At 48.6% G+C, this 102,265-nt stretch overlaps 2 protein-coding genes across 12 annotated transcripts; one reads left to right on the forward strand and one right to left on the reverse strand.

Moving 5' to 3' along the window:
• Positions 1 to 11,547: 11,547 nt before the first annotated feature.
• ZNF333 (zinc finger protein 333) lies at positions 11,548 to 31,373 on the reverse strand. Of its 8 annotated transcripts, none has more exons than XM_070273016.1 (10): positions 30,803 to 31,338; positions 26,560 to 26,642; positions 23,958 to 26,283; positions 23,320 to 23,436; positions 22,083 to 22,170; positions 16,629 to 16,717; positions 15,889 to 16,015; positions 15,382 to 15,477; positions 14,772 to 14,848; positions 11,548 to 14,320 (listed from the first exon to the last, which is right to left on the reverse strand). In XM_070273016.1, the coding sequence occupies exons 3-10, from the start codon at positions 24,216 to 24,218 to the stop codon at positions 13,286 to 13,288; spliced, it is 1,890 nt and encodes a 629-aa protein (XP_070129117.1). In that variant the 5' UTR covers positions 24,219 to 26,283; positions 26,560 to 26,642; positions 30,803 to 31,338; the 3' UTR covers positions 11,548 to 13,285. The 8 variants fall into 8 exon arrangements, with proteins under 8 accessions (XP_070129117.1, XP_014596925.3, XP_005611889.3 ...); XM_014741439.3 differs by having other exon boundaries at positions 25,866 to 26,283; positions 31,099 to 31,333; XM_005611832.4 differs by having other exon boundaries at positions 25,866 to 26,283; positions 30,803 to 31,303.
• On the forward strand, positions 30,516 to 94,358 carry ADGRE3 (adhesion G protein-coupled receptor E3). Of its 4 annotated transcripts, none has more exons than XM_070273013.1 (16): positions 30,526 to 30,642; positions 48,203 to 48,250; positions 49,379 to 49,501; positions 56,276 to 56,431; positions 58,995 to 59,197; positions 64,015 to 64,192; positions 68,742 to 68,861; positions 78,716 to 78,900; positions 82,090 to 82,251; positions 85,757 to 85,954; positions 86,236 to 86,471; positions 86,966 to 87,032; positions 87,257 to 87,348; positions 89,008 to 89,176; positions 92,658 to 92,753; positions 94,153 to 94,358. In XM_070273013.1, exons 3-16 carry the CDS (start codon positions 49,420 to 49,422, stop codon positions 94,159 to 94,161), a joined length of 1,953 nt encoding a protein of 650 aa, XP_070129114.1. In that variant the 5' UTR covers positions 30,526 to 30,642; positions 48,203 to 48,250; positions 49,379 to 49,419; the 3' UTR covers positions 94,162 to 94,358. The 4 variants fall into 4 exon arrangements, with proteins under 4 accessions (XP_070129116.1, XP_070129114.1, XP_070129113.1 ...); XM_070273012.1 differs by lacking the exon at positions 30,526 to 30,642 and adding an exon at positions 44,788 to 44,972; XM_070273015.1 differs by lacking the exon at positions 56,276 to 56,431 and having other exon boundaries at positions 30,516 to 30,642.
• The last annotated feature ends 7,907 nt before the right edge of the window (positions 94,359 to 102,265 follow it).

Genomic DNA, 102,265 nt, shown 5'->3' on the forward strand with positions numbered 1-102,265 from the left:
AAAAATGAGTAAATATGGAAGGAAATAACCTTAATCCCACATCTAAGATCCCTGAAACTCACAAACCTACTCAAGATTGATCATTCCTTAAAAATATTCCTAAGAGCCAGCAGGATGAGGATGTGGTGTCCAGGGTCAGAAGCAGAAGATGAATCCATTTTTTAATCTCATAACTTGGTGCTTGGTGGTGATCCGGGCACAGAGCTCATTGCCCTACATCTGTGGTGCGCACACACACTACTAAACATCTTGAGAGCATGGATCGACAGCAAATATTCATTTATAGGTTATATATTTGTAGTGTCAATCCATATATGGGAAATTAGTAATATCTCATTTATTAATTTTTAGATCAAAATAAATTTAAATAGAAGTTATAACAATTTCTTCCTGTACCCTCATGAGTTGACTTGCATGACCCCTGAGGTGGGAGCACCACACTTTGAAAGCCACTGCCCCAAACAGCTCCAAAACCTCTAAGCTGCCCCATTCTCAGTGATGCTTGCCTCCTGGTCATTGTGCTCTGCATCATCCCCTCTCACTGGAGTGGGCAGGACCCAGTGACTCACTTCCGACCAACAGAATATGGCAAAAAATGATGGGACGTCATCCCTGAGACCAGGTTACAAGAAGGTAGCCTCCATCCTCTTTGCTCCCTCGCCCACTCTGAGGGAAGTCAGCTTTCCCACAGAGAGGCCCGTGTGGCAAGAACTGGTGGGGAGTGACATCAGCGTCATGCTGGAGTGAGCTCACCCAGGACTCTCTCCCCTCCAACATACAACAAGAAGGAGCAACCATATTCCAACAGAAAATATCCTAATAGCACAGGACTCCTCGGAGACCCACAGCAGCCAAAGCACGGAGGGCAGAGAGGCTGGAGCCCCCCTCGGAGGAGCTGGAACGGGGTAAGAGAGAACTTTGCTCCCTCCCCTAGAGACTGGGATCACTGCCACAGGAAGCTCAGAGAGGGACGGAGTGGTAGAGGGGCCTCGCATCCTGGGATCACCCAGGACTCCCTTGTGGCCTTGAAGCCTAGAGGGAAGCCCTCTAATGGGGTGAAAGCTTTCACATGGGGTGACCTCACCAAGCCAAGATCCCAGGAGACCAGATAGTGAGAGCTGATTGGGAAACTGGGTCTGCATGCAGGAGAAAGCGCCCTTCCCCTGACCCGAACCCACTGGCCCATCTCTGCTGAAGGCGGAGGGCTCAGTTATGTGGCTCCTGACCCCCATCCAGTGGCGATAGGCTGTAACTGCAACTGAATAACATCACAATGGGGAAAACACGTAGTTTCAGCATCAAGAAGTTCATCAAATCTCCAGACCGGAGGGAAAACAATAAATACCCAGAATTCTGTCCTGAGGACTCAGAAATAAGTAAACTAAATGGCAATGAATTCAGAATAGCTATCATCAAAAAACTCAATGAGGTAACAGAGAATATAGAGAAACAATTCAACCAGTTCAGGAGCTACTTCACAAAAGAGATTGAAACTATAAAGAAGAATCAATCAAAATACTAGAGATGAAAGAGATAAAACAAAATACAGATTCCATGAATACTCGTGTGGACCCCATAGAGGAGCAAATCAGCATAATCGAAGATAGACATGTTGAATTGCTCCAGACAGAGGAGGAGAGAGAACTAAGACTAAAAATAAGTGAAGAAAGCTTTGGAGAAATATCCGACTCAGTCAGGAAATGCAGCATAAGAATATAGGTATCCAAGAAGGAGAATGGAGCAGAAAACATGCTCAAAGAAATAATAGCAGAGAACTTCCCAAATCTAGGGAATGAGAGGGAAATGTGTGTGAAGGAAGCTTCCAGATCTCCTAGATTTGTCAATGTAAAAAGACCTACTGCAAGGCATATAGTAGTAAAACTGGCAAAAATGAATGGCAAAGAAAGAATACTCAGGGCAGCAAGGCAGAAGAAAATAACCTAGAAAGGAACCCCCTATCAGACTTCCAGCAGATTTCTCTGCAGAAACCTTAGAAGCTAGGAGAGAATCGAATGACATATTCAAATCTTTAAAAGATAAAAATCTCCAGCCAAGAATACTCTATCCAGCAAAAATAGCCTTCAGATATGAGGGAGAAATTAATCTTCCCCAGACAAACAAAAGCTAAGGGACTTCATAGCCATGAGACCCCCCTCTACAAGAAATCCTCAAGAAGGCCCTCATACCTGAAAAAAGGGAGAAACGGGTCACAAAACACAGAGTAAAGAGACACATAGATAGAATCAGAATAGGATAGCAAATATTCAACTATAGCATTAGGATAAAGGGAAGGAAAACAACAAAAACAAAGATGATCTTGTCACTTTAACCACAAACTCACTACACAAGTTGGAATGAGATATGAGAATAATAACTTAGGAGGGGAGGAGGAAAGGGACAGAATCAGTTTAGACTAAGGAAATAAGAGGCCATCAGAAAATGGACAATGTTATGCACAAGATTCTGAATACAAACTTCAGGGTAGCCACTAAACAAAAAAGCAGAACAGAGACACAAAAAATAAATAAGGAAAAATCTAAGAAACCCAGCATAAGGAACTTCAGAAATCAATGGGTAGACCAAAACACATAGGATGAGAAACAAAGGAAATGCAGGAAAACCAGAAAACGAGCGACAGAATGACAGCATTAAACTCTCATACATCAATAATCACCCTCAATGTAAACGGATTGAACTCTCCAATAAAAAGACACAGAGTGGCAAGATGGATTAAAGAACAAGATGCAACAATTTTTGCTTCCAGGAAACACATCTCAGCTCCAATGACAAATACAGGCATGAGCCTGTGAGGGGTGGAAGACGATACTCCAAGCTAATGGCAAACAAAAGAAAGCAGGTGTCACAATACTCATATCAGACAAAGTAGACTTCAAGGTAAGGCAGGTAAAGAGAGACAAAGAGGGGCAGTACATAATGATCAAAGGGACACTCCATCAAGAAGAAATAACGCTTATAAACATCTATGGATCCAACACAGGAGCACCAAAGTTCATAAAGCAAGTATTAACAAACCTAAAAGAAGATATCAAAAATGACACAATAATAGTAGGGGACCTCAACACCCCACTCACATCATTGGATAGATCATCCAGACAGAAAATCAACAAGGAAACAGTGGAATTAACAAAAAGCTAAACCAGTTGGACTTAATAGCCACATATGGAACACTCCATCCAAAAACATCAGAATACATGTTCTTCTCAAATGTGCATGGAACATTCTCAAAGATAGACCATATGTTGGGAAACAAGGCAAGCCTCTATAAATTTTAAAAAATTGAAATAACAACAAGCATCTTCTCTGATCATAATGCTATAAAGCTAGAAATTAATTACAAGAAAAAAGCTGGGAAAGGGACAAAGATGTGGAGACTAAACAATACGCTATTGAACAAGCAATGGATCAGTGAAGAAATTAAAGAAGAAATCAAAATATATCTGGAGACAAATGAAAATGATAACATGCCATACCAACTTATGAGGGATACAGCAAAAGCTGTATTAAGAGGGAAATTCATCACAATACAAGCACATCTTAACAAACAAGAAAAATCCCAAATCAGCAATCTTAAACTACACCTAACTGAATTAGAGAAAGAAGAATAAACAAAGCCCAAAGTCAGCAAAAGGAGACAAATAATAAAAATCAGAGCAGAAATAAATGCTATTGAAACAAAAAAGGCAGTAGAAAGGATCAATGAAACAAAGAGCTGGTTCTTTGAGAAGATAAATAGAATTGACAAACCCCTAGCCAGACTTACAAAGAAAAAAAGGGAGAAAGCTCAAATAAACAAAATCAGAAATGAAAGAGGAGAAATAACAACAGACACTACAGAAATACAACAGATTATAAGAGAATACTATGAAAAACTATATGCTGACAAAATGGATAACCTAGAGGAAATGGATAAATTCTTATACTCTTACAACCTCCCTCCCAAAGCTTAGTCAAGAAGAACCAGGCAATCTGAACAGACCAATCACAAGGAAAGAGATTGAAACAGCAACCAAAAGCATCCCAAAGAATAAAACCCCAGGACCAGATGGCTTTCCTGGGAAATTCTACCAAACTTTCAGAGAGGATTTAACACCTATCCTTTTCAAGCTATTCCAAAAAATTTTAAAAAAAGAACTGACAGACACCTCCAGCCAACAGCCAGCAGGGAACTGAAGTCCACGCTGGTGTAAGAGCCTGACATTAAGCTTTTGACCCAAGGTATCCATTTTAAAAGACATGCATCTTGAATAAGCATATTGGCAGCCGTGTGGCACAGCCGCCAGCCAAACCACCAGACGAGGAATTAGGCTGCCCCCACCCATGAAGGCCCCTCTTTCAGAAAGCCCTGGGTGACCCAGATAACTGACCATTTGAGGGACCCCACTTCTCCCTTCCCACACTCTAATTCCCACTCTTATGCTTTAAATTAGCCAAAAAAGAGTGAACCCTGAAAACCCCAGACACCCCGGTCCTGGGCCCTAATCAAGGCAGCGCCCCAGTTCCGTGTGCACTCTCCGTCTACCCCAGAACTCACCGGGCAGCCTCGGGCGTGCCGTGCATCCTCCAGGACCTGTGAGTAATGAATCTTGTTCCTCAAAGTTCCCTGAGGGTTTCCTGCTGAAGTGTGTCCTGCAGTCACAATAAGAGACGCGAGGGGTGAACCAGTCACAACACTGGCACCATCCAGGGAGAGTGTGGGGCTGCCACAAGCAGTGTGGCCCAGGTGAGGGCCTCAGGGCTTCCCAGACAACAGAGTCACTTGCTGTCAACAGGCTGGACCGAGACAACGCCTGCCAGCGATCACGAGGGCGGGCCTGGAAGTGGATCCTCGCCAGTCAAGCCTTTAGATGAGACGGCAGCCCCGGCAGGTGGCTTGACTGAAGCCTGGTGAGGGACTCAGAGCAGGGGACACAGCTAAGCCACTCCCACACTCGTGGCACAGAGAAAGCCATATGATAAATAAGTGCCGTTTTAAGCTGCTGAGTTTGGGGGAAATTGGTAAGGCAGCCATTAATAACCAGTACACCCCGTACCAGAATTCTCCTTGGTGAGGCTCTAAATTACCCCCTCAGCCTCATCTTCCCCTCCCTACCAGACTGTGCTCCACTCACACCTGAGTGTGGGAAGGCCAGGACTTATTTCACACTGTTCCTGCCTCCAGGAGGCCCCAACCCCAGCTAAGAAACCATCCTTTCTAAGCCAGGCCTAAATGTCAGCTCTTCCACAAAGAAAACTCTTTGACAGATCTGAAAGCCCACTCTTCTCAGCCCTCCCCAGTCCCAGCCAGCAGGTGGTGCTGGAGCCGCCTGTGCAAGGGCCCTAAGGTCACCCAGTTGGGGTGGGTTCCCTGTGGGATAGAGAGAAAAGAAAAGATGAGTGAAGAGCGACAGTATGGCTAACTCAGTCTGTGCTTGCCCCGACTGCAGATCACCTGTGTAGTGGGTTGAGCAGTGTACGAATCTGCTGGGGCGGCCATAACAAAACACCACAGACTGTGTGGCTTTAACAACAGGAATCTCTTTTCTCACAGTTCTGGAGCGTGGAAGTCCAAGATCAACGTGCTGGCAGGGCTGGTTTCTGGCGAGAGCTTCTCCTTGGCTTGCAGGAGAAGCATAAAAAAATAGGATCCTCAAAAAATTCATGTCTGCCAAGAGCCTCAGAATGTGACCTTATTTGAAAACGTGTCTTTGCAAGTGTAATTAGTTAAGGATCTCAGGATGAGGCCAGCCCAGGTTGAGCAGGCGGCCCTAATCCAGGGACTGCCGTCCCTATGAGAGGAGAGGACAGCGTGAGACTCATGGAGGGGAAGATGGCCAAGGGAAGAGAGAGGCAGAACCTGGGGTGATGCGGCCACAGGCCAAGGGACATCTGGGGCCACTAAGGGTGGGAGCGGCGATGAGGGATTCTCCCCCAGAGCTCTCGGAGCCTTTGCACTCTGGCCTCCAGAGCTGCGAGAGAAGATGCCCCCATCGCTTCTGCTGTTCTAAGCCGCCAAGTTCGCCACGATTTGCTACATCAGCAACAGGAAACATATCCAACCTGTAACTTGGATTGGAATCCAGGACACAGGCTCTGGAGCCAGGCTCCCTGGTTGGGAATCCTGTTCCATCACTTACTATATGTGTGTCTTTAGAAACTTCCTGAGCCTTTCTGTGCCTCAGCTTCCTCATCCATAAAATTAGGACAATAACAGCAGCTCCCACCTGGGCCGTTGGGTGGGCTGGGGGGGGCACGCTCATACAGCAGAACCCTCATGTGGGCCGAGGGGGGCCGCTCATACACCAGGGCTGTCGTGTGGGCCAAGGGGTGCACGCTCATACAGCAGGGCCGTCGTGAGGGCCGAGGGGGGCACGCTCACACAGGGGGGCCGTCATGTGGGCCGAGGGGGGCACGCTCACACAGCGAGGCCATCGTGTGGGCTGAGGGGGGCACGCTCATACAGCAGGGCCATCGTGTGCTGAGTGGGGCACGGTCTTAATCTGCTCCATTGAGTGACTCTCGTGTGGTCTATCTCAGTAAGTGTTAACGACTCTTAGGAGGAGTATTCACACGCTAAGATTAGTATTATGGTTTGAAATCCGCTTCTTTTCAACTATGAATGAAATCTGTTATGACTGAATGTGTTTCCAATGATCTATTCCAAATTTTCTTTTGAGACTGAAATTCTAAACTCCTCAAGCAATTTCATTTCCCTTTTCTCATTAAGCTCTTTCCTAAAATGTGACCCCGAGCATAGGAAATAAATGAGTTCTGGCATAATATATGCTATGTGATTTTACGTATTGCTTGCATCATGGACTCCTGAGTGTACCCTCTGTAAACATCTCACTTTTTAGTTCTGCAAAGGCACTCGATTTGCCTCCATCCTGTTCCCATCTCCACAGTGTACGGGTCAATGCTTCACACACAGCAGCTGCACAGCAAACATGGCCACTACTCAGACTGCCTTCCCCATAGCAGGCCAATAATAACTGAGGCCACCTAAGGGACAAATGTTTCCTCACAATCAGGAAACAAATTAGAAAGCATTAATTGAACACCAGCTGTGTGCTAGCTACTCCGCCAGGCACCAGCGGAAAAGGAAGAATATAGAAACCCAGGTTGACATCTCAAGGAAGAGCTCCTCAATTTTACACTATTGTCTGTCGAATTACCCACAGCCCACAAAGAGCTGACAGACTCACCCCATCAGACCTTTCTTAACACATTTGGGAAGGGAGAGGCCATAGATTTATGGGGTTTGATCCTATGAGCAACAATTACATGGGTGAAAAAATGAAAAATTTCCATATAAGTTCCAAGTCTTTCCCTGGACCCAAGCAGCAGCCTCTTCTCTCTGAGATGCTGATAAAAATAAAGTCGTCTTTATTTTCCCCTTTATTTTAAGATAATGCAAAAACAAGTCAGGAAAAAAGCAAAAATAATAGAAAAGATTCTCAAACTGGATAAATACTTCCCACACCGTCGGGGGGCGGGGGGTCACCACCTTCAGTGAGGCGTGTGACGCGCACAGATCATGAATTCCCAGCCCAGTGAAGTCTTTTCACGTGTGTAAACCCACATAACCAAGAAATCAAGACATAAAACACTTCCAGGCCCTCAGAAAGTCCCCTCCATCTACCTAGTCGACAACCCCCCACGGTGGCCACTACCCCGACTTCTCCCACCATCGGTTAGTTTTTCCTGTTCTTCAACATTCCCAAATGTCTTGAAATGGGCCATACACAAAGTTATGATTCCACCTACCTGGGAGAAATGGTCAATAACTTCTCACAGTGCAGAGGCGATCAAGCTCAGCTGTGGAGAATTTCTGTCTTTGATGTTAAGTAAAAAATATTTCCTGTTCAAACAAAGCACATGAGAATTCTCACGTGCGGGCTCCCTCGGTAACTGACACAGGAAACAGCCAGCACAGATGCTTTCTCCCTCTCCTGTGATTAACACACCCCCAGTTCTGCTTTCACTCTTGGCCTCACCGGGGACGTACAGCCAGCCTACTGGGTGGTGGCTCAGGCTTCCTATTGACAAGGAAGCATGGGATGGGACTGTGCCCCCGAAAGGAAGCTTCATGACTAGCTCACCAAAGGGTTCCTACAACTCTCTAAATTGAACATCAATGAAGAAACTTGTCTCCTATCACAAAACTATTAACTGACAGGGCCAAGAATTAGCTTCTGGGCTCTCTACTGGAAAAGCCTGTGCTCCTTCTACTAAATCACTCTCTTGTTTAATTAGTATAACCAGAGCAGATGCAAAGAAAAGCAGAAAATGAAACACAAAACAACTTGGGTAGAGAGCCTAGCTGGGTGCCCAGTGTTGCTGGGCAGAGAAGATGGTCATCCAGGATCTGGTGTTTGGGAAATCGGGACAAGAGGAGTCAAAAGGTGGAGAGGAAAAAATATAAATGTGAAGTGGTCATGTGACCAAAGGACACTGAGAGAGCAGGAAGCAAAGCCTGGAGCAGACTGAGCCTGCAACCCACGTTCTTCCAGGGAAGGGCATGGTCTTCCTCAGGCCTCCCTTGTGGGAAACGCAGGACTCCCAATCGGAGCATGAAAGTCCATGAGGAGCACGTCTGCCGCCTGCAGTCCTGCCTCCACCGCCCTCTGCCGCCCGCTTCAGGGGATCCGCGCCAGGGCCCGGCGCTTCACCAAAGGAAGATGCTCTCAGCCGGCAACATCTCATCTAACAACGTGGCCCACCAGCGGCTTTTTCTGACAGAAGAGTCACTGCAAAAAGAAAAAGGAATCCACACAATAGAGCAAAGGGGGCCTCCAGCGTTCCCTGAAGCCCTGCTCCCCTCGCCTGCCCCTCCAGAGTGCCCACCGTCTCCAGCCCAGGTTCCAGAATCCCCCTTCTCGGGAAGGGTGTCCTGTGAAGGTGTGGCGGGTGGGTCAGCCCTCTCCGGGAATCGTTGATCCTCACACACTCCTTCTGTCCTGTCGAGTCTGAGCACAGCCTCAGACGCATGTGGACGCCCAGGAACCGCCCCTGACGACGTTCCCGTGAGGGCCACGCACTGCGCGCTCCTCCCTCTGTGGACCGCAAGGCGGCACGCATTTCAAGGCCGTGGCTTCGACTCGTGCTGGGAGGGCCCGCCCGCAGGACCTGCAGCCTCGCGGCTCAGAGGCCGCACGCTCCTCCTGGGGACACGTGCCCGGTAGGAATGCGGGGCCGCGCGCTCCTCCTGGGGCATGTGCCAGGCAGGAAGGCGGGGCCGCGCCCTCCTCCCGGAGACACTTGCTCCATAGGAAGGCGTCTAAACTGGACACGCGCGCTGAAAGCGTATTTTCTGCCCAGCTCTAAGTTAGGCTTAAAGGAAGGGGCTCTGCGTGGTCTCTCATCTCAGGAGCTTACAGAAAAGAGAAGATAAAACCCAATAAGCGATTCCCAAAAGCAGTGTGATTTAGGGAGTAAAGAACCCCGTCTCTGGCTTCTGCCTTGGACGTAGAGACCTGGTAGGGCTCACATCCAGGAAAGGCTGAATAACTGACAAAAACGTCATTTTCTTGAAGCCATCAGAAAGCCGAGGTCACAGGCACCCGAGAGCCTGAAACCTGGGAAGAGACGCACAGGAGCACAGGCTGCCCTGCGGGGCGCGAGGTTTCTGCTGAAATGCTCACCCGGGTGCCGAAGGCCGCGTTGGGCTGGTGGAGGGGAGGCGACCCGGGAGCCGCGGCAGAGGACTCTTCACGGACCACCAGAGGCGCCCATGGGGAAGGCGGGGGCAGAGGCGGCGAAGGGAGCCCCCTCCTCCAGATGAGTGAGCACAGAGGACACGTTCCATGCTCCGAGTCGCCGCAGACACTTGTGCCCATGGCGCCCCGACCACATGACCACACAGCCTGTCTCCAACCTGCGGTAGCACCTCCTCCCACCTTGAGGTCTCCTCACCCCTTTCAGCCGCTGTCTTGCCGCCGAGTTCCAACATCAAGGCCACATTTCGGGTTCTTGTCCCAGCAGCATCCTGTCTCCGACCCTGACCTGTCAGTTACCCACTGCTGGCGTGACCACCTCATGATGCTGAGCCGGGATCTGAGCCGCTCCCAGCCGCGCGGTTCTGCCGGTGGTCTCACCTGGGGCCGCTCACGTGGTCCAGCCACCTGGTGGCTAGCCTGGGGCAGATGGCCTATGGCCGCCTCACCCCCAGTCTGGCGTGGGTAGCGAGGTCTGGCGTCCTGGAGGAGGCTCACCCGGGCTTCTCCAGGCTCGGCTCTCAGGAATCTAACCACAGCTACAAGAGGGCCAACGCCGGTGCCCAAGGAGGTTTTTCAAGCCTCTGTTTCCATCATGTTTGACAACGTTCCACCAGCCAGAGCAAGTCCCCTGGTCAAGCTCATCTTCAAGGTGTAGAGAAATAAGCTCCACCTCTTGATAGGAGGAGCAGCAAAGGCACATGGAAAAGAGATGTACATGGAGGGCTGGCAGAAGTCACTGTGGCAACCATCTACCATGCCATTACTCACCAAGACACGCACACAAACCCAAGAAACCCCTCACTCACCACTAACATAGCGAAAATGAAACTGACGGACAGAAGCATGTATGGTTGAGGATGTGAAGCCAATGAAACTTGCGTTCCTTGATGAGGGTAACACAAATTGTTTCAACCACTCTGGAAGTGTTTGCCAATATCTCCTGAAGCTACAGACATGCCTGCCCGCGACCCAGCAGCTCCACTCCAGGAGAAACGAGAACACATGTCCACAGTCGGACCTGCACAAGAACATGCACAGCAGCTTTGCTCATAACAGCAAAACCTGGAAAGAACCCAAGTGTCCACCAACAGGACGGAATTCTTTAACTGCGGTGTATGCAGACGACGGAGGATTACACAGCAATCTTTAAAAAGAATAAACTACGGATAATGCAACAAAGAGAAATTTCATGAACACTACATTAAGTGAAAAAAAGACACCAGAGGGCATCCTGTGCTTCCCTGTCCATGGACAGGACAAACACATCTACAGTGACAGAAGTTATGATCCTGGCTGCCTCCAGGGATGTGGCTGACTGACTGGGGAAGGGCCCAAAAGACCCTTCTGGGGAGATCACTTACTTTATGTCTTGATCTGGGTGGTAAAGATATATATAAAATTCTCCAAGCTGTGCACTAAGATTTATGAACTTTTACAAGTTCCATCTCAGTTGGAAGAATTTTAACACAAAACAGAAGCTTGTGAGCACAGGTGGAAATGGAGAGCAGCCCCTGGGGGAAGCCCTGTGGAGAGAGCACGGACCGTGGAGCCAGATTCCTCCACTCACCACCAGCACGACCTTGGTCAACGCACCTCGACCTTCTGGGCCCCAGTTTCATCATCATGAACTGGGGATGACAACAGGGCCCACCCACAGGTATCACCTAGAGGACTAAGTCCCTCATGAGACGCAGAGCTTAGACAGAACCTAGTACCTATGCATAGTGAGCTCTAAATCATTACTTGATATGAGGATGATGAACAGTTGAATATTCATCACTAGGGAGAAAGATGGCCACCACAAAGATAAAAGGAACAATTTGCTGTAAACTTATAAAAGTCAAAATCTTTTCATTTAATTCCATTACTTTATAATATATAAATTTAAAAATTGACAGAATTACAAGATTTATTCAACAATGCACAATCATGGTGGGAGTGTCCTGTCAGTAAATAACAGATCAGAGATGCTGTGGACTGAATGTGTCCCAAAATTTCCTATGCTGAGGCCCAACCTGAGTGCTGGCGAGACTTGGTAGGTGATGGGATCATGAGGGTGGAGCCCTCGTGAATGGGATTAGCGGCCTTATAAGAGACCCCAGAGAGCGCCCTCGCCCCTTCCATGTGAAGACACAGCGATGAGACGGCCGTCTGTGAACCAGGAAGCGGCTCTCACCAGACACGGGATCTGCAGGTGCCTTGATCTTGGACTTCCAGCCTCCAGGGCTGGGAGAAATAAATTTCCGTTGCTTACAAGCCACCCCATCTATGGTATTTGTGATAGCAACCAAAGACAAAGACCAATATTTATAAACCTGTAGATTTCTAAACACAAATCATACACTCGATCTGGTGGATGGAGAACACAATACGTGGATTTCACCCACCCATGAAGCCTTTATAAAACCGACCATAACCTGCGTTAGAGACTGCATCCAGCCCTAACAACCATCCCCACCCTCTCTCCCCCACCCAAAAAGGACAATGTCATTACCAGTGGAAGTCTTCTTGCTCACTTAACAGGTTGTCCAGAAACAAAGAGTTCAGGCTGGTGCAGCCGCAGGCCCCAGCGGGGCACCAGGATGGTTGTGACGTGTGACTACAGCCCGGCTCCCGTGGTCTGGACACCGTGCCTGCTCACACAAAGACGTGGAGGGATGTGGCTAACTGCTCCTTGGCCACGCCTTTCCCAGGAGCACATCCAGTGACCCTGTACCCACACAGGGCACGTGGCCCCCCTGACTGTAAGAAGGGCTGGGAGACCGCTTAATCGAGCACGTTGCCATCTGAACAAACACCCGCGCGTCTGTAAGGCAGAGGGCACGGTCTTGGTAGGCAGCTGGCAGCCCAGCCACACTTGCCCTACAAGCAAACCTCCAGACACCTAAGATTCATTAACATAAAGAACACGTGCTCTGCTCACAATGTAATTAAACTGGAAACCAACAATGAAAAGGCAACTAAAAAACAGCCATGCACATGCAGGAACTTTCCAGAATGACAGAAATGCTCTGTATCTTGAATGGGGTCTTGGTTACAGTGTGTATATACCTGTCAAACTCATCCGACTGTACACATGGGATCTATGCATATTACTAGAAGCAATTACACCTCATAAAAATACACCCATGTGCTATTATTTTAAAATCTAATTACAGGGCCCGGCCCCATGATCAGGTGGTTAAAGTTCCACCCACTCCGCTTCAGGGACCCAGGTTCGCAGGTTCGGATCCCAGGCGCAGACCTTCTCCACTCCGCACACTGTGGAGGCTCCCACGTGAAAAGAAGAGAGGAGAACTGGCACAGATGTTAGCTCAGGGCAACTCTTCCTCAGCAAAAAGAATGATAAAATAAAACAAAATTTAATTACAAATAACTCATGGGTCACAGAATAAGTGATAATAGAAACTAAGACAATATTTAGAACTAAGTCAAACTGAAAATATTAGACATGGAAACATACGATGTAGCTAAACGAACACTGAGAGACGAATGCTTCTGTTTTCACAAACTGGAAGTTAACGGCGAGGGGCACGCATGGATGGGGCGCTGGCAGGCAGGCCCGCTGCTCACGTCTTCTTGGCGGCGGCGTGAGCCCGTCTGTGCACGGCCAGCGAGGAGCTGTGCCGGAAGGCCTTCTCACACTGCGTGCACGCATAGGGTCTGCCCGTGGTGTGCGTCCTCCCGTGCACCGTCAGGTGTGAGGACTGGCCGAAGGCGCGCCCGCACTGCTGGCACGCATAGGGCTTGTGGCCCGTGTGGGTGCGCACGTGCTTCCGGAGGGACGAGGGCTCACTGAAGGCGCGCCCGCATTGCTGGCACGCGTACGGCTTCTCCCCAGTGTGCGTCCGCATGTGGCTCCGGAGCGTGGAGAGGCGGCTCAGGACCTGCCCGCATGTGGCGCAGCCGTAGGGCTTCTCGCCCGTGTGGACCCGCCGGTGCACGCTCAGGTGCGTGCTGGTGCGGAAGGGCTTGCCGCACTGCTCACACGCGTACGGCTTCTCCCTGGTGTGCGTGCGCAGGTGCGTCTTCAGCGACGAGGGCTCGCGGAAGGCCTTGCCACAGTGGGCACACGCGAATGGCTTCTCGCCCGTGTGCGTGCGCGCATGGCTGCGCAGGGACGACGGCTGGTTGAAGGTCTTCCCGCAGGCCGGGCACGCATAGGGCTTCTCGCCCGTGTGGCTCCTGCGGTGCAGCAGCAGGTTGAAGTTCCTCGTGAAGGCCTTGCCGCACTGGGCGCACGCGAAGGGCTTCTCGCCGGTGTGCGCGCGCGCATGGCGCCGCAGGTTGGACGGGCACTTGAAGGCACGCCCGCACTCGCGGCACGCGAAGCCCCTCTCCGCGCTGTGCGTGCGCGCGTGCCGGGCGAGGTCCGAGCTGTACCGAAAGGACTTGGCACACTGGCCGCAGGCGAGGGCCTTGTCCCCGCCCCCCGCCTTCTCCGGCGCCATGAGGCCCATCTGGAGGAAGGCCTCGCCACGCCCACGGCATCCGCACGGGTCCCCGCCGGCAGGAATCCTCTGGGACGGACAGAGCGGCTCGACGGGAAGGGGTGCCCCAAGTTCGGCGTGTTTATGAAGCTGCTCTCCAGCCACAGCCCGCACCTACGAGTAAGGAAGACACGGGAGGAAGGCTGAAATGCGCTCGGAGGGCGGCTCCCCCAGCGAACCGGCGCGGGGACGGCCTCCCAGCTGCGGCCGCGACCGCCGGCCCCGGGCGCCCTGAGCCCTCTCCAGGGCAAGTGCTGCCCCAGGAGCCCGCGCCCCTCACTCCCAGGTGCTCCGCAGAGGCAGGGTCCCGATGGCTTAAGGCTAAACTAAGTCTGAACACTTAGCATCTGTTCACACTTGCGCAAACGGCTACTGGCAGGACCTCTGTGCAGACGCATCTGACCTACCTCCAGTTTTCCCCCAGTTCAGGACCCTCCCAGGCCCCTCCCGGGAAGCTGCTTCCTCCGGGCGGGCCACCGCCCGCCCGAGCCTCTCCAGCGCTCTCACACTGCGTCCCAACCTACAGCAGCCCCAGAGCACCAAGAGCCATCCCTGTGTGCCTTACCCTCTGCGCGCCAATGGATGGAATCTCCACAGAAATATCGTGGTTAGCAAGTGAATCTTGCGGTTGAAGTTGAGATTCTGAAATGAATTAGGGGAAAGAAAATTAAGTGTGCAGAGAAGGAAAGTAGGATCAAAGTGATCCAAAACGCAAGCAAGGCACGTGTGGGTTGTTTTTTACTACTGATCCTAAATATGGGAAGAAATTGTGAAGAATATATCACAGTAAAGGAAAGCTTTTTGACATTGGGCTTTGTGAGGAGTTATGTAATCATAGGAACAAGGGATGGAAACAGAGGATAACTTACTAAGAAAGGGTTCCATGAAGATCGGGACTGATGTTAGAGAAAGGATTAGCAAGAACACAGAGTGGGGAAGAACGGGATGAAATAGACGCACGGAATAACTAAATGTGAGAGGAGGTAGAACAAGTCTCTCTACGAAACCAGAGTAAAGCATTAGAGACAAAAAAGAACGAGGGGCTCACTGAGGATGCTCAGCCAGACAGCCTTCTCCATCAAGGGCGCCACAGTGTCCCCTTACGGACAAGTTCCAGAGCCAACGCTCACCCTGCCGGGCAGAGCTGGTGCCCACCCAGTCCACCTGGTGCTCACCTGGACGGGCTCCTGGGCACAGTCCTCTCTCGGTGGTCCACGGCTCCTCTCTTTGCTCCAAATGAACAAAGGTGCTGGGTGTGCACAGCTGATCTCCTGCTCATGGGAAAAGACGCAGAGTGTGGGCAGACTGCGCCTGCCATGAAACCGGGGCCACTGATCCGCATCTTAGGGCACTGGGGACTGAAATAGCAAGGGGTGAGCGTAAGTTCTGACGGACACGTGAAGCTCTCTCACTGAGGAACCAAAATATGAGCTCCTTCACCAGGTCCCTGAGGACACTGGGACTCTCTGGTCCCCAAAACCCAGGGCCCAGCCCAGGGACAACTTGAGAAGCCCAGAGCTTTTAGCCATGGAGAAACAGAGCGGCAGAGATCCTCATCTCCTTGGGGAAGCCACTAGACTGCAAGCACCACGGGGCAGGGCTGCCTGTCCCCACCTCTCCACTGCCCACCCAGCACAGTTCTGGGAACACAGAGCCTGCACGAGAACGTGGGGCAGCCTTACCCACGGAGGCCAGGTTCCTATAGTTCTCCAGCATCACGTCTCTGTACAGGCTCCTCTGAGCAGAGTCTAGAAACAGCCACTCTTCTGGAGTGAACAGCACGGCCACATCTGCGAAGGTGACCAGTTCCTAAACGCACATGGAGCACAGCTAAGCCAGAGGCCACTGCCACCAACACTCAAGAGGATGCTGGGGGCTGGCGGCCTGGCGAAAGGAGACCCCACGCAGAGGATTTCTAGACAGGGTCCTGAGGTCTCTGAACATCACCCCTCAGCTCAGGCCTCAGAGCTGTAACTTCTCTCTCTCCTCTTCCCTCCCTGAGTGAGAACATCCAGGACTGTGGCAGCGAAGGCCCTCGGCCTCATGACAGGCTCAGCTGTGGACAAGCAGCCAGGAAGCCCCTGCAGACTGGTTCCCGCCAGCTCGAGTCCAGCAGACCTGCCTGTTGCAGACAGGAGAGAAACATCTGAGGGATGGCAATTTTTGCTCCAGGAGACCATGACGACTATGAGACCAGAAGAGCTCACCTCCTCACTCTGCTTCCCTTCCTGACACTCAGTGGAACACAGCACAGACAGCCTGTGGCAGGTCTGACTGAGGGGTGGGGTCGCTGCCCACCCCTGCCAGAGGCCCCATGCCTGAAGCCTGGAGACCAACCCTGTGGGGTCGAGAAGCAAAAGGCCACAGGAAGCGGACAAGAGGGCAAAGCAAGGAAGAAGAGCAATGGGGATTTCCTACTGACCTGTGGGCAGGCGGTCAGCACCCCAGGAGTCATGGCTGCTTCCTCTGCACTGGCCTCCTGGTGCCGCATGGGGTCCTGGGCAGGCAGAGCTGGAGGGGAAGATGGGCGCCGTGAGGGCCAGCAAGTGGCCCAGTGAGCACTCTGGCAGGACCAAGGTCACACCCTGACTGTGAGTCACCACAAGTGTACACACTCACGGGGACACACCCCGGAACTGTAGAGACACACATGCACATGCTTGCACACACTCACATGTGCTTATGCACACTCACACACGAGTATGCACACATGCATACGCTCATACAAATACGTACACACAGACACACCTCGCATACACACACAGGTGAGCACACACAGAAATATACACACACATGCACATACATGCGTGTGCACACGCACACACACGTTTCCTCCATGCCCAGTCTCCGGAGCCCCAGCCTCAAATCGCCAGCAGCCTGGAGTCTCCGCAGCGCCTGCGCCCCCGTGACAGCCCGGCAGCTTCCCTGCTGCCCAGCCCCTCCCCCTGCCCGCTCTGCTTGGCCAGCACCACCAGGACATACCACAGGCAGGGGCAGATGCCACCACACCCCGCGAGTCTGCCCAAGAGGACACATCCGCCCCTCAGTGCCCTCAGACAGGGACCTCCTCTCTCCCGCACCGGCCTCTTCACTCCAGACTCTTCCAGGTGAGCAAGTGCCGCCCGACCAGCCCTGCCACTCCACCCTCGCCTCGCTCCCCACGGGACCGTCCCTCAGTGAGTAACCCTGAACCGCAGCCAATCCCCAGCCCACCCATTAGCGTCCTGAAGCTGCCGTGACAGACCACAAACTGAGGCCTTCAAACCACAGGCCTTGTACTCTCCCGGTCTGGAGGCCAGATGTCTGAGATCAGGTGTCAGCAGGGCCATGCTCCCTGAGACCCTGGGTAGACCCCTCCTGGCGTCTGGGGGTGGCTGTCGACCCTGGGCATTCCTTGGTTTGCAGCTGCGACCCCCCATTGTCTGCTTTGGTCGTCACATGGCCATCCTCTCCCTTGTGCCTACCTGCCTTCACCTGGCGTTTTCTGCTTCTTAGGAGGACACAAGCATACTGCATCACGGCCCACCCTCGTGACCTCATCTTAACTTGACAGCAGCTGCAAAGACCCTAGTTCCAAGTAAGGTCACGTTCAAGGGTCCTGGGGTTGGGATTTCAACATATGTTTTGAGGGGCCACAATTCAGGCCATAACGCTCCACTTTTCCCTCAGACTGCTGTCCTACCTCTTGCTTGTCCTATTACAGACAATTGACCCTCTCTGTGTCCATTTCCTCACCTCCCACTCACTTCCCATCAGCACCACTCCAAGAACCAGCACCTCACCAGGATCACCAGTGACCTTCATCCATGGTGGGGATCCAGCCAGGACGTTCGGTCACCCAGTTCCTCCAGCCAGAAGCCCACACTCCCTGGGCTCCAGTGTCCGCACCCCTCCTTCTTCTCAGTCTCGCTAAAGTTCCTCTCCCATCACAACGCTGGTGTCCCCAGGTCACAGACCCTCCTCACCTTCCTCAGTGCTCTCTGCCTCTGTAGGCAGCCTCGCCCACTCTGGGTGTCAATTCCCAACTCCACCTGATGATGCCCAAATCCCCAGCGGAACTGTCACCCGAACCCCAGACCCAGGTACCCAACCGTCAGCTCCAGCATCTCCACCACCTGTCGGAGGAACGCAAACGGACTTACCCAAAGCAAGCTAAGGATGGTGCCACGGGCCAGCAGCCGGAGGACAGAGCCTCGAGCCACAGAGCATTATCCTCAGGCCTCAAACCTGCCCTTCTGGGCTGTGCTTGCTCAGGAGCCGTGACCCCTCTGTCCTCTGCCTTTGGGAGGAGCCATCTACCCTGTGCCTGTCCCATCACTGCATTTTGGAAGCAGAGGATTTGTCTTCTGGTCTGACAGGTCCACAAGTAGAGAGGGATTTTGCCTCAGGATGGATCGCACGCCCAGTCCCACCCATGCCTGCTGCAGATGATTTGTATGACCTGACTTGGGACATTGTGAGTTGATAATATTTAGATGAGATTTAGGCCTTAGAGTGGATGCTGGAATGGGTAAAACCTCTGGGGATGTTGGGACCATGCGAATGTATTTTCCATGTGCAGAGGATATGAATTTTGGGGAGCCAGAGGGCAGGCTTTTATGGGTTGAACTGTCCCCTAAAAAATTCTGAAGTGCTAACCCCAGTCCCTCAGAATGTGACCTTATTTGGAAGCATGTTTCTGCAGATGTAAGCAGTTCAGAAGTTACAGTGGAGCAGCATGGGCCCTTAATCCCATGTGACAGATGCCCCTACAAGAGGAGAAGGGACACAGGGCAGAGGGCCGCTTGAGGATGCGGGCAGAGACAGGAGCGAGGCCTCTACAAGCCAAGGAGCAGCAGGATGGCAGCACCACCTGACGCCAGGACGGAGGCAAGGAAGGATTCTCCCCCACAGGCTGCACAGGGAGCCTGGCCTGCCGGCACCTTCATCTCAGACTTCTGGCTTCACAACGGTGAGGAGAAACTTGATTCATGCACCCCCTCCAAAAACTGCACTCGTCACCTTCTTCTCAAAGCCTCTTCTTCCTCCACGGTCCTGATCTCAGGAAGTGACATCCCTGCCTCAGCCGAGAAATCTCACCCGGCACTCCACAGACCCCAACAATTACTCAAAATGAACTAGCCTGACACCTCTACCTGGAGCCCCCACCCCGGCCCATGCCTTCCCCCCTCCCCCAGCCTGCTGCAGCTAACACCACATCATACCTTTCTGCTCTGGACCCACTTGAATGTCACTCCCTCAGGGAGCTCCTTCCTGACATCTCCTCCCCAGTACCCTTTTCCCCCTTGCTTCACAGCCCTTACATATTTGTAACCAGATGTTGATTTGCTTCCTATGTGTCTGCTTTTTACCATCCTCAGTGGACAGGAAGCTTCAACAGCCTGGGTCCTTTTTCCTTTCACGGCCACATCCCCCACACCGTGCATGGCACATAAGGCTCTGGATTATCTGGCAAATGAATGTGTACATGGCTCAGCAAATGCACCGTCTGGTAAGTGAACGCGTGCCTGGCTCAGCAAACACGTCGTCCGGTAAGTGACTGCGTGCATGGCTCAGCAAACACGTTGTCCAGTAAGTGAACGTGTGCCTCGCTCAGCAAACATGTCGTCCGGTAAGTGAACGCGTACGTGGCTCAGCAAACACCCCGTCCAGTAAGTGAACGCGTGCATCGCTCAGCAAACACGTCGTCCAGTAAGTGAACGCGTGCATCGCTCAGCAAACACGTCGTCTGGTAAAAGAATTGGTGAATGACACAGCAAATGGATCGTCTGATAAATGAACACGTGCATGGCTCAGCAAACACATTGGTAAATGAATTGGTACATGGCTCAGCAAATGCATCATCTGGTAAATGAATGCATACACAGCTCAGCAAATTGTCTGGCTCCACCTCCTGCAGATGTCTGAAATCATTCCATGCTTCCCCACTGTGCAGACCAGAGTTAACACAGCAGGCCTGACTGCCCTCCATAGCAAGGCCTGCTGGCAAGTCTAGCCCTGGGCTGGTGTCTAGGAATTTGGATTTGGGGAGGGTTCCTAGCACCTTAACTAATAAGAGGGGCTCACTCTGCTTCAACTGTACAAACGATGCAGTTTATGCTCAACACCTGCCTTCCCTCCAGGAGCCTGGAACTGAGGTCTGTGCCAGGCAGAGGGCACCTATGTGACCAGCCCCCGGCGGAAACGCTGGGCACTGAGTCTCTAAGGAGCCTCCCTGGTAGACAACGCTTCACACGTGCTGTCACAGCTTGCTGCTGGGTGATCAAGTGGGTCAACCAGCAGGGTCGGATTCTCCTGAGAGCTCTCTTCCTGGCTCATGGACGGCCACCTTCTCTCTGTGTCCTCACAGGGCAGAGAGCACTCCAGCATCTCCTCCTCTTCTTTGAAGGGCACAAGTTCTACAGAATCAGGGCTCCACCCTTATGACCTCAGTTAACCAGAACCACCTCCTTAAAGGCCTGGTCTCCAATACACACAGGGGGTGAGAGCTTCAACACAGGATTGGGGGCAGTCTGGAGATATTGTCGGTTGTCAAGACTAGGGGGTATTGTAAGCTGACTGTGTCCCTCTGGGAATTCATACGCTGAAGTCCTAACCCCCAGCATCTCAGGACATAACTGTATTTGGACACAGGGTCTTTAGAGGTAGGTAAAGTAAACCAGGTCATAGGGCAGGCCCTAAGCCAACATGACTGGTGTCCTCATAAGAAAAGGAATCTGGACACAAGACACATACAAAGAGAAGACACAGAAAGAAGACGGCCATCTACAAGCAGAGAGACGCCTGGAACAGATCACGGCCCTCAGAAGAAAGCAACCCTGCCAACACCTTGATCCTGGACTTCTGGGTGAGAAAACAAACTGTTGTGGTTGAAGCCACTCAGTCTGTGACACTGTGCCATAGTGCCCAAGCAAACTAAGGCCAATGAGGCCAGGGATGCTGGTCAACATCCTACAGTGCACAGGACGCCCCACCACAGAGGAGGATCTGGCCCGATGTCAGTAATGCTACGGCTGGAAAACCCTGGCCCAAGCTTAAATTTCCCAGAACTCTTCTCCAGCCCCCTCCCAAGCTAAGTCATCAGATTACATGCTTCCGTTATATTCTGGTCTTTATTTAAAAATCTGACTGCCAGACTGTGAGCTCCGTGGGGGAGGGGGTCAGGGGTCTGTCTGCAATTGTTTCCCAGTGCCCAAGGGAGGACAATCATAGAGCACTTCAAGAGTACTTCAAGAGCACAGAGTACTCTGAGTACTGCAAGAGTACTTCAAGGCAGAACCTTGCCCAGAAGGCTTACCAAAAATACATGAAGAGCAATACACAGCATAAATCTAGCAATTGCTTCCTGTCAGTGATACAATACAGATCCCTAATGCAAGATGATGTTAAGAAACGAACTTTATTATCTTACTAGGAGGCAAGATGGAAGGAAACAAATGCCTTGTAATTAGAGCTAAGATGTTATTTGTCCTCCAGAATTAATTTTTTCCCCCACTTCTCAGGAGATGTAGCTTTTAATCTCATTTTCTAAAAGCTCAGTTAAAACATCTGCCATTTACAGTAAATTCAATTCTAGTTTTCAGCACTGACGTGATGTGTATTCAAGAATTTAACCATGCCCGAGGAGAGGTCTGCCCTTTGCCACAGCTGAGTGGGGCCTGCTCGCTCTTAAGAGAAAGACCTAAGACCAAAAAAAACCCACGACTCCCAGCCCACCATCCTGAGAACACACCTCTCCCCGGAACACATAAACCGTGAGACGACTTCCCATATTCTCTCCTCACAGCACCTGCAGGCAGAGGTGAGGCAGAAGGCGCAAGCTCCCAGAAACCCAGCCCAGGGGGCCTCTGCTGTGGAGTCCCCCAGCCTCACTCACCAGAACCACCGGCCCCCCACCAGTTGGGGAGGCCCAGCGCAGGCACAGGCATGGCCGCCCTCTGAATCTGCACAGCCGCCTTCAGCTCCTGGACAGAGTGAGAGGAACACATTAGAGCCACCCAGTCGACGGGATCCACTCACGGCTCTTCACCCTGACTGAAGCTGCGGGACTGGCCCTGCCTTGGGGAGCACACCATAAAAGGAGGGATCGCCCGTTTAGCTCACCCAGGTTTACCCAATTCTTCAATCAAAGCCCATCACTGTGATACAATTTCAACTCCAAAACGGGATGGAGAGAGGGGCCCGGGTGGGGGAAGCAGCCTTCCGCTGTGAGAGAAACGCTGGAGCAGAGGGCAGCGGCTGGGCAGCAGATTGACGGGCGTTGGGAGGATATGGGGGTGGCCCCGTGCATGTGGGGAGACTAAGTGATTCCAGAAGGAAGCCCTGCTGTGGGGAAAGGATCTCAACCCTCCTCTGCGGCGGCCACCCCCTAGGAAAAAGTGTCTGCCGGACTTCATTTCTAAGCAATGCCTCTGGCCTCCACATCTGGGGCGGGGCCAGCGGAAGCAGGAGCCTGTCAGGAGCAGTGCCCCGGGGTCCAGGAGTACTAAGGGCAGCTCTGGGCAGGGTGGTGGCAACAGGGACAAGGGGAGCAGTCAGAGGCAGGTCACAGTTTGGAGAAAAACCTCAGAGACTTGGTGGCAGATGGGAAGTAAACAGGGCGGGTCCCTCAAGGCAGGGGATGGACAGGGGCAGGTGAGGGGCCTTCTCAGGGCAGGCCCAGAGCACGCTGGAAAGGGTCCTCTGATGCTCTCTCCGCCTCAGGATGGAAAGGCAGGGCCCCGAGCCACGTGGGCTTCACCAGCCTGGCCCCTTCACCCAGCCCTTGGATCCTAGGACTTGCTCGTTCCTGTGGGTTCCCGGTCATGGACGGGGTGGGAGTGAGGGTGGAGGGACTGGAGGAGGAAAGGTGGGACCAGGAGAGGCAGGGACCCGGACGCTAGCCCCTCCCCCAGGAGGCTCTGGGCTGACACCACCCTGAAGGTCTCTCCTTCCATGTAGGAACTCTAGGGCCTGCTCAGCAGCTCTTACCTCGGCCTCCAGTGGGTCCCCAGTTCCCAACGTTTGGCCCCATATTCCTCCCTCCCCACCTGCCTCCCCGTTTACAGAAATGCCGACCCCCAGGCTTCCTGGCTGGGGCTAGCGCCCTCCCAGCAACCCACTCGCAGGCTCACTGTGTATCCTGAAGTCCAAGGCGACTCCCAGAGAGCTGGCTGGTCCTCTGGAACCGAAGGGGTCTCCCTCTCTCCCATCCCGGGCCTGATCTGCATCCTCGGGTCCAGCCCCAGCTCCTGGGAAAAGGCGTGGAGGAAACATGAGCAGGACGGAGGTGACACTGAGGTTGTGCTGAGCCTCAGAGATCCTGGGTTTCGGGCAGAGCCGTCCGAAGTCGGCAGGCAGGTCTGGCGGTTTCAGCCCTGGTGCCGCCCCTCCTCTGCAGGCTCCGAGGACTGATCACCCGGAGATGCGGGGACGAGCCCCGCCCCCTGGGTCTGGGGCCCTGGCTGGAGATTAGGCCGCGAGCGCTCAGAGATGCTGCAAACTTTTCACTACATAAAGCCCGGGGGCCCTTGGTTCTGAACGTGAACGCTGTTCTGTGTTCTTCTGGATTCTGTACTTGTTTATTTGCCAGCTGTCAATCACAGGGCCAGACCACTGGCCACAGTTGCTTACACCTCGCTTGGAGCCAGAGCCGCACTCTGAACCCCTCCGCTATCCGGCTCTCACACTCCAGGCCCATCCCCACGCCAGGACCCACACGGCCAGGACCAGGACCAGCCCCCGCCCCCCCACCGTGGCCAGGGCTACTCACACCCACTCCGACGGTGTCGGCCCTGTCCCGGCCTGCCCTTCCTGCAGGAACCCAAGGCCCGCCGGCCCAGACTCTGTGCTCGCTCCAGTCGACCCCGGTGGGACCTGGTGCCCCGCGTGGCCCTGTCCGAGCGGCGACCCCTCTGCTCTCAAGAATGTAAGCCATGAAAGTCTTCTTTCGGACACTGGCCTCTCCGTGTCGCCGCCCAGTCAAGCCATAAATTAAAACCCGCAGGTACCATGTTGAGACAAGTATTCTCATCAGAACAATCTTTTTTTTTTTAAAGATTGGCACCTGAGCTAACAACTGTTGCCAATCTTTTTTTTTTTTCCTTCTTTTTCTGTCCTCAAAGCCCCCCAGTACATAGTTGTATGTTCTAGTTGTGGGTCCTTCTTGTTGTGGCCTGTGGGATGCGCCTCAGCGTGGCCTGATGAGCGGTGCCATGTTCGCACCCAGGATCCCAACTGGTGAAACCCTGGGCTGCCGCAGCAGAGCGTGGGAACCCAACCCCTCGCCCGGTGGCTGGCCCCATCAGCCGAACAATCGTGACACAGATGGCTCTCCTTGAAGACAAGGTTTCCAGGAGTTCGACGGATCTGCTCGTCTCCTCCTTACTGAGCACTGCGGTGTGAGCACTGCGGAGACCGCAGAGGGGGAGAGGGAGGGGCGGCGCCGGGGGCTGGGTGAGGCGGCGCCGGAGCCCGGCCGCGGCAGAGGCGTAGGCTCTCCTGGGAGCAGCTCTGCGCCCTCTGGGAGGCCCCCCGCCCCTGGCCTTGCTGGCGCTGGGAGGCCGCGGGGCCTGGGTCTGTCCTAACCACCAGCACTATCCCCACGTGACGGGGAGGCCTCGGAGCTGCCTCTCGGGGCCCGACGGTGGAGACGAGGCCAGGGACGGCCGGCACGGACCGGAGGGCTGGTGGAAGTGTCGGCGCCGTGGCCCTAGGCACGGGTGGTGTGACCTCAGGCAGCAGGTCCTGGCGGCCACGACGGGGGCCCCCCCGAAGTCAGCCCGGATTCGAGCTGCGGTTCCGCCTCTGGCACTTCGGGGCCGTGCGTCCTCAGAGATGACCGCCCGGCTTCTCTGCACACGTGGCCAGAAGCAGCCCTCCTCGGCCGGCTCGGAACACCCCGTGGCCGCCGGTTCCCTGGACCTCGGAGGCAGCAGCAGAAGCCCTCCCCTCCCCTGCACTCGGTGCTCGCCCCTGAGCCGGGAATGGAGTCCTGTGGAATGCGCTAAAACCTCGTGCTGAGAGGAAGGGCCCACAGAGACCAGAGTCCCTCGGAGGTCATCCCGTCTCCCTCGCTCACGTGGTCCAGCCGCTGCTCACACGCGGGGAAGGGGGCCTGGGACGCCTTCCAGCTGCCGTCCGACCCGCCCGCAGCGAGCATTCCCTGCGGCTCCCGAGCGACGCAGAGCGCCCTGAAACGGGGTCAGCGCACCGCTCCGTCCGCCGAGGCCCGGGGACCCAGCAGCTCCGATAAGGCCCTTTCAGACCCTGCGGTCTCAAACCTCGCACCCCTCCCGCAGGTCCTGGAGGACATCTGTTCCCGAAACATGAGCGTCAACTGAGGACGAAGGGGCCGCGGGCCGCGAGGAGAGTCTCGGCGGCCCCGCAGCACCCCAGGCCGCACGGGCCGGACGCGCCCCGCCCACCGGGCGGGAGTCTGACGCGGAGCCAGCACCACCCAGGACGCAGGCGCAGGGGCGCAGACTGAGGGAGCCCAGGGGGCGCCGTGGCTTATGACAAACGGGCCCAACCTCGGCGGGAAGCGCGGCTCTGCGCGTCCCCGGACTCCAAACGCGAAGCCCCGCCTTCCAGACCCCGGCCCCAGGAGGGCCGCCCCGGAAGGGAAGGGCCGGGCCGAAGTCCGCAGAGGCAGGCGCTCAGGCCACAGCTCGGCACACACCTTCCGTGCACGGGACGCGGCGCTCCAGGCTCTTCCCGGCCCTGCACAGAGCTTGGCTCCCGGGGGGGGGGGGTCTCAACTTGTCTCCTAAGGGGTGAGGGGCCCCGACAACTTTCCCACGTTCTTCAGTCAGAGCGGCCCTCTCGTCCAGATGCAGGCGCTTCCTCCAGAGGCCTCTCCTGCCGCAGTTAAGCCACCGGGAGCCGTCTCTCCAGCTGGAGCGCGCTCCTGGCCGGGCGAGCAAGGAGAAGCTCGCCGACATCCGTGCCGCGCCCGGGGATGCCCGGCAGAGGACGCTGTCGGCGTTTTCAGGGCTGCGCTTTGGGACAGGCCCGCTCTCTGAGGACGCTGCGGGCTCCGCCACAAGGCTCCCTCGCCTCTGGGACTCTCGGGGGCTTCTCCACCAGGCGGCGAGGTCCTGACAAGTGTTGAAGCGGAAATGGTACTGCACACAGTCCGCATCCGACTCTCATGGATGGAAACGTTTACGTGGAGGAACCTTCTAGTAAGAAGAGTCTTGAGTGACAGGTGGGGTTGGCCCAAATTCCCGCGTCAGGGACCCTCCCGGCGGACATGAGTGTCCCTGAGACGCCCCAGCTCAGCCGCCTCCCTGGCCCCGGTGTGCGCCTCCAGCTCACAGATTCCTCAACTTCTCCTAAGAGAGGGGGCGGAGGACATGCCCCCGGAATCTTACCGTTTGCGAATCATGGGGTGAATTTTCCTCCAAAATAGCCTGCTCAGGAGTAGATGCTTTGGATTCAAGTTGAGATTCACAGTCTAAAATTAATTGGAAAAAAATTAACTTCTTTCAGAAAAAAAGTCGTGTGAAACTAACACACAAAAAATATATAGGCATTTTTTTTTAATTTTGACCCTATGCTTGGGAAGGTGCTGAAAGGGAAGAAGGCATCAGCGAGCACAGCGAGACTCTCAAGAGTAGGGCTGCGTGTGGAACTGAGGCGGAAAGGCGGGGCTGCTTCCCAGCAAAGAATTCAGCAGGGAGGGAGACCGACGCTGCCAGAGTGTTGTCGGAGAAACCAGAAAGCAGCAGTGACAGGAACAGACGCAGAAATGTTCAAGTTAAAGAGGAATCTGATGATACGTGTGGGTGAGGAGGTAGAGAAATCGGAACCCTCATCCACTGCCGGTGGGAACGTAAAACAGTTTTAGAAAGCAGTTTGGCAGCTCCTCAAAAACTTAAACACACAGTTACCATGTGACCCAGCAACTCCACTCCTTGGTATAAACCTGAGAGAACTGGAAACACGTCCACACAAAATCCTGCACACGAATGTTCACAACAGCATCATTCACAATGGCCAAAAAGTGGAAACCACCCAAGTGTCCGTCAACTGATGATCAATAAAAGGTGGTCCAACCACACAGTGGGATATTATTCAGCCTTAAAGAGGACTGAAGCCCTGATTCACACATGGATGAACCTCGAAAACATCATCCTGAGTGAAAGAAGACAGATACAAAAGGCCGAGTGTGGATATGTGATTCCCTCGATGTGATATGTCCACAACAGGCAACTCCAGAGACAGAAATTGGATCAGCGGTGCCAGGGCGGGGCGTGACTGCTCACAGCCAGGTTTCCTCTGCAGGCGATGGAAATGTTCTGGACTTAGGGAGTGGTGAGGCTGCACAACTTTATGAATGTACTAAAAACCAGTGAATTGGACTTTAAAAGGGTGAGGGGCTGGCCCCATGGCCAAGTGGTTAAGTTTGCACACTCTGCTGGGGTTCACCCAGTTGGATCCTGGGCACAGACATACACACGACTCAACAAGCCATGCTGTGGCGACATCCCACATAGAAGAACCAGAACGATTTACGACTAGGACATACAACTATGTACTGGGGCTTTGGGGAATTTAAAAAAGAAAAAAAAAGAGGAAGATTGGTAACAGATGTTAGCTCAAAGCCAATCTTCCTCACCAAGGAAAAAAATAAAACAAAAGAGTGAATTTTATGGTATGTAAATATCTCAATTTTTTAAAAAAAAGAGAAATTGGAACAGATCTTTTTCTGAGACCCAAGACAAACAGGAGAGGAGAGCTAGAATGTGAAAACAGAAGAAAAGCTCAACAAGTTATTTGAGAAAGCTCACCCCAAAAGGCCTTAATTCCCCTCAGGATAAGGGGCCTTTCAAACATTCTCAGACGGACACTTCCCAGTGCCCCTCGTCCGGGTGGTTCCGAGAGCTGGCCCCTGGGCGCTCGCCCCAGCCCCAGACCCCCGCCACAGCTCAGGGAAAGGCCAGCAGGGAGGGAGGCGGAGCACAGACGCAGCCCTGCCCCCAAGCACAGCCCCTCCCTGCCCCGCCCTCGAGGTCCTGAAGCCGGACCCAGGAGGGGACCGCGCGTGCTGAGCGCAGTGCTGAGCGCAGAGCTGAGCGCAGAGCTGAGCGCAGAGAAGGCGGTCAGCACGCCGGGCGGGGGACGCGCAGCCGCGGGGCCCTGGCGCGTCTTTGCAGACACAGGACAGCCCGGCGGGGCGGCCGGCGTGCCCGTGCCCGAGCCCGGGGCAGGCCCTGCAGTCGCCCGGGTCCTGTGTGGCTGCTCCTGGGTGAGCCCGCCACCAAGCCACAAGGCCACCAGGCCCTCGGAGGAGGCCGACTCCCGAGACAGCACACGTCCGGCGCAGCAAGGCCCGCCCGCATTGGGCAGGCCATCTGGTTGTCACCGGGAAGGCAGACCCCGGCAAGAACGTGCGACAGGGAGCTCCCTCCACACGAGGGCCAGGCAAACCCCGCCGCCTGCTTTCGTTAAGTTTTATTGGCACACAGCCACGTCCATTTGTTCACCTACCTCCAGGGCTGATTTTGTGCCCAAACAGTTGCGGTGACAGAGATGATATGCCCCACCAGGCAGAAAATATTTACTTTCTTTTAATATTTGGACAAATCCGAAAGGATAAGCTTTGGCTCTCTTTGTCACTTCACTGACCAGTGACAGCCTGTACTTCTCAGCTGTAGAGAGTTTTTCCTAAACTCCTTATGTAAGGCATCAAAAGTTTGGGTTTGATCTCTTAATTTTTATGAGGTCCCTAGGACCCCTCCCAAGACTTATATAACCATTCAGTAGTCTTCTATGCCTGTTAAAATCGGAGAAAATGTATGGCCTTCTAACTTCAGAATTCTCCAGAGCAGCAATGTCCAGTAAAGCTCTCTGTGATGGTGGAAGGTTCTACGTCTGCACCTCCCAAAAAGGTGGCCAGCAGCACAGGTGGCTACCGAGCACCTGGGAAATGTGGCTCAGGCAACTGAGAAACTGAGTTTTTTATTTTATTGGATTTTGATTCATTTTCATTTTAATTTATATAGCCACCTGTTCTTTCGGTAGGTCTTCCATGGGACACCAGGGATGGCCCTGGAGGAGCTCTGCAGTCAGACTTGGGAAGTGGACCGAGAGCCCAGGGTCGCTGTGGGGACCCTCCTCCCAAGCCAGCTTCCCCAGAGACATGCACTGGAAGAGGTCCCCAGGCCCCTGGGGCCAGGCTGAAGAGGCCCCACAAGTCCCTGCCCCTTTCCTCCTCAGTTAGGGGACAGGCAGAGGGGACAGGGCCCAGAGCACAGACTCACTCTCACTCCCCTGCAACCATCCTGGTTTTCCCAAGCCCCTCACCCCGACCCCAGTGCCAGGGGTGACGTCTCAGCAGGTGACCGCTCTGCAGGAAGAGAGACCTGGACAAAGGAGGAGGGGGCGCAGGTGAGCCCTGAGGTCAAAAGAGGAGGGGGCGCAGGTGAGCCCTGAGCAGGGCGGGGAGGGTTGGCCCAGGAAATTCCGTCTTGGCGGACCAGCCCGGAGGCCGAGCGAAAACCCTTACAGGGAATTTACTTATTTATAGAAACTGGCGGTGGGTCAGACTGGGCCACAGATTTGGCCCCCCGCCGCGGTCGGCCAAGCCCTGCTCCACATCATCGCGTGGTGGAGAGAAACCGTCAGTCACCGAATTCTCTCGATTCTGCCTCCTACGTGCGTCTCAAACATCCCACCTTTTCCAGCTGCACAATCATCAGGCCCCGACGCCATCACTGAGTCCTGACCTTATCCCACTTCCTCTGCATCCATGGACCCTGCGTCCAGCCTTGTGCATCCTCAAGTCCAGGCCGAATCCAGGAGCTGAAGTTCTACCCAAGTCACAAACTAACTCATGTCGCTCTCCTCCTTAAAACTCTCGTTCCGAGTCTCCCGCGACCTCGGGGCCCCGCCCTCCCCGCAGCGTCCCCTGTGCCTCAGCCTCCCCGTCTGTCCTCGGCTCCTGGAGCGCACCAGCCTTGCACGGCCTGCCGGACGGCGCGCCTGGGACGGCCTCTCCAGTCTCCTCCTCGCCCCTGCTCCGCGGCCTGAGCCCTCGTCTGCTACATCAACTCCTCCTCCAGGTTCAGACATCTGCCCCTTTTGGGATGTTCTTCCTGACCTCCCGCGCCAGTTCCCTGCCGCACGTTCCCAAGTCGCCCCCGTCACCGTTCATCCGAAACGTCTTCCTGGCTGGAGGAAAACGCCCATGGGGCCAGCGCTACGCTCTGATCGGCCGCACGAGTCCCCCAGTCCAGGGCCCAGTTCCCCGAGGGCCCCCGACGAAGACCTGCCAACCTCCCCCCGCGCCCCCAGAACACCTCCGCAGAGCCGACCCCGAGGGCACGGGCCTGCGCACGCGCACACGCGCTCTGACGCCACGAAAACGACTTCAAACGTCCGTTCACGGAACCCAAATCCACACTAGACTTCAGATGTCTCTAAGACACGCTAATTCTTCCCAAAATGACAAGGTAGGACAAATCTTCTGTTTGAAAACAAACACCTCACTCATTAAAGTGAAATCTGGCGTTTAATTTTCCTTCCGGAATTAATTTTTTCCTCATTTCTCGGCAGAAGTGAGCTTTAACCCTATTATTTAAAAAAAATAAATCCCATTTAGGGCCAACTCACTTTCAATTCTCAGTAGGGAACAGAGCTCACGTCACCTCTTTCTGAGGCCCGCCCGTCTGGAAGCTTCAGGGTGACGCACAGGCCGGGCTGAGGCGGGCGCCGGCGGGGAAGGACGAGGGGACTGCGGCAGCGCCAGAGGCCGCTCCTCCTCAGACGCCCTCACCGCGCAGCGACGCAAGACTGCCGCCCGCGGCCCGAGCGAAAGCCACACAGTGAAGCGCTTTCGGGTGAAAGAAGGAAGGAAGGACCCCGGCCCCCACGGGCCAGGCCGCGCCGCAGACCCGCCGGAGACGCACCTCATACCGCACCGCCCGAACGCCCGCCGCGGGCCGCAGCCGCCCAGCACTTCCGCTTCCGGAAGCGGAAGTGGCCTGGGCTCAGGCTTTCGGGGCCCGAGGCGGCTCCGGCGGCGGCGGCGGCGGCGAGGTGGAGCCGTTCTGGGTCCAGCCTCCGGGGAGAAATTCTAATTTCCTTAACCGAGGGAGAGGGGCGGGTGAGACTGGGGGTGGTGTCGGACTGGACCCCGAGAATGGGGTGAGGGGCGGGGCCTGTGCCCGGTGGGCGGGGCGGGGCCCTGGCTTGAGGGGCGGGGCCTCACTGGCGGGTTGGGATGCTCGATGTCTAGCTAGCTGCCTTGTCTCTCTTCCCTTTCCTCGCCTCTGCCTTTCTGCCTTGGCTTAATCCAATCCCCTACCACAACATACCCATGCGGAAGATTTTTTTTTTCAGAATTTCTAATTCTAAAAATAAGGTTATATATTTTATTTCTTCTACAATTTGTCTCACACTAAAAATAAGATGTGAAAATTTGTTCAAGACAATGGATGAAAGATCTCACTGTTCTTTTTGAAAATAGATGATACATACACATAGGAAAAGTCCCAAGGGGCGGTCTCACTCCATCTGTATTTTCCTCCCCAGAAACAACCACAGTAACCAGTTCCCTGATATTGTTTCTATATAAAGCACATGTGTGTATTATTTCTTTCAATAAATACCTATAGAACATCAGTTGATTGCTACATACTAGTGTACAAAGCCCCTTCCTGCAAGGGCACTTCAAGTGGAGGACTGGAGGGGAGACGTGGAGAGGGAGATGCAGGTGATCCTTTCCAATAAAGTTAACACCGCATTTTGTATGTGATATATTAGCAGAATATTTGTTTTCTTAAAACTGATAAGGATATATGGAAGAAAAGCCGAGAAATTTGGCATAGTTGGTTGGAAAGTGAGTCTTGAAGGATGAATATCAAGCGCGGTGCCTGGTTAGTGCACTGAGAGGGAAGCACTGCAAGCTGGGGGTATCGTGGGAGCGAAAACAGGCATGGGGGAAACTCATGATCTGGAACAGTGGGTAAGGAGTTATGGCTAAAGATTCAGGGTATGTCTGTGTTATTGCCATAGGAATAGACAAATAGGTCAAAGACACAAAGCAGCTCAGAAGCAGACTCAAGCATATATGGACATTTAGTATGTGTTAGAGTGTTTCAAGTCCATGGGGAAAGGAAGCTGTTGGGACAATTGGCCAAAGGATTGAGTTGTCAGACCACCATTTCACATCATTCACAAAAATTAATTCCTGATAGATTGGGGCTGACCCCGTAGCCGAGTGGTTAAGTTCGCGCGCTCCGCTGCAGGCGGCCCAGTGTTTCGTTGGTTCGAATCCTGGGCGCGGACATGGCACTGCTCACCAAACCACGCTGAGGCAGCGTCCCACATACCACAACTAGAAGGACCCACAACGAAGAATATACAACTATGTACCAGGGGGCTTTGGGGAGAAAAAGGAAAAAAATAAAATCTTTAAAAAAAATTAATTCCTGATAGATTGATTCAAACATAAAAAAGAACTTTAAGATATTACAAGAAAATATAGGAATATTCCTAATGGATTTTGCTTTATATTTTTCAAAGGTTTGATATTAGTTGCATAGCACACAATGGTTATATGTCCTGGATCTTGGTGCTTAGTGGCCAGCCTGTGGCCTCTCTAGCTTCTCTGTGCCTCAGTTTCCTGTCCCCCCTTGATGGGGGCAGTAATGGGATCGTACTGAGGACTGTCTGATGTAATGCCTGTATGCAAGCAATTATCATAGTGTCTGACATGTAGTAAATTCTCAATAAATACTGGCTTTTATCATTATAGTTCTGAAGAAGTATCCTTATATCAACGTAAAATCTCCCCCACTTCTCACTTTAAATTTGGCTTGAGTCTTATTTAGTCTGTTTCTAATATTTCCCATGCCAGCTTCTTCTTCTTCTTGCTGCTGTTGTTGTTATATTTGTCTGATGTGTCTCTTCAGCCTCTTTGCCATTTTGTCTTAAGTGATGTTTTTTATAAATAGTACATAGGTGGGTCTTGTTTTTTTAACAAAGTCTGAAAGTAACTTTCTTCTAAAACAGAAATTTAACCCACTTACCTTTAGTGTGATTATTGGTGTGTTTAATGTATTTCTGCCACCTTATTTTTAAGTTTATCCTACGTTTTCTATTTATAATGTTTATTTGTTGTATGTTGATTGAGCCAGGTCTCTTTACTCTTGTTCTCAACTTGCTCCTACTTTTCTCTCATATGTTAATTTAAAGAGGTATAAGGTGTGGTCAAAATTAATTTAGGATTATTTGGTATTGTTTCCCAATTGTCAATTATTTTCTTTTTTGCCTTTATTTTGGTTTTTTATTACTAAAATCATCCCAGTTGCTTATAAAAATATTGTAAAGTATGGAAAAACATAAAGTAATAGGAAAATAATTTCTTTGTATTCTACATGTTCCAAAATTTCACTATGGTCTACTCAGTATGCCTGTTTAATGTAGAAACTCATGTCTTTCAGCTTTGAGAAATTGTTTTATATTATTTTCTTGGATAATAGCCTCTTTTCTCCTTTTTTCTTTTCTTTTTCTTTTTTCTGAAACTCCTCAAACTCTTTATTTTTTTTGGTCTCCTTTCTTGCAGATTGTCACCACTTTATGTCTAATCCTTCTGTTGAATTTTCATGTTGGCTACCATAATTTTAATTTCTTAAAACTCTTCTTTACTTTCTGAAGTTTCCTTTTTTATTGCAACTATGCTTGTTTCATGGTTTTGAAGATACAAATTAGAAGTATTTTTAAGAGATCTCTTTGTTCTTGGAGATTATTTTAGGACAGTTATGGGAGCTCCCTGACACTGACACTATCATAGTTGGGACTCCACTGAGGGTGTAATGCTGCTACCTGCAAGATAAGACTTTGAGGTTACTTTTAGAGTATTTCAGCCTGAGGCAATAAGAAATAAGAGATTCTTTTAGTAAAGTAATATGAAGTTCCTGATTCCCTGACAGAGACTTGGGCACTCTGGGCTTGTCGATCTTTTGTTTTAAGCTCCACACCACACATAGAAACGACCAGCTGCCCTGCGGTGCTCACTTTCCTCACGTGCTCCTTACTCGTCAATGCCAGTGGCCATTTGCCCCAAAGCTTTCAATGGACATTCGTTCCAAATGACCAGAGGTCATTATTTAACTTTTTCACCCCTACCAGCGCCCCACCCCTTAATACTAGCTGGATTTTCACTGCCTTCAGCCCCAACCAGACCACTCGCCAATCCCAAATTACCGTTTCTTTGAGAATCTGTGGCCTGCAACCACTCTGTACTACTTTCTATGTCAATGAGGGTTCTTAGTTCCAAAAAATAGAAACCAACTGTGAGTACTTTAGGCTGAACATGAATCTATCATTGAATATGAAGTCGCTCAAAGACTCTTCAGGAGTTTATGCAACCCAGATTAGGGTCCCAAATCACGCTGCAGACTGATGCAGAGAAAACCCTGTCGGCACTGCTGGGCACTGGGGCTCGCGTGTGTTGTCCAAGACTTCAGTTCTGCTACAGAGAGCAAGACAGATGGGATGGAGGAGACTCATAAGCTGTCAGTATAGATAGGTCACCAGTAAGCAAATTTCTCTCTTTTCTTAACCTAGAAAGAAGGACCGAGAGGCGCCCGATAGTCACAATTCTCTATGTATACACAGGCATATGAAGCACTCGGTGTTCATGAGGGCTGCGTTGGCCGCCCACTGGGGACGCTGATTTTGGCCCCACGTGTCTTCGCCCAAGAAGTGCCATGGCCACTCTGCAGGCTACTTGGCGAGCTATAGCTGTGGCCAGGTGTGCTGTCGCCTGTGTCTCCAGTGTGTCTCCATAGGTCTGCAGGCTGCATCTGTCGTCTGACATACACTCGACAGAGCAGGCATGTGTCATTGATCCAGGGCACCTCTGCCTGAGGACCCTTTGCTCAAACCTCAGCTCTGTCCTCATGCCCACGTCAGCAGCAGGAAAGCCTGATATGGCAGAAAGAGGGAGAAAGACATCTGAACATCATCTACCCAGGACTCAGCATGGTCTGTCCGCTTGCCCTGAGTGTGTTAATTGACTCCATCTCTCCTCTTCTTATCACTGTGTGTTATAACTTTATTTAGCAAACCCTGTGATTCAAGCACTTCAGTTTGAGCCTCTCTATTCTGTGACCCCCCAACATGGCTCGCCTGGTGTAGTGGCATTAAGGTAATTTTCCACGTGACAGGCACAGACCCCGCAGCCTAGGCACTGATGTGGCCAGCCCTGGGCACTGGCTGCTAACTCTCCATCCTCTGGCACTGCTACCCCAGGAAACCTTGTGTAGCTGCTGCTACCCTCACCAGCATTGTTCCCACAAAATTCTCGCTCTCGGCATTGCTAGATTGGGATCCAAGTGATGGGGCATCTGCTTGGTAGAGCCTAGACCCGTGCGACACGGGAGCCAAGGAAAGACAGGATCTGACTTCTACAGTGAGAATCACGGGAAGTGAGGCGATGAGCTGGGCGGTCAAAACAGAAGGACAGATATTCCCCACAGTCGATCTGGTCTGCCACCCTCCTCTCTGCATGTACGCAGATGAGGATAAATGGAAGTCTCAGTATGAATCCTGCCTGTGTCTAGGAGGTGAGCTTTTGTATGAGTCGTTATTATTTCTTTGGACTCGACTGTATTGTTTCAGAGGTATGGTAGAAGGCCTAAAATTAAGGTCCACTATTATGTGCTGCCTTGGCATCTGGGGAAAACCAGGATAACTTTGAATGGCTCCCCACTCTACTCCCACAGAAATGATCCCCAAGCCAAACAGTCGTCTTTTCGTGGGGACCAGGCACAGTTCCTGCTCATCCCAAAGCAGCAGGCTCCAGTGCCCTGGCAGCCTTCAGAGTTGCTCAAGCCGATCACATCCTCCCATGGGAACCAGGAGGCACCTCACCCTCTTTTCCAGGCAGCGCCCGCTCTCCACCCGGTGCCTGAGTGCACCCGCACAGCCCTGCATGGCTCATGGTGTCCTCTTTCCCTGGGCTGTGAGAAAACGTGGCTGTCGGTACCATCTGTCCATTGTCGGGTGTCATGTGTTCAACCATCCCCATAGCCCTCAGGCGTGAGCCCCTCCCTTACCGAAGAGAAGAGGAGGCGATCCATACAAGAGCGCATATAAATCATGAATCTTTTTAAAGCACCATTTGGCCAGAATAAATCAGAATTGTTCATGTGTTTACCCTTTGGCCCAGATCCAGCAAATTGCTCTAAGGAAATATTTGCGCAGAATCTCAGTGTTAACACATGTGGATGCTCACGCAGCAGCCTTTGTTTACGAGGTGAGGCAGGAAGCAGCCTAAGCGTCCATCAGTAGGGGCCTCATAAATAATTCCATATAGTGCGGTGTGGTGAAGTCATTAAGGTTGAAGTAATGTATATTTTACGATAGCTGCTCAGACTCTGTCAGCGCTGTGAGTTAATTACACAGCGACATCCTTATTCTTCTCCCCTGATGTTTGTCTGTTCCCAAGCTTGCTCTGCCCCAATACCTGATTTTGTTCCCTAAAACTATGTCCATGAAAATGTATTTTTTCCATAAATAAATGAAAAGAAGATCAAATTTTGTTAATGCCATGAATGTATTTCCCCTAAAGAGTAAATGGATCATCAAACTTAACCCCATATTAAATGTGAGAAAATTAAGATTGAGTAAAATGAATCAACCTGACATGAAATCAGCAAGAACAGAGAAGTCGTATCTTAAACATTTGCTGGATGGGTGGACAGATGGATGGGTGGATGGGTAAATGTGAGGGCTCGGTTCCTGATTCCCATTTCCAGGCCCTCACTACTACGTTTAGCTTATTAACTTAGCATCACCGAACCTGAATTTTCAAGTGCAATAAGAACGTGATAATAGATGTAAGATGATATTAGAAAGAAGTACTTAATATCTCTGTAGGACATGCATCGGTTCCTCATGCCCTAAAAATTTAGACCTTCATCCATGGCTCAGTCCTGCTTAAGCCCTGCATTTGAAGCGACTTTGAACTTCTTATTCTCTAGTTTTCCCAGAAGATGGCAGTATGGTGTAAGAGCTAAGTCCTCTGCATCTGGGTCCAAACAGGCTTCAACCATCATCGTCATCAATACAGTTATTGCTCATAGGGATCCTATTTGTGCCTTGCGTTAATCTAAGTATAGTACTTCTAAATCTTGTCTCAGAATAAAACCAAAGTTGGAAACTGAATTATGTTTTCCTAGTTCAGTGACGTAACCCAACCAGGAAGGACTGTGTTAGGCAGGCTCCCTAGCCAGGTGTGGGCGCTCGTGACTTACTGGGGGTGCCCCTGGGAGAGAGGGAGTGAGGAAGGCAGGGTAAGGCAGATGGAGGCGTTGGACAAAGATGTGGGTTCAGCTGGATTCAACATCATCCTGACCCCACGGGGACCCTGGAGCATGAGTGACACCATAGAGTTGCTCCCACTTTGAGACAAGGGGCTGGCCTTTGGTACTCCCGGCTCAGACTGTCATTGGCTGCAGGATTCCTCCTAAGGATAAGGACGACAGCCTCCGAAGGCAGCCCCTGCCCAGCGGAGGGCAATTCGCTAGAGGAAGGGGCAGATGTGAGTGGTAACCAAGCCACAACAGCTGGGGCATGAGTCCATACAGGAAAATCCACTTGTTCTTTAGGGGGAAATACTTTCATGGAATTAACAAAATTTGATATTTTCCATGTTTTTTTAAAAAGTACATTTTCATGGAAATGGTTCTAGGAAATAGTCCAGAAAATGGGATCTGGGTGAGGCACCAATGACATCCTCTTTAGAGATTGACACCAACACTTAGATGAATTTATCCTAACTGACAAACTGGCTGCCACAATGATCCTCAAGGCTGTAAGAATTAAGAATCTTGTGGAAGCTGCTCACCTCCAAGTTTATCATGTGATGATGCAACTTGGCTTAGGGGAAATCCTTGTTATTTTGAACACTGAAATGAAGAGGACATGACATTCACATTCTGTGTAGCCACAATTGAGGTAGTGGGTAAACATAACGCAGAAAAAGGGTTGATCACTGTAGTGGACACGCCCGGTGCTCTGCCCGGACCCATCCATCACTTTCCCTCTCAGGCTGTGTCCCCACCCCCAGCCCCCAGGACAGCGCACAGGTTATGTCCCCACCCCACCCCCGGGACAGCCCACAGGTTATGTCATGTCCCCACCCCACCACCAGGGACTTCCCACAGCAGATGACTGACTGACACAGGGGGATCAAAGGCCGCACCTCAAGATGGGTCAACTCCACGGCGCATACTCCTGGGCTCCCCCATGGAATTAAGATGAGGCTACTCTCCTGCTGAGCCCACATCCTTATTTAGCTCACTCCCATCCCTATCCTGCTTCCTCAGAACCCTTCTCCTGACTGTTACCCCCCCCAGTAAGTCATGCGCATCCCAACACTTACCCCCCAGCAACTCATGTGCATCCCAGCACTTACCCCCCAGCAACTCGTGTGCATCCCAGCACTTACCCCCCCAGAAACTCAGGCGCATCCCAACACTTACCCCCCAGTAAGTCACCCAACACTTACCCCCCCAGCAACTCATGCGCATCCCAGCACTTACCCCCCAGCAACTCGTGTGCATCCCAGCACTTACCCCCCCAGAAACTCAGGCGCATCCCAACACTTACCCCCCAGTAAGTCACCCAACACTTACCCCCCCAGCAACTCATGTGCATCCCAGCACTTACCCCCCAGCAACTCGTGTGCATCCCAGCACTTACCCCCCAGCAACTCATGTGCATCCCAACACTTACTGCCCAGCAACAGGTCGTTTGCATCCCAAACCTTCGTCCCCAAAATGATGTGCATCCCAACATTTATCCCTCTAGCAAATCAAGTACATCCCAACCCTGATCCCCCAACAAATCATAGACATCCCAATTCCTCCCTCAGATCTTCTTGTAGGCAACTGTCCCAAGACAGCCGCACTATGAAGAAATTTCTATCAATTATTATCGGCTCCCTTTGGGACTATTATGAAGGTTTTCTGGTGGAAGTGTTCCCTCTTGGTGTCGAGGAATTGACAGGGATCCTAGGGTTACAGAGAGAAAGGGAATTCCAGGTAGAAGGAACAGAGCCTGAAAAAGAAAGAAGACTCCGTGAGAACGGGGATTTTTGCCCGTTCTGTTGCTCTTTTGTCCTTCGAACCACCGAAGACAGAGCAGCCCCTCTGAGGTGAGGGTGGAGGTTGAGCCTGGACTCAGGGGTGCAGATGCCAGAGATTCCCATTGTCAGCGCCGAGCTGCTGGCTCCCACCACCCGGGGGCCTCCAGAGCCAGTCAGGAGCTGGACGTCACCAAGGGGCGACACTTCTAAAAGCAGTGGAGAACTACTCTCTGTGCCCATTCATTCACTTAAGTGAATATTTATGGAGCACCTGCTGTATGCGAGAGCCTGTGTGAGTTCCAGGAACTATAGCAATGAATAAACCAAACCAAAATCCTTGCCCCACGGAGCTGGCATTCCAGCAATACAGAGAGACAGGAAACAAAATAAAGAAAGTAGATAAGCAAATTGTTTTGTATGTTAGAAGGTGATGGGTACGATGAATGAAATAACTGGACAAAGAGGATGGGACATGTGTGGTGTGTGTGTGTGTGTGTGAGGAAAGGCCTCACAGAGAACAGGACGTGTGAGCAATGACTTGAAGTGAGAGAGCAAGCCGTGTGGTCACTTGCAGGTATCTGGGGAAAAAGCAGTTAAGTGGAGGCAACAGCAAATGCAAAGGCCCAGAGGTAGGGGTGTGCCCGGCATGTTTAAAGAAAGACAAGGAGTAAGTGTGGCTGAATGAGAGAAAAGGAGGGGGAGACTGGAAGGAGTTGAGGGCAAGGAGATGAGAGGGGCAGACTATGTGGGGCCTTACAGGCCACAGTGAGGACTTCAGGTTTTACTCTGAGTGAGATGGAAGTCATGGGGGCTCTCAGCAGAAGAGGAACAGGGTCTGACTTATATTTAACAGGATCAGACTACCTCCGACCTCAGTAAAGCCTTGTTAAACATCACAGCCCAGTCGAGATGTGCTGGGAGGAAGCAGAGAGAGCAGCATTTCCAACCTGAGTCCACTGTAAGAGTGTCAGGGAGAGGAACCAGCACATGTGAGTGAACAGACTGCTTGCAGAGGTCAACAATAGCAAAGACAGATGTCTGGCAGTAAGGGAAAAGTCTGGGATGGATGGACGGATGGTAGATGGATGGAAAGGTGGGTGGGTGAATGGATTGATGGAAAGGTAAGATGGATGGATGAGTGGATGGAAGGATGGAATGATGGGTGGGGGAGAGGGGGAGTGATGAATGGATGGGTGGATGGGTGGATGGATGGGTGGGTGGGTGAGTAGATGGGTGGATGAATGGATGGGTGGATGGGTGGGTGGGTGGGTGGATGAATGGAAAGGGCATCTATGAGGTGGACTGCAGAAAACTCTCAGAAATAACTGAGAAGACACTTTTAGAGAGTCTGATTTTCAACAAGAAAGCCCTTGGAGTTTTATGGTGTAATAATTTGGTTACAAAAAGGAATTCTAACCTCATTTTGTCATCACAAGTGAAAGGCTAGGGACATTTGGTTTATACTTGGGTGCTGTACTATAAACAGTGTGAGGGTAGTAGAGAGTCAGCAGTGGCTTCTGGTTCCTTTCTGGGTACTTTTGGTAAATATCACATCGCCACACTCTTGATGGACCAGAGGAGAATACCGTGCAGAGCTGGGTGCTCAAACGTGAGCGAGCATCAGACTCACCTGGAGCAGCTGTCATACACAACCTGCTGGGCCCACTCCTGAGTTTCTGATTCATCAAGTCTGGGGCAGGCCCCGAGAATCTGAATGTCTGACAAATTCCCAGGTGATGCCAGTGTCGCTGGTCCCAGGACCATATGTTGAGAGCTACTGACGTAGAGAAACATGGACATCAAAACATTGATAGCTCTGTGTTTAAAGTAATTTTACTTTAAAGTAAAGAAATGTCAAGAATATCTTAACCAGCTTATTTTCCACTTCTATTTCCTTTTCATCCATGCATCCATTTCTAAATAAATTTACAATAGTTCACTCAATAAGAATAAAAGGAAAATTCTAAAAACAAGAAGGCATTGTGTCACAGTTGAGTTCCTAGGTTTGGTGGTATGTAAAATAATGGTGAACCTTAAAGTTCACGATGCCTTAGATTTGATTAAGTGTGGCGTGCACGGAGGAGGGAGAGCTTAACTCCACCTTGGGGGTGGGGAAGGGGGCAGAGCGGGGCTGTGTGGGGTCTACCTTGGAGGTCAAGGAAGGATGTACAAAACCGTGCACACTTGAAGGACTTGGCCAGGGGCAGAGCGGTGGAGGGAAAAGGGCAATTCCAGGTGGAGGTGACCACACATGCAAAGGCCTGGAGGCTGGAAAGATCACGTGGTGTTCAGGAACGCCTGGGCAAGCAGGTCAGGGTGGGTGGGCAGCCTGAGGGAGAAAACCGGGAGATGAGGCTGGGGAGGTGGACTGGGGCCAGACCAGGTGTACTTTGTGTGCCTACCAAGCACATTTCGCCGGCAGAGTATCGGTGGGGCTGCAAGGCAAGCATGCGATGGTCTCAGATTCGTGTTTGAGAAAAGCTCTCTCAGCTGCACAGCGGAGGGTGGGGCAGGAGGACACCAATCAGGAGACTATCGAAGTTACCCCACATCAGAGTTGCCTGAGAGACAGAGAAGTTAAATCACTTTCCCAAAGTCACACAGCTCAGAAGTGGCAGGGCCCAGACTTGAACCCAGACAGTCTAGCTCTGAGCCAACAGTCTGTAACAGCATTGGCCTGACCACTAGGTGACACCACCCGTCTTTCTTGATCAACTCTTTCCTCCAACTATCATCCCACCCGCAGAGGACCCCAGGGAGAGAGAACAGGAAGACTCGCTGCATGCCTGCTGGCCCAGTGAGATGTGGGGAGCCCCACACACTTACCACACAGCACTGATGGCCTTGACATGCCCAAAGGCCAGCGAGTTCCACCATGCTCCAACCGTCCAAGGAAGGCCCTCTGTTCACCTTCCCTCTCTCTCAGACTTGTCTCCAACTGTTTCTGGAGTTGACCGCATTTGTCTCTCTTCTTCGTCACCTACCATTTTTTCCTCAATCTACTCCGTTCTGGCTTCCACCATCATCATTACCACTACCTGCATCATCACTACCACCTCCACCACCTTCACCACCACGATCATCACCTCCACCACCACATCACATCACCACCAACACTTTCGCCATTATCATGACTGCTCTCATCACCTTCACCACCACCCTCACTGCCCCCACCTGCACCATTTTCACTACCATCATCACCACTGCCATCACTGCCACTGTCGCCATCGCCACCACCACCACCTTTATCAGTGCCAGCACCCCCAGCACAACTGTCCCCATCACCATCACCTCCACCAACACCTCCACTATTTTCACCACCATCATCACCACTGTCACCATCACCACCGCCACCTCCACTGTCTTCACCATCACCACCGTCACCATCGCCACCATCATCCTCACCACCAGAACTGCTGTTGCTAAGAATACCAACGACCTCCTCTGTCTTGTGAGTATTTTTTAATCCTAATTCAGTCCGGTCTCTTGCCCTCCATGACACCATACTCTCCTCATTTCCCTCAATTCTGTGTCCACTCGCCCTGCCTCTTCTATTAGCCACTCCTGCACTACTTGATTATTAAATACTTACTCAGGGCTCTGTTCCCACTCTACACTCTCTCCCTGAATGATTTAACCCATTACCATGACTTTTACTATCATCTATTGGCTGGGGGGAGCCCTGTCTCTGTAATCCATACCATATATACATTGTATATTGAAATCACAGCACCTCAAAATTGACCTATCCCAAACTGAAATCTATTTCTCCCCAAAAATCTGCTTTTCCCCCAATGTTTCCTTTCTCTATAGAAAAGTGGCACTGCCATCCACCCAGATGCCTGAACAAAAACAACAACAACTAGGAGTTAACTCGTCCCTCTCATGTACCTTTCCCCTGCCCACTTCCAAGTCCCACAGACTCTTTTTAATTTTTTTCCAGTCGACCCATCAAGTCATTTATTCAGCAATGATGTCATGGGAAGCAAGATAGACAAGAAAACTTTGTGGGTTTACATTCTAGATGGGAGAGACAGATCAGAAACAAATAAGATAATCACAGGTTTGGATAATACAATTACAGAAATAAACTGGGTGATTGAGGGCAATTTGGCAGGACTTCTTTCAGTGAGGTGGTCACAGAAAGCCAGTCTGAAGAAATGAGTTGTGGGCTGAGACACAAGACTATAAAGGTAGAAAGCAATCTAGGCAGTGTGAAAGCATGTGCAAAGGCCCTGAGGTAGAGGAGAACTTGATGTGCCCAAGGAACAGAAGAGACCCCTGTGGCTGATGCATAGGGACAGAGGGGAGACTCATAGCAAATGAATTTAAGATGTAGATGAGGAAAGATCACGGAGGGCCTTATAGGCCATAGCAGGATGTCTGGGTTTTATCCCGAGTGCAATGGGGAGCCTTAGAAGGGTTTTAAGCAGAGGAGTGGTAGAGCGTGATTTGATTTGAGAGAGAACTCTGGCTGCTTGGTTGGGGGTGTTCTCGAGCAGAGGGAGAAAGGAAGCAGAGAGACCATCTAGATGTTAGCTCTGCCCAGATCATTGTCCACCCGGACCCCACACCCTCTCCTGCCGTCTCCCATCCACAAAGCACCCAAACACTCCCCCAAAACAGAGCCAACCACATCCCCACATCTGCTTTAAAAACCTTCTGTGACTTGAACCTCCTCCAAACCCCTCTCCAACACAACTCAGAGAGCAACGAGAAAAGGCATCAGGGGGTGGCTTTCTCACGGCAGAAACCAGGAGAAACGACTTGAAGACATTTTCCGTGTGTCACGAGTGGAATACCCTGTCTGCATGTTCGAGGCACTTTAGCAGCGGCTTTTTGTTTGCTGCTTGGATCTTGGGTTTCTCGGATTGCTGGGCATTCAAAGAGGCACCGCCTGCCACCACAGGGCTACGAAGAAGCTCAGTCCCACCATGGGGCTTCCCCAGCAGACCCTCAGCGCTGCACAGGACAGGTTGTGTTAGCCGTGTGCACAGCGGCACCCCGTAAGGTAGTGCAGATCCTGTCACTTAACAGTATTTGTCTTCGTAAATATTTCCCGAAGGAGGAAATGACTTACAGGCCTTTTCTCCCAAATGCTGCTATTGGTCTGCGTCGCCCCAAGTGACGAAACAATACATCGCCTTCTACCAGACTTTGAGATCTGGTGAGTGCCATCTCCAGGGGAAAAAGTCCCAAGATTTGTGAAAATGACTCCTCCACAAACTTTAGACACCAACAGAGACACCCTAAATCCTGGCCTGCTTGGCTCAAAAGTAAAGGGCTATGGAGGGTTTGTTTTGACTCCAAAGTCACTTCGTGCCTCTCAGACAAGACTGTGTAACGAAAGGGCGTTCCTTTCCTGGGGTCAAGGGCTTCTGTCATCCCAAAGGCAACCAACAACAGCTGGAAAGACCTGCGACCAAGGAAGCAGGCGAAAATACATGCAGCAAAGCTACAGAAAACAAGTCAAAAGCAGAACCATCGGTCTGATGATGAAAGATGAGAAGTTCTCTTTTCTGAGAGCAGTTTCCTAAGGCAACTGATCTAAGATACAAGTGTCAATTCTCACCAAGTTTCCTGGAGACAGAAAAGCGACGGGCCTAAAGCACGGCAGGGACCTTCGGGAGCCTGCTGGCAAGGGTCCCCACGCAGCCATGCCGGGGCCGTCACTCCTTCCAGGTAGGTGCACCCCAACGACGGCTGCCCCCCAGCCGACCCACTCAGGAGCTGCAGGCTCCGCAGTCCGCTGTGTGACCTTCTCCTCTTTGCTCTGCTGGGGACCCTCTCTTTCTCTCTTGGATTATGGTTTCCTTCCTCGCCACCCTGCTCAAGCTCTGGCCTCAAATATCCCTAACCTTTTCCTTACAGTCCGGTCCGACGAGTTGTTCATCTCCCTCCTCACAGGTTTGTTTTCTGGTTGACACCCTCTCCCCCTTGGTAACTCCCGTGACCTAGCACGGCCTGACTTCTCCTCTGTCTCTCTTGCTCTTCTTTCCTCCTCCTCATGTTTCCATTTCCCGTACCAAGAATATTAATAATAATGACAGCGAATATTTTTTAGCACTCACTATGCACCTTATGTGTATCAACATATTTAATCCTCACAATAGGTTCATGAGGTGGGTACTATTATTATCTTCATATTACAGATGAAAAAACTGGGGCACAGAGAGGTTATGTTACTTGTCCAAATGCACACAGCTCATAAATGGCAGAGCCAGGATTCAACCGAAGCCACCTGTCTCTAGCTCTTTGCTGCGATGCTCCTCCCACAGGATTCTGCCTGGGGTCTTCTTCTTTTTCCCTACTCCCTCTCTCTAGAGGATCGTGATCCTGTGGCTCCAACCGCCACCTCTGTGCAGATGGTTCCCCAACTCTGAATCCCATCCATCCTCTGGCTTCAGATCCAGCGACAATACCAGTAGCCACACCATCAACCAAAGCTTACATTTACCGAGCACCTGCCTTAGCCTGGCGTCAGGCTAACACTGTTTTACTTCCGTCACGGCACAGCATCTCCACCTTACAGATGCGACATGGCGTCCGAGCTTATGTGACTTGCTCCAAGTCTCACGGTTGTTTAGTGGCAAAGGCAGGTGACGGAGCATAAAGTCTGTGGAGGTAATGCGAGCTACTTGAAGGCAAAGCCGCGTCCCTTCCTTTGCAGACCTCCCTCAGCAGTTCATGTGCGGGAGGCATCCAGGACGCGCCTGCGGGGTCAAATTTAAGTGAGAGAGTGTGCAATTTTTTTGCATATACGTTATACCTCAATAAAGTGGAAAAAATCTAAACGAGAGAAGCTCAAACAAGATGTTTCCTGCTTTGTGGCAGCTGGAGGCAGGCTCCTGGACCTTCTGAGACGGATTGTCTGTGTTTCGGTTCTCCATGACCTCTGCCCGTTACTGGGTGGGACGAGCAGTGTCGTAGGATGAGCACCAGGTCAGGGGTTAGAATAGGATTCTAGTGCAAATAAAATGGTCATAGAGCCAGCCAGCATGTGTGGAGTGGTTTCTGCCAGACACTGCGCCTCACGAATTTCCTCATTCATGTCGCTGTCCCAACCACGGGAGGCAGGCGATGCTATCACCTTGTTTCATGTAAGGAAACTTAGAGAAGTTAAGTGTGTTGTCCAAATTTTCACAGCTGATGTCCGAGCCACCCAACCTCTGGGGACCTGTTTCCTCATCGACAAAAGGTCATCGAGTGATTTCTAAAGTCTCTTGGAACTCGAGGACTCCGGGAGGCCGGGGGCTCTTTGGCGACTCTAATTTAAGACGCGTGCACACATTATGGAGCATGGGGCTGCTGGCCTGGCTGCAGACCCTGGGGACCAGCCCTGAGCAAACATGGCGGTGCCCAGACGGCCTGGGCTTGAGGAACAGGGAGACATTCTCCAGCCGCGCGCCTTGCTGGTCCGGCCGCGAGCTGCAGTCCCCACGCGGTAGGTACAGTGTGAATGTGGCTGCTGCAAATCAACTGTTGTACAAAAGAAGGAGGAAAGGAAATTTAAATTTATCAGGGAATACGCCGGGACCCTGCCATTAAGCAGTTCACAGCCCAGCTGAGAATATATTCATTAGACAACCAACGTGTTCATGAGGCTCCGTGAAGGCAGTCGCAACAGTAACTGATCATGAGATAGGCCTGGTGTCTCCTGTGGGGGCCGAGGGAGGAGAAATGACAGCCCCCCAAAGATGTCAACGTCCTAATCCTGTAAACCTGCGAGTATTCACCTCACACGTGTGGGGGAGGAAAAAGCCCTCCTCCACCTCTTGGGGTCTCCGTGTAGGAATAAGAATTAAACTGACATAAGACAGATTCACAGGAGGGAAGCGTAGAGTCTAGTTAAATTGTGGCGTGAACCTCGGAGCCCTCCCAAGAGGATGAGGAGCCGGGAAGCGACCAGAGCACAGAGCTTTTACACCTTTTAGACAAAGAAATGATGAATTTAGGAAGAAATGACAAGACAAAGGGATTTGGGACAGGAGCAGCAAATTGTGGGGAAGAGGCTAGGAGCTATCTGGGAGGGAAGTAGTGGAAGATGAGGGTTGTCTTCGTGAGCGTGTCTGTAAGTCCGCTGCAGTGTCCCCGGGCGCACATCAGAGAGGGCACTCATGCACACCTAGCAGGCACAGCCACCCCACTCCCAGGCTGCGTGGTGCTGACCTCGTGGGACCACTGTCGTCTATGTGGCCTGCCGTTGACCAAAACACATGGCGGTACTGGGAAAGCGTCTTCCTCATGGGAAATTTTCTGGCCTGCCTTCAGGTGGAAAAGGCAGGCCAGAAACCCCGTCCTGCCTCTGCTGTCTCTCGAACGCCTTCAGCTTAAAACGGCCAATAAGCCAAAGCAGCACGTTTTGGGGTCTCATGTCCTGAACTCCTTCACGTGTCAAAGGGCCTTTGCAGGTACAGGTGAAGTTAGGGGTCTTGGCATTGGGCCGTCACTTGCGTGTAACCAGGAGACTGTGCTGAAAGGGGAGCTGCGTGACTCCCAGGGCTGGATCTTAAAAGGAGATGCACCGTTTTTTGCTGGAACACTCAGCTTGGAGCTCTGAAGTGCCGTAGAAGCTGCCTGAAGGAGGTCGCCGTGCTGGGAGGGAGCCCAGACCACCCCAAACCCTGAGACCACACGAAGGGACAGCAGTGCCAGCCATCCCAGCTGCCCCACCCCAGCCACTGCCCAACTGCAACTGCGTGCGCACCCAGGCCGGAGCCCCCCGGCTGAGCCTCCCCAGAGGCCAGAACCCCAGAAACCACAGGAGATAATAGAGTGAACTTTATTTTAAGCCCCTACCTTTTACAGTGGTTTGTTACACAGCAGCAGATAACTGACACACAGCCCGTGGCGAGTTCCCTGGACTCTCTCCTCAGTCATTCGTGTCTCTCTCTTCTGCTTCCCTGTTTCAGGACTCTGCTTTCTGCTGAGCGTGTCGGCAGTCGTGGCTCAGATCTCAGGTGAGCATTCAAAGCCTGACCTGTCCGCAGCCAGAGACCAGGGAGGGTGCAGACCGAGGGCGCCAGGACCACGCGGGTCTGTGACGGGCTAGAGAGATGGGCCTGTGCTGGGCTGGAACCTGGGAGGGTCGCTCCCCAATTCATTTTAATTGATCATGTCATCAATTTTGGATATCTTTAAATTTATCTTTTTATTTTACTTTTGTCTGTTTGTTTGCTTTTACTAACCACAATGTGCCTGATGCAGAAATAGAACAGTGGGTGAAACAAAGTCTCATGAAGCAAATATTCTATGGGGCATGACAGAGGACGGTGGCAACCATTTCGTTCTGATTATAAGCAAGTCAACAAGGAACGAACGAGATTGTTTCAGATTAACCCCTTAGAGATCTCACTAGACGCTGATTCGGCAGGTCTAGGGCGGGGCCTGAGACTCTGTGTTTCCAGGCAGCTGCCTGGGGGGGGTGCATTGAGGGCCGAGGCTCCGCACTGTGCCCCCATCCTGTCCCGTCCCAGTTCCACCAGGCCCGGCACTGTGCAGATCCCTCCACTGGACCCTTCGTTCATCCATGATTCCCGTTCTTTCTCAAGGAGCCTCAGATTAAGATCTTCAGCGTAACCCTGTCCAAATGAAGTGACATATAGGGTTACAAAGATAACATGTGCCTTATCAGAATAGACCTTCTGTGGTACCCCACAGGTGCAAATTTTTGTAATCATAGCTGACATTGATTTTGCGCAGGCACACCCCACAGCACTTTACTATATTAATTTGCTTCTCACAGTAACCCATTTTACAGATGAAAGAATTGAGACACAGAGAGCTTAAGACACACAGCTAGTAAGTCTCGGAGCCAGAATCCAACCCAGGGTCCAAGGTCTAAACCAACTCACTCCTCTTTTATAAATTCTGCAATGATCTTGAGAATAGCATAATTATATTGAATCAAAATTTCATGTTAAAATTAATTTGTTTAATGCCAACTCCAGTCCTTTATCGTGCACAGGAATCCCACTTATTTCTGCAACTTGCACTTGGCATCCCTAATTTTTTAATACAGTGATATCTCACAAAGGAAAAAGTGAGGGTGGCCCAAGTGACGTCTGACCTACCTCTTCACCCCACAGGCTCCGCGCATTTCTGCCCCCAGAATTCTGAGTATTTCAACATGACTCACTGTAGGTGCAAAATGGGATACACGTCTGCATCTGGGCAGGAATACCTCAAGCCCTCCTCCGGGACATGTACAGGTAAACCAGCCATTCTCACATCACCTAGTTGTGCGAGAGGCGGGAGGCAGCGCAAAAACTGTGGGAGGCGAGGGCACAAGAGTGTGCGACACTGAACCCTCTGCCGACTCAGCCTCGGCGGGAAAGAAATGCTTTCATGATGTCAGAAAAGAGGGCTCCTCCGGAACCTCCGTTTCCTCCTCCGTTTCCTCCTCCGTAACCTGCGGGTGATGATGCCGACTTCATGAGGGGGGCGGAGGATTGAGTCAGGCAACAAATGTGGCAGTACTTCTTGAATTATATTTTTTTTAAGTTAAGGAGAAGAATATGCACTGAAGTTAGGGCAAGGAGAGAACATAAGCTAGGGCAGAAACTTCTAATATAAAACCCTATGGTCATCTAAGATGCAAAATGCAGTCTCAGTTCAGTAATTTAAATGTCCAATCCTATGCAAGAATAAATACTGCAGCCTTGAGTTAATATTTTGTTGAGTTACTATTTTTACTTTCTGTATTTATCTATGTTGTTTGGTGCATACATATTTATGACTGTGATATAATTTTCTTCATAAGATGTAAATATCAATACGTAATATCCCACTTTACCTTGTTTAGAGCTTTGAACCTTATATTCTGCTGGGTCTGCTATTGATGTTACACATTCTGTTTTATTTCTGTTAATAATATCGGGTTTTCCCCTCCCCTAGCTCAAGCTCGCTCCTAGTTAGAAGCTTGCCATCAGGAGTAGGGGGTATAATTGGCTTCTCTCCTCTTTCCCCACCTAACACGCTGCTCTTCCTCACCCAGTCTTGCTGGGGTTGGAACCCAGTAGGCAGAGGAGGAAAGAGCAGCAGGAAAGTATGCACCCTCAGCTTCTGTGTTCCTGACTTGCTGCACTTCCTGTCACAAGAGCCTCCACGGTTCTTGAAGACAGTGCCCCTCTCGCCAATCACTCCCCTGAAATTCCCCTGATAACAGCAAATTCCTCGCCACACCTTCCTCATGCCGGAGGAATCCTGCGTCTCCTCCAGCTTCTCGGTGGTAGAGCCCGTTTGCCACTCCAGGAGGCCAGAACCTGAGCAACCCCGCAGCAGAAATCTCTCGCACGTGACCCACTTCTTGTTCTCGGGAAGTGTTCACACACCTTTTGCCCAAGAAACTTGGGATGTGCAGGTGCATAGGTACCTCTTCTTTGCCCCTGTGCAAGCCAGTGACGCACCCTTTAGATTTTTCACGGGGAAATAGGCATCAATCAACTGCGTCCCCACAAAATGCGGGGAAGGTGTAACTAGCTGAAGGAACGCCTTAAAATCCTGCTCTCTGGGAGAGAAATCAAGAGGAAAGCACTTGCACACGTTTCTCCTCTTGGGTGGGAGGGGAGGGACCACAGCACAGCGTCCGCTCTCTCCAAGCAAACCCCCTCTCTTACCTGCCGGTTCCTGACTCTGCTAAACCTTTGATGCGAGTGGAGAGTGAAAGAATCATATGACCAGATCCCAGACTCCTCCTCCTCTGCAACTGTTGCGTCTTGGCTCGTTCCTTACTTGGACTGTGGTGTCTATTCCATTTGGTGCCACTGCTGAAACTTCTAGTTTGACAACTGTTACTATGACAGGTTAATGTCAAAGTATGGCCTCACCGTGTGCACTTTAAAAGATTACTCTGTGGAAAATGGGGGTGACATTTGAGCATACTTGGCAAAGGCAATCACAAGTACAAAGATCCTCCCATCGGGAGGTGTCTAGTTGGTTCAATAAAAACAAAATGAAATCAGTCTGTCCACAGCCTGGCAAGTGATGGAGACACTGGCTGGAGACAGAGCTGAGAACCAATCTCGTGAAGCCACCAGCATCCTTGTTTATTGAGATATAATTCATGTACCACAAAATCCACCTGCTAAAGTGCAGAGTTTAGTGTATTTCAGTATATTCCAAAGTGATGCACCATCACCGCTATCTAATTCCAGAACATTCCATCACCCCCAAAAGAAACCCAATACCCATTAGCCGTCCCTCCCTGTTACCCCCTCACTCCAGCCCCTGGAAACGTCTACTCTGCTTTTCATCCCTATGGATTTGCCTACTCTGGACATTTCCTATAAATGGAATCACATAATATGTGGCCTTTTGTGTCTGGCTGCTTTCACTCAGCATAATGTTTTCAAAGTTCATCCACACTGCAGCGTGTGTCTGTACTTTGTTCCTTTTTATGGATGAATAATATTCCATTGTGTGGATGGACCACATTTTGTTATCTGTTCATCAAGTGATGGACATTTGGGTTGTTTCCACTTTTTGGCCATTATGAATAATGCTGCTACATTATTCATGATACATTGTGTACAAGTATTATGTACATTATTCGTAAAACATCATGTACGAGTTTTAGTTTGAGCACTATTTTCAGTTCTCTGGGGTGGACATGCAGGGGTAGAATTGGTGAGTCATAGGATAACCCCGTGTTTAATTTTTTTTAAATTTCAGAACTGTTTTCCAAAGTGGTTGCACCATTTTACATTCCCACCAGCAATGTATGAGAGTTCTAATTTCCCCACATCCTTGCCAAAATTTGTTGTTGTCTGTCTTTTTTATTATAGCCATTCTAGCGGGTATGAAATGGTATTACATTGTAGTTTTGAGTTGCATTCCCCCAGTGACTAATAATGTTGAGAATCTTTTCTTGTCCTAATTGGCCATTTGTATATCTGCCTTGGAGAAAAGTCTATCAAATTATTTACCCATTTTTTAATTGGGTTATCTGTATTTTTGTTGTTGAGTTGTAGGAGTTCTTTATATACTCTGGATACTAGTCACTTATCAGATATCTGATTGGCAAATATTTTCTTCTATCTGTGGGCTGTCTTTTCACTTTCTTGATAGTGTTCTTCGAAGCACAAAAGTTTTTAATTTTGATGAAGTCCAGTGTATCTATCTTCTCTTTTATTCTTCTTGCTTTTGATGTTACATCTAAGAAACAATTGTTTCTTACAATTGTTCATTTTTGTGTTATAAATTCCTAATTCTATTAGATAATGACAGAATCGTTTCTAATTTTAAAAAACTTATTAGGGATTTTTTTAATAATGGCTGAAAATCTCTACTTTTTTACATTTTTATTTGAGGTTTGTTTGTGGAAGCATAGGATTGATTTTATAAAAGAAAATATATATTTTCCACTCAAGGAAAGTAAGATTCTCTCTCTGTGTAGGTCTCTGTCTCCTCCCATCTCTATCTCTGTCTCTTTCTGCCTCTGTGTGTGTATCTGTCTTTGTCGGTCTTTCTGATTCTCTATATATGTGTATTTATTGCTTTTATTTATTCATCAATTTCTCCATATCCTTAACTATTTTCTGTCTACTAGGTCCTTCCTCTGTTTGTGCATGCTTACTGATTGTGATATCCAATTCCTTATTTATTTTTTATCTGGTATTTCTGAGAGAAGTATATTGAATATCCCAGTACAATTGTATTTTTATTTGTTCTTGCTTCTTGCATTTCTACTTGTTTTTGCTTTCTGTATTTATCTATGTTGCTTGGCGCATACATATTTATGACCAGGATATAATTTCCTTCATAAAATGTGTTAAGTATTGGGGCCAGCCCAATGGCATAGTGGTCAGGTTCACACACTCCACTTTGGTAGCCCGGGGTTCACTGGTTTGGATCCCAGGCGTGGATCTATGCCCCGTTTGTCAAGCCATGCTGTGGCAGGTGTCCCACATATAAAATAGAGGAAGAAGGACATGGATGTTACCTCAGGGCCAATCTTCCTCAACAAAAAAAAGAAAGAAAGAAAGAAAAAATGCGTTAAGGATTAATACATAGTGTCCCACTTTACCTTGTTTAGAGCTTTGAACCTTACATTCCACTGAATCTGATATTAATATTACACATTCTGTTTTATTTCTATTTTAATTCTCCTAGTATCTTTTTGTGCAACCCTTTATTTTGAAAATTGTCAGTCTCCTGAAAACAGCATATAGCTGAGTGTGATTTTTCAGCACAATGTTCTGGTTATCTATTGCTGCATAATAAACCCCAAAATTGTTGACATAAAACAACCATTTTATTGTGCTCTTGGATTCTCTGGGCCAGGAATTCAGACAAGACACAGCAGATGGCTCTTCTCTGCCCTACACTGTCTTAGGCTCGGGCAGAAGTCTCACCCGGCAGGTGGTGACTCCAGTGGCTGAGGGCTGGAATTCTACTGAGGCATCTTCACTCACGTGCCTGGTGCCTGGGCTGGGATGACTCAAAAACTGGAATCATCTGGAATTCTCAGCTGGGGCTCCTATCTCAGGTCCCTCCATGGCGCTTCCACCTCTCACAGCTGATGGCTGAGTTCTGAGAGGGACGTCCCAGCACGGAGCTTACAGAGAGAGAGGCTGCCTGGAGGCCCGGACAGGGTTGCACGGTTCTCTGACCTCGCCTCAGTGTCCCACATTGCCACTTCTGCAGCAGTCTGTCGACCAAGGCAGCCACGAGCCCGCTCAGACACTAAGGTGTCTGACCTCGCCTCAGTGTCCCACATTGCCACTTCTGCAGCAGTCTGTCGACCAAGGCAGCCACGAGCCCGCATCTCAGTGAAAAGAGCGTCAAATAATTGGAGGCCGTGTTTCAAAACTGCCACGCCCGATCCGCTAGTATCTATTTAATGGAAGAATTCTGTTTATATTTAGTGTATATTAGTCTATTACATTTAGTGTAATGACTGATAGTTACTCCTTTCATCTTACCTTCCATTAATTAATTTTATAGTATCATTTCTTCATTTGTCTTTTTGTATTTGTGTTTGTTTGATCAAGTAGCTGTTGATTCAATTTTTCCCTTTGTTTATTCAGATGGTCTACTAAACTTTTCCATCCTGTTAGCAGTTACCTTCTCTTTTCTGAATTTTATAACCAAACACGCTTCTCGATTGTTATTCTAAAAACTCACCAATTATTTTCCCCACCAAGATGCGTCATTTCACCCTACTTCCCGTCTCCCAGTAAAGACATGAGATCTGTAAAACACTCTTATTTTACTCCTCCCCTCTCCCCGTGCCCCTCCCATCCCCTCATGAATGTTCATTTTATCTCAAGGTTCATTGCTCACCCCTGCTTCCTCTTCCCTTCATCTTCCCCCAAATTGAGGTTTCTCGACTTGCTAATTTCATACTCAATTAACTGTTTGCCTAGAGTGCTTTCTGTCATGTTTTCTTCAAATTGGGCACATGGGTAATATCTCTCCCAATTATTGCATAATCTCATGTTTCTTTCATTCCAGCGAGTAGGTTCTATCTTGCCTTGGCAGGGGTTTTTAGTTCAGTCCTCTTGTCGCAGTAATCCGTTGCTGCGTACCCCAGGAATCACAGAAACTGTCCCGACGCTCACATGGTTGCAGACAGGGATCCCAATACCAATTCGAGTCTCATTCCTTTAAGTGAGTTGTAACTTCTTTCTGTCTCACATTTTGTAAGGCTTTTCCCAAAAGCCTCCAGAAGACTGTCTTTACTTTTCACTGGCTGGGGGAGTATCCCATGACCGCCCTGGTGGAAAGGGAGGCTGGGAAAGAGGGCACCTGAAAAAGGAGAACAAGGTTGCCGTATCTGGCCTCCCAAACGGAGAATGGCTATTGAGTGGGCAACAGTGTCTGCCGACTGTGTCACACTCTGAAAATCCCAAATTTCGTGTTTTCTGTACCAAACAGGAAAGTCACACATTTTCACTACCTACTTGACGTCATTGCAAAAGGGCTACAGTGACCTCAGGACGGGGGACATGTTGACTTAATGAAGACATTCTGGCTAAATTAGTTAGTTCAGCAGGCGCATTAGTCCGCTCCAGCTGCTGTCACCCAATATCGCAGACTAGGCGGCTTAGACAACAGGCGCTTATTTTCTCACGGTCTGGAGGGTGGGCAGTCCACGATCAAGGTGCTGGCAGGTTGTTTCCGGCAAGGCCTCTCCCCCTGGCTTGTAGACGCCTGCCATCTCGCTCTCTCTTCAAGCGGGCTTTCCTCGCTGTGTGCACGCAGTGGCAGGGGCGGTGGGGAGCTCCATTCTTGTGGGGATACTAATCCCATCAGCTCAGAGCCTCATTCTTATGACCTCATTTAACCTCAGTTGCCTCCTTAGTGTCCCCATCTCCAAATAGAGCCTCACTGAAGGGTTAGGGCTTCAGCATATCAATCGAGAGGCTACAAATGTTCAGTCCATAACCGCAGACAAGGTCAGTATCCCACTTATGTGCCCTCAGCATTCGCCATTCCTTTGCACACCCAGCCTGAGGCGTTCTCTGAGACTATGTAGCCCGTGCTCAGGACAGGTGGCAGTGCTGGGGGGTTAACAGTCCCCGGGAGCATTCCTTCACCAATAAATGAGGAGGTTGGGTGGATAGACACCCCAGCTCCCTCACCCCTCAGGTGGGCCGCTCTGAAGTGTGCATTCACGCTGCCTCTCGAGGTTCCCAGAGGAATTGACCCCCAGGTGCCCACAGGGAAAACTCACTTGATAATGTTTGCTTTGTTTTCTGCCTTCCATTCCCTGTCTCGTTTAACCACTTCCCCTCCCGTGTTTTCCGGGATCATCTCCCAAGTAAAACACTTGCACTTGAATCTTCGTCTCAATGTCCGCTTCTTGGAGAACCCAACAAAGGCAAGGAGGAAAGGAAAGAATGAAGACAACCATTGCCTTAATGGAGTTGTCTTGGAAAGCCAGGATAGACCCTGGCGGGAAGGGTACAGCCTCTGGCACATATGAGATGCTCAGTAAATCTTTGTCAAATGAATGGCCAAATTTCTCCTTTGTGTTCCAGATATTGACGAATGTGAACCACCCTATAGTAGATATTGTGGAGCAAACGCTAAGTGTCGGAATGTCATAGGAAGTTTCGACTGTCACTGTGACTCTGGATATGAACTCCTCTCTGGGGGGACACGATTCAACAATTCTAATGAGAACACTTGTCAGAGTAAGAAAATTCTTGTCTTCTTGTGCCCCTCATTTTTCATTGAGTCCAACACCAGAAAAGATACTTTCTGTAGTGGGGCCAGGATGTGTTTGTATTTTCTGGAGGTAAATGGATGCTGGAAAGAGGAGAAAAAAAGAAAGAGGGAAGTTCATAGAAATAACGGGGTGAAGAAGGCAAGTGGGCTTTGGAGACAGAGATGATGGGGTAGTCACTAGACTAGAGTCTCTGGATGGCAAAGAAGAAAAACCCGCTCAGGCTAACACAAGCCGAAAAGATGAGTTTATGATAAGGATGCATGGATATGTCTTGGAACTCAAGGACAAGAATACAGCGGGGCTTCTGGCATGAACTGAAACTGGAGAGTCAACGCTATCGGAGCGCTCCAGTCTCTGATGTTCTCTGGGCCTGCTCCTTTCTCCACTTTCCTTGCAAAGTGGTTTTCTCTGCTCCCTAGTCCACAGGACCAGAAATACGGCCACCAACAGCTCCAAATCTTACCGTCGTTATTGACCCAACCACCCAAAGAGAGATCAATTGTCTCTCTTTTGAACCTAATTGCAAATTTTTTTTTGGAAATGTACAAAATTGCCCAGTTTGAGTCATGTGCCTACCTTTGGATCTGTGTTGAGGGGGAGGCGCTATGTTGTATAAGAATGACCAGTCTCGTGGAAACCGTATAGATGGGGCAAGTCTACACACAAGGAATGTGGGACTAGGCAGGCTATCCATGAGGTGCTGGCTACAGTTGATATCAGAAGAGAGAGAGTCTTTAAAGCTAAATCCTAGGATGCTGTTGGTGGAGAAACAATAATACTAATAGCTAGTATTTGTTTCGCTTGTGCTATGTGCCAGGTACTCCATAAGTGATTTACATTTACCATAACCATGTGAGGTAAGCACTGTTATTGCAGATAAAGAAATTGAGATGTCCAAAAGTTAAGTAACTTGCCCAAGGTCAGCCAGCTAATAAGCAGGTTTTTAACTTGGGTCAGCTTACACTGAGAGTCCACACTCTTAGCCACTCGCTATGCTGCAACGTGGGACTCAGAGAAGGCATAAAAGGGACAAAGCACTCTTATTCTGGTGCAAAAAAATAAGTTATCCCTCTTTATAAGTCAAGATCCAGTCTGGAAAATATAAGACACACCACATCTTTCAAACATCAGGAATTCCATATCGAGAGTAGGTACTGGTGAGGGAAGAGCTGAGAAGTCAAAAGAGGGATCGTGAGGCAACCCAGAGATTAGCAACAGCAGAAATCTGCAGCCGTTCTGCACCCAGAGGGGCAGGGGAGGAAGTGATACTACCAGGGCTTAAGAGCTGCGTCCGTCTAATCAGAGTTGGGAACTTGGAAGAGAGACAGCCAAAGCTGGAGATGCCACAAGAGGTAGAGAAAGGGGGGAGAAACACCCTGGCTCCTCCTTTCCTCTGCTCCCACGTTCCACCAGCATCTCCCACTGGCTGAACCTGCCAGGAAGCCACCAGGCAAGGGACCCTGGCAGGTGGAGTTGTCCATGTAATGGAACAGAGCATGGAAAAAGTAGGATCTGAGGGCACATTGACAGCTGACTGACACTTCTCTTGACAATGTACCCACAGACTGAGATTGTACCTGGCTTCTGATGCGTCTGTTAAACTCACTTTATTTTACAAGGCAGAAAAATGCCCTTGATTATTTTGCTAATTTTAAGAGCTCCTCACAGCCCTGTTATATGGATTGAATCCATCTGGGGTTAGTTATCACCAGGTTTGGTAGGTCCAACAAAGCCCCTGTGGGAAAGCGTGCAGCTTTCAGCCAAAAGTGCAATTTCTACAATGAATGTGGTTTCCAATAACAGACATATTCTAGACTCAGGGTTGTAGGTCAAAGTGCTTGAACTCTTAAGGCAAAACCCTCAATATTACAAGAAAGCCCTTTGTCCTTTTTAGTAAATAGACTCAGCTGAAAACCGAGATACAGGAGGTACAGATTTAGCCTCAACCTGATGGTGAAGCATGAGAAGCGACACACAAAGGTCTCATTCACAGCTGATAACCCAAAACTGACCCTCCTGTTTCACTTGTCGTTCTCAGCCAGGCTGAACTTAAAAATCTGAGGCATCTAATTTTCTGTTTCCTCGGCCATTTCAGTTTTAATGTCCACCCAAGACCAAATTTAAAAATTTGGAGCTCACCCTTTTCTGCTGCCTCTGTGCCAGGTATCTCCACCGCGGCAACGCTGACATCTGGGGTCTGATCAGTCTTGTGGTCATGCATTGTAGGGTGTTGACAGTACCCCAGGCCTCCACCCACTAGATGCCACCCACGTCCCCACCCCAAGCTGTCACCACCAAAAGTGTCTCCAGCCATTACCAATGTCCTCTGGGGGCAAAATCACCCCCAGTCGAAAAATGCCGCTCCACACCATGACAGGGAACTCAGGTTCTGATCCCCGAAAAGAGCGAGCAACCCGTCAGTAAACACGAAGAGTTCAGACCCTCCAGACGCAGTCACCCGCTCGCACGCCCGCCTCTCCTCCCTCTCCCTCGGTTCTGACAGTAACCTCCCGCAATATCTTTTGCAGCGACCACCACCGCAGCGACCACCACCGCAGCAACCACCACCACAGCGACCACCACCGCAGCAACCACAACCACAGCGACCACCACCGCAGCGACCACCACCGCAGCGACCACCACCGCAGCAACCACCACCACAGCGACCACAACCACAGCGACCACCACCACAGCAACCACCACCGCAGCAACCACCACGTACAGGAAAGAGGTGAGTGGAAGCTGAGCTCTGGAACCCAGCCAGGTAACAAATGTTTGCAAAGCCCAAATTAGCAGGTAGGGGTAGATACTATATGTTACATGGGTACTATATATTATATGTTCATATATCATATATGTGGTGTCATATATGTGATATATCACATATTATGTAACAGTACGATATATTTTAATACATTGTATGTTAATTATAATATAATATCACAGTGTTAGAATTTTTTTTTTTTTGAGGAAGATTAGCCCTGAGCTAACTGCTGCCAATTTTCCTCTTTTTGCTGAGGAAGACTGGCCCTGAGCTAACATCCGTGCCCATCTTCCTCTACTTTATATGTGGGATGCCCACCACAGCATGGCTTGTCAAGCACTGCCATGTCCACACCTGGGATCCGAACTGGTGAACCCTGGGCCACCAAAGCAGAACGTGCTCACTTAACCGCTGCACCACCAGGCTGGCCCCTATAATGTTATGTTTTACATATACCTGTGATGCATACATATCCATGACTATGTTTATCGCTATATGTGTATCATCATATATCTCACATAGAGAAAGATAGATACAGTGTTTCCACATACGGGTGTGTGTGTTCCCACATGTGTGTTCTGCCACCTAAAGTCAGGATCTGTCCCAGGCCAAGAAAGACAGACTAAGCAAGACTGTATCAAGGAAGGCTGAGCTTCTGGAAGAAAAAGACCCACATATCCAATGGCTTTGTAAAGATGGACTTTATTACTTTCTGAATTAACAGTCCAGAGGCGAGCAGTCCAGGCTGGCAAAGGGATCCCACTCCATGAGGCCATTAAAGGCCCCATGTTCTTTCCATGCTGTGGCTCCACCACCCCCTGGCATCTTGTCCTCAACTGCAGTCAAAGCTGGTTTGCTGCAATGTTGCATTCGTACCAGTGGGGAGAGAGGAGAAGGAGTTCAGGGCAAGTGGTCTCGAGTGCAGGGTGAAGAGGGGAGAGAGGAGAGAAGAGATGCATGTACTCACTATGTGATAGGCTAGTAAGACTGTGATAATTTCCTTGGAGACATGTCATAAAGTGACAGCCCAGAAGTTGCACATGTCATGGCCAAACCTAGCGGCAGGGGAGGCTGGGACAACATGGTCTGTAGCTGGGCAGCATGACCTGGATAGATGTTGAGGAATTCATTCAATTATTCAAAGGAAGAGGGGGAAATGGATATCATAGGACAGTTAAAAGAGAGAGACGCTGAGATAGTGCCTGCTGGGTAGTAATCACTGAGTGTCCATACCAACTCTGAATTTTAATTAAAAAAATGATCCGTGTCTCTGAGAACGTGCAGACCAGCAGAATGAGCTCATCCGTCCTCCCCTCACTCCCCACCCTCACCCTGCCCCACTCCAGAGGGATTGCTCACGCCTTGACCTCCCGAGCTCCAGGCCTCCGGGTACGTACTGCTCTCTCCACCTGACCTTCTTTTCCCGATCCCTCACCTGGCTGGCTTCCTCCAGTCTTCTTTGCTCAAGACTCAATTCAGGCGGCACGTCCTCCTGGATGGCCTCCCTAAACCGCCTCCCTCTGAGTTAATATCACGTCCCTGTGGTGGGAGGATGTGGAGGCTAGAAGTGTAGATGGGCTCGGATCCTGGCCCCACAGGGGCAAGAGACAGGGTAAAATGACAACCTCTCTGTATTCGCCAGAGTTCTCCGGAGAGACAGAACTAGCAGGAGGGACAGGTGCAGATACAAACAGATCTCTTGTAAGGAATTGGCTCAGGTGATTAGGGAGGCTGACGGGTCCCAAGATCTGCGGGTGGCGAGCTGGTGACCCAATAGTGTGGTTCCAGCTTGCATCCAGAGGCCGGAGACCCAGCCAGAGCTGATGTTTCAGTTCAAGTCTAAAGGAAAAAACCAGTTCCAGGGAGTCAGGGAGTCAGGCAGGAGAAATCCCCTCTCACTGAGATTTATGGTTCTACTCAGGCCCCCAGCGACTGGAGGAGGCCCACCCACATCAGGGCGGGCAGTCTGCGTGACCCCATCTGCCCATTCAAATGTTAATCTCATCCAGAAAACACCCTCACAGACACACCTGGAATGATGCTTGACCGACTATCTGGGCACCCCATGACCCAGTCACGTTGACACACAAAATTAACCATCACACTTTCCAAGACTGATTACGCGTGTGTAAGATGGGGGTGATGATGGCACCTCCCTCCTTGGGTGGATGGAAGCTCAGATGCAATAACATATGTGGAGCACTTAGCACGGTGCCTGGTCCAGAGCACGCCCCCATCCACAATGTCCTCTGGCAGACTGACAATATCTATGTGATGTGTCATCGCCCCATAGACGTGCACTTCTTGAGGGCAGGAATCAGACCAGGCCCACACGGGGAGCTCAACAAGTGTTCACTGAAGTAATGAACAAATAATCATGTGATCGACAGGAATGTTTCATTATAAAATTTCATTGCCAGTTTCCTCAAAAAGTTAAAAATAGAATTGCCATATGACCCAGAAATTCCACTCCTAGGAACACAACCAAGAGAACCGAGGACAGGGACTCAGGTACCTGCACACCTGTGTTTGTAGCAGCACTATTCACAACTACCAAACGGGAAAAACAGCCCATATGTCCACCACAGATGAATGGATAAACAAAATGTGGTCTAGGCATCCAGTGGCATATTATTCAGCCATAAAAATGAATAAAGTCCTGATTCATACAACAATAGGGATGAGCCTTGAAAACGTGATGCTCAGTGAAAGAAGAGAGACACAAAAAGTCACAGAATGTGTGATTCCACTGATAGGAAATGTCCAGAACAGGCAGGTCCAGAGAGACCGATGCAGTTTAGCGGGCGTCAGCCACTTGGGGGGAGAAAAATGGAGAGTAATTGATTAATGGGTAGGAAGTTTTATTTTGCAGTGATAAAGATACTTTGGAACTACACAGAGGTTATGGTTGCACATCATGAATATACTAATTTGCCACTGAATGGTACACTTTAAAAAAGTGAATTTTGGGGGCTGCCCCATGGCCCATGGTTAAGTCTGCATGCCCCATTTCGGGAGCCCAGGGTTTTGCCAGTTCGGATCCTGGGTGTGGACATAGCACCACTCATCAGGCCAGGCTGAGGCGGCGTCCCACATGCCACAACTAGAAGGACCCACAACTAGAACATACAACTATGTACTGGGGGGCTTTGGGGAAAAAAAAAAAGAAGAAAGAAAAAGAAATGAATTTTATGTTGTGTGGATTTCACCCCAATAAAAAAATGCATTGCTGGAAAAAGATAGGTGCAAAGTCATCATGCTGGATCCGACACCACGATAACAATTCTGAATGGCAAATACTGTGGTGTCTACTCTGTACATATGGGTTTAAAACCAAAACGATTTCAGTGGTCATTTGGAGGAGAGAGAAATTTTCTACGTCAGGCAAGCAGGGTAGGAGGGGGCTCCCAAACTAGAAACCGCAGCTCAGAATTTCCACAAAGACTCATTAGGTTGAGTGAGAAGAACACTGAAAATGTCTGTTTGAACCCTGGTCCTGAACGTCCCTCCAGGGCTCTTTAAGAGCCACTTGTAACACGCTGGTGTGATAGCATTTTCTGTTTAGGAGCATTCGTTCAGCCCGGGGACGCTCACTGAGCACTAACTACTTGCCAAGGACCGTTCCAGGTGCTGGGAAGCAGCTGTGAACAAGCCAAAGTCGCCATCCTGACGAGACGTCCTGTCTGGTGCTTCAATGTGCCCACGAGCCCCCCGGGGCCAGGGCTAATGCAGATTGGGCTTCAGGGCGCCAGGAGCCTACCTTCCTAACGGCCCTATTGCGGGTCCACGAGCCACCTCAGAGCACCAGGACGTGGGCGTCCGCACAGAAATGGTCTTTCAAAGAACCTGGACTACCCTTTTTTTTTTTTTCCTTTTTCTCCCCAAAGCCCCCAGGTACATAGTTGTATATTCTTGGTTGTGGGTCCTTCTAGTTGTGGCATGTGGGATGCTGCCTCAGCGTGGTTTGATGAGCAGTGCCATGTCCGCACGCAGGATTCAAACCAACGAAACACTGGGCTGCCTGCAGCGGAGCGCACGAACTTAACCCCTCGGCCACGGGCCAGCCCCCTGGATGACCATTTTTCAACTTCCCCTGGCCTTTCATTATTCTCCGGCCATGGGTCCGTCTCTTTGCTATCCTTCACAGACAAATTTCTTGATTTACAAAGGCCGCACAGAGTGACTTTCGATCTATAACTCTACTTCAGCCTTTCTCAGCTTTGTATAACGTGTAATATTATAACGTTAAAATATTCGAGACTGGCATTCTCTGCTGTGGGGCTTGTCCTGTGCGTTATCGTGTGCTGAGCACCACGTCTGGCCTCCACCCATTAGATACCAGAAGCGTCCCTCAGTGGTGACAGTCATAAACGTCTCAGACATTTCCAAATGTCCCCTCGGGGTCAAAATCTTCCCCAGTGAAAACCACAGGTCTGTTTTGAGCAAGCTTACCACTTCCCTGTTGGTAAAAGATGTTCCTGGTAACTAACCCTTACCTGGTGTTTACCGGGTACAGACGCTGTTCTAAAAATGCAGCATCTCTTTTCTCATTTAATCTCCCCAAAAGGCTGTGGGCTCCTATTACTGCTCCCATCCTAAGATGAGGAAACTGAGGCACTGATCAATTGAGTGACTTTCCCAAGGTCGTAGAACCAGTGAATTACGGAGGTGGGATTCGAACTAGGTCCTCTGGCTCCAGAACCTGCTTTCTCGTGCTTTCTACCGTCCCTCGGGGTGTGGGACCTATTGGGTTGGATTTCCTTAAATTCTTTATATCTTCCAAGGTGCAACAGATTGTTGACAAAGTCGAATCACTTCTCAGCAATAAGACTCTATGGGAAGAGAAGAGAGATGTCCCATCCTGGGCCACAAATATTCTCCAGGAGACGGAGTCGAATGTTCTAAAAACTGCCTTGAAAACCCCAAACCAAAACAACCAGCGAGGTCAAACTAGTACTGTGGGTAAGAAGAGAGCAAGGCGTGGTGCCTGGGGCTGGTTTCTGGCTGGGGCTGGATTCAGCAATTAGAAAAATAAGTAAACGCGCTGCGTGAGTCCATTTATACAGGCACGCCTCAGAGATATTGTGGGTTCGTTTCCAAACCACCACAATAAAGGAAGTCACACGAATTTTTTGGTTTGCCAGCGCACATGAAAGTTATGTTTACACTATACTGTAGTCTGTTAAGTGTGCAACAGCATTATGTCTAAGAAAAATGTGCAGACCTTGATTTAAAAATATTTTATTGCTAAAACATGCCAACCATCGTCTGAGTCCTCAGTGAGTCACAACTTTGTTGCTGGTGGAGGTCTCGCCTCGGTGTTCACTGGTCAGGGCGGTGGCTGCAGAAGGCTGGGGCAGCTGGGGCAACTTCTTAGAATAAGACGCAATGAAGTCGCCACGTCAGTTGACTCATCTTTTCACGAGCGATTTCTCTGTAGCCTGTGATGCTGTTTGGTGGCATTTTACCCACAGCAGAACTTCTTTCAAAATTGGAGTCAGCCCTCTCAGACCCTGCCACTGCTTTGTCAACTAAGTATATGTCATATTCTAAATCCTTTGTTGTCATTTCAATAAGCTTCACGGCATCTTCACCAGGAGTAGATTCCATCTCAGGAAACCACTTTCTTTGCTCATCCGTAGAAGCAGCTCCTCACCTGTTAAAGGTTTCTCGTGAGACTGCAGCAGTCCAGGCACATCTGCAGGCTCCACTCTAATTCCAGCTCTCTTGCTGTCTCCATCACACCTGCAGTTCCTTCCTCCACTGAAGTCTTGAACCCCTCAAAGTCATCCATGAGGGTTGGAACCAACTTCTTCTGAATTCCTATCAATGTTGACATTTTGACCTCTTCCCTGAATCACGAGTGTTCTTGATGGCGTCTAGAAAGGTGAATCCTTTCCAGAGGTTTCCAATTTACTTTGCCCAGATCTGTCAGAGGAATCACAATCTAAGGCAGGAATAGCCTTATGAAGTGTATTTCTTTAATCATAAGACTTGAAAGTCAAAATTGCTCCTTGATCCACGGGCTGCAGAATGGATGCTGTGTCAGCAGGCAACGTTAATCTCACTGCACATCTCCACCAGGGCTCCTGGGGGACGAGGTGCACCGTCAATGAGCAGTGATATTTTGAAGGGAATCTTTTTCTGAGCAGTAGGTCTCAACAGTGGGCTTAAAATATTCAGCCAACCATGTTGTAAACACATGTGCTGTCGTGCAGCCTTTGTTATTCCATTTGTAGAGCACAGGCAGAGTAGACTTAGCACAATTCTTAAGGGCCCTGGGATTTTCTGACGGTAAACGAGCACTGGCTTCAGCTCAGAGTCACCAGCTGCATGAGCACCTGACAAGAGAGTCAGCCTGTCCTCTGAAGCTTTGAAGCCAGACATTGACTTCTCTCTGGCTATGAAAGTCCTAGATGACGTCTTCTTCCAATAGAAGGCTGTTTTGTCTACACTGAAGATCTGTTGTTTGGTGCAGCCCCTTCATTGATGATCTCAGCTGGATCTTCTGGAGAACTTGCAGCAGCTTCTCCATCAGCACCTGCTGCTTCATGTGCACTTTGATGTTAGGGAGGCGGCTTCTTTCCTTAAACCTCATGAACCAAGCTCTGCCAGCTTCAAACTTTTCTTCTGCAGCTTCCTCCGCTCTCTCAGTCTTCACAGAATTGAAGAGAGTGAGGGCCTGGCTCTGGATTAGGCTTTGGTTTAAAGGACTGTTGTGGCCGGTTTGATCTTCTACCCAGCCCACTAACACTTCCTCCATTTCGGCAATAAGGCTGTTTCACTTTCTTATCATCCCTGTGTTCACTGGAGCAGTGCTTTTCATTTCCTCCAAGAAGTTTTCCTTTACGTTCACAACTTGGCTAACTGTTTGGCACAACTGGCCTCGCTCTCAGCCCATCTTGGCTTTCAACGTGCCTTCGTCACTAAGCTTAGTCACTTCTAGCTTTTGGTTTAAAGTGAAAGCTGTGTGACTCTTCCTTTCACTTGAACACTTAGAGGCCGTTGTAGGTTATTAATTGGCCTAATTTCAATATTATTGTGTCTCAGGGAGTAGGGAGGCCTGAGGAGAGGGAGAGAGACAAGGGAAGAATTGCCAGGGGATGGGGCAGTCAGAACACACACAACATTTATTGACTAAGCTCGCCATCTTACTTGGGTGCTGTTTTTGGAGCCCCAAAGCAATTACAATAGTAACATCAAAGTTCACAGATCACAGGTCGCCATAACAAATATAATGATAATGCAGAAGTTTGAAATACTGTGAAAATTACCGAAATGTGGCACAGAGACACGAAGTGAGCAAATGCTGTTGGAAAAATGGCGCCAAGAGATTTGCTCAACACAGGGCTGCCACAAACTTTCAACGCGTAAAAATCACAGTGTCTGCGAAGCACAATAAAATGAGGTCTGCCTGTATAAAACTCTACAAAATGCAAACTAGTCTATAGCGATGGAGGAATCGGGGAGGGCGGAAAAAGGGGATGAGAAAATGTTAGGAGACTGTGGGGGATGGAAACGTTCGCCAGCTCCACTGCGGTGCTGGTGTCACCCCTACGACCCATCAGATCACATACTTTCACGTGTGCGGCTTCTTGCCCATCAGTTACACCGCCACAGAGCTGTTAAAAACCATCAACAGTTTCCAATCCTGGGTCTGGGATTCTGGATTAAAGGTAGTTTTTTTGTTTTTTTTAATCCAGTGACTTCATAACTTAAGCACATGTCACAGTGGAGCTATTTCAGCCACCCTGCAAGGAAAGTCTTCCTATATATTTGAAAATAAAAGTACTTTCATTACACTTGTCATACATATTCATTACTTAACCATGTGAGGAGATAATACGTTAATTATCTTGACCGTGGTAATCATTTCACCATGTATCAGTGTGCCGTCATCATACCGCACACCTTAAATATATACAATTTTTATTTTTAGAGATAACAGTAAATAAATAAAATACCATAGCAAAACCAAATATTAATTTTTTTAAACATTAGAAAAAAACGTAAACAAAACTAAATTTAGACCAGCCACATCTGCCCACATCCAGTCTTCCAATCCTATACCTCTGTGGGCGCGTGTCTGATGAAGGGGCACATCTCTGCTGTGTGTATTTTACATGCAGTTCCGCAACCTGCTTCTGAACCGCTCTCCATGTAAATTGTCTACATCATCATCGCCTGTGTTACTGTCTACATCATCACCTGTGTTACTGTCTACATCATCACCTGTGTTACTGTCTACATCATCATCACCTGTGTTACTGTCTACATCATCATCTGTGTTACTGTCTACATCATCACCTGTGTTACTGTCTACATCATTGTCTGTGTTACTGTCTACATCATCGTCTGTGTTACTGTCTACATCATCATCACCTGTGTTACTGTCTACATCATCACCTGTGTTACTGTCTACATCATTGTCTGTGTTACTGTCTACATCATCATCGTCTGTGTTACTGTCTACATCATCGTCTGTGTTACTGTCTACATCATTGTCTGTGTTACTGTCTACATCATCATCGTCTGTGTTACTGTCTACATCATCATCACCTGTGTTACTGTCTACATCATCGCCTGTGTTACTGTCTACATCATCACCTGTGTTACTGTCTACATCATTGTCTGTGTTACTGTCTACATCATCATCGTCTGTGTTACTGTCTACATCATCATCACCTGTGTTACTGTCTACATCATCGTCTGTGTTACTGTCTACATCATCGTCTGTGTTACTGTCTACATCATCACCTGTGTTACTGTCTACATCATCGCCTGTGTTACTGTCTACATCATCGTCTGTGTTACTGTCTACATCATCGTCTGTGTTACTGTCTACACCATCATCGCCTGTGTTACTGTCTACATCATCACCTGTGTTACTGTCTACACCATCATCGTCTGTGTTACTGTCTACATCATCACCTGTGTTACTGTCTACACCATCACCTGTGTTACTGTCTATGTCATCACCTGTGTTACTGTCTACACCATCATTGCCTGTGTTACTGTCTACATCATCACCTGTGTTACTGTCTACACCATCATCGCCTGTGTTACTGTCTACATCATCACCTGTGTTACTGTCTACACCATCATCGCCTGTGTTACTGTCTACATCATCACCTGTGTTACTGTCTACATCACCATCACCTATGTTATTGTCTTCTGTGGTTTACAGCATTGCATTGCATGGGTGTGCTGTAATTTATTTATTTCCCTCTTCTGAGAAATGTGCGTTTTCACCAAACAACTCTGTGATAAAGACCATTGAAAATGTATCTGTGTGTACTTGTTCAATATTTTATTAGGATAAATTCATTGAAGAGGAGTCATTAGGTCAAGGGGAAAAAAACATTTTATAGATTTTTAATACACATGACTATGTTGGCCTCCAGAAATGCTGTTTGCTCTGCTTTTTATTCAGCTCAGAGCTGTTCTTGGAGCTACGTACATTTTTAAACCTCATAATAACAGTAAGCTTGCCCATTGCTTTTCTTATCAGCTGTTGAAACTCGAGTTGTCACAGACAATTGCTCCGAGGAAAGAAAGGTCTTCACCTTGAACGCACAAAAGAACTCAGTGGACATCCTCTGCGCTGACGTTGTCCAGGGAAACATACAAGGTACGTGTGGCAGCTGCATTCAGAACCCCTAAGATGTCACTGTGAGCCGTGAGGAAACACCCCGAATAGGCTCCCCCCAAATGGGTCTGTTACCCTAAGACTGTGTCACTTGAGTCTTTAAAAAAAAAGAGAGAGAGAGAGAGAGACATCTTCCTCAAGTGGAGGCTTTCTGTTCTCTGGCTCGGAAGACACTTCTTTGCCACCCAGGGCTGTGCTGTCCAGGCTGCAGTTTGGGTTCACACAGAAGCAGCCCCTGGGACAAGTGCATAAGGAGTTCAAGTACGAGGAGTTTATTTGGAGGTTGACCACAGGACGCAGCAGTAGCCATATTAGTCAGGATTCTCCAGAGAAGCAGAACCAATAGGATGTGTGTGGAGAGAGAGACAGACATTCTGAGGAAGTAACTCATGCGATTGTGGAGGGTGGCAAGTCTAAACTCTGGCCAGCAGGCTGGAGACCCCAGGGAGGAGCTGATGTCTCAGCTCGAGTCTGAAGGTAATCTCTTCCTTGGAGGAAGTCAGTCTTTTTCTTAAGACTTTCCACTGATTGCAAGAAGCCCACCCCCATTATCTGGGGGAAGATAATCTGCATGACTCAAAGTCTACTGATCTAAATGCTAATCGCACCTAAAAAAAACCCTTCACAGCAACATCCAGACTGGTGTTTGACCAAATATCTGGGCATCGCGGGGTCGCCACGTTGACGTGTAAAATTAACCACCCCAGCAGGGGAGACAGGCAGTGAGACAGGGAACAGGAGGCAGCAGGACAGGAATTGTGAGGTTAGGGAGCAAGTTTCTACTGGTGGGAACGGGCTCAGTCTCACCCGTCATCCCGTTCAAGGAGGGGGATGCCTGCTCTGATCCATCGAGGGTCCGGGGCCCTTCCAGTCAGTCCCGTGTACAGACCACACACACTCGCTCTGGGGAAAGCCCCCAGGCAGAGTCACAGCTGCTTGCAGTAGAATTCGTCCACAGGCAAATGAAGAAACAAGGAATGCCAAGAGGGTAAAGTCAGGGAGCCTGCAGTATCCGCTACATAGCCCATAGAAAGGAATGGATTGTTACTATGAATTGTCCCCGTGTTGCCAGACCTCCTGATCCTCCAAGAGACACCAAAACTTGGGTTGTTTGCATGAATGCCTCCAATTTTTAAACTTCACAAAATACTTTCACTATAACTGCCATATAGCTATAACGGCTCTGGCATGATCAATGGGGTCTTAAAATCCAATCATGTTACATGTGGGGTACAGCTGGTCTGGACTGTCACTCAAAGCCCCAGAGTCAAGAGCTGAACTCAGAAAGTCTCATGAGGCGGTTATTTCCCATCCCCCTCTCCCCACCGCCGAGAAGATAAGAGCTTGAATGTGCCTCCGGTTGAGGACGGGCCAGGCGGAGGATGAAAGCTAACCTCCAACCACACGGTTTCACACTTCCCCTGTTGCTCACAATTTGCAGAGAGTGTGCAAGTCTTCACAGTGCAGGCCAAACAAAAATGTCTGCAGCGCAGTGTGCTCCCTGGTCACGTTCTGAGAAACCGGGGGTGAGGGTTTCAAGATGTGAATCAGGGAGGACACAGCTCAGCCCATGATAATAACTGTCTCTGCCGAATCATATAAGTGAGTGACGGGCATCATCATGTGGTTACATGTGCTCAAGGCCCCTCCAGCATAGACGCCCAGCAGCAGACTAGTCACCACCCTAACAGGCCCTGGGCCTCACATCTGGCCATTTTCTTGCGCTGTTCCTCTACCGGAATGCCAACCACCACTCCTCTGGGTGAACTTTACTCTTTGTTCAACACGACTCAACTGTCACCTCCTCCATGCTGCCTCCCAGGAGTGCCTGCTTCCAACAGATTTCCAGTCAGGCCCTGCCTCCTCTGTGCTCCCTCAGCATCTTGAACCTACCTTATCCTGGCATCTAAGGTGTAGTGTTGTTTCTATTGACCAACATGTCCCTGTCTCTCCCAGCAGACTGGAATCCCCTTAAGGGTGGAAACCCTGAATTCCTTCTCTCTATAGACACCATTATGGGCACAGTACCTGGAGAACAGCGGCCAATGTTCATTGAATTAAATCCACATTTAGATTAAGGCCTCGACATTCCCGATGAGAGAAAAGAACCCATTGGCGGGCTCATGACAAGCTCATAGAGGGACGTTTCTCTGTCCTTCAGGTTGTGAATAGGGCCAGGACATTCTTTGCTTTGGGGCCACCCTGTGCCCTGTAGCATGCTGAGCAGCACCCCTGGCATTTATCCACTGGACACCAGTAGCAATCTCCTGCTTACAACAGACAAAAACACCTCCAGATGTTGCCCCAGGTCCCCTGGGGGGACAGAATCGCCCCAAGTTGAGAGCCGCTGGTCTACAGCGACCTTGTCATTTATCTCCAAATGGCGATAATTTTAAGATTGGAAGGGGATGCTATTAAATTACACTGGTAACATTGGTTTATGACGTTATACCTCAATAAAATAAATAAATCCTTTAAAGTATACTTAAAAATAAATAAATTAATAATAATAAATAAACTACACCGGGACACCAGGTGTGAACTGGGTCAGTCCTAGGGAACCCGAGACTTACCCTCACGTGAGCCCCTCCGGGGAAACACCTCAGAGGATAAACCCAAGCGCAGACACCAGCCTTGGAGACCTCTCCGGCCACTCTTCCCTGCTTGCGATTTTGCTCCTACACCAGAATATTTCAGCTCAAAACTGAGTGATGTCTCACCATCGGAACAGGTGGTTTATCACCTGTTTTCCGACCACCCACTGCCGTTTCCTTCTGAGGAATGGAAACTGCCATGAGGTCAGAAACAGAAGGGAATCTCCACTTCTGACCCCTCAGCCAAGGCCAGAGAACCTGGTTAGAGAAACCCGCAGAGGGGTCTGTTCCAAGGGGATGAGCTGTGCAGCTAGCGAGCGGCAAAACCAGGATTTGATTCTAGAAACTAGTTCCTGCCCCCACCCTCTCAGCTGCTCACTGTGTGTGGCCTCTTTGCCATGTGGACTTCTTGGCAGCTACAAAGAATAATGAATGCTTACTGACATGGGATTATGTTCGTAACATATAAGACGTATATATGCATACATATGTATGCATAGATTGCTAAGGCTGCTGTAACAAGGTGCCAGACTGAGGGGCTTAAACAAGAGAAATTTATTGTCTCCTGGAGGCTGGAGGTCAGAGATCCAGGTGTCGGCAGGGCTGGTTTCTCCTGAGGCCTCTCTCCTGACTCACAGGCGGCCACCCTCTCGCTGTGTCTTCACGTGGTCTTTCCTCTGGGGGTGTGCCTCCTCTTTGTGTGCCCAAATATCTTCTTCTTATAAGGGCTCCAGTTACGGATTAGGGCGCATCCTAACGGCCTCTTTAACTTAATCACCTCTTTAAAGGCCCTGTCTCCAAACAGTCACACTCTGAAGTCCTGGGGGGTTAGGACTTCAACATACGAATTTACGGGGGGATACAATGCAGCCCATAACACTGTCCTATTGATATATGTCATGGGTATGCCCCACTAACATATAATAAAATTATAGATATATGGTATAAGTATACCAAGTACGTATACATTTTTAGCCTGTTCAAGTCAAATTATGGCATTCCCTTGCTTAAATCCCTTCAGTGGCTTTCCAGCAGCTTAAAATAATAGCAAAAGTCCTTCCCAAACCTGTAAGGTCCTCTGAGATCTGCCCCGTCCTCCCCTGGACCTCCCTCCTTGCTTTCTACCCCTCTCTCACTCTGCTCCAGCCATGCGGGCCTCCTCGCTGTGTTTGGCAGTTGATGCTAGCTCAGATCTAATCTTCCTCAAAAAAAAAAAAATAGATTTAATGAGTTCCCCAGTCACTGTGTAACTCGGTAGGAATGCGTCAAACAGGAATTATCCTTTTCAAAAATAATTTACCTAAGACCATTGCTCTTCTGAAGGAAAGCCCTCAATACAACATGAGAACATACAGATTATTATAAAATATATTTATATCCTTGAGATGATGGCATTTGGACAAAGTCCCTTAGACTTAGCCCAAAGAGTCCCTTAGGAAGGGGAAAGCGGCCTTGTGACTCATGAAATAATTTCCCTAGAGTATACTTTGGGCATATAGCACAAGTATAGGCTTTATGAGCCACTGTGGGAGAAAGTTTCCAAAAGCGTTGTTTTCCCCCTAAAATATCTTTTTAGGTGCCCAATGGGTTAATCGGTGTATATACTGGAGAAGTTGCAATTGTGCTCCAATAGGTACTATGGGTTTCTTATTGGGCCTGAACCACACCTGTGAGGGGGTGTCAAAAATTCCCGCTTTTGACTGCCATATCTCTTTCTCTTCTTCCATGGCAATTTATTGAACATATAGAAGGAAATCTTTTACTGGATTAGCAGAGGTAAAAGAAAGTAGCAGGCATTCTTGAGGCTGGGCAGCATATCCAGCTTGATAACATCCTTGCTTATCATTTAAGTAAGACCTATCTGTAAACCAAATTAAATACTAGAATTCAGTCGTGGTCTTTTCCCCTTGTGATGTTGGAAGCATGGTAGCAGGGTTAAAATAGTGAATGCTATTTACCTGCACAATATAACCTAAGAAGGTTTATCATCATTTACTTGCCAGTGCTTCCCATGCAATTTAGCATAACCAACAAGCCTAATTATTATCCCTCCTTTATGGGAAGAGAGAACAAATTTCTTTGAGAAGTCCCAGGGGCCCTCTGAAAATTCTCAAAGAAGAAGGTCAAAATAAAGACTTCATTTAGGATATGAATTATGGGGGGCTGGTACCTTGATAGAGAGACCTCAGTCTTTTTGAACATAGGAAATTCTTTTAACGAAACATAGATCTTCTGTCTTTTAGGTAAACTTACTCAAAAATAAAGAAAAACCTTTTATAACCTCTTTATCAAAAGTAGGCTAAGAGTTTAAGAAAATTATCCCTTTTTAAGAGAGAAAGTCAAATTATAATTTTTGTACCAGCTTACTTTTTATATTCAAACCCATTTACTTCTTTAGATTCATTTCGATCTTTGCCAACTTGACCACGTATAAAACCCCTCAGGGTTTTACTTTCGCCAACGTTCTGCCGCTCTCTTTTACATTCAGAATTTGTCCCATGCCTTTCCTTTTTTCCTCCCTTCTAGAACTTTGGACAAATTTATCTTTCTTAACCAAACAAACAAAATATTTCCATTCTTTATACTTTTTTTCCTGAAAACATCCATGTTTCCTTGAATACAAATGTATTTTCCTTAATTATTGGTAGGCTTAATGACATATTAGAATTTTTTTAACCCTTAGAAACCTTAATTTTTAATGAAAACTAAGTAAGTAATTACAAATTGTTTTATGTTAGCATTTTGTGGATTGGAAAATTTACAAATACCTTTTATAATTTCTAAAAGCATTTTACTTCATAACACAATCTTTTAACAAAATATAAGACATGTTAACTAATACGCTTAAAAACCTTTTAGTTTTTCTGTGATAAGAAGCCAAGAGCAGATAAACTTATATTTAATAATTAATGTCTAATATTTTATCTTATTTAGAGATGACCTAGATATTCAATGAATTTTTATCATTTAAATTAACCTAGCAAAATTTCAAGGTTTGAAGTTACCAAAGAGATTTTGGAAGCTATTCTAAGTACATACAGCATATCACACAATTATTGTTAAAAGTTCACACAACACTCACCTTGTTCACATCTATCTAATTACTTGTTTCCAATAGTTATGTAGATTGCCTACAAGACTTCATGAGACATTAGGCAAAATCAGCCATCATTTTAAGTTATTACTTTTGTTAACCAGTTTTGTGGTAGAGAGAACATCAGCTTATCTGACCAACAAACGCAGAATAAAGGCCGCACGTCCGCATCGTATCCAACGCTGAGAACTCAGAGGACATGCCTGTTTTAATCAAACCAGCAAACTTAAACAAGATTTTATTACCGAAGATTATTTCATCTCATGTTAACTTGAAAGGCATTTGAGTTAGCTGCATTTAGAAAAGTCTTTGTAAGCACTTACTCTAAGTTATTTGAATAAAGCTCTTTAGAAATTATACCATCCAGAGGTAAAATGCCATACCTTTGTAACATAGATATATAGACATGCACATAAACAACTGACAGATACAACAAAGATTTTTCTTAGAAAATCTTTCTTTCAGTCTTAGGAATCTGGGACAGCAATATTCCCCTCTTGTTAAGGACTTGCAGGTCACAGCATGAAGCCAGCCAGAGTTCAGAGGAGAGGCTGTTCATTCAGGAACTGGTCAGGCTTTTTTAGAAGCTCGATTTCCCACTTTCCTTTTAATTTTATTTTGCTACAAAGTAGGAAAAATTCCTAGGGACAGTGCAATGGGTCAGAAGTGTGCTGCTTGTGAGTGTTACTTCCTAAAGAAAGATTGTGAACACTCTCTTACGTGCCTCGGTTTCTCCCACTGGCAGTCTAAAACTGCTGTGGGGGCTCAGAGTGCAGGTGATCAACACTACGTGAGCTTCCCCAGACGAGTCGTAATTAATTAATGTGAATGATGGTTGAGTTCCCTATGGGACTGCTACAGATCACAATTATTGATCCTCTGACACTCCCCGTGAAGTGCTCAGTCCCCTGAGAAGGTCTTTTGGCCAGAAGGAGCAGTGCCCCTCTTCTTCAGAGCTGAACACGTTCAGCCTCTCATTTCTCTATCAAGCAGTTTGTTCAGACTTTATAAACACAATTCTTTACAATTTAAAGCCAAATTAAAATGTCAGCCTGCCCCACCCACTCCAAAGTTCCTTCTAGGCTCCCCTGGCCTAGGAATTCCCCCTAGGTTCCTCTTACCGAGGGTATGTACAGTACCCCCTTAAGACACCGAGGCTTAAGCTTTGAAACAGCTCTTACAAACTCTTGGACCATCAACTTAAAATAAGAGATCAAGGGGGGCTGGCCCCGTGGCCGAGTGGTTAAGTTCGCGCGCTCCGCTGCAGGCGGCCCAGTGTTTCGTCGGTTCGAATCCTGGGCGCGGACATGGCACTGCTCGTCAGACCACGCTGAGGCAGCGTCCCACATGCCACAACTAGAGGAACCCACAACGAAGAATACACAACTATGTACCGGGGGGCTTTGGGGAGAAAAAGGAAAAAATAAAATCTTTAAAAAAAAAAAAAGTTTAAAAAAATAAGAGATCAAGGTTTCAGAACTTGCCAGGGTCACCTGAAGAATGCAGTGAGCCGGGGGGTTCAATGGGCCCCTATTGGTACCAAATGCTGGTTCAGTGTACATTCCAGGTAGTCTCTGGTGGGTTTCTCTAAAATCCTGCCATGACTACACCAAGAAATGTGGATAAAAATAATCCATAACCAATCTATAAATGAAATTAGGGTGAGTTTATTCTGAACCAGATCTGAGGACTAGTGTAGCCCAGAGGCTTCCTTCCCCAAGGAAGGAAGGGAACCAAAGAAGCTGAGTTCACAGAGTGGTCACACACCGTCTTGGAACAAAGAGCATGCATCGCATATGATTGGAATGTCCCTTTTACAATAGTCATGAGACTGTTCTGTCCACACAGCAATTGATGGACACAGCAGGTAGCAGGTCTGCTGTCTCGAGTTGGGTGGTCACAGGTGGGCACAGCAATTGGTTCCTAGTCTAGGGAGAGATGCTTATCCTTAAGGAAATGTCAATGTGGGGGGAAGTTGCACCTTTATCTTAAGGGCATTTGTTCTTGTCTTTGGGACGTAGCAAATGCTTAAAGCAGATGTACAATGCATGCTCAATGGCCACACCAGACCCTTCTGGAAAAACAAGGTCAGGCTGAATTATGGCTTCCTCATATGCTCCAATATATCCTCTTGCTTGCCATTTGTTTACCAGAAAGAACCATTTGTGCTATTATCAGTTTCTACATGTTATCTTCTATGCCCTCTCCATCTAACAGAGTTGTGAAATTGCTTGGCAATAGAAAGTCAATAAAAGATGCAGCACCCCCAAAGAACCAGATAATCCCCAGTAGGCAGCTTTCCACTGGAAGGAAATCCGGTCATAGCTTTCGCCCATTAACAACTTTTGGACATGCGTGTATATTTGGATGCACAAATAGATGCCTAGAAAAAATCTAGAACTCCAACAGTGATTATCTCTGAGTAGTGGAATTTTGTATGGATTGTATTTCGTTTTCTGTTTCTCCTCGTCAAAATTGTATCATTTACTCTTACAACACAGAAATTGTGGTGTATCAAATAATGTGATACACTACGTTAAGTAAAAAAATTAACCAAATATACATGTACTAGTAGGACTAAACCTTGAAAATATTAACTGGAACCACAAAAGAAAGTTGGAAAAAAATATCCAAAGTTGGATACCATTTATGTGAGTTTTTAAACACAGGAAACAACACTATATATTGTTATAGAAACGCATACATAGTAAGTCACAAAAACACTCACGGAAGGCTGCACTTCAAGTCTGTGATTATTTCTGGAGAGGAAGAAAGCATGAAATAGTGGGAGGTTTAGCTATATCTAAAACACTTTCTTTTTTTCACTTTTTTTTATTGAGGTAACGTTGGCTTAAAATATTACACAAATTTCCAGTGGACATCATTATAGTTCATCTTCTACATAGATACATTGTACTGACCACCAAAAGTCCAGGTGCCATTCATCGCCACACACATGTGCCCCATCTTCCTTTCCACCCTCCTTCCACCCCTTCCCCTGTGTAACCACCAATCTGTTCTCCATGTCTATGTGTTTGTTTTATATTGTCTACATACGAGTGAAATCGTACTGTATTTGTCTTTCTCCCTCTGACTTATTTCACTTAGCATAATACCCTCAAGGTCCATCCGTGTTGTCACAAATGGCAAGTTTTCATCTTTTTGTGGCTGAGTCGTATTCCATTATCTATATACACCACATCTTCTTTATCCATTCATCCTTTGATGGGGACTTAAGTTGTTCCCAAGTGTTGGCTATTGTGAATAGTGCTGCAATGAACATAGGGGTGAATATATCTTTTCAAATTATTGTTTTCATGTTCTTTGGATAAATACTCACAAGTGGAATAGCTGGATCACATTGTATTTCTAGTCTTAATTTTTTGAGAAATCGCCATACTGTTTCCCAATTTACATTCCCCCCAGCAGTGTATGAGGGTTCCCTCTTCCCCACATCCCTCCAACACTTGTTATTTCTGGTCTTTTTAATAATAGCCATTCTGATTGGCGTTAGATGATATTTCATTGTGGTTTTAATTTGCATTTCCCTAGTAATTAGTAATGTAAAACATTTTATTTCCTTAAAAAATAACTTTGAAGTTTTATGGAAAATTGATAGTATATGTTAACTCTGGATGTAGTTGTCAGTTGTGTCCTTTTAAATACTTTTCTGGATGTTTGAAATATAAATTAAACTTTTTTAGGAACTGAAGAAGATATTTTAAAAGAATTCAGCATTTACCACATGCTTGGCACTGTGCAGGGGGCCCTGTGGTTTCCAAATAAAACATCCTGTATAGTCACTCAAGAAGTTTAGTGCCTGTTGGGAAAATAGGATTCAATCTACGTGAAATAATGAGAGGAGAGTTGAATTCTCACCTGTGTAGCAACAGCTTTTTTGGAACACGAGTACAGAGAAAGAAGCACCATAAGCTGCTGGAGAAGACTTCTTGAGCCAGAGGCTGGGTTTGAACTGAGTCTTTGAGGATGAGTTACATTTGGGTAGGAAGAGCATGAGAGGAAGAACGAGCTTCCTGGGCACACCTGTGCAGGTGTGGAGATCATGGGAGCATAGCAGCTGTGAGGTGGGGAAGAGGGACAGGAGGAATGGTGGCACTTTGTAAGACTCCGTTTTTCTGTTTCCTCAGGTCCCAGCGCGGTCGCCTTCGTTTCATACTCCTCTCTCGGAAACATCATAAATGCAACTTTTTTTGAAGAGAAGAATGAGACGCATCAAATTCGCCTGAACTCTCACGTAGTGAGTGCTGGTATTGGACCCAAGAGGAACATCTCCCTCTCCAATCCTCTGACTCTGAGTTTTCAGCACGTGGAGGTGGGTCAAAGCTGCAGTTGAACTCGCTTAGGTTTCGTGCAGGTAGACTGCACAACTTGATTCTCCTCTTGTCAGTGGTTGTGGACCTGTGTCATCCAATATGGTAGCCAGGAGCCACCTGTAGCTATTGAGCATTAGAAATGTGGCAGATCTGAACCGAGATTTTTTTTTTTTTTTAATTTTTATTGAGTTAATGATAGGTTACAATCTTGTGAAATTTCAATTGTACATTATTGTTTGTCACTTGTGTTGTAGGTGCACCCCTTCACCCTTTGTGCCCACCCCCCACCCCATCTTTCCCCTGGTAGCCACTAATCTGTTCTCTTTGTCTACATTTTTAAATTCCTCATATGAGTGGAGTCATACAGAGATTGTCCTCTATCTGGTTTATTTCACTTAACATAATTCCCTCAAGGTCCATCTATGTTGTTGCAAATGGGACGACTTTGTTCTTTTTTATGGCTGAGTAGTATTCCATTGTATATATATACCACAACTTCTTTATCCACTTATCTGTTGATGGGCATTTAGGTTGCTTCCACGTCTTGGCCATTGTAAATAATGCTGCAATGAACATTGGGGTGCATGGGACTTTTGGAATTGCTGACTTCAAGCTCTTTGGATAGCTACCCAGTAGTGGGATAGCTGGGTTGTATGGAAGTTCTATTTTTAATTTTTTGAGGAATCTCCATACTGTTTTCCATAGTGGCTGCACCAGTTTGCATTCCCACCAGCAGTGTATGAGGGTTCCTTTTTCTCCACAACCTCTCCAACATTTGTTACTATTTGTTTTAGTTAGTTTTGTCATTCTAATGGGTGTAAGGTGATATCTTAGAGTAGTTTTTATTTACATTTCCCTGGTAATCAGCGATGATGAACATCTTTTCATGTGTCTATTGGCCATCCATATATCTTCTTTGGAGAAATGTCTGTTCATGTCTCCTGCCCATTTTTTGATCAGGTTATTTGATTTTTTGTTGTTGAGTTGTGTGAGTTCTTTATATATTATGGATATTAAGCCTTTGTTGGATCTATGACTTGCAAATATTTTTTCCCAGTTAGTGGGTTGTTTTTTTTGTTTCAATCCTGTTTTCATTTGCCTTGAAGAAGCTCTTTAGTCTGATGAAGTCCCATTTGTTTATTCTTTCTGTTGTTTCCCTTGTCTGAGAAGACATGGTGTCTGAAAAGATCCTTTTAACACTGATGTCAAAGATTGTACTGCCTACGTTTTCTTCTAGAAGCCTTATGGTTTCAGGTCTCAGCTTTAGGTCTTTGAATCATTTTGAGTTTATTTTGGTGAATGGTGAAAAAGAATGGTCAATTTTCATTCTTTTACATGTTGCTGTCCAGTTTTCCCAGCACCATTTGTTGAAAAGACTTTCTTTTCTCCATTGTAGGCCCTCAGCTCCTTTGTCAAGTGAACTGAGATCTTGAAGACTTAGTGTTTCTGGATTTAGATGTAACATTTCCAGATTTTGAATACTTAGTAAGAAAAAAAGGAGTGTAAAATATCTCCTTCATAATTTTTATACTAATTATATGTATTGATTTATATTGACATATTAAAAGATACTATTTTGAATATGAAATATAAACTATTTTAAATAAAATATATTATTAAAATTAATTCGACCTGTTTACCTTTTTTAACATGGCTGGTAGGAAATTTCAGATCACATAAGCAGCTCGCGTGATATTTCTCTTGGGAAGAGTTATTCCAGCGCACAGAATTATTTTAGCTGCAGGCACCTCCTACATCTGTGAAACTTGAACAGGGAGATAATGTCCATCCTCGCACAGAAGACTGGTATTAGTTATTAAGACTACATAACTTGATCAAAAAAGAGACTTTTATTTAACCCATTACCTTTTCCCATTCTCTGCCTTAATTCTTGAAGGCAGGAGGGTCAGTAGCCAGACATAGACACAATAAAATTCATTTACTCTCCTCTCTTTCACTCTGTTAAGAAAATAAGAGTTGGGGGAAACTCTGCCACTTGCAACAACATGGATGAGATTTGAGGGCCTTATGCTCAGTGAAATAAGTCAAACAGAGAAAGATAAATACTATGTGATCTCGTTTATATGTGGAATCTTAAAACACCAAAACATAGAAACAGAGAACCGATTGGTGGTCGCCAAGAACAGGAGGTGTGGGAAATAGGGGAAGATGATCAGAAGGTGCAAACGTCCAGTGACAAGACGAATAAGGTCTGGGGATGCACCAACCTACAGCGCGGTGCCTCTAATTAACACCGTATTGTGGTATTTGACAACATATCCCACAGTTGCTAAGACAGTAGCTTTTAACAGTTCCAACCACAAGACAAACATTGTACCTCTGTGAGGTGACAGATGTCAACTAGGCTTATTGTGATGATTATTCTGCATATGTACATTTATCAAATCACTGCGTGTGTGCCTTAAACTCACACAACGTTATGTCAATTCTATCTCAATAAAACTTGGAAAAATAAATTAAATTAAATTTTTTTTTTAAATAAGGGTTAAGTGGAGGGAGGTTGGTAAATGTAGGTTTTCTCTACCTGATACATAAAATCTAGAAATAGAATTTTTGATGTATGGCATGGGGCAGTGGGAGTGGAGCAAGAAATCTGGGGATGGTCCAGTGAGTTATGAAAGGAGACACAGCCCCCAAACAGGAGAGATTCAACTCGCCTCCTTGGCCCCAGAAAGTAATGCTCTGGAAGCCCTTGGGACAAAGACAAAGAGGTTGAAAGCTGATTTTATTGTCCTTCCTGATGACGTTTCTCTCCTAGGTTACTCCTCTCATCACCTGAGCAATTATTGTGCTGTAAGAGGTCAGAGGCAGAACTGACGTGAAGGGTTATTTGGCTTAGAGAGTAGGTGGAAGAAAAATTTATGTGGGCCTTACACTCTTTTTCTGTCTGACTCCCATAGTGGAGGAGAAAGTCCTGAAACCAAGGATATCTTATAAAATTCTGCCTCCCAGAGAGGGAGATGATCTTGTCCTACGTCACGTGGAATCCCAATAGAGCTGGGACTAGGGGGCAGGTGTCCTGGCTGCCATCCTCTTCACTTAAAACAGAAATCGCCCGAGTCACTCCTAACCCAGGTGTCTCCTCGTTCGCCCCCCACCCACGTGGACCGACACTCCGGGAGTGGTCCCTCCTCAGCAAGAACGTGACCAGCCCATTCTGTTTTCAGATGAGGCACCACAGAAACAAGGTCTTCTGTGTCTACTGGGAAACCACAAAGGGTCGCTGGTCCACGGATGGCTGTTTCCTGAACAAAGTGAACGAAAGTCACACCATATGCAATTCCACCCACCTGTCCAGCTTCGCTGTTCTCATGGCTGTCAGCAGCCAGGTACGATGTAACGTTTAACCCACCTCACCTGATCCTATTTGAGCCCCTAGTGGGTGACGGTAAGTGCTGTGAAGAAAATGCAGGAGAGGGAGTGGCTGGAGCGCCTGCAGAAGGCGTGCTGCTCTGACAGGTGGTCCGGGGGCGTCCGTCAGAATTAAGTGACTGAGCGGAAATCTGGACATTAAGAGCCAGTAGCGCTACCATGCAGATGAACCCCAAAGCCTCATGCTGAGTGAGAGGAGCAGACACAAGAGATCACACAGCGTGTGACTCCGTTGATATGGAGCGTCCAGAATGGGAAAATCCATGGAGACAGGTGCAGATCAGTGATTCTCAGGTGCTGGGGAGAGGAAGGAATGGGGGGAGTTGGGGGCTGCAGACCCTGCGTAACGGGCCTGGGGTCTTACTTTGTGGGGAAGAAAATGTTTGGAACTAGATAGAGGTGGTGGTTGCACGACACGGTGAATGTACTAAATGCCGCCGAATTGTTCGCTGTAAAATCATTGATTTTATATTATTTGGATTTTATGTCTGCAGTACTGTGATTAATAGTAAGAAATATATATTTGCTCCTCTCCCCTTTTCTGGCACAGAGCTCCTAAAACCCTGGCATTTCCTTTGGGAAAGCCCCTAAGGGTGGGGGCCAAGTTGCCAGGGCAACCGACCCAGTGATTAGAGGGTTGGAACCCTCCATCCCACTCCCAGCCTCCGGGGAGGGGAGAGGGGCTGGCGTTCAGTGGGTCCATCCTGCCTGTGTGGTGAAGGCCCCACAGAAACCCTTCAGAGAGCTTCCAGGTTGGAGTGTGTGGAGACCTGGGGAAGTGACACGCTGGGAGAAGGCATGTAGCTCCATGTGCATCTTCTGCACTGGCTGTGCTTGGGTTATGTCCTTTTCTAACAAACCAGTGATCTAGTAAGTGGAATATTTCACTGAGTTCTATGAGCTGCTCTAGCAACTTAATCAAACCCAAGGAGAGAAGGTCGTGGGAACCTCCGGTCTGTGGCCGTCAGAAGCACAGGCGACGACCTGGGTTTGCAGCCGGCTTCTGAAGGGGGCGGGGGCGGAGGACAATCTTGTGGAGCTGAGCCTTCAGCCCACAGGATTTGACACCATCTCCAGGTAAATAGGGTCAGAATTGAGTTGAATTGTAGGACTCCCAGCTGGTGTCCAAGAAATGTTCGTTGGCTTGCGGGAAAAACCCACAAATGCAAACATTGGAATTGGGTCCCTGAACCTTTTAACCCCTAAAAAAGTCAGTAGGAAAAGTCTTAGGGAAAAGCATCCCAAGAAGAGAAACATGTACACGTAAAGGTCCCGAAGAAGGAGCAAGCCTGGTGTGTTCCAGAAAGCAGCGTGGCCGGAGCAGAGTGAGATGGGGGAGGTGGAAGGAGACAGGTGGAGAGAGGGGAGCAGGGAAACGTGTCGGACCTCAAACACCGTGGTCGGGAATTTCGATTTCCTGTGAATTGCGACGGGAAGGCAATGGAGGATCTGCCTCTGGGGTGCTGCATATTTATGTCCTTGGCTCCTGGGTCGAGAACAGACGGTAGTGCAGCAAGAGTGGACTCGCAGAGAGATTCGGTGGCAGCGGTTGAGGTGGTGGGAGAAGGCAGCCTGGACGCATATCCCAGGTGGGGGTCGGAGGATGCACTGATGATACGAGCTGGGTGGCGGCACACGGGGAGTCCCACATCCCTCTCCTTCTTGCAGGGTTGGAAGTGGTACCCTCAGAACAGCCTTGGTGCAAATCTCTTCCTCTCCTATTGCACAGGGCAGTGGGAAAGGAAAAATAAGTTTGAAAACATAAAACACTTCTTTCATTCAGCATTACAATTATGAAATTGATTTAGTGAATTCATTTTCATTGATGTATAATATTCCCTTGCTTGGCTGTACTATAATTTACTTATCCATTCTACAATTAATGGATATCCAGGTTGCTTCCTGTTGGGTGCTATTAAATGCAATGCTACTTTTCTGGGATGAAGCATAGAAATCCCTGGTGGGATCCTCCACCACGATGGTGAGGGAACATCCTCCAGCGGGCTCAGCTACAAGCTGGTGAAGCCTCTGCCATTATGGGTTCCTAAGTGACTGTATGGAACAGAATATTGTTCCGTCTATATAAAGCTGAAAAAGACAACTAACCTATATTCTCAGGGGTTGCATACATACGTGGTAAAGCTATAAAGAAGAGCAAGAATTGTTACCGTAAGAGGATCCTGGCTTCCTCTGGGGGAGAAGGTGACTTGCAATTGGGAGGAGCTCCTGGAATAGAGTCCAGAGACTAGTTCATGGTCAGAGAGTTTCTGTAATAATTATTAATCATATCATACATTGACATTTATGCTCTTTTCTATGTGTGTCTTATATTTCACAACTTTTTAAGGTTAAAAAAAACAAAGAATTTAAAAGTTCTATAAAGTGGCAGTGAAATAAGCAAAAATCCCCAAATAATTATAAGGGATGGCGCTGTCATTTCCCATTGGTGAGTCTCGCTGAGTCCGTGTGGCTCCTCAGATCCCTGGTCCCCGTCTTTGATGAGATGAGTTCTGAGGAGCTGGATTACACAGGGTGTCAGTTTGGGGTCTCCCGCAAGCAATCCCGAGGCGGGGATGTGAGGGCAACTAGTTTCTCTGGGAGGTGAGCCCAGGACACACCAGCAGGGCAGCAGGGGAGTGACACAGGGAAGAGAAGGCCTCCAGTAAACAATGCGTTGAAGACAAAGTTAGCCCGTGGACGGGCAACCGGGGCTTAATCCCTTTGTGTATTTTGGGGAGAGACGGGAGGACGTGCGCCGCAGAGGCGTCCACACAAGCGCGAGGCAGCTGGGACATGTGCCCACCAGGCGCCAACTGTCAACGTCTGAGGGCAGCTTCCAGGTGCATTTCCGTCCTGGCACTTGTGACGAAGTGCTGGGGCATATCGGGGCTCACTCACGTGGCAGGAGGAGCACCCTCAGCAGGGTCCCTGGAGCCACGGGCAGAGCTAAAGGGCAGGTGCAGGTGCCTGAGAAGGGTTAACAGCCTCTGCTCCACAGGCTTCGTACGGCTCCTCGGGTGCAAGACTGAGTCTGGCATATCTCCGCCTTTCAGCTTGAACCTGCCGTGCGACGTAGAGCCTACAGTTCACAGCATGGTGCTGTGCACTGAAAAACTGGGTGAGAGGGTGGCTCTCATGTTGTGTTCTCACCACAAAAAGAAAAAGAAAGAGAGAGACAGGAAGGCTTTTGGAGGTGATGGATATGTTTACTACCTTGATTGTGGGGGTGGTATCACGGATGCCCACGTCCAAACTCATCACGTGTGTGCCTTCAACATGGGCGATATTTTGTCTATTAAATACGCTTCAATAAAGCTGAAAAAAAGACTTAGTCTGAGAGACACTTCTCACCCTCTGTCATCTGGCTTTGTGCCTGTGTCTGGGATGGCCTGATCCAAGGCGGGAAATCATAACCACGGAGCAGGAAGGGGTGACTCTGGTCTCCTCTTTGCTGGGTCCCAGGAGGAGGATCCCGTGCTAGATGTGATCACCTACGTGGGACTGAGCCTCTCTCTGCTGTGCCTCCTCCTGGCGGCCCTCACCTTCCTGCTGTGCAGAGCCATCCAGAACACCAGCACCTCGCTCCACCTGCAGCTCTCGCTCTGCCTCTTCCTGGCCCACCTCCTCTTCCTCACGGCCATGGACCGAACAGAGATCACGGTACTGATCCTGTCCCAGTGGACCCTCCAGCCTGCCCCAGGGGGTGCTGGTCCATGGAGCCACACTGCCCTGGATGCCTTAATGAAATGATCTTGGGTCCTGGGGAAGGTTAGGGGGTGAGTGACTAATGTCACATTGACTGATGCAACTAGATGACAAACCCTCTCTGACCGCTCCTTCATACGCATCAGACTTCTCCCCAATGGCAAGGCACGGGAGAGGTCCTGGGGCCACACTCCACCCCGACAGTCCCTCCTGGTGACGCCTCACTCCTCCCCCAGGTGCTGTGCGCCGTCATCGCGGGCGCCTTACACTATCTCTACCTGGCCTCCTTCACCTGGATGCTGCTGGAGGGCCTGAACCTCTTCCTCACTGCGCGCAACCTGACGGTGGTCAACTACTCAAACATGAACAGATTCATGAAGTGGCTCATGTTCCCGGTAGGCTATGGAGTCCCCGCCGTGATCGTGGCCATTTCTGCAGCATCCCGGCCTCACCTTTATGGAACACATGATCGGTGAGCTTGACTCTCACTGTGCCGTGGACAGTGTTGAGGGCAGTGTTAATGATGACGATTGGGATACCCACATAAATGCACTCTGCTTTCCCCTGGAGTGTGACAGCTCTAACCTCTTTCCCAGTGAGGCAGGGAAAGATGACAGTAAGAGCATGGAAGATTCTAGAAGGAGGCAGTTTTGCAGTTAGATACCAGCTTCATCCCTCCCATAATTTGAGACCCCAAGTCCTCAAGTCTCAGTCCCCTCCATAGTGAAATGGGGATAAGTTGTCCCCATGACCCCACCCTCACAATGCTGGTGTGAAAATTCCACAGGACTGTGCTTAAAAGTGTTTAACGTAGTGTTAACACATGGAGCGAACGTCAAAGGCTTCCCTGTCACCAGCTGACAGTGTCAGGAGACGTTGGACATTCTGTTAGGCAAAGATGTTGCTTGGTGTTCAATCACGTTCCTCCTCTTATCCCTCTTCCTGTCTCCTTTTGCGTCTTCCCAGCTGCTGGCTCCACCTGGACCAGGGATTGATCTGGAGTTTCCTTGGCCCCGTCTGTGCCATTGTCTGTGTGAGTGAGAAGCTGGCTCCCGTGTTCTGACCGAAGAGGCAGGGCCAGACGCTCTGGGCACCAGACAGTACAGGGGGCGTGCGTTTTCTCAGTCATGTGATTTTATTTTTCCACCTTCTGCCAGTTCGGCCCCGTGTGCAGGGAGGCGGGTGTCATGTGCGATCACAGAGCACGCGGGACAGTGTTTTAACTTGCATTCTGCATGGTCTGTATCATTCCTGCAGGTGAATTTCGTATTTTTTCTCTTGGTCCTCTGGATTTTGAAAAAGAAATTTTCCTCTCTCAACAGTGAAGTGTCAACCATCCAGAATATAAGGTAAAATGGGGCAAATGGTATCTTCTGACCCACTTGTCCTCTGCTCACCTCTTATGCGTCCGTACACGTATAAACTCCACAACCAGGCTCCAGGGACCAGCAAGGCCACTGCCATCTCCCATTCTCACAGTTAATGAGCAGCTGTATTACTAGTGTATAGGCTCTGCTGCTGTAACAAAAAGACCCAAAAAAAGAATGAAATAGAGGTTTACTTCACTCTCCTGTCACAGCCCAGAGGTGAGCAGCCAGGGTTCTGGGGAGGCTCTCCCCACAGCGATCCAGGGGCTCCAGCTTTCTCCACCATCCCCTAGGATGTTGTCTTTGCCAGCATCCCATCCACAGGAAGGCATTGACATAGAAGTTGTGCATTTCAGGGCCGCCTTGGTAGCCTAGAAGTTAAGATCGGTGCACTCTGCCTTGGCGGCCAGGGTTCGATTCCCGGCCACAGACCTATACCACTCATCTGTCAGTGGCCATGCAGTGGCGGTGGCTCAAATACAAAAAGAGGAAGATTGGCAACAGATGTTAGCTGAGGGCAAATCTTCCTCAAAAAGGAGTTGCACGTTTCGTATTTGCTCATATCCTATTGGCAAGACCTCAGTCACATGGTGACACCTACTGCAAGGGAGGCTGGGAAATGTAGTCTCTAGCTGGGTAGCTATGTGTCCTTGGTAAAACTCAAAAAGGGAAGGGCTCTAACACTAGAAGGAAGAAGAGGAGACAGAAAAAGCCAGCAGTTTCTGCCACTCAACATGAGATGCAATAGGAAGGATTTAGATTCAAATATATTTTGCACAATACTATTTCAAAGAATTTGGGGCTATGAGTACTTTTGGATTTTGCAGCATTCTTTTCAATTTGTTGTAATTTGTTGTTGCTTTTATTTTAATCATAAAAATAACACATTTGTTAAAAATCTGTTAGTATTTTCTAAATATATAAAGTAAAAAGTGTCAGTGGCTAACTTCCCCCCTTGCTGAGATTTCCACGTCCCCCGGAAGCCAGGGGTAACAAACTGTGTGATCTGATATGTGTGATATTTTCCCCAGACCTTTTCCTGTGCACTTTCTGTAGAACAAACAGGCATGCCCACAACAGCATCACACTGTGCAAATGGTTCCTCAACTAGCTTTTCTCACTTATATCATATTATATTTTAAAATTAGGGATATATAGATCAATAAGTAAGGTGGTCTTACATCTCGGCTTGCCTGGGACAGTCCCAGTTTATGCCTATTGACCGTTCGTAATTATTAATTAGCACCCCTTTTAATCTCAAGCGCCTCCCTGTGTGAGTAACAAATTATATGACACCTCCGTCTATAAATGACATGTAGAGATAGAGACAAAAAGCACTCAGTTTGAGAATGCTTTATGTATGATACTGATTTTGTCCTATATGCTGTCCTAAATACTTTACATATGTTAAAGTCTTAAGTAGTCTTCTCAGCAACTCTGTGAAATAGGGTATTATCAAGATGAGGTAGGTGAGTTACAGGAAGATAAAGTACTGGCTCAAGGTCACACAGTTGGTTAGTGCTGCCTTGGGTTTAAAACCAGGCAATCTAGCTCCGGCGTCCTCACCATTAACGACTATGCTACGGGGGTGTCCACGTCCACCATTAGCTTTTCTATATCCTTGTTTATGACTCTCCCCAGGATGCTGACATTTAAAGCCACAGCTCAGCTCTTCATCTTGGGATGCACCTGGTGTCTGGGAATCCTGCAGGTGGGTCCAGCTGCCCGTGTCATGGCCTACCTCTTCACCATCATCAACAGCCTGCAGGGCGTCTTCATCTTCCTGGTGTACTGCCTCCTCAGCCAGCAGGTAAATGTTGACCTCTTTCTTTTTTTAACTGTTTTACAGTTAAGAAAGATTTGGAGGTATGTTGGTTAATGAACATTTAAATCCATGTTCTCCAAATTTTCATATGAGCTTGTGAGCAGTGTGTAAACACTGCTTGTATTTTCTCTACTTTAATATGCTATCGATTGTAAGATACATCAATTTATTAAAGGCTTGCAGAAATTAAATAATTGTTACATGAAGGAAATGTGTTTTTCTTCAGCTTTCCCATTTGTAATAGTGAGCTTTTGCTGTGTAACAAACAACCTCAAAAATCTCAGTGGCTTAAACACGCATATTTACTTTTCTCCTTCTTGAGGCTGCAGGTTGATTGGGCCTCAGCTGATCCTGGCTGGGCTCGCATGGCTTGGCTCCGGGATTCAGATGATGTTTAGGCCTGCTCTTTGGGACTCATCCTGAAGCTTGGAAGAAAGGGGAGCAGCTCCCCAACATAAGCTCTTCTCATGACAATGGCAAAACCACAAAAAAGCAAGTCCTACTGGGCACAGCCATTTCAGGTCTTGTGATTTCTGTTTGTACCACCTCCAGTACAATAGCATGTTAGCCAAAAAAAGTCACATGTCAAGCCCAAAGTCAATGGGAGAAGAATGCACCACCCACCATAAGGCATAACTACAGCAGAATAGTGAATAATGGAGATCAATAATTCCATCTACCACACCACTTAACATGAATTCTTAAACACATTTCCACGTGATGGAATAGTCTTCATACTAATATGTGTTAATTACGTTACATAATAAGCTAATTTTTCCAATGTTTTGTTACAAACATTTTCAAACATACAGAAAAGTTGAAAGAATTGTACAGTGAACACATGTATACCAATCACCTAGATGCTGTAATTAGCATTGTGCTGAGTGTGCTGGATCACATGCCCGTCCACACGTCCATCGGTTCATCCGTCTCGTTATAGCAGCTGTAGCTTATAGTACAGCCAAATAAAACTGTAGGCAACTCTCCTGGGTGGCACCTGAGTGAGCACAATGAAACAGACTTAGGTGTGCTCTTCCCTCAGTCCATTTCAGTTCCTGAGGGATCTCATAGTGCAAGCTTCCACTTTTTCAAGATATATATTTTGCATTCAATATGGCTAGCAAATACAAGCCAATTCACGGTGTCTCCAGCTGAAACAAAAGAAACAGTGTTGCAGGCTGCAGAAGAAAGAGCGTTGTGGGTCTAAACCAGGGAAACACAGGCTGCTTTGGGCTTGTTGAGGTGAGCCTCTGAGAGGGCGCCTCACTGAGGGTGCTCAGGGACCATTTGCACTGCTTGCTGACTCTGGAACTGAAGCCCTGGCAAGATGCAACCCCACTGTATACTACTGAACAACGTGAACATACCTCTACCTAGATTTAGTTAAATCGTATCACATCTATAGAACAGGATCCTATGCAGCCATTAAATAAAATGTTGTGAAAGGCTGGATCCCCAGTGAAGCTGGGATCCACATGGTCCGTGTCAAGAGGTACAATGGCCAAACAACACAATTCAGCAACCAGAAGAAATACAAAATTACTCACGTTCTTTATTTGTTCTTCTCAAAGGCCTTGAAGATGACACATAGTCCGGGTATACCTTTGTTGAGTTCAGCCACTAAGACTTTGAGCTTGTTTGCTCCTGCAGCAAACCTGTCCTGACTGACACTCCTTCTTTCCTGGTCCTCCGCCCCCTCCTCCTTCTCCTTCTTCTTCTTCCCTCTCCTCCTCCTCTTCCTCCCCTTCTTTCCCTTTCTTTCTTCCTCCCCCTTTCTCCCTCCCCTTCCCTCCCTTCCTCCTTCCTTCTGTCTTTTCCTCACTCTGCATCCATGTGCCCAAAGGACCTAACTAGAAAAGGAAAAAGAGCTCCTCAAGGATTCGGGAAAGGAAGCAACTGAGCTGACAGAGCAGACACTCTAGAGAGCAATGGACAACCAAAAACCTTGAACGTTCGGATGTTGATTTTTGTCCAGGCACAAGAATATTTTATGACTGGAAGGACATTCAAAATATATTCGTGAGAAAGCAAGTTTCAAAACATTACTCCAGAAACGTTCTATTTGTTTATATAACGTATATAAACAGTTATTGTTTATGTTATTGTTATGTATTTATTTATGTGTGGGTATGGGTGTATATGGCAAAGCACAATGGTTCTCAAGTCATTTTGCCCCCTCCTGCGGGGGGAACATTCAGCAATGTCTGGGGACACACCTTGAAGAGGAGCACTACTGGCGTCTCGTGGGCCAAGGCCAGGGATGCTGCTCAGTGTCCTGCAGTGCACAGGACGGCCCCCAGCAAAAAGCGTGACCCAACCCAAGATGTCAGTAACGCCAAGGCTGGGAAATCTTGGTGTAGCAGATGCTGTCAATGGCCCTCTCGTGTCCCTTTGGCATTCATCTCTTCCTGCTCAGGGTTGCTCATTGCAGACACCTGTGACTCCGTGCCTCTGAGCTTCTTTCTGCCCACGGGACATGGCTGGCCCATGCATGGAGCAAGCTGGTGGCTACAGACAGTACTGGCCTTGAGAGCAGCAATCAACCAATGACTGCTGAGGGCTGGTGGATAAGTGTCCCAGCTCCTCTGTCCCTGAGGTGGGATGACTCCGCGGGGTGTCCAGTGCTGTCCAAGAACTCCCCCAATGGGACTGAGCCTCAGTTGCCCACAGTGGAAAGGATTATGCACCCTTTACCGGCTGCCTTCCCTTCCTTGTCTCACTTCCCCATTGACCTACTAGTGTTTCCTGGCAGCACCCCTTAAATAAACTCGTTACACTTGAACCTGCGGCTCAGGTCTGCTTCTGGGGGCCACAAACCAAGACATATGGAAGGATACCACCAAGACATCATCCGTGATTTTCCCTAGATTGAGGAATTATGTGTGATGTCTATTTTCTTCCTTTGAATTTGCATATGTCATAAATTTTCTATGACAAAGATGTATTCTGTAGTGTGGGAAAAAATATTGTGGTAAAATACATGTAAGATAAAATTTACCATTTTAGCCATGTTTAAGTGTACAGGTCAGCGGCTTTAAGTGCATTTGCATTGTGCAACCATCACCACCACCCGTCTCCAGAACTTTCTCATCGTCCCAAATTGAACTCTGTTCCCATTAGGGAACAACACCCCGTCCTCCCCTGCCAAGACCCTGGTCACCACGATTCTACTCTGTGTCTCGATTAATTTGATTACTTATTATAAGGATCTCATATATGGAATCATACAATATTTGTCCTTTTGTATGTGGCATATTTCACTTAGCATGTCTTCAAGGTTCACCAATGTTGCAACATGTATCAGAATTTCATTCCTTTTTAAGGTTGAATAACATTGCATCATATGTATATGCTACACTTTGTAGGAAGTTTTTTTCATAAAGTCTCCATCTTCTTCCTGACTCAGTGGCTTTTCTCTTCTCTGATGTTAACAAAAACCATCCTGATATTTCCTTTGGTGTTTCAGGTCCGAAAGTGGTTTGGAGAGATCATGAAATTTAAAACTAAGTCTGAGACTTACACACTTTCCAGCAGGTTTGGCCCTGACTCAAGACCCAGTGAGGTAAGACGGCTTGTGACTTATTCTAACGCTTCATTCTTGACCCCCTGAGCTCCCTCTCCACGTCTTAGTACAGGCTTCCTTGTACATCCGAGTACAAGCTTCCTTTTCTGGAAGCTGTGGAGAAGGGCTCTTTCCCTGATGACCTGGTTCGCATTCCTCCTTCTCACCATATTGTTCCTCGGTGACTCTTGCCTGCTCACTGACGGTACTTAAGCTGGCTTCTGTGTATATTCTTGTCTCTCAAAGAAGTGTGAGTAAAACACCAGCATCTAAAGTAGAGTCCTTCAAGGGGAGACTCATGGACATGGAGTGGTCATCATTCCCTGAAATCCCACTGTCCCATAGACACGGACGTGAGCCCAGTGGAGCTGGTGGACAGCATGGAAGGGGCTCCAGGAGAAGGACCCCCCGGCTGCTCTACATAATCACAGGGGAGGAGTGCATGGAATAATGGGACCCTCCTGGGGGAGGAAATGGTCCTAGTGGAAAGGGAACCTTTCCAGAGCTCGGTTGCTGGTATTCGTCTGTTCTTCCATTGAACTAACTCAGGCTCAATGCACCAAGAAGTGAGCCTCCAGCACTATCCGAGATTTCTCTCCACAGCTGTCCCTTATTTGCTCTTAGAGAAATGCGAGAACATATCTGTAAGAAAGTATGTCACTAGATGAGCAGGATGGGCTCCAGAGCTCATAATCCATGAAAAGATTCTCCCACTGTTGGAAGGTGAGTTATGCAACCAGGCAATACTGTTTACAGGAAAAGCCACACTTGACTGGACAGGGAGTTCTGTGAACGAACCATAAATGCCAGGAGGGAAGGCACAGCTTTGGCCTTCCTGCAGACAATAACCTTTACATGTATATCGGCCAGGAACTCCTAGCTTCGTGTGCTGCTCACAAGATACTGGTTCCCCTGTGGAACTTGGGGCTTATAAACCAAGCTGTAACTTGTACGGGGCAAAGAGAATATTTGTTGAGTTTTATGAAGTGTCAGACACTAAGGTAGGCAATGGACATATAAAAAATGACAAGACCAACACAGTCCTTAACTTCATGGAACTCAGAGTCTAGCCTTTCTTCATAGACAAAAACCAACATCCGGAGCACTGACATTCTAGAGTGAGATACTACATCCAAAAATTTTCCCAAAAAAATTCTTCATGCTGGATTTTTGAGAAGTCCTCCCACAATAAGCTAAAGAAGGCCACACCTGTCCTAGGATTCCAAGATGCTCGGTGATCATGCCATCCTTGCCTGCTGGGTGGAGCTGTCTGGCTTTAACCCACGCCTGCTCTTTCTCTCTATTTTGTTGCTGTTTGTTTGTTTGTTTTATTTTGTTTTGCTTTATTCTTACATCTACCTTTAATCTAAACACCTATTTGGGGGGAATGTTTTTCTAGGACCAGTGAAGAGAAAATATTAAAACTAGAACATTCAACTCCACGTGCAAAGTCATATCCATGGTCTGGTTGGCATCACAAAGAATGAAGCTGGGGACGAGGGAAATCATTATACATGTCATCTTTGGAGAGGAAACGTTTAACCTTTGCTTCCTGAAGTGTTAGTTCTGCAAAATGAGTTCTCAATAAATGTGTGTTGAATTGGATTTCTCCTTGCTATGATGTGTTCAACCCAAGCTTATCTCTGGATACCCAAATCATGACCATTGCAAACACTCCCTTGACTTTTTGTTAATGAGGAGGCCTCTTTCAAGGCCTTTGCTCAAGTTCTTACCCTTACTCATTGTCAATTTGCTTTATAAACTCATCCAGTCCCTCCAGCCATCAGCCTCTCCCAAAGCATCAGCTTTACCTCCTTTCTTATCCGGGCTAAATCTCATGATCAACCGGGTCAAATGATTGTCTCCCCTACTCTCTCATTCTCTTCCTCCTTCTGATTCCGTACCTACCTGGGAAAACCTCAATCCGGGACTGATCCAACAATGGCGGGCACTGTGGATGGTCTACTCAGCAGCCATCACCACCATCACATGCGCCTTATTAACAGAACCTTGATTGTTTTCAGATTTGAGTCAGCAACGTGCCTGAACCCAGGGGACTGAGTTGAGACTGGTCTAAATCCCATGATTCTCAGCTGGGGGTGATTTCTCCCTCCCCTCAGGGACATTTAGCAATGTCTCAACTGGTTGTCATGACTGGGGCGAGGGGAATGCTACCAGAATCTAACTGGTAGAGTCCAGGAAGCCACTAAACATCCTACAATGCACAAGACAGCCCCTAGATACACAACAAAGAATCATCCATCCCCAAATATCAGTAGTGCTGAGGATGGGAAACCCTTGTCTACACCAACCTAAATTAACTCACTAAACAGTGCTCTCATTCCTATATGCTAGCGAATGGTTCAGGATGGGCATTTGGACCAGGTCTAGCCAATGAGATAGAAGACACACAGACTGGAGAATACTTTTTCTCTTTGATAAAAACAAGCACAAATTTAAGGAGAACCTGCACACGACTTCTTATTTTTGGCTGTTATCATATAACAATATGATGCTTGGAGAGAAGATGTCATGGAAATATTAAGGATGGAAGAGTGGAAAGATGAAAATAATCTGGGCTTTTATGACATTGTTGAGTTATTGAATCAACCCTTGGACTTTTTCCTATTAAGACACACAAATTCCCTCTGTGAGGCCACTTTGGGTCAGGTAATCTGTGGCTTGCAGCTAAAGCATCCTTCCTTATGAGCCAACCATGTCTCTTCTCCACTCGTCCACCGAAGCAACGAGATCCCAGCATCACTCAGCCTGGAGCCATTAGAAATGTGCGCTCTCTGACCCAAACGAGACTCTTCATGCTACTTACAACTTACTCTTCCTTGCCCTAGTCAACTTGCCCATGTGGGGAGTTCCCGTTTTTCACTCCCTTCCTCAATCCTCATCATCTCCCTTTACATGAGGGAGAAGGCTGTGTCTCCAAGTTTACAGAGACAATAAACACCAGCTGATGGAAACCCCCTCAACTTTCTGACATCCCTTACAGGTACACCCACACCCCTACCTGTTGTTGCTTCCTTCCCTCACCGATGCCCATCGTCCCCTCCTCCGTGCTTCCACAGCAGCAGAGGGGTCCCCCCTCCTGTTTAAAGCTAACCCCTCCCTCTGTGCTTTGGATCTCACCCCTTCCTGCCTCTTTGGCAGAACTTTCTCCATTGATTATCTTCTCTCTCTCCTGAGTCTTTCATCTCTCACATCCTGTCTCCTGGATCTTCCCCAGTGGCATTTAAATATGGTAAAGATGGGTCAGCAAACTTTTTCTGTAAAAGGTCAGATAATAAATATTTTAGACATTTTAGACTTTTCAGGCCATATATAGTGATGGATACAGATAGATGAGAGAAAGATAAATAGAGGTACACACACACAATATATGTGATGTATGTGTAAAGGGATATGTGTGTGTCTTATAAAAGTAAAAACCATTCCTAGCTCAGTGGGCATACAAAACAGGCTGCAGGCAGGATTTGACCCTCAGGCTGTAGTTTGCTGGCCCCAGCGTTAAAGAAGAGAAACGGCACATTGTAGAAAAATGGCCACTGTACCTGTCTCCATTCTCTTCTACTCCCTTCCCTAATATGTCTGCCTCTTTAAACCAAAAATCTGCTAGGACCCATGGCAGCTGGGTGGGAGTGAGGATGGTATCTCGGGAAATCCCCAAAAGGAAATCTGAAGTTGAAACGTCTCCCCTGTGCACCAGGTGGAGGGTCCCAAGATAAGCTGAAAATGCTCTGGGGCAAAGATCAGACACGATATATCCTGGGAAGATTCTGGCCCACAGGAGGCCATGGACCTCTTGTGATAAAGTGAGCATCATCCCTGTGTGTGTGTCTGATCCCTCTGGCCCCTAAAAACTCCACGAGGAGTCCCGCTCCTGAATCTAGAAGGACATGAGGAGATTGGGGAGCAAGGAGGCAGCTCTGCATGCCTGCCTGGTGCACCCATGGACCCCCTGGGGTGAAGGATTCGTCTCCTCCCATCACTTGGGAAACTGCCCTTGCTGAGAGTTCTCAACCCCCAGATCTGAGCCCCAAAGAAAAGCGACAACCTGTGAGAGGCCCAGCAGCTGAAAAGAAGATACTGATGCCGACATGATCGACACCAAGAGAAACAGGGCTTCTCCTGGAGCAGACAGACAACAACTGTAAACAAGAATAAAGAAAAATAAGAATGTAAGGAGATTCAAGGACAGCACCATAAAGATCTACGGAACTAAATAAAAAGGGAATAAATAAAAAAGGGGAATTCTGCTGGATGAATTAAAGAGGATGATCGGTGTCAAGAGGGCTTAGAAAAAGACCACATGGAGGAAATATCTCAAAGCACAAAGCAAAATGCCCCAAGAACAAAAATCATGAGGGAAACAAAATCAGTCTTGAGGCCCCTTGAAGGAGATCTAGGATGGGAACAACGGGCTTGGGAGAGCCAGGAGGAAGCACAGTCCAGTCTGGCGCAGCTCAAATTCTCCCGGCTGCGGCATCCACTCTGTCGCTCTCTTTCTCTTCGCAGCTGAGATTTCGAGTCAAGCTGCTCACGCCCTGCCACCCCACTTCCTCCCACTCTCACCGCTTGCCTCGCTGCAGTCTGACTGCGCCCCCAACACATGGAGGACGGCCCACGCTGAGCGGGTCCTCAGCGGGGAGCCCACTGCTTGCTCCTCAGTCTTTTCTAACTTGCCTCTCGGGTCACATTTGACTCTGTTGATCCCCTTTTCTTCTTTTTTATGATCACGTGTTTTTGGTTTTTTCCAGTTTTACTGAGGTAAAACTAACAAATAAAAGTCGTATATATTTAAGGTGTGCAACGTGATGATTTGAACTACCCATCCATTATCCCCTTTTCTCCTTGAAGCATTCTCTCCTCTTGGCTTCCCTGACACCACGCTATCCTCCTACAAGGGTGGTCAGTTCATCCCAATTTGCTCAGGACTTTCCCAGCTTTGGCACTGACAGTCCTGCCTCCCAGGGACCTCTTGGTCACAAGCAAACCAGAACCATGTTGCAAGCTCATCGTCTCTTGGCCCAGAGTGTCTTTGTTTGGGTTCCCCCAAAAGCAAACTCTGAGATAAGAATTCCAGTGCAGGGGCCGGCCTGGTGGTGCAGTGGTTAAGCTCACATGTTCTGCTTCTTGCGGCCCGGGGTTCGCCGGTTCAGATCCTGGGTGCGGACATGGCACCGCTTGGCAAAAGCCATGCAGTGGTAGGCGTCCCACGTATAAAGTAGAGGAAGATGGGTATGGATGTTAGCTCAGGGCCAGTCTTCCTCAGCGAAAAGAGGAGGATTGGCAGCAGTTAGCTTGGAGCTAATCTTCCTCAAAAAAAAGAAAAAGAATTCCAATGCAAATAGTCTATTTTGGAGGTGACCCCAGGAAACACCAGTTTCCCAGGCAGCCAGTATAATATGTGTTCAAAGATGTGCTACAAGGCAGGCAGTGCTGTGGGCAACGGGATCTTAATTCCAGCAGGGACCTCCAGGCGATCACATGGACGCGTATCTCAGAGTCCCCTCACCTGAGGGGCAAGAGAGCTGGGCTTCGTTAAGGGTTGTTCCAGGAAGCATCTTCCCCCTGGCTCTTCTCACCTGCCGTGTGCCAGACCAGCTGGTTTCTGGTAGCAGCTGCTGGCCATTAGAAGTCACTGAAAATGTGAGGATGTAAGCAGGGCATGACCACTCTGCTACACATGACATTCCATTCTTGAACCAAGAGAAGTTCTAAGAACTTCAGTGACAGTTCAGGAACCACCCAAATTTAAATGTGTTGTGTTTACAAGCACTTTTTTCTTCCCCACCTCTAACAATGATAGCTCCCCCTTTGCTGTTGCTTCAGCTGAAAACCCTGAGGTCGTTCTTCACTCTTCTCTTCCTCTCACAATCCACATGCAATCCATCAGCAAATCCCATTAGCTGTGTTTTCAAAATAGATGCAGACTTATTCCTACCTTCAGAGTTAGCTCGCTGGGGCCCATCACCTCTCGCCTGCATTATTGTGACAGCCACACAGATTATCATCAACAGACCCAGAATTCAACTCCTGGCCTTTTATCTCAGCCCAGGGTGTCTGTCCCGCCAGACCACACTGTTCCTTTCCCATAATTGGCCGAAACAAGAGCTACAAGGTCGGGGTCCTGAGGGTAATTCAAGTTTGCAGTCTCTCAGAAGGTGGCGGGTGCTACAGAAAGAGGTCGATCGCCAGAGGTACAGACGGAGCCCAGATATGAGCTCTGCTGCTGATCCACTCAACGACCACGAAAGAGCCACGAAAACGCTCCGAGCCTCGATTTTGCCAGCTGTGACATGGGGCTGGGAATGATTCCAACCTCACAGAGCTGTGGTGAAGATTAAATGAGAGCTACTGTGTCTATCTAGCACACAATCCGTGCTTGATAAACCGTGGCTGTTGTTACTTTCATCCCCCCAAGAATGCTCAAATTTTGCTCCCCTGAACTCAAAGCGGTAAAGGGGCCTCTGTCATGTTTATCTCTCTACCTGAAATCAGACGATGGCGAGAGATGTGGAAGGAAGATAGGTTTGGGCCGGCTCCACCCGGGACCCCTCCATCACAACTCTGAGGCATGACTGCAGCCCCCTGCTTCCTCATTTCTCAGCACACACACTGTAGGAAACTGAAGTTTCCTCTACTGAGATACAGGAACTTCCCCTGACCCTAGAAAAACAGTCGCTTGAAGCGACAGTCCCCTGGGTGGAGGGCTTAGAACAGGATGTCCACCGGCTCTGCAGTGTGTGGGCTGCGTGGGAGCTGGTGAGTTGGGGGCAGGTGTGGAGGTGGGAGGAGACAATAGAGGGAAGAGGAAGCCAAGTGAACACCAACCTCCGCACTGCTCCCCTGCTCAGAGCCGCCTGCTGTAATCGCTCTATCTCAGTTAAAACAGGAGCAGTCCTGCTATTAGACATGGGCACTTGATCAATAAATTGATTGATTTGCAGAATGTCCACCCACCCTTGCATATAATTCAGGTGCTGTCCAAAGGGATTGCCACATTGAGTTGTACTCAGCTAGGGGTAGTTCCTGCCTTTGAGGGGGTGTTCTTGACTGTCATAATGACTGGCAGGGGGCACTTCTGGCATTTAGCGGGTGTTACAGGCTGAATTGTGTCCCTCAAAATTCATACGTTGGAGTTCTAACCCCCAGCACCTCAGAATGAGACTGCACTTGCAGATAGGGTCTTTACAGAGGCAATTAAGTGAAAATGAAGTCATTATGGTGGGACCTAAGCCAATATGACCAATGTCCTTACAAGAAGAGGAGGTTACCACAGTTACAAACGGATGACCATGTGAAGACACAGAGAGAAGATGGCCATCCACAAGCCAAGGAGAGAGGTCTCACCGGAAATCAGCCACGCCAAGACCTTGATCTCTAGCCTCCAGAACTGAAACAATCAATCTTTGTTGTTTAAGCCAGTCTGAGTTTATTACGGCAGCCCCAGCAAACCAACCCAGTGGACAAGGACCACAGGGTGAACTGGCATCTTGAGACGTTCTAACATTGCAAGAGCCCATAGCCAAGAAGATCCACTCACAAGTAAAGTGAATTACTTCATCTAAGGTCTTTACAACCACAGACGGCTCAAAGGCACATGCAGGTATATATCTCCATTGTTGTCCTGAGGATCTGACCAAGTGTTGGCCTGGCCTGGCCACCCTGGGTCAGCCAGTCTGCCTTTCTGGAAGTCCAACGGGCCAAGTCTTGGCAGATGTCTGATTCTGCCACCTAGTTTGGGTAAACCTCACCTGGGACATCGAGAAAGTTGCTTGTCAAGAATCATTTTGCCCCAGCCACTTCCCAGAGGCTGGTCCACATCCGGTAGGTAGTAAAGGAGCCCACCCTCAGCTCATCATGGTTCAGAGGAGCATGGTATTTTCAGCTCCAACTCAGTGTCAGACCTGGAGGCCCCAGGGCCATCATCCCTTCCTGAGAACCATAATCCAGGACTTACTGAGTTTCCTCCAGACCCCAGAAATGGGAGACCCTCCAGCTCACCATCTGCTATGGACTGCATGTGTGTGCCCCAAAGTGCATATGTCAAGTCTGTCTACGCAAATAACCGAGAAGCATTCTCCATGAGGCAGAGCATGCTCCCGCCATCTGTGGCAGGATCAGCTGCCGTCTCAGAACAGAGAACATGCAACAGGCACCACAGGGACACGCTCTTTCCAAAGTCACCAGGAGATATCTGCTGCAGTTTAGCACGTACACAGCAGGTCGACCTGACCTCGGTTTCTGAGAAGAGAAACTTTTCTTCAAAAGAGGAAGACTTCAGAGGAAGGGAGGAGCTCAGAGGGCGTCCTTCATTTTGGGACAGCGAGTTAAAGCAGATGTGCAACGTGTGCTTGTCAGGCCGCAAGTCAGGCTGCTCTGCTTAAAACAAAATCCAGGCCAGAGCAGGTTTACACCAGGACAGCTCCCTCATGCACCTTAGTATTTTAAATTTTTCTTACATCATGTTCCCCTTTTGATCAATAATTTTTTAATAGAACGTATTGATGATCAAAATACTGTCCCTCAATGCCTGAGTGGTTCCTTCCTGTCCTGGTCCCATCATCTCCCTCAGAGCTGGGCTTTATTTTAATTTTCCCAGTTATCCACAATGTGGGGAAACAGCCAAACTTAGCACACAAGCATGGAGGTGTATGTCAACAAGGGAAGCATTTCATAGGTTATGTAACGTCAATTATTTTTAAATTATTGCACAGACACTGTACATGTGCTTTTCATGACTTCTTATGATTACACCGTTCATAACATTATAGAACAGATATAGTAACAATGGTAATAAATTTAATACTTGAAGCGATCAGTTTAGAAGAATGAGTTTCCATCATTCCAGCCTGCAAGCCAGTCTTACGACACTGAGCAAAGAATCACAATTATAAAGTAGGCATGTAGTTTAAGCATTACAAGGATTCAAATGAGGAGATACGAGGTTGGGAATACAGGCCTGGTCTAGAGTCTTGGGACAGCTGTCTACAACAGATGCCATCTTCTTCTCATCCTGGTTTGGAGGTATTTGTCTTGGTCTGTCAAAGCCGTGTGTCAGAAACAGGAGTCGAAATCCACTCAAGGGGAGGGGCCTTTTTTAAATGAGAAATGTGAATCCATGAGTCTATGTCTTTTAATTTTGCAGTGCATGGATCGGTTAAGAGTACCTTGTGTGTGGGGCTGGCAGAGTGGTGCAGCAGTTAAGTTTGCACGTTCTGCTTCGGCGGCCCAGGGCTCACCGGTTCGGATCCCGGGTGTGGACATGGCACGGCTTGGCAAGCCATGCTGTGGTAGGTGTCTCACACATAAAGTAGAGGAAGATGGGCACAGATGTTAGCTCAGGGCCAGCCTTCCTCAGCAAAAAGAGGAGGACTGGCAGCAGATGTTAGCTCCGGGCTAATCTTCCTCAAAAAAAAAAAAAAGAGTACCTTGTATGGGCCTTTCCAATGGCGCTAAAAAGAGTATTTTGTTTGATGCCTCTTCCAATAAACAAA

The sequence above is a fragment of the Equus caballus genome, chromosome 7 (assembly GCF_041296265.1).
Source record: "Equus caballus isolate H_3958 breed thoroughbred chromosome 7, TB-T2T, whole genome shotgun sequence".
NCBI classification, from domain to species: Eukaryota; Metazoa; Chordata; class Mammalia; order Perissodactyla; family Equidae; genus Equus; species Equus caballus.

Excerpts from the sequence above, each read along its gene's own strand:
- ZNF333 (XM_070273016.1), bottom strand. The coding sequence starts at position 24,218 with ATGAGAATACTTGTCTCAACATGGTACCTGCGGGTTTTAATTTATGGC. Across the intron at positions 16,016-16,628 it reads TGCTGACCGCCTGCCCACAG|GAACTGGTCACCTTCGCAGA; the intron begins GTCAGTAGGAAA and ends ATGTGCGTTTAG. Across the intron at positions 15,478-15,888 it reads TAGGAACCTGGCCTCCGTGG|GAGATCAGCTGTGCACACCC; the intron begins GTAAGGCTGCCC and ends TCCCATGAGCAG.
- ADGRE3 (XM_070273012.1), top strand. The coding sequence starts at position 44,948 with ATGCCGGGGCCGTCACTCCTTCCAG. Across the intron at positions 82,252-85,756 it reads TCATGGCTGTCAGCAGCCAG|GAGGAGGATCCCGTGCTAGA; the intron begins GTACGATGTAAC and ends GCTGGGTCCCAG. Across the intron at positions 85,955-86,235 it reads TGGACCGAACAGAGATCACG|GTGCTGTGCGCCGTCATCGC; the intron begins GTACTGATCCTG and ends CTCCTCCCCCAG.